Genomic DNA, 138,640 nt, shown 5'->3' on the forward strand with positions numbered 1-138,640 from the left:
GAAACAAAAATAAACGACGGAAGCATCGTCACAGCCTCTTCGTAATATCGCAAAACCCTAGACCCATACCCGGATTCGAAACCCGAACAGGATCTCAAGTAACCAGCAACATCTCTCTCTCTTTCTCTCTGCGTGTAAACACATACACACACACATTATTATTATTTTATTTGTTTTTATTTTCGAGTAAGGGCTGTTCGTTGCGGAACGGAAGAATCATCGGCGGGCGGAGAAGGGCAACCACCCTCGAAGAAATCCAGTCTCTCCGCCGCCTCATTCTTCGTTTCTGAGCTAAAATGGATCTGTGAAATTGGTGGAATTGTTCTCTGCTGTTTATATATGTGGTGTGAATTTCCGTATTTACCCTTGCTTAGGCTGAACAGTTCGCGGATGTTAATTGGGCTGGACTGGACTGGGCTGGGCTGAAGCAATAAATAAAGCCCAGATATATTGAATATTTAATTGCTACGTCTTCTAATTTTCTGAATATAACTAACTTGAAATAAATACTTTCATCACTATGATTTTTCACAAGAAGTGTGATAGCTAATGATTTTTCAGAAATGTAATTAGTGCATAGTTAAACCAATTGATTAAGACAGAAATAAATCTGTGATCACTCTCAAAATGGGTGTGATGTATATACATAAACATAAGCCTCCTGCAATGAATCAACAACCAAAACACCAAAAAACATTGAAACCCCAAATTCAATGAAAAAGAAATTTAGCTTATTAGAATAGCACTGTTAACTACCACTGTACCACACAAGATGATCAAAGACACAACAAGTAGACTTGGATAACAATTAACAACGAGTCAAAAGTATTGGGAAGATGCAACCCAGTATAAAATAATTTACTATAGAATAAAATATACTTATTAAATCTAGTACTCTAAAAATTAAATGCAACCGAGTATTCTTTACTGGCAAATTCGAAAGAAATTATTATCAAAGAAAGATGATTGTTTAGCATAAGTGTATCCGATTAAATTCTTTCTTGACCAATGTTAGATGTTTGACCACCTTCATATATTGATGTGTTCGATAGACCTATCAAGTAGGTGAGTTAATTAATCTATATTGAAAACTCAATTAGAGCATCTCCAAACCCATCAAATCAAGGAAAGAAAAAACCAAACCTTTTCAACAAGAAAATGCATTCTTTCACATTACACACAAAAGTGAAATAAGAAAGTGGCCAAATCTTGAAGTGGAAAACTACAAACAGCAATTCTTTACAACTAATGGAGTGAAAAATCAAATCTTGAAACAATAGAGGCATTTAATGAGAAACAATTAGAAGAACAAACCAATTACACAAATGCAATACAGACACAAATGCATATGGGATTTGAGAGTAGTCTTAAAATATACATCATGCAAAATTTGAACGGCCCAGATTGAAGCAAAATTTGATCAAGTCGAACGCACATGTAAAATTCAAGAGTTTCAGATCACAACTCCTAACGTTTCACACTCATGCAGGAGCAGCTTCGGAGAGAGAAATTTACCTTCCCTACAAATAACAAGAAGAGAAAAGGGAAAAGAAAAGATTCTGCATTTTCTTGAAAACCAAACACGCAGTGGTGTGTGTGTGTGTGTGTGTGTGAGAGAGAGAGAGAAAGAGAGGCTACATACGAAAGAGCAGAGGTTTGAAGAAGAAGAAGATGTTCGTTTTCCTGCCATATTATCGCCGTAGTGTTTTTTTATTAGGGCATGAGGAATCATAATCACTCCACCCACCAAAAATTAAGGTATGTAGCCGTATTAGAACTTTTATTTATAGTTTTCCTTATTTGAAAAATATGGATTCCATTAAAATATACTCCTACGCCTTCCCTCCACGATTTCAAGAAATATAGTGGAAAGTGAGTCATACTTTTATATACTGTATCAGTCCTAATAAATGTGAAATATTTAGTTTTCGACACATGATTTTATACAATGTTGTTTTGTGAATTAATGAAAATAGAGACAAAGTAGAGATGACGTTATTTCTATTTTAGAGAATGTTTCATTTTTATGGGACAATTCATAAAAGAAAACGTTTCATTTTTAATAAGACAAATGGAATATAAGTTTTAGAGCATCTCCAATAAGCACGGACGTCAAATAGCCTTCACACTGTCACATCATCAGCACTACAATTCTCCTGCCACATCAGCTTGCCACATCAACTGGACATCAAATAGCCATCAAATAGCCTTCACACTACCTATCCACATCACTAATAACAATTATATAATTTAATTTACACTTGTATCAACATACGGAATTTAATTTACGAGACAAATACGGAAAATTCGAATAATAATATTAAAATTTAAAAAGTACATTACTTTTAAAAAAAGTACAATAATATAAAAAAGTACAAAAATTAAAAAGTACATTAATTTAAAAAGTAAAACAAAATCACTCATCGCCGCCGTCCTCGTCTCCGTCGTCGCCCAGCGCTTCTTCACCGTCGTCGCCGCCGCCTCCGTCGCCACCCTCGTCTCCGTCGTCGCCCAGCGCTTTTTTTCGAAAAACAAAAAAAAAATTTTAATCCGACGCTGGTTTGGCGCCGATCCGGGACGCACAATGGCGCCCGTGAGGATCGGCGTCGGAACCGGCGTCAGCGCGGGAATCGGCATGGCGACGCCGATTTTGACGCCGATTTCGCCCACGCCGGTTCCAATGGTTCGGCGTCAAACCGGCGTGGGCGAAAAATCGGCTTCGCGGTGGAGACGCCGGTTATTGGAGATGCTCTTATCAATTATGATAATTAACGTAATTCATCCTATTGCCCTTGAATTGTTCACCCGTCTATTTTAATTATTATTTACTAAATTCATTACTACAATTTATAAAATACAAACTAATAAATATAAAATACAAACTAATACATTTTAGATTATTTTTATTCATAAAACTTCAAGATAAATCAGTTATCTATATTACAAAAACGGCCTTAAGTATCCACTTATGTTAGTTTATTCACATAAAAGTGAAAAACTTATAATGTCATTTATTAATAATATGGTCAATCCCAACTCGTTTACCAAGTGAGACTGAAATAGACATGGGTAGGTAATTATCTATGACTTGTTTGTAGTATTTCTTTTCTTGTTTAACCACCCTTTCCTTTTTATTATTAGTAGTTTTTGGTTATGTTTCTTTCGCATGTATTGATTATAGTATTTATGTACTTTTATATTAATCCACTACTATTTTCTTTTCATTAATTTTTTATTATGTTTGTTTCGCCTCTATCGATTATATTTCTTTCATTTTAAAATCATATTGCTTGGATTTAATATCTTTTCTTAATTATAAATACTCTTTGATTCTTGCATTCCGCCTCGTATTTGTGTTTGAACTTCTTGCATTGCATAGGTACGCATCATATTCGTATTGTGTTTGAAATTCTTGCATTGCATAGGTACGCATCATATTGTGTTTTCTTGAATATTGATTTCAGTGTGACTTTTTTATATCTTTGTTGCATTACATTACAATGTTTTTTTGGACAAAATTCGAATTTGGGGTGGAAAACCTTGTCTGCGTTTTACATGTATATATATATTCTTGTGCCAGTATATATTAGTTGAAACTCATAATTCAGTTGTTGGAATATAAGATATATGTTGAATGAGTAATTTAATTTGGAGGAAATATTTGAGATGTCAATGGAGGGAATAAATGGGAAATGGTTTAGGAGAGATGACATGGGAAACTAAGAAACTCTTTATTTCTCAAACCTAGTTTGTTACAAATGATACAACTCTCCTCTATTTATAGGCATCCCTTAGTAATTCTAGAATTCTCTACTCCACTCTTTAATATTCAATATCTAGATTTTTCTCTATAAAAATATAGATATTTACTAGATAATATCTACCTTCCAGGGAATTCGATAAGTAGATATTTCTAATAAAATATCTAGATACTACTACTTAATTATAGAGAATTGTATATAATATCTAGATATTTATCATATGTAGATAATTCTACTATAAAAATCAAGTTTAATTATTTTTTATTTTAACCTCAGTGTGATGAGGTCATTTATGTGCAAGGGTGACCTGAGTTTGATCTTAGCTTCATCAAGTTGTGTTTTTTATGTAAGGGTTTTTATAATATACTCTCTTCGTCCCGACCTAAGCGAGATGTTTTTATTTTGGCACAGGAATTTAGGTAGTGGTGTTTAGTAAATTAAATTATTAAGAGTAAAGTAAGAGAGAGCGAAAAGTAAGAAAGAGAAAAAAAGAAAAAAGTAAGACAGATGATAAAGTAAGAAAGAAAAAGAGAAAATAAAGTAGGAGAGAGAAAAAAGCAAGAAAGAGAAAGAGAGAATGAAGTAAGAGGTAGAAAAAAGTAAGAGAGAGAAGTGAGTTGATTGTTGCCAAAAAAGGAATCGTCTCACTTGGGTTGAGACGTACCAAAAAGGAAAACATCTCACTTAGGCTGAGACAGAGGAAGTAAAAAGTTAGTTTTATTGGTTCGAACCCAGTGCACTAGGTGCCACGAAATCTTTTCGCCAACTGACCTGCACTGACGATAGTTTTTATAGTAGCGCAAACATATACACAATAGAGTGATATTGTGTTTTTTTAAATATTGATTTCAAATGTGTTTTAATTCGAATGTAAATCTAGTAACTATTATGTTTAGCTAATTTATTTTATCTCATTGACCTTTTACCTGGGAAAGGAAAAATTGATTTTTTTTTGAAATATTGCAAAAAATATAATTTTGCTTTATTAAATAGAGTATATCATTCTTTGAAATTTTCCTTTTCTTCATTAAATGGAATATAATATCATTCTTTGCAATTTCGTCCGTTTTGTTGGTGAAAATTTTTCTAAATGGGTTTGCTGGTGAAATTTTTTCTAAATGACGCATAGTGTTGTAAACTTAATTTTATTGTATTTAAGGCAAAAAAAAATTATACACATTTCCTGGAAGAATATAATTAGTGATGAGTTAGCCCTCGTCTGTAAAGGATTCCGTGGTAACCGATCCAAAATTTTATAATTATGGCATTTGGCCCCATGTCTCTAAAGCTGTTGTTGCGAATGTTCATTCAAAGAAGACATATGAGAGACTTTTTCAGAGAAAGAACTCAGAAAAGTAACTATGTCATACAATAATATTAATTATTTTTTCTATAATTTTTTTTTCATAGATGTATAAAATTTACATGAATGTAATATTGGCGATGTGGCCTAATCTAAAAATACCAAATTGTGAGAAGCATCCCTCCAAAACTTGGAATATCAGTGGAGAAAACATGTTCTTCCATGGGGAATGGAGGCGCCTATAAACCTATATTATGGGAAAGACACTTTTCATGGTGTTTGTGAAGGTCCATGATATACACATCCATCAAAGATTAATTATCTAGAAACTTCCATCACTTGTCATCATCGAATTTCCTAGGAGTTGTTGTATGGAAAATACAGTTTCTAGGAAAAATGAATATGTTCGTTGATCGGATTAATATACATTTTTAAGATACAATTCATCTCAACCTCTTTAAAAATTTGAATCTTGACCCGTTGCTTTTAACTATAAGATATGACTTCACTCTAATTTTAGTGTTTTCCCTATAGTCTTCATGAAATATTATAGATAATGTGCTCCATTGATTTTCAGCATACAAGATTTACTACCAAAATCATCCTAATAAATGTAAATGTAGGTCTGATCAACTCATTAATTTGGATGAATAATCTCTTTCCCATAAATTTCTTTGATAATAAAAGAGAAAAAAAAGGAACAAATCTTGTGCCACAACCTAATAATTCAATTCACAGCCTATAACAAGAGAACTCATTCATAAAAAAAGTCTCTTGACTTTGAGGAATTTCATTAAGTAACAATACATAGTATATCACCTATAAATTAGATGAAATTACACTTCAAAATATTAGTACTACATATGTATGGACCCTTAACTCCCCCTTCTCTGTCACACAAGGGAGCTAAAAACAACCCATTTTTGGGTTCAATTTACTGAAAAATAACTAATCTTGCAACTCCTCATATCTTAGAATCAAACCAATGATCTCAATAGCTAGTCTTGAAAGGCTTATAAACTTTGAGATCAGAAACAACTCCAGCAACTGAGCCAGCAGCAGCAGCAATAGATATGATCAAACAAGTCCCACTCAACATCTGCAAACAGATCCATCTTGAGCTCCACTTAGGAATCTTGTGGCTACTGATATACATCTCGACCGGGAAGAAGACCGTGAGGGGCCAGAACCCCAACGCACCGATCAACCCCACAACATCATTGAAGAACGGCATGATCATGGAGATCACGGTCGTTGTCACCACGAACACGGTCCTCCACACGAGCCTGAACAGGTTGAGCTTGAAGGGGCTCTTTAGGCCCGGGACTGGGACCGGGATCTCCTTGTTTATAACGGAAAACGTGCTCTCTGGGAGGTGTTCTTGTGCGACTTTCTCAACAAAGGCGAATAAGGGCTGGCAGAAGACCTGGTAGGCGCCAACGAGGTGGATGATTATGGCTGCGTTGGCGATGTCCAGGAGCCAGTAGGGGTTGTAGAATCCGAAGCCGGTGAGGAGGTTGCCCGGGGACATGTCACCGAAGGCTGCGTAGCCGAAGCAGCCGCAGAGCATGTAGAAGATGGTGGTGACAGATACACTTATCATGGAGGCCTTCTTCATTGTCTTGTACTCAGATGGTGGGGATTTGATTGTGTCCTATCATGAATAAACAATGTTTTGTAAGATTATTACATCATAGTATGATTTAAGTAATACAAGAGGTTTCTTTTTCAAGAAATGCACCTGAATTTCAATGAGAATCATTGAGTAAGAATAGGCAAAAGCCATTGCTCCAAGTGCTTGGAAGCTTCTCCAAACCTTCTCCATTTCTGTGACTTCACCAATGCTTATTCCTGTGAGGCTTCCTCTGATTTGCCCGTTTTCTAGAAACACACACAACAAACACATACTGTCAAGAATCAAGAATCAAGAATTGGAGATGGAAATTAGTATACATACCAGCAACTTTGGAGATTCCAAGGCCTAAGCCAATGAGGGAGTAAGTGAAGGACATGACAGCAGCAACAATAGAGAGCCACCAAATCTCATCAAAATTGGGGATTTGTGAGAGAACCACTTGCAACACACCAAATGCAATCATGTAAGAATTGCTAGAGACTTTGCAAGGATCTTCATGCCCTTTTGTGTGGAAGCAATTTGACCTCTCAATAGCCCTATTCCACATTCCAAACATTTCAACAAACACATCCAAACACTAACATATCCAATAATCTCAAACACACACACAAATACACAAAACTCACATCATGCTTATGGAAGCAGCAATGGTGTAGCCAATAGCAGTCCCAAAGAGATTCAAGTACTGAACTGCCCCACATAGCTTAACATGCACCCCACCTGAAAATCCCACATAAAATTACTCCCAAACTCACATTTTTAGCCAAAATTACCACATTTCCACAAATTTTCCAAACATTTCAAGAACACAAACCTAGGTTGGACCTAACAGCATCCATGTAAGTATAGTTCCTCTTGCCGGTGTCGGGGTCGCCGGTGCGGTAGCACGAGGCGAGAAGGGTGGAAGCGTAGTACGTGACAAAGGAGAACATGAAGAGCATTGCGGGGCCCGCAATCCATCCCAATTGAGCAGTGGCCCAAGCCAGAGACAGAACTCCCGATCCGATCACGGCGGTTATGATGTGTGAAGTAGCCGTGAAAACGGTTCCTATACATATATATGTCAACAAAAGTTAGCCATCGAGGAAAAAACCGACAGAGACGGCATAAAATTGAATATTTTAGGAGGGAAGTGAGAAATGATATAAAAATTGAATCTTTTTATGAGGGAAGTGAGAAATGATATAAAAATTGAATCTTTTTAGGAGGCAAGTGAGAAATGATACAAAAATTGAATCTTTTTAAGGTGGGAGTGAGAAATGAGATGTCTTTGTTTGTGGGATTACCAGTTCGTTTGGGGCGGCCGTCGTCGTCGTAGAGCTTGGTGGCGCCGCCGTGGGGGACATCGATTGAGATGTCGAAGATTTGGTTGTTATGATGGTATGATTCCCCCATTTTCGTGTGGTTGGGAAACAGCACGAATGAGGAATGGGATTATGAAGAGAGTTTAGTGTGTGAAACGAGTGAAGACAATGTTTCGAGTTTTCCGAGGATTCTGTAAGAACAGAACTCAACTATCACAGTCTCTCTCTTTCTCAATGTAATTGAAATTGATGGTATTGATTGTTGATGAATCTGGCATTGTGTTGGTTGGTATTTATAGGATAAATTGTTGGTCGAAACGCGTGTGTGGCACATTCTTGAGAGAGAGAGAGAGATTGGGTGATGTGGCACAGTGGAGCACATTGGCTGAGGATTCATTGGAGTAATCAATTAAATTGGCACAAATGTTTATAAAGTTGGCATCTTAATTGCTATGTGAAAATTGAAATTAAATTTTGGGGAAAATTGAATTAAATTCTTAAATCGTCTCATTCAATACAACCAGAATCTTCATTTAATATGACCAAATTCATAACAGTACTAGTACAATATTTTAACTGAAGTTGTTGAATGTTTTAAATTGAGATCAAAAATATTTAAATACTATTTTTATAAAAAAAAATATAGAAATAAGACATCTTAGTTGGAGCAAATTTAAAATACTTGTTACTTGAATTTAGTGACTACTTAGTATAAATGGTGAATTTGCAGCTCGTCGCAAACATTACTGATTCTTAAAAATGGTGATCGTTGGAGCTCTCGTGGAAAATAATTTCTCAATTATACAATGCAAACTAAGTTTTAATTTAGGAGTAAAGCAAAAAAAAAAAAGTAAAAGTAATACTCCGTATATATCTAGTTAAAAGCAATTAGTAGATATACGTAGTTGGCAAAAGTTTTCGTATTAATTATATTCATTAAAGGCTCGTTTACTAATAACTATGAATGAAAAAGTTTGAAAAATACATAGTACTACTACACTTTTATATCCAAATAAGGCGTTTGCTAGGAAAAAAAAAACAAAGTTCGTTTATAAAATTGTAGATAAACGTAGTTGGTAAAAGCTCTTTTATTCCAATTCACAAAGTCTCTAAGCTTCAAATATCGGTACATTTTTTTTGCTAATATATTGTTTTCTAAATATTAAGCTCAATTCGTAGCAGGAAAGTGGATGAGCAATGTCTAAAACTGTACAAGCTTCAATTTAAGTGAAAAAAAAAATCACGCATACTTAGAAGCAAGAAGAAGTCAACCAACTACTTAAATAAAGATAAGAAAACCCAAATAACAAAAAAGATTATGTATTCATTAGTTGATAATGTAATTTTAGTTTGTTCTCAAACTTAAATTAATAGATGTTCCTCGAGCAACACATTTATAAGAGTTATATTTTAGATAAATGGAATTAATGAATTATAGAAGTGACATTGTGATTTCATTTGAATAAAGTAAGTCAACAATTTTATAGGAGTAGTAGTGAGTGGCATTGGCACTCGTATCACAAGTGGCACTAACTAATATGAAACACGTGTTTTATTCAAAGATGAAACGTGTGCCCTCTTTACCTGCAAAGAGTAGTTGAATCAGATATTTTTTGAGCTATAGTTAAATTAGATATTTTTGTTATAGTTAAATTAGATATTTTAGACATTCCTATTTGATAGTAGCCTGAATGAAGCATATTGAGCTTCCAAAAATGAGAAATGAGAGGTATCAAAATTGGGGTGAAAATATTAGGGGTAGTTTGGTCATTTTATAAATGTTGTAAGGGATATAATAAGAAAAAGAAGAGAAAAATGTATATAATCGAAAATTCCTTATTCTGAAAAAATCGTATACCACGATCTCATATTCCGAAAAATTGAAAAATTTAATCCCAAATTTGGAAAGATTAACGAATTTAATCCATTTTTTAATGAAATCTCTCATATTTTGTCACGACCTTCCTTAATCTAGTAAGTAGTAATGTGTGTTTGGTATATAGTTGTTCAAGCAAATAGGGAAATATAAAAGGAAAAAAAATTACTATAGTTTGTAATTATATAATGATTATGACTCTATGAATAATTTCGGTATGAATTCCAATTAATTGCCAATCGACAATTCATTTATTTATTCTAGGTTTAGAATATAATCCAAAATTGGTTGACATTAGCATATTCCATTTATTATAGCATAAATAAATAAATAAATAAATAAATAAATAAATAAATAAATACATTTGCCGTTATTGTATGGACATTTAACAAGTATCCTATTCTGTCATGTATGATTCCCTAACTATGAGAAAAGAAGGTTAGTAGTACATGCATAAAGACGATTACTCCTTTGTTGACAATATAATTATATATGCTTTTTAAAAATATATTTGCTATTTTCACTTTATATAAACCCTCTTATATCCTTGTATGTAGGCATTCAAGACAATTATGATATGATAAGTCATGCCAAAATTTTGCACTTTAGGTCAAACTAAGTTAGACATTAAGTTACGTCAACATTAAAATCTTAAATAATCACAAATTTCTAAAAAGTAAATACTTTAATAGTTTACAAACAAATTTTAAAACTAGTATGTCAACTAAAATTCGGCGAAAATTAAAAAATTTACAGACAAATACTCGTATATATACGTACACAGATATAGGTCAAATAAAAATATGTAATATTGCGTACTTTAATAATAAGAATATGTTAATCAACGAACAAATATAATACTCCCCCGTCCCTGAACATTTGTCACTTATTTCTTTTTTCGACCGTCCATAAAATTTTGTTACCTTTCACTTTCACTCTCCATTTTTAGTAGTGGACCTCACATTCCACTAACTCGTTCATACTCACATTTTATTATGAAACTAGTATATAAAAGTAAGACCCAAATGCCACTAACTTTTTCAACTCATTTTCTATTACTCTCTCCGTCCGCCATTAGGAGTCTCATTTATGAGCGGCACGAGTTTTAAGAAATGTTAAGAAAAGTAGGTGGAAAAAAATTAGTGGAATAGGGGTCTCACTTGTATATATTAGTTTCAAATGAAATGTGAGTGAAATGAGTTAGTGGAAGACTTGACCCTATTACCATTTATGGTAAAAGTGAATCGGGACTCCTATTCGCTGACGGACTAAAATGGAAAAACGGGACTCCTATTTGCGGACGGAGGAGGGAATACTACATTTCTTAAAACTCGTGCCGGGTTGAATGGTGCCAAATTATTACGGACGGAGGGAGTGTTTTATAGGATTCTTCAATAATAAGCAAAGATCGAAATTGATCTATTCGACTACTATAATATTTATTGATCGAAGATCGAAATTGATCTATTCGACTACTATAATATTGATTGATCGTTAAGGATATCATTATTCAATATTCTCGAAAAGTAGCCAAATTCAACTTCATCTTCGATTTTATGTTCCTTCTTTACTAGAAGTACTAGTATATATTTTTAACATTTAATTTATTTATTATTTTTCAATGGATTTTTTTTTTCATATCACGAACTTTTAACTTTATACCTATATTAGTCGGCTAATATGTTGCCAACTTTTCTTACTCGAAATGATTCATGGAATCTAACTCCTTGGTTGAAAGAAATTCTATCTTATAATGGTATTTTAGACCTTTCGAGATGCCAAAGCAAATAAATTAATGTTTATGATGCCTAAGTGGAAGAAGCATTCTTTCTAGTGTTAACCTATGAATTTGGAGATAGCATAACTTTTCCACTTAACTATTCTAAAGTAATATTATTTTTAGCAAAGGAATTATTAAAGATCACGAGAATATACCAACTTATTAAATGAATTAGGTAAAGTTATTGATTTTAAGATAAAAAAGCATTTTACCTAATCATGGTAGATTGAAAGATATTTCACTTTTTTTCCGATGGGTTGGTATTTTCTGTTACATATGTATTTTTATAATGAAATGTAGTTTAGTTATATGGGGTATGAATTTTTAATTAATCAGTTAAGCGGTTATACATATAGATGTATTTGGTCTCAAATTACATTGAAAATTATGTTTAGTACTTAGTTTCTAGAGAAAAATGGTTAAACCGGTGCGTCTAATTATATCCATGTAACCTTTTTTTTGGATAGTTTCCAATTTAATTATATGTATTTTTTGGATAGTTATTTGAATAGATTAATAATAATGGGATTAAACTATTTGAATTGTATGGACGTGATTAAATTATTGGAATTTTCAATAATAAAAATTCACACTTTTTTTGCAAGTTGCTACCTTAATAGTTTATCGCACCCATCTTAATTCTAAAATGTGTGGGTGTCATTGATCTCATATTATGATCCACAAACAATTTAACATGCGCGATGAATAATCAAACTAATACTATAATCCAATAACGAAAGAGATTAAATTATTGGAATTTTCAGTTAAAAAACTTCACACTTTTTTGCAAGTTGTAACCTTAATGCTTTGCAATTATCACTTGAGATTAGCATCTAAAAAGGTGATCACTGCGTGATTCTTTTTTATTAACTATTCTTGAACATATAAATAAATAGGCTATTTGGCACCTAAACATGTTTCTCATGTCTGTCGAAGTGGAGTACTAATTATTATATCACCACATGTTTCAAAATAAATTTAAGATAAATGATAGTGGGACTAAATTATTTGATTTTGTATGAATGTGATTAGCATATTACCTAAGAATTAAGATTCATATGTATCGTTAGATTTCCTAGATTTTGTCAGCTAGAGATTAATAATAAATTAATAACTCCAAGTAATGTGAAACACTTACTTACCCAGTTACCCACTTCCATCAGTTATAAAGAGAGATTATGATAGTTTATCCTCCCACGTTCTTCCCATCAATGGATTTTTCTTTGAAGATTTTGTTTACTATTATTGTTAGTGGTTAAATGGTAGCGTCAATTAGTCACAACTGTGCTGTTGGTCTAGGGTTGTTTTTTTCGTTTCTTGGTTGTTGGGTGTGTTTGTTGATGTGTTTTATTGGTGGTTTGTCGAGTAGCTCTTGAGCTGTCGTTTTGACGGTTTCTCTTGTTTGAGTTTTGGTCACTGTACATGTCTACTCGCGTTTTTCAGCTTGAGCCTTTTATATGTATAAAAAAAATCAATCAATCACAACTTTATTTCTTACCACAATCAATTAATCATACAAACAATTAAAACAAATGAATTCACTAATGAGTTGTTTGATGGTACTTGAATCTAGCACCCTAATTAGTTTTTTCACTTTATCAATTTATTTTGATTTTAATAATTTTTTTATTTAAAGTTATTAATTATATAAATTATACTCCATCCGTCCCACAAGAATATGCAATCTTTATTTTTTAGTCAGTCCCACAAGAATGTGCACTTTCTAATTTTGGGAACTTTTTTCTCCCTAATGAGGTGAGACTCATTCTCCCCTAACAATACTTTATTTACATTTTCTCTCTACCTCTCTATTACTTTACCAATTTTGCATTAAACCTGTGCCGAACCCAAAGTGCATATTCTTTGTAGACGGAGGGAGTATAAAAACTGAAGTTCGATTAATACATATTCAATAATTTGAAGTTATATAGAAAGCAATAAAATTAGAAAGAAATACACGAACACCGTTTTTGTTAAAGTGATGCTCCCTTTATCCCATGTTAACTACGATTTTCTTTTGGTCAAGACTAGAAAATTAAGAAAGTAATGATAGGAAGGAAAAAATAAATTAATTTTTTCCAAAAGGAAATGATATACTTTGGAATGTTATAGTTCAAAATACTCCCTCCATCCACTACACATTCACGATTTAAAATTAAATTTTTGACAAAAGAGAACCATATACTACTAATTTGGATTTACACTCACATTTAATTGTAATACTACTAATTTATTTATAAAAGTGAAATTTATCCTCTAAAATTTGCAACCAATTTTTTAAAATTTGGTATAAAGTTAAATAAGATTTTAAATGGTGGGTGAAAGTGAAGGAAGAATATATTTTTTCATAGCAAGACGAGGAATGAATAGAAAAAGGAAAAGGAGAGCAGTGATACAAAATTCTTGGAGCATTGGACGGTCAATACGTGTTGAAATTCTGGGCCCACAAAGTCAAATCTTATTTCTAGTGTAAAGTCCATGTCTATTTTGACCAAGTTGTACGGCCATTCGCTGCACGTGTTTTCAGTTGAGGAGCTTTGACTGCAGGTCAAATGTATATTGGTAACTGAATAGTCTCTATATTGGTAACTAAATTGGACAAATCACTTCTCGATCAAACATAATTCAATTTCTAAAACACGAGTGTTATCTTAAATACAATTTGAGTGATTAGAGAGTTTATCAAAATGTATATTGGTTCTCTATAACTAAATCAGATCAAATAATACATCAGTTCTCGATCAAACATAATTCCATTTTAAAAACATTGCGTGTTACTTCGAATGTGGTTTGAGTTATTAGAGCACTCATGATGGCGGCTAGCGCTTGCTGAGGAAAGCCGTGGAGGCATCGGGGCCCGCCATTGGGTCGAGTCAGGCTCACGACTCATTGGTCGTGCTTGCTGAAGAAAGCCGTGGAGGCATCTGGGCCGTTGGGTCGAGTCATGCTCACGACTCATGCAACGCCATTTTCCTTTCGTCACCCGGCCGGATTCAAAGTATGAGACCCATGTACAATATGTATAGCTATAAAAGAACAACAAAAATGTCAAGACCCATGAGAACTACTCCTTATAAAATTACCTATATCAGGCCATTATGAAATTAAGAAATATGGTGGGTCGTTACAAAAATGGGCATAAACTTAGATTGTATTATAAATAGCCCAATCAAATAAAATGGCCCAAACGAAAATAACAAAGAAAAGTTAAAACAAATGCAGATGTAATAAACCACTCTTTTCACCAGCTATTCCTCTTCATGTCCACACCGCCGCTTCGCCGCCGCTTCTCAACCCAATCCAGCCACCTAGCCGGCCAAGTGCTGGCGGCTATAATCCAAAACAAACCCTTCATCACTCCCCCTTCACCCCACCACCACAATTGGACTTCAGAAACAGTAATTCAAGTCCTAAGATCAATCCCATTATACCTCTTCCAATCCCCAAGATCAATCGGCCGCCAAAACACCTTCCGCCACCGATCCCCTCTCCGGCAAAGAAACCTCCGGCAAGAAACAATCAAATTCCAAAGAGGGGCTCTCGTTCTCGGCCCGGCAGCTCACAGGGACCCAAAAAGATTGAATCTTGGCCTCGAAAAAGCACTCGATTTCTACTATTGGGTGGAGACCTATTCTGGGTTTCAACACGATGAGCGAACTTGCAGGGAAATGGCTCTCGTTTTGGCGAAAGGTAATCGAATGAATTTACTTTGGGATTTCTTGAAAAACATGTCGGGAAGGTATAAAAGTTTCAATCTTGTTACCACTGTGACCATGACTTGCTTAATCAAGGCTTTGGGAGAGGAGGGTTTGGTGAATGAGGCAATGTCTGCGTTTTATCGAATGAAGCAGTTTCATTGCAAGCCTGATGTTTATGCTTACAACAATGCGATTTATGCACTTTGTAGAGTAGGGTTTTTCAAGAAAGCTAGATTCTTGTTCGGGCAAATGGAGCTCCCGGGGTTTAGATGCCCGCCCGATGTGTTTACTTACACGGTTTTGATTAGTTCGTATTGTAGGTATGCAATGGAGACGGGTTCTAGGAAGGCCATTAGGAGGCGGGTGTGGGAGGCGAATCACTTGTTTAGGTTGATGATCTTTAAGGGCTTTGTGCCGGATGTGGTGACGTATAACTGCTTGATTAATGGCTGCTGCAAGACGAATAGGATAGGGAGGGCGTTGGAGTTGTTCGAGGATATGGAGGGGAGGGGGTGTGTGCCTAATCGGATTACTTATAACTCGTTCATTAGGTACTATAGCGCCGTGAATGAGGTTAATAGGGGTATTGAGATGTTGAGGGGGATGCAGGGGAGGGGTCATGGTGGTCGAAGCTCGAGTTCTTATACGCCTATTATTCACACGCTTTGTGAGGTGGGGAGATTGGGGGAGGCAGTGGAGTTTCTGGTGGAGTTGGTAGAGGGGGGATCTGTTCCGAGGGAATATACTTATAGATTAGTTTGTGATGCGTTGGATTCAGCCGGGAAGATGAATTTGTTGGATGAGAAAGTGCGTAGGTGCATTGAGGGTGGGATTGGAAACCGGATTAGACAAGCAATGAAGGTGAAACCGAGTATGAGAGTAGACGAGAACTTGGGGACTAAGTCGACTTCCACGGAAGATGCTGAGGAGTGGAGTTAGTTAAGGGGAGATCAGTTCCGAGAGAGTTTACTTATCCGGGAAGATGGATTTGGTGCATTGAGAGTGGGATTGAGAGCCGGATTTGACAAGCAATGAAGGTGAAACTGAGTATGAGAGTAGACGAGAACTTGGGGACTAAGTCGACTTCCATCGAAGATGGTGAGGAGCGGAGATAGTGGCTATGCCGTTCGCGATTCACCCCACGGTACCTTCTTCACTGAAGGTGATAATTTGGTCTTGAGATTTTTTGCAATGGTTTGATGAATATTTGGATTAATTCAGAATGAGCTTTGGATATTTGTGCTAAATATCTTTATTTCTATTTCTCAAAGTGATGCTGAGTGATTCAACTGAGATACATCAGCTTTAAACATTTGCTGTGGTTTTTGCAGGTGAAAAGTGGAAAGAGTTGTCCAAGTCTAAGGGCATCCGCAACTAAGCACGGGGGGCGTGCTTAGGTGCTAAGCACGCGGCACCCACACACACATGCATGCTTGAGCGAGGATTTTACTAATTGAGGAATGGAGTACATTGTTTTTATTTCTGATTTTTTTAATAATGTATTTTAAAATTTTGAATTATGTATTTATTTTTAATATGTTATTTTTAGTTATTTCGTTCAATAAAAATAGTCTTTCCGAAAAATGGCTAAATACCTCCGTTTTAAAATTTTGAATTATGTATTTATTTTGTTAGTATTTATTCTACATAAAATTCAATAAATAAAAATTCATAGATTTCAATTATTACCGCTTTAATAAACCAAACTAAGTATATTGCTTCTTCAATTATGTTATGCACGTATTTTTAAAAATATTTGTGTTCATCTAACATCTAGTTAAAGTTATAAAATTAAATCTTTTAATATTATTATTTAAACTTCAGCATCGATTTTAATAATAGTGTTATTTTAATAAATTTTAAACTAGGGTATTCTATTTTAATTATAAAATGACCAATATTTTAAATTTTAGACATTACGTATAAATAAGTTTTTTATAAGATCGACCTAGCCTAGTAAAACACAAAAATAAAAATATTAAACCTACAGTATAATAGTATTTCCAAAATACCCCATTTTTAAGAAAAGAAAAGAAAAGTATTTATATTCCAAAAACCCTTTCTCCCTCTCCTCACCCTTTTCTTTCCGACGCCTCCAACTGTATATCACCGCCGCCCCCTGCCGTGAGATATTTACTAAAATTATCAGCCCAAAGCCCATTTGACACCTACAAATAAAAACCTAAAAAAAAGCTCTCTTCTTCATTCTTCTTCTTCGCGTAGCAAACAACATCTTCCTTCTCCATCAATCAGGTATATCTCATTCTCTATTCAACACTGCTACTCCATCTTTGGGGTAGCGCTGTTCGAAAACGCAAATAAAAGGACATTTTGGGATGGGTTTTGGTGTATGGTTGCAGGTGTTTTCAACTGCAAAATTGGGTTTTTGGGCACTTGGAGATGCCCTCAGGAAGTTTATGCTTTATGCTTATGTATGCTGTATTGTGGTTATTTTTGTGTGAATTCGTTATGTGATGTGCTCTTCTGCAGATATGGATGATGCTGTTGACACAAGTTACCGTCCAGGTCCAGATTTTGTGGACGATGACAGGGAACCTTTGATTAATCTCGACTCCTCGGACTCGACTGAGCTATGGCTCATTCAGTTGCCTCTTGATCAGGTATTGTTGTGCATTCTGTGTACCAATTGATGGAAAACTAAGATTTTTTATAGTAGGAGTAACATATTGTGTCAGCCACCTGAATTGTTGCTGACTTTGCAATTGTAATCTGGAATTGGCTCAACTAGTTGCGTGTTTTGGTGCTAGCTGCACTTCTGATCTCTCACTGTGCTTTGTTGCTATGGGCTTCTTGATATCAATCAATCCCCCCCTTTTTTTCCTGCAGAGTTTGCTATAGTTTGGGTCTTTGGTTTGTTAAGAGTTTTGTTCAAGCTAGAGTCTTTAATGGAGTCTTATAAATAGGGCTTTGTTCCGTACTTTGAATTGTCGAGAAATATTAGTCGAGTCCAGTGATTTGCTGTGAAGGATTATGTGGAGGTTGCTTTTAGTTTGTTATTTAATTTCGGTTCGGTTATATTATACTATCAATTTAGTTTTGATCATTATCTGTTCTAGGTTCATTTTCTTGCTGTTTTCTGTTCTTTGCTCCATTCGATTAAGTTTCCAGCAGTCTGCCGCATTGTTCTCTAACACAATCCAATCACCTCTGGCCCTCTAGACCTAGCTGCTACCAAAGCTCCAACTCATGCTAAAAACCTGTTTGAGTGTTGTAGAAGTTTTTGAAGATAAAATCATTAAATATAAGAATTAAGAAGAAAGGATTATTGCTCCTTCATTATCTTTTCAATTAGGAGTCCTTTCTATTTTTATAGTAGTACTGGAGTTATACAGTTTTTTTTAGATAAATGAAGAAGCTAAAAAGGAAACGACTGAATTTCCATCTTTTGTTTTACTATTTCTAAAATCAATTCAAAGAAGTGAGTTTATACTTACACCTGTTTGATTTATTTATTTTCATTTCAGAATCTGGAATTCGATGGGCAACAAGTGTCCCTTAAACTTCAGGGTGATGGAAGTATAGGCTCCTTCGAGAGTTCATCTGGTAATTTTTGAGATCTTGTTGTATCTTGCTGTATCGAGTCACTAGTAGTTTCTGTGTGTTTGCTATATTTCATATTGAAAATCTGTTGGCAGGAAAATCATATGAAATGTATAGCACGAAATCCCAAGGTCCAAAGGAAACAGTCTTTCTGTCTTCAGGATCAGAGGCGAAAATTGGTATATATTCTAAAAGCTCATGTTGGTAGAATTTGTAGCTATAGTATGCAGTGATTGGTTCATATCCTTGTATTTTGCATAACAACAGCTGGGAAGATCTCCAGGCACGTTTCACTGATTCACTACCCCGACCCTAGTGAAGTGCAAAAACGCAGTATGTTGAACATTAGTCTGTCTCAGCGGTCTTCCATGACTACCTCATCTTTGTCTGGTCGTCGTTTGGCCACTCCTAGTCGGAGTACGAAGACTAGAAACTCTCTAGGAATGAGCGGCTATTCAACTCCAAGTAGCAGAACCAAGAGTACAGTTACTGGATCAGGGGAGCCTCCAAAGTCTTCAAAGAGAAAACGTGTGGATTCAGCTCAAGATTCAGGAAAAAACAACAGCGCTGTTACCTCTATTGATTCTGTGCAGCACTCTCAGGAAACAAAGTCGAAAAAGAAAAGAAAAACTGAAAGGTGAACTGCAAGATACTGATCAGTGCATTTGATTCGAAATGAGAGCATTCTCGAATAAGGACTTTAGAGTGGCCAGATTTGTGTGGTTGTTCGAATTTAAATTCTGTATTCCTTTCATCAGTTGGTATTTGTATCCCCTTATGAACTTAATGAATTATGTAGAAAATTTGAGAGTTCAATTAGTATTACTGGATTCGTTTATTACTTAAGTTTAGTTTTATTTTATTTTCTGTTGCATAATTTTGTATTTTGTGCATTTATTATATCCATTGTAGTTATCTCCCAAGTTTTTTTTTCTGAAAAATGAGAATTATATACTGTTTTGCATTGATATGTTAACTGCTCCAATTTTTCAATAGTTGCACTTTAGCAAATACTATGTCAAACAATTATGAACCACCAAAGATAGTAAACTTATAAAAACTCAGATAATGAGGGATATAAAATTACAAAATTTAAAAATTAAAACCCATCAAATGCAATTTCATTGATTCATGGTATCCTGCAACATAATCTGTACAGCTGAATAGTACATTCCTAAAATCCCACTTTCTTTCCTCGTCTAATTAGTGATGGTCACAATCAAATTAGTTGAAATTTCAAGTCTTTTTTCATATCCAAGCAGTTGATCCATTCTCTGTAGAGGAAGTCAGGTGGTCTGCACATCCAAGCTGTATACAGGTTAGCCCCGCTCCATTCCGGGCATGCACGTCTAGATAAAATCAAATGTTCAAAGGAAACGTCGTTCTTTCTCCACTTTCAACTCTTTTGCAACAGTACACCTAAGCTCAAGATGACCCAACTCCAAGCACATATTTATATGTAGTAATCATGCTCCGGCTAACCTAAACCAGATTTAGTCCCGGATAGTGGTCTGAGCATAGGATGGCTGAGAGAAGGCTGAGAATTGGATGCTGGGTTGAACATGGCATTAGGGGCTGAAGAAGATGGATGTATAGCTGAAAGGGGCAGCCTGGGACCAAGGCCATACATTCCCTGTTGTTGATGCTGATGTTGCTGTTGCTGCATCAGGGGCATGTGGGGGTGGATGGGTTGGGTATTTCCGTATCCAGAAACGAAAGGTTGATGGGAGCCTTGAACGTGCTGCTGCCTACTATTTCCTGCAGAATTGTTCATAGCAGCATTACTGACACCCGGTAGTCCCATTGGCCGTTGCACCCCAGCAGAACCAAACTGTCCCGACATCATGAGGCCGCATTCAGCAGCAATCCTCTGCCTTGTCCTTTCCATCTGCTCACATTCTCTCATTAGCAAGGTTTCAATTTCTGCAAACTGCTTCAACTTTAGCTCCAATCTCTTCAACTGAAAGAACAATCAATGCAGTACCACATGTCAGCATAAATTGCATCATGAGACATCAATAGACTGAATCCGTGATAGAAGTGCAAATTTCAGATCCTATCACGGTCATAAATATGAAAGTAATGAAGAAGAAGGACTGGCCAGAATATAGAAAATATTGTGGCAGGAATAGAAGTTAATCAGAAGTAAGACGAAAGAAGCAGTTTCAAGTGAGAATCCACAACCTGATCTACTTGTGCTACTTTTAAAAGCAATGGAAGCAGGAAATTAGGGTGAAATTTGGGCAGGAATTACAATTAAGTTGAGCACATAGAGCAACTAAAGTCCTACCAAGCAAAACAATCCACATAAACATAACCAAAGCATTCAGAAAAACCAACCATAAGATTCTACATAATCATTACAGGGCCAGTACCTGATGGTTTATGATATTAGCAGATAGCCGCTGGATTTCACGCTCTTCATGATCAGCAAAAAGTTTTGATTTCATGGCTGCTGCATCAAGACCATCTTCGGCCGCAGAGATCACTTTTTCAGCAGATAGTGTAGCACCTTCAGCATCATGCTGGCTCAAAGGACCTTCACGGAATTAAATTCGGTAGAAATATTAATAGGAGAAATCAAAGGCCAACGAAAGATTAGCTACACCTTTTTTATTAGAATAATCATACCTCCAGCATGCCCTTCCTTGCCACTCTCCGTAGACAATGAACCCAAAGATGCATGGGCACAGGCTGCAGCCACTCTTGGCCCCAATGCAGAAGCAATAAACGCCACCTACAAAAAAAACATCAGATTGCTTACAAGGACATGCTTAAACAAGCCAGTATGCAGAAGAAATTCTGAGCATCTTATGACATACTTAGAACACATCTACATGAGCATAAGGATGAAAGGTGGAGCTTCAGACAGGACAGTGCATAGCTGTGATACTTCCGGAAACAAGTTTAGGTAGATTTTAGAAGTTTTCATTACCATCACATGAAAATCTCGACAAAATTTCAGTTCTTAATGCTTTCAGTTTTCATTAAGAGTTTCACTATTAGGTCCTTAAGAAATAAATGTAATTCCAACAATCAGGAACCTCCAAGATGTGCAAGGAAAAGATAACAAAATGACAATATTTTTTTAGAGAAACAAGAGAGATATGATAAAAAAAAATTCTGTCATTTAAATAAGCCCAAAATGGTTTTGGCAAATAGACACTAAAACGATTAGGAGAATATAAAAACCCACACATGCAGTAAAAAAGGCAGAGGTGATAAGGCAGGAACGGACACAATAACCATACCATAAAAGAAATATAAAAAACAAGTATAACTTTATGAGCAATACCAGAGACATGACCGGGTTCCCAGAGCTTGAGAAAGGAAATTTATTTTCAGTGTCCTCTCCTTCCAAGCAGGTACCTGTGCAAAAAGTTATTGCCCAACTTAATTCATAGAACTCCATCTTATATGTGCAGAAAACATAACTTAGACATTGATCCCAACCATTTGAATTTGGCTCTGATCTCCCATGACCATCATGATTGCTAAAACTCGATGAACCAGATGTGCTTGGAACATCAATATTGTCCAGTGGAGCACCATCCAGAGGAAGACGGACAAAATGGAGAATGCACTGTGCTTTTGACTTGGAGCCAACATGCTCGGCAATTTTATTCCAGTTTTCACTATAAAGCTGCATTCCCTCAAGCAGCAGCAATGTTTCCTGGTCAGACCAACTATCCCCATCCAGATCTCCATAATCTTTCGTGTAATTCTCTTTCATAAAATCAAGGCTAGAGTGACCAGCAACGAATCCACCCTCTTGATAGCAATCCAAACAGAGTCTCACATCAACCTGTCAAGATCAAGTGTCAGCAACACACAAGACTGATCACCTTCCTGCTGTCTAGAAACAATGAATCTTTTTGTTTCCATATTGTCAAGTACAGTTTCCCATAATTATATGTTAAGCTACAAACAATTACACAAATTATCCCTACTAGTAAAGTTTTAATGTGGTGGCATGAATTTTCTCACACAAAATCACGGTTACAGTACCATGGGCATAATGCTATATGGAATGGCAGGACACTGAAAATAAGGGAAAGAGCACAGCATTTAATATTTAAGCAATGTGTATGACATGCCAACAGCAAAAGATAACACATTTACCTCCTTCTGTGACTGGTAGTACACTGCAGAAATAGGTCGTGAGCAACAGTTGCATTGGTGCTCGGATAATTGCTCTCTTATAGCACTGTCAAAGTCGGATTCCTCTTCCTGCTGATGTGCAAGTTCTGGATAAACATCAGTTGCCTTCAGCCTACATTTTGGCTTATCAAACTTGATTAAGCTATCTATAGATTTCAAAGCAGCTAAAGGCACGCGAAGTTCATTATTTGAGTCCACAGACAAGTAAGCTCCCTCCTTTGGGGCCTCATGCTTAGGAGGAGTTGCACAATAGTTGATAATCCCCCAATGATCCAGGAACCTCACAATTCGAGTTAAGTCCTCATTATCAATACCAGCTACTAGGCCCTGGCAGTTAGCCACTGCTAGGTGCTTTTCAGGGTTTTCCATATACTTCGCAACAATGAAATTCCGACACTCCATGTACTTTTCAGGTGTATGTTCTGCGGATTTCCCAGAAAAGAAATGTGGAACCACTTGTCTTTCCAATCTATGCACTGAACTTGGTGAAAACCATTCTGTTTAAAATTAATGGCATTAAAACAAAGAATCAGAAATTAGATACAGTCCCTTATAAGAAAACATCGATTAATGCAGGATGAATAATGACTTATACACATACATAAGCTATTCCAGCAAAGCAGATTGAGAAAGCTTTCTATATGTAGAGTGACATATTGAAACTACACCATATGATTTTAAATGAACATAAAACTACTAACTAAGCTAATTAACTTCCATAAAAGCAGAATAGCCTAGTTACAATTAGTAACCAGAATGAACATATGAGAACAGTTTTCCCAAATCATGCTCGACAAAAGTGATTTTTTTTAAAAAGGCAAATTTTGGGGATTTATTTAAACAATTTGAATATTAAGCACCAGTACCATCATATCTGAAGATGTGCATGTCCCATATTGATTTAACCAAACTATCTTAAAGCATATAAACTAGAAGAGACGACCAACAAATTCTTGTTGAAACATGAAATTATGTTCGGTTCAGATAGCTGAGTACTTCACTTAAACCTTAAACCATAAACCATAAACCATAAACCCAACGAAACTGCTGAATACCTAAAGCAAACTTGAATGCTAAAATCTTTTTTGAACAAACTTCATTAATGTAAACAATCCAATTAATCAGTAAGAACTGGAACTCTTTCATAATGAATTAACTTGGGGATATTAATTGCAGGCATAATAATGGAATAAACTCAAGTTAATACAATGAATACACACACAACCAACCTGAATGTACTGGCACAACATGAACACGACCTGCACTCCCGAGCCTTTTAGTAACACCAGAGCCTGCAACTATCCTAGGTGGTGTGATCACATACGAACCACCCCCACTACCACTTGCAGTCTCCTCTGAGGGAACCCCTAAAAGAGCTGGATTGTCTCGAGGCACTGCAGAAAGTGCCTGCAGCTGCCCATAAGAAATATTCTCCAACACTGGCACTCCACTCTGCCCTTGGGCTCTGGTATCCCCAAATCTCGAAGCCCTCTCATATTCCAAAATTCGAAAGACAGATGAGTGGGGCCTATATATCTCCCTCTTGATCGCAACTGGAAACTCACATAACTTCAGTCCACCAGCAACCAACTTTTCATCCCCTTTCTCTCCTATTATCTGGGCTGTCCTATCAGAATTAGGAATTTGCGGATCGTCTTCACTTTCCAGATGGTTCTGCGGGGGATCCAGATCTGGGTCATCATCGTCATCATTATCGTCAAGTATGTCATCATCCTGCTCTTTCTGCTTGGACTTACGCGCCACTGAGTTATCCCTTTTCCGCTTCCTCCACCTTGCTCTTGCTTCTAAACAAGATGCAACCATAAAGGGAAAAAGAATAAGAAAATAGAATGGCACTCATTTTTACAGGATTCACAAGTATAGCAATGGCTAAAAATAAAACCTTTTCAAATCCTGACAATTTCATTTCATGATTAAATCCTGATCGTGAATGAAAATCTCAAATTTCACCTTCCTAACATAAATCCCGCACGAATTGTGGACATTTTCATGAGCAACGTTTATTTTTAGTAAATAAACAAAAGTAAAAAAACCTAATTTTGCTAGCAACACATAAAAAAGGGCAATTGCATTCCACAGACGCACATAACATCCTACAGCTTCACCAATAATTTCAAGTAGCTAAACTTCAATTTCACAAAAAGGTCACGGGCACAGAAAACGTGAACGGGGGTTTACAAAATTTCACAAACCCGCTAACCAATCGACGCTGAAAACTTAATAGACACATCAATCTGAAGTCCCCTGCAACAAATCGGCGCAAATTCAGGTAGAATTTTGGAGTTTATAAAGAGTTACCTGAGGAAGCTGGCATTGCTCAAGAGAAAAATTGGGGGAGAGATTTATGGGGGGGTTTGAGGTTTAAGGGAAGGGCAAGAGATTTGTGGGGTCTCTGTGATTGGTGAGGTGGAGAGCTGAGATTGTGGTGTGCGAGTGTGTGTTGGTGCGTGAGAGAGAAAGAGAGAGGGGGGAGAATGGTGAGGAAATTGTAGTGCTTTCTCTCTCTAAAAACTGTAGTATGCTTTGGGGGTGAAGCAGCTTCTATTTTGGGGGAAATGTTTTTGTTTTCATTTGGTATTTATTTTTATTTTATAATTACTGCAACAGCTGTGTTGCAATCTTTATTATAATTAACTAGAGGGGTCTGTAGTGTGGGGAATTTTCATTTTGGTCCCTGGATTTTTCTTTGTTTTCAACTAGATATCTCTATGCATGTAAAACCACTTTGGTCTACATTTTTAAATTTTGAATGATATATACAGTATACTATTATGATTTATGAAGTTATCAATCAATCTCATTTGATCAAATTTAGGGGAAAATTGAAGTTGAGGTGACATATGGAAAAGTCTACATAAAGCGTTGGTCAGACAACAACATGGAAGGACGAAATGTAGATCAGAGAGATAAGAGCATCCGCAGCGGTGGCGGTTGGCGCCACCGCCGTCCGTGCCAGCGGCAAGGCGAAGGACCGCCACCGCTGCAACCGCGCCGCTGGCACGGCGCTGCTCGATGTATCGAGCACGTCCGTGCCAGCGGACGCACACGTGGCGGTCTCCCATTCGCCAACGGCATAGCCGTTGGTTTCAAACATTTTTTTATTTTTTTTTAAAAAAAAATCGGATTTTTATTAAAAAAATCGATAAAAAATAAAAAAAAAAATTCACTTCCCCAAAAAATTATATCCGTTTATAACCGTTTTTCCCCACTTTTTAATTTTTTTTTTATTTTTTTACCCCAAAAATACACACTTTCATCTATAAATACCCTCAATTTCACTCCAAAAAATTCACACTTTCACTACACAATTCTCATCATCAATCTCTCATATCCATTTTCATCTTCCTCTCACACCCTACAACACCACTATGTCCGGTAACGACGACAACCCAAGCGGCTCTCCAAAAACAATTGGGGTTGGTGCCGCCGGATGCGTAGTCTTCCTCGGGTTATATTAGCCAATAATTATGTAATTTTTAATTTTTAGGAGTTTAATTATGTAATTTTTAATTTTTAGTATTTTAATTATGTAATTTTTAATTTTAGGATTTTAATTATGTCTTTTTATTTTATTTGTAATTTGTTATTTTTATTGTGGTTTTTTTAATGAATTTTAGTATTATGAAAATGTTTTTGTGTAATTGAATTTTATATTAATTGTGCTCGTCCTTGCGGAAGAGCACAGTTGTGGGTGTTGTGCTCTTGCCAGAGAGCAGACATGAATAGTACCGCCCGGGCCCACAACCGTGCCGCTGGCAAGAGCACGGTTGTGGATGCTCTAATTGAACGAGTGGAAACTGTGAAAAGAGGAATTCATGCTGGACTCTAAACAATGCTCAATATATAAAGTTTTTGGTTTTACTTCATGTTACATTCATAAATTATGTTGAAACCATTTTAAAAGTTATCATTATTTCAATAGTAATATATTAGTAAGGGGTTTATCTTGTGTTAGCATGATGGTATAAGTCATGATTGAAAACAATATTATAAATAACGACAAATAATTAATTTAACTTTATTTTGTTTGTTGATTTGTTGTTTGTAGTTAATTAATAAGCCTTTTCCCAGTTTATTGGCGTCAATTATGAATCCAAATTATCCAATTACATCTCTATTGATCGGTATATGAATAATAGTAATGATTATAAGATTCTATCACTTTGCATGTGTTAATATTTCAACCGAATTTAAGATTGGTGAATCGTAAAGGGACATTTGATATTAATTGGAACTTGTACGAGATAATCTCATCATAAGTGCTAATAAATAAGTAAACAAGGCGACAAATATGTTAATTTATTGTAAATTGTTGAATGATAATTTTTTATTAAATTGAAAGATTTTATACTTCATTCGTCCCATTAATAAAGTCTAAAAAAACTAGGTATAGAGATTATGAATGATTATTTAAACTATAAAACCATAATCGCGAACTTGTTTAAACTCAATTATGTAAAGAAAAAAAATGAAAAACGAAATTATATGTACGGGCGCAACACACAATGCGCCCCGGTTTTCATATGGACAGATACATTTGAAACGAGACGTCTAAAAAAATAATAAATTGAGCCATTATTAATGAGAGAAAAGAGCTAATAATTCTTTCCTTTAGACGTAGGCGTAGCTCAAAGGATTCAAAGGCCCGCCACACTAATGGGCTAGAAATCCATAAAAAGCCCATGTACACTATTGGGTACTAAAATTTAATTTGTAGCATTTGGCAATTTTCTATTTTACTTGTAATGAAGAAGAATTTTGTAAGAACTATACAAAATATGCAAATGCTGTGTCGAATATAGAAAAAAATATCCCATCAAGTAAAAATTTAATGGTATGGATATATTGTTTACATATTCCATCAAGTAAAAATTTAATGGTATGGATATATTGTTTACATAATACGTCTGCCAATCATAATTGCAGAAATATTCTCTATCTCAGGCCTTTTTTTTCTCTCTTTATGTAATTGTAATTGTAATTGTCTAGAGTCACTATATAGCAATGTGTCCAGATAACTAATTGTTTTACTTATTTTTGTGTCACGTTAATCAATTATGAGATAATTAAATTTATCATAAATCAATAAAATATTTGATACTTTGTATTACAGAATCAGAATAATGCAGTAGCCATTCATAGCCTGAGCTAAAAATGGAAGAATTTTACCAACAAGTAGATAATGATCGAATAATGTCAAGAAGATTGCCTTGTACAACCGCACGGAGAAAACGACGTTTTCCCGGAGTGTACGGTGGGTACCTTGCCGATATATCAAGGGCAAAGCCACGTTTTAGAAGAGCCTTTTTGTGGCTAAAAGCATCAAATGAGAACTTCCCATGATATGCTCCCATCCCACTCCCACCTACGCCTCCGAACGGTAGTCCCGCCTCAAAAAACTGCAATCGAATTGTAAAACCATGAAAATTTGATCAAACTCGAGTCTGTATTTACAACTTCAAAAATCACTCGGAAAAATTATGAATTTAAAATTTATTCGCAACGGTCCCATAACAAAAAAAATATAATTGTCGTTTCCTTTATGAATAGACCTTAAGTACTAAATATTTTTACCTTGATATAATCCTTATAGATGAACATTAGCAAATAGGCTCAATGGGAGCCCATACTATTATTTTTTTCTGCGTCGACCCGAGGAATAAATCACTTACGTGTAGAACGGTGTCATTGATGATCATAGCACCACTTGAAATGTTTCTAACAAACTTGTCCTCCAATTTCTTGTCATTTGTAAAGAGATATGCAGCAAGTGGCTTCTCTTTAGCATTGATCACACCAACACACTCCTCAATCTTATCAACCTTCATTATTCCAAGATATACAATATTCAATATCATGTGTTCTACTTTAATTAAGAGGGAATTGAATAAAATGGCATGTTTTACCGTAATTATGGGAAGTATAGGACCGAAAATTTCTTCATCCATGAGGAGAGAATCGGTCGAGACGCCCGATATAATCGTGGGAGCAATCTTGCTGAAAAATAAACAGCACATGCATGAGGGTTTTGATTGTGATACGAAGCGCACATCAGTTGGTAAGATTGAGTGCTCGGTTTTCGGGTCAATTTCAAAAACTTACAGACTGGATTGATCACGTTCACCTCCCCGAACGATCTTCCTTGAAACCTCGTCGTCATCTAGTAATTTTAACAAGCGGTTAAAATGGTGGATGTTGACGATACTTGACAATTCCTTTGACCGAAGAGGTTCTTTTCCAAAGAACTTATCCAATTGAGACGATAGAGCATTTACCTGAATATATCAATGACAGTGTGAGTTAATACTTTTTCCGTCCCCTAAAAGTAAAGAATTTGAGGATGACGAGTTTTAAAGCAAAATTGATAAATGAGAGTGAAAAAAAGAAAATGTAGTTGAAGTGAACTAGTTTTGGTGGACGAACCTGAATGACAAAAAAGGGAATTATTTTTAAAGGATCGAATATAGAAATTTTATGTATGAAATTAGGGTTTGATTAGATTGGTAATTACCAGTTGTGGGAGGAAGTCTTGTGTAGTGATTATGTAGTCTGGGGCAATGCAGGTTTGGCCACTGTTGGCGCACCATTTGCCTCCAATTATTCTTCTTGCAGCCACCTTTTCAACCAAAGTATAGAAATTTACATCATTATAAGAAATTATATTTATATTCTCTATGTAATCTTCATAAGTCTTGTCATTAAATATGCTAATATGTTTTATTTCACTTTTACTATTTTCTACTAATTATCTTTTCAATTTTTTAAAATTTATGTCAAATCAAAGTAGGACAATTAATTTCAGATAGGGGATTATTAATGTACCTTTAAGTTGACTGTGGAATCAACTACGACTGGACATTTCCCACCAAGCTCCAAAATCACTGGTGTAAGATGCTTCGCCGCAGCACTTAGCACGATTCGCCCCACCTTGCCACCTCCTGTAAATTTGTGTGATAAGTTTAAAATTAATAAATCATGAAATTTAGTCCGGCTTTAATTAGTCTCATTAGGTTTGAAATATAATACTCAAATTGTAAAGTTTATTTTCTTAATTATCAAATTCTGTGTATAAAACAATGTCTCTTGATGATGCTCAAACAACACCGTTTCTATAAGATACGTACATTTCCTTCTTCTTTTTCTTTCCTTTTTTTCTTATTTAATTAAACAACGACGTTTTGAATATCACCAAAAGGCATCGTTTTATATAGAAACAAGATAAATGAAAAAATGTGAAACTATATAGGAGATTTTAGCAAGCATTACCTGTGTACAATATCTTATCCCATTTTTGTTCTAGCAAAGCAGTGGTTTCGGCCACTGCCCCCTCCACCACTTTCACCGCTGATGCGTCCATGTATTTGCCCACGAGCTTCGCGAGCAGCGATGACGTGGCGGGGGAGCTCTCCGATGGCTTCAAGACGACAGCATTACCGGCAGCGATGGCTCCGACCACCGGATCAAGTGATAGCACTTAATTATCAAAGGAATGAAATGAGATTGGAATAAAATACGGACAATTAGTAATTAATTAAGTGTCGCGTCAAATAAAATAAAGAGTCTTGTGTGAGACCGTAAAGACCATTAGCTATAAGACGGGTCAAGATTCGGATTCGGATTCGGACTTACGAAATGGAAAGTTCCAAGCTGATATAACTAACACTACGCCGAAAGGTTCTGGGACGATTTTGGCTGATGAAGGGAAAGAAATTAACGATGTTTTCACCTGCAAAAATACAAATAATTCAAAGCAAGCCTGGTGAAAAAATAAAAATAAAGAAAATAGATGATTTATTGATTATTAAGTGTATTGAATGTTACTCTACCTTTTGTGGCTTCATCCATCGATGTAATTCCTTCAATGCCAATTTGCATGATGCTGACACTGCAGAAATCTACATCATAAATATAATTAAATTATTGATGCCACGAATATATTAAATTATTGATGCCACGAATACAGATATAATTCTTCCTTTTATTTTTGAACAAATTTAATCACAACAAAAATGATAATATCCGGAACTTGAGACCTATGTGCTAAGTTCTAATAATATATTACTATTATCGAGTTTACTAGGAGGATGTTTGGTTTGCAAGATTGTATCCGAGATTAAATTTATAGTGTGTTTGGTTCATGAGATTCAACCCGGCAACTCAATCCTAGATGAATAATCATGGGATAATTAGTCATAGCTAACCTCCTATGACTAAAATAATCTCACAACTTAATCCTAGATTGTAAGTATCTTGGTATTATTTTTCTTGGAAACCGAACACCGCTTAAGAATATAAAATTTTAAAATGATAAATTTACAAAAATAAAAATATAAAAAATCTTACTTTAAATGAGTCCGGTAGAGGAAATAACTAAAACATGAAATTTTGCATGGACTGCACATGCAAGTTCTTGTCATCATCATAAATCATCAATTTTAACACGGAATATTATTGAAATCTACAAGTAGATAACATGAATATCAATTTTATCATCTCGATATGTACGCAAACAGAAATTATTGAAAAGCATCATTGTATACCTAGTAACAATAAATATAGGTGGTTGTAATTCTAGAAAAAGTATACAGCTATAGGTGGTGATGGAGTATAAAAAATAGTAGTACTATTTGTGAAAGAAATGATACCACAAATACAATATATATACACATATCATGTGTGGCCATATCCATTTATACAGCAAAATTTTTAGAGAAAGAAATGATTCCACAGATAAAATATGGAGTATACACATATCATGTGTGGCCGTATCCATTTATACAACAAAACAATCTCAATCGTAATAATTAAAAGCCACATTATGTCATATGCATCTTGCTTAGCTTTTAAGTATCATTCTTTAGCAAATGGTAAGATTTTCCCAAAAACTAGGATGGTGGTGATGTAAATATTATTTTAATATTGTGAAGTGGTGTTTAATTAGGTTAGGTGATACCTAGAGAGAGTAAATATAGTACTTATCTCCTAATTATTTTTCAACTACGAACTTTTCTTCACTAATATCATCCCAAATCTTTTAAGTCCCATTAATTTTAAACCTCTATAGAAAAACATATAGTCATCTATAGGGTTAAACTATTGAAGTTTACAACCATTAAAATTGATAGAATTTTAAACTTAATTCAACCAAGATTAACAATATAAGAAGAAACACACATGATGAACATGAACATGAATATGAATCCTACCTCATGAATAACTGCTTCAAATTCCGGTTTTTGGAGATCGGATCGCAAAGCTTCGACTATTTCCTCGTTGTGAAGAGAGACAATCTTCTGTATAGCTTTCAGCTGCGAAAACCGCCACTCGAAACTCTTCGTCTTCCCGGTGGCGTAGGTGGCTCTCAGCTCCCTCACCGCCGCCTCCGCTCCCACAGCCATTCTCTCTCGGTCTCTCCAAAAGCAGAGGATATGTGTAAGTGAGATCGATGTTAATGCGATTTTGCCACAAGGTGGAGGAAGCAGAAGGGCATAGCTTTTCCATATGCTATCCTTTTATAGTAATTTATGTCGTCTTGTAATTTATTCCTCCACTTTTTATTTATTATACTTAGGTCTATGCATGTTCATTTATGTTAAGTGTGTGTAACATTTCACACGCTCGTGATTAGGGCTGGCAATTTTTGACACGACACGATAACACGACACGAACCGGCACGAAAATAATGGGTTTGGGTCAGAGCTTATTGGGTTCGTATCCTTATCGGGTCGACCCGTTAAGGACACGAAAATTTCGTGTCGTGTTCGTGTCGTGTTCGTGTCGGGTTCGTGTTATCCGTTAACAATACGTGTTCGTGTCGTGTTCGTGTCGTGTTCGTGTTATCCGTTAACAAATAATATTTTAATATTATTAATTCTTATTATTTTCATTTTTAATAGGTTTAACCGTTATCAGGTCGTGTTGTTATCGAGTCGTTATCGTGTCATCTCGTGTACGTGTTGTTATCGTGTCGTGTTGACCCGAATTGGTTCGTGTCGTTAATGGGTTCGTGTCGTGTTCGTGTCTGAGGGTTTCGTGTCGTGTTCGTGTTCGTGTTTGAGGTTTTCTTAACGGGTCGTGTTCGTGTTTGTTGTTATCGTGTTCGTGTCGTTATCGTGTCGACACGATAACGACCCGACACGCACGATTTGCCACCCCTACTCGTGATCTATCCTCTTTCCTAATTTCTTAATTTAATTTCTATAAGGGCAAATTGCTGAATAAATCATGACATTTGAATGAATTTTTGGTCTGTCTTTTAACTTTAAAAATTCAGCCGAAAAAATCATGGAGTTTGAAATTATGTCCGAGTGAAAATTATGGTGAAATTATATCTGATATGCCAGCCGAGGTATCATACCTAGACGTTATTCCTGCCACGTTAAATGTCTGTTTATAAAAAAAATAACGATGTTGTTTCGTTGAAAACATGAACAATGAAAAGAAAGCATGTGAAATTATAGAGGCCTATAGATATAGGGATAGGAATTTTCTAGTTCCTAAAATGGAAAATTGATTAATTTATAATTTGAATATCCATATATAGTATGGTAGTAATTGATCGCTGCAAAACAGTTGAAATCGACCAATATAAAATTTAATGCTACTAACAATTTGACAGGACCCAAATGTGGGGACCAAAGTCCCTTGTAGAAGCAATATTCATTTTGGATTTTGTTGTTTCATTGGTTTTCTATTGATGATAACAGTGTTCCATTAATTATGTTTCAATAACAATTGAACACATAAATTAAGAAACGGGCCACAACTTAATTATAATTATGTTTCAATAAAAATTGAACATGTATATTAAGAAACGGGTCACAAATTAATTAAGGTGATGTGATGATAATGAAGATTCTCATTTGAATCTCTCTATATATTTACTTTTTAATCACATTAATGAACTTTTAGAAATATTTGGACATTGAAATTAATTATAATTATATATACTTATAACTTAAACATCTCAATAAAGCATATTTTATCATATATTTATCAGTATCCATTTAAAAAAAATACTATTCTACCTTACAAGACATGATAAAACACAAAATAATAATAAAATGATTTCTTTTATTATTAGATTTAACTTAAGTACTATAAACACTACAAGATGATATGGTAAGACCAAGTGATAAGTGTTGGGTTGCTTTCAACCAAACATTGATATTTCCTTATAGCATGGGTAATTCATAATTGGGCTACAAGAATTTCAACAAACTCTTAATAAAACAAATTTTTAATTCGGCTTTAAGTTCCCATATTTATGTGTCACATGTTCTTGTCATGAGATATCACAATCACTCATCGGTAGTTGTTTGTTAATATAGTATGGATATAACAGGGGCCAACCCTTTTATAGCAAATTCATTTAAAATGATTTATTTTTTATTAGATCATATACAAAATTTTCATTTTAATAAATTATTATACATTTTATTTTTTATTTCGTATGATCTACATTAATATTCTTTGAAAAATCTTGGCAAATGGGTTGAGCTAATATCAACAATGGTCAAAGTGTTCGACAAAATGCTTAATAAAACTTCAACAAATATTTCTAGGATTCTAACTTTAATGTTTGTCATGATTCTCATGAACTGTAAACCATTAATTGTGTTAATATTTATATGAATTATGCACGGCATGAAATTTATTTGACACCATGTCGTCGGTGGTTATAAGAAAATTAATTATTGATACTCAATTATGTGTACTAAAATTTAATTGATATCACGTGTTGGCATATTTTATTTCGACCTAACTTTCACTATAGATTGAAATATGGGTTCCCGTAAATAATGATTTTAAATAGTGAGCCATTAATTGTTTGAGTGTTAACCATTACTCCATTAGTATAAACAGTACGAAGCTCACGTTGACATTGACAACACTTAATTAACACTAGATCGTCAAATGGTTGGAGATTAAATAAATCAATATTTCGTTCTCGGTTTCTAACTTTGTTTTGTCGTCTATCAAACTTATAGAGAAAGAGAACTCATCAGAAGGGAGACGTGCCCCAAGAAACATTGCCCAACCGAGAGAACAAAATTAAGTTTGGCTTATCTTTTATCAAGGAAGACTCAACACTATAGAGATAATTTAAGATTCGGAGTTCGGAGAACAAAATTATGTTCTCTCACATCTTTAGAGAGGGCAACCGACCAGCCGATTTTCTGGCAGGTAGGGGGGTCCAGACCCCTGCCATCACTTTCTTTGATGCGGATTCAGCGCCTCGGTATTTGAAGTCGCTCGTGAGGATGGATCAGTTGGGCTATCCGAACTTCAGATTCAGATATCGAGATGGATGACTACTACACTTGGCTCGTGGTTTTGATTTATGGTTTTTATTTTTTCCTTTGGAGATGGCCAACCCTTGGTCACCATCCTTGTATTTATTTTCTTGTTATGTTAGTTTTATCGTTTGTTAGATGGTTAGTACCCGGTCTGTGGGGATACCATTGTAGCTTTGTTAGCTCTTGTGATTTGTATCTCCTGTGCGGACCGAGTCACTTTTAGACTTGATTGATTTATGTTTCTTTCGTGATTTTTGATATTGACAGGTTGGGGGTCGGCCTTAACCCTCCACCGTGATGATGGTGTTTGAGGGAAAAAAAATTTAAGATTCGGAGTGACCGAAATAAGAGATGATTGATGTGCATTGTGCGTGTAAGAACTTAGACAATATCTAGCCGTCTTTGGTATTATTGTTGTGATCGTTGAAATATTTTCCTTTGCTTCCCCAAAAAACCAAAGGCGTGTCCACTTTTGCGACTCGATGGTCAGTCCGGACGATTTGACAACCGCAAATTTCCATGTGTTTGTCATTTCATTATCTATTTTGGACACATGAAATGTTTCTTTTGTAAAAAAGATGTTCCTTTTACCTTGCTGAATATTTGCTTTATTATATTAAAAGAAGGAAATTAAGTATCCTCTCCTTTTAGTACACTATAATATTAATTTGGATACACATGTATCACCAATCGAGTTATTGCATGCCTAATTTGAATGTTCATCCCCATTTCAGTTGCCAATCATTTTCGGAAAACGCCACTAATAAATTGTATTCGGCACGTAATTAAACTTTTGAAAAAATGAAATTAAATATACATGCATCTCAAAGCAAAATCATTTACAATCTATTAAGCGTGTGACAAATATTAGGAATGAAATAAATGATGATTCCTCCTTCCACTCCAAAATTTATCCATTTATTTCTCCCATTCCCGTGCACATGGACCATTCAAAAATATATTTTAGTTAAATAAAATAAATGTTATTCTTATATAGTTTTTTGGAAATAATAATACTAATAAACTACACTAATTTAAATAATAATGTGAAAAAATAAGAATACTAATATCTTAATTTATTATTATTAAAATAATTATTATTCCCCCGGTAAGGCCCAATCCTACATACTAAGCCCATTATGTAAGCCCAAGGCTTAACTCTTTTTCTCATCAAAACTCTGTCGTTTCGGTTTCTCTTCTCTACCGGCGATACATTCTTCCTTTCCCTTCGCCGTCTCCGGTAAGCTTCTCTCTCTCTGTCTCTTCCTGTTCAATAAACCAATATATTGAAAGATCGGACATGTGTTGGGGCTTAAATCGTAGCCAAATTGGTCCGGGTTCGGATCCAGGGTTTTGGTGTGATGTGGGTTTCGCGTTTACTTACTACTTCATTTCTGTTTGAATCTGTGATAGGGATGTGTGTATTTCGTTTCGACGTGTTTGAATCACATTTTTGTGTTGGATTCAATTTGATTTGGATTTTTGCACGACGGAATTCGGTTGTGCGTTTTTGAGATTGTTAATGTGACTAGGAATTAGGAGCCCAGTGCTTGAATTGTGCTGGCACTATTCGTTTTTCCCCATTGTAGTGGATCAAGCTAGTATTTTAGATAACTAAAATTTGCCGTGTTGATTGATTGAAGCAATCATGTTAAGATCTAACGTGCATTTTGTTCAAGCTGAAAAGCAAAGAAATTATGCCATTGGACGAAGTTATGGGGCTTTTACATTGAGTGAGGATAGATTAATAAAGCATGGTATAGAGTATTTGAAGGTTAAGATGGAAAAAACAAGTGCAGAATTAATCAATCCTTTAAAGTATATGGTGGTTAAGCCTGAATGATTTTATTTATCCTTCGTATTAGTAGATGCCCTCTTTAGTAAATTAAAATTATGCTAAGAGATGAAAACGGAGCTTGCTTTGCTCATTGATTCATTAAATTCTCATTGCTGTATTTATGCTTGATTTTGTTGTTCTTTTTAGTTTATGGATTTGCCTCTGAAAAGTATTGATAGGTGTTTATTTTTCTTGTAGATTTTGATTGATTTGAGAGAAGATGTATGATAATGTTGGACCACAGCCTGGTGTGCCTCGTCCACCGAATGCAGCAGCAGACCCTTTTGGGAATACGTTTTATGGGGCAAGTTCGGGATTCATTAGAGGTGGACTGGGTGCTTATGGAGAGAGGATTCTTGGATCGAGCTCTGAATATGTGCAAAGCAATGTGAGTAGTGATGGAGCATGAAGTCTTTTGTGGGCTTTAGATGAGTCTGTTGATGCCTTGAAGATGCATGCCGTTAATGCTTATAGTACTAAGACAACTCCATTCTAATAAGTTCTCATCTTATATTCTGATTGTTCTGAAACAGATTAGCAGGTACTTTTCTGACCCGCAATATTATTTTCAAGTCAATGATCAATATGTGAAGAACAAATTGAAGGTCGTTCTTTTCCCATTTCTACACCGGGTAACCATTTTGTTCTTCAACGATGTTTTTCTGTTCAATTGTCTGTAATTGTGAAATCCTTATGATGACGTCATTAGTTTAGTAGTAACTATTACCGCTTTAACTTATTTTCATCTCATTTAGGGCCATTGGACAAGAATCTCCGAGCCAGTTGGTGGCAGGCTCTCATACAAGCCCCCTATTTACGATATAAATGCTCCAGACTTGTACATTCCTTTCATGGCATTTGGTACCTATTTGGTTCTTGCTGGCCTATCATTAGGACTCCATGGAAAGTGAGTTTTTTCTGTATGCCTTGCATTCTGTTCTTGTTTCTGCCTACCCCGGAATAAGAATTGGCCTCATTAAGTGAGCTTCTTGTCTTTCAGTACTTCTTAGATGCTTTTTGAAATGATTTGATTTACTGGTACCTGAACATGTCACTCATTTAGTCGATAACATTTCTGTATTTTCGTGTGTTGTCCGGAAAGGTTTTTGGAGGCCTGCTTATTATTTGTTTGTGCATATTGGTATTTGTGGCAAAACAAAATCTTCATTCGCCTTCCTATTTATGGTGGAATCTAAAGCAGTATTTTCTTCGTTTCCAAAACTTTTACAAGAAGATGATCTTAGGTTTTAACTAATACCAAGACTGCTAAATGTTAAATGTCTATTGCTTAATTTCATAGCTACATAAAAATTTCTCTGTTTGAGCTTACACTGAGCATTGAGTTTTGCTATTCTGTCACTCACTGCACGTCTACAGTGAGATTATGCGGGGATAGTTTGTCTCATTCGGTGTAATATGCTTATGCTGCAGGTTTAGCCCCGAAGCTCTTAACTGGCTGTTTGCCAAGGGGGTGGTTGGTTGGTTTTTTCAATTCTGCCTGCTGAAATTGACGTTGTCCACCTTGGGTAGTGCGGAGGCACCTTTCCTCGACATGGTGGCGTATGCTGGATACACTTTCACAGGATTGTCCCTAGCTGTCTTTGGGAGAATCTTTTGGAGCTATGCATACTACTTTCTGCTACCATGGACATGTTTGGGCATGGGGATTTTCTTGGTGAAGACGTTGAAACGAGTCCTGTTTGCAGGTTATGATTCGACCAGGCATCATTATCTGCTGCTCTTCATCGCCTTGGCGCAATTCCCACTCCTCATTTGGCTGGGTAACATTAGTCTTAACTGGCTTTTTTAGACACCTATGACTCCAAATATTAGCAAAGAAACATGATTTCTGTTGAGTGTAACTGTATCTCCTTTTATATACCTGAATCTCTATGATGGTCTAAATGTTTTTAGCTTTGATCAGATAATTATTCGTTTATTGTTTTATTTCAAAGTAGCGAGTGCACAAGCTCGGCGACATCCAATAATTTCAAAGCCCCCACTTGGGTCACAGACTCACAAGCTAACGCTGCTAAGCTCGGAGACCTTACTTTGCATTTGATATATGGTTATATACAATGGTTAGCAATCATCTTATATCAATGTAGGATCATAGGTATCAAAGCAACAATAATTTTATTATTCATGTATTAAATGATACTCACAGTGACATAGGATTAAGCTCAATTACAAAGCATACATCAAAGAAGCAATTCTTTTCACCACTCAAAGAGATACTAATAATCACACCCAAAAACAAAAACAAATACTACATATGTATGAAATGTTGAGTTAACAAACTCAATTTTTTTCCAACTCTTTACCCCCACATTCTTCACACGCAACAAAGTAGCACGAAGCACATTCAAATCCGAGAAATGTAGACACATTCTTGTAGTGACAAAGATCGCATCGCCTCTTGAGAGTGATATAAGTGAAAGTGAGAGAGTGATTAGGGTGAATTCCATGCATCTCAAATCTCCCCCCTAGTTTCACATTTCTGTAGCAGCCAGATGCACTCTTCACACACTTAGGGTGGAAAGATACATCGCATTCGCGACAGTGATACATCAAATCCTTGGGATACATTTCCACTTCACAAAACTCGCAGTAGAAATCAGAGGGATGGTCTAGAGAGGCATTAGAGGTGAACAACAACGCGTGCTTATCCCACTCACGATCTGTTATACTCTTAGGCAGTAGAGCCTCGAAAGTAAATAATCTAAATCTACAGTCATCATAAATGCAATGATAATAATCCTCAATGAGTAGAGACTTGTGATAAGGGTGAAGTAGATGTGTAATACTTGTTGGTAAAGATGCACATTGGATATCTATCTTTGTCCCACATTCTTCACACTTATACCCTATCCCATTTGTGTAAACATTACACTGATCGCAAAGCCAATACGAGATAGCATCCCTAGACTTTGATTTAGGAAGTGCATAGAGTGTGTAGTTATGGCAGTGATCATAATATAGTTGGGAGTTTGGATGTAAAGCATTATTGTGGTACTTGCAGATTCTTCGTCCATATCAAATGCGTTGGATCCATGGTCAAACCACGTTATAACTCGTAAGATTTATACCTTTCCAGTTTTCTATATGGCTTCACTTGTTAAGAGATCTTAATTCTATTTCCAATTGTAGTTCATGTATGATGATTTTAGAATTACACAAAATACAATATCATTAGTTATTATACAATATCATTAGTAATGGGTCCATTTGACAAGTGTATTATCTTGGTTTTAGAATTGGTTCAGATGTGATTGAGTTTCCACTAGATGCAAATGAGGTATACAACAAGTTAATCACTCCTTTTGTGATGAGAGAAAAGGGTGTTAACAATATCCCAATCCCAAGTGATCATTCATTTATATTCAAATATCATGACCATCCTCTTAGTTTGGTTTTAAAAGATGATCAAACTGTAAGTGAAACCAAGATATGTGATGCATGTGTAACACCCATATCTTCCCCTCCATACTATCAATGCACTTATTATCCTTGCACATATTTCATCCACCCCATTTGATGCTTCTTACCCAATACTTTCCATCCCAACTCCCAACTACAAGGTGACTGCCCTAATAAAAGCCATAAATTCACACTCTATGCACTTCCTAAATCAAAGGCTCGGGATGCTCTCTCGTATTGGCTTTGCGATCAGTGCTATGCTTACACAAATGGGATGGGGTATAAGTGTGAAGAATGTGATGAGAAGATAGATATCAAGTGTGCATCTTTACCAACAAGTGTGAGACATGCATCTCACCCTCATCACAGCAAGCCTCTACTCCTCACTGGGAAATACTATCATTGTGATGATGGTGACTGTCAATATGGATTCTATAGTTACATGGCTCTACTGCCTAAGAGTATAACGGATCTCGAATGGGACAAGCACGCGTTGTTGCTCACCTCTGATGCCTCTCTAAACCATCCCTCCGATTTCTACTGTGAGTTTTGTGAAGTGGAAATGTATCCCAAGCAATGGATATATCACTGTCACGAATGCGATGTATCTTTCCACCCTGAGTGTTTGAAGAATGCATCTGGTTGCTACAGAAATGTGAAACTAGGAGGATATTTGAGATGCATGAAATTCACCCTAATCACTCTCTCACTTTCACTTATATCACTCTCAAGAGGCGATGCGATGTTTGTCGCCACAAAGATGTGTATACACTTCTTGGATTTGAATGTGCTTCGTGCTACTTTGTTGTGTGTGAAGAATGTGGGTGTAAAGAGTTGGGAAAATAATTGAGTTTGTTAACTCAACATTTCATACATATGGGGTAGTTGTTTTGTTTTTGGGTGTGATTAATTAGTAGTACCGTCTCTTTTAGTACTAGTGGTTAAAGGAATTGCTTCTTGATGTATGCTTGTCATTGAGCTTAACATGGAGTGCTATCCTATTTCAATGTGAGTTTCATGATTAATAGAATTATTGTTGCTTTCATACCTATGATCCCACATTGATATAAGATGATTAATAACCAATGAATATAAAAGTAAGGTCTCTAAGCCTAGCAACGTGAGCTTGTGATTCTGCTATTTCCACATTTCAACCTAATTTCAATTACTACTCTTCCGGTGTGGATATATATTATATACTATTATTTATTAGATTTTATGAAAAATTATTGCAGCTCATGTTTTGTTACGTATTCTAAAGAAAGTTGTGCTTTGGTCTAGGCCTAAAAATTATAATTGTAGCTTAAATTGTCATTGGAAAAAATCAATTTAATATGACTGCTTGTCCTCAAAAAAATAAATAAATAAAGTTTTAGATGCCCTTAATTTACCACGTCCATTAATCATGGGAAATTAACAACAACATCAAAGTTATGAATTTTTTGACTAAATGTTAAGTTTTTTTAAAAAAATCTGAAATTCGACCATAATTTGTGATATATTACCTATCAATTGCCCTTGATTAAATATGGAATGAAAGAGAATTTAGGAATGAAACACTTAAAACAATAATTAAAAACGTGTTAGATCAACCTTTCAACACTGGCGAGCCAAAGGCTTTATTCAACTACTTAATTATTAGTCGTTACACAACTTGCCAAAAAAGCTCGAGAAAACAAACACATTAATTTAATTAACGAAGCATCAAGGAAGAACCATCTCAATCAAATATATATAATCTTCAACAAAGCCAACTCATTCCATTCGTAACCTCCCACAAATTCTCAACCTAACAAACTCCAATTTTCAAAAATGGAACTAAGGCAAAGATCATCATCAATCCCCACATCCCCAAACGCCGAAAACGACGCCGTTTCACTCATACCGCCGAGCACCGTCCCGTCTCCCCAGACGGTGCTCACCCGGGCCCTCCAGAGCTCGGCGAACCTCGCCAACCTCCTCCCGACCGGCACCATCTTCGCCTTCCAGCTCCTCACGCCGCTCGCCACCAACGGCGGCGTATGCGACCAGCTGGCCACGAGGAGGCCAGCGGGCCTCCTCGTGGCCCTGGCCTTCTCCTGCTTCCTGGCCTCGTTCACGGACAGCCTAAAGTGCTCGAACGGAGACGTGCACTACGGCTTCGTGACGAGGAAGGGGCTGTGGCTGTTCGACAGCCCCGACGCCGCGACGCTGCCGGATTTGGGGAAGTTCCGGCTGAGGGGGATGGATTTGGTGCATGCCTTTTTGTCGCTGGTGGTGTTTGCGGCGGTGGCGCTGAGGGATAAGAATGTGGTGGGGTGCTTCTACCCGGCGCCGCGGAATGAGGTGCAGAAGTTTCTAGATGTTGCGCCGATGGCGGTTGGATTCGTATGTAGTTTGTTGTTTGTGATTTTTCCGACCAAGAGGCATGGGATTGGTTATCCTGTCACGAGGGATTAGTTCTTGAGATTTGTTTTATTTTTCAGCAAAAACTCTGGTCCGTGCATTCTCATTTCCCTTTACTTATTGGTTAGAGGGAAAAACGTCTTATCAACTGAAAGAGGGAAAAACGTCTTATCAACTGAAATACGCTTCATTGTTGGTTGTTTTAAATTTGTTGGTTTTCCATTATGTATTTTGATTATACATGTTGATTGTTTGTGTTGTTGCTGCAAAAAGAGGAAAGAAGAAATTTCTAAATGAATATGACATTTGTTTATTATGTTAACGCCAGCTAACTTAATTTGACTAGTATATATACATGGATTCTCTATCTATATTTTTGTATGAGTATTTATCCACTATTATTGCACAATAATATCTACCAACCAAGTAGGTACTATTTCAATATTGTCCTTGCTTTGAACATTTTCACAATAGTCATAGCACGTCATTTCTTGCATTCTCACTTATGAATGAAGTATTTTCATGCTAGTTATATCTTGCTTGGATTTATTGTTTTTGGCCTCTGTTTTGTTTACGTTGTCACTAAACTAATGGTGCTCACTGTGCAAGTGATTTGAGCCCTTTTGATTTTATTGAAAACACCATTTTAACCTATTATTTGTCAATGATAAGACATTTTCTCTCCTAACCAAATATATACAAGACAACATTACTTTTCTTGTAGATGGAGAAATTATCAAGCTTTCATTTGGGGCAAAGGATTTGAATTTTTATGCCCAACCATTGAAGCATATACTTAGATGGAGAAATTGTCAAACTTACCATTATTCTTTTTATCCAACTAGAGTTAATATTATAAGAACATGAAATAAAAGTTATGTGTATAAAAAGTTTTAGATTTGAAATAAAGAGAAGTATACTGCTTGAATAGCAACGAACACACGTATTTTTTAGTAAAAGGCGAAAGAATAGTTCGCTATGTGCTCAACGCACAGCTACGTGGTTTATCATGGTACAAATTTTCGTATTTATTAAGGATGCCTTAGAGTTGTTTTGTGGTTGTACGATGTGGGATTCCACAAATAAAGGGGATAATGTGTTTACTTGCAGCCTTTGCGCCTCAACATGAATTGAACTAGCTGGGCCGGTTTTGCCCTCAAATTGAACTTTTCGGCCCAAACAATTGGACTTCACTAAATTCCATCATACCCCTCACAAAAAACCACAAGCCCAATATGGCCTCTTATTAACATAAAAGAAGAACAAATAAAATTCGAATTATAATTAAATATGATCTAATGCTAACAAATTGTATAAATTCCGTTTATAAACAGTGTTAATGGCACATTATCTATCAAAACGTGGCCGTCTTAAAATCCTAAACTGAGACCTGTGTCGATAAAAGGCAATGAGGACATCGGATCTCAAAAATTACCAACAGAAAAAAATTGACCTGATATTATCGAAAATTTTCATTATAGTTAAATTGAATTTTCGCTGCGTTTATATTATGAGACGATGACATGAAGCTTCTAACAAGGTCGGGTCATGTCACCGCACCCCGACGGCCCGACCCAAAACTAGCCCACTCACCCATCGGACATTAATGTTTGTTTTATTGCAAACATGAATCAAAGTTTCAGTCTCTTATTTTTAACAGACTAATATATAGTCATACAAAATTATAGAAACTTAGTCAAATTTTGGTTAAACTATATTTGTTGTACATGTTGGACAATATCGGCCCAATAGCCGGATAAATTACCAAAACCGTAGTGATCCATATATTCATGTGACCAATTTGAAAGAAAAAAATATTAAAATATAGAAAGAGGCTGGATAAGAATGAAATTGCTGTATGAAAATGAGATTAATATGAAGAATTTTTTGAACTTAGATAATATTTTTTTTAAAGAGATACCGATATTAAAAATCACAAACTATGAAAGTGATCTTAAAAATCGCAAATTAATTTTAAGACCGGCAGATTTACCAGATATATTTTATCCAATTAAGCACATATTATTATTCAACGTTGAATTCAAGAATTAGGACTTCAAAATTCTATTAAGGTCGGTTGAAAAGATTGCATACTTTAAAAAATTTTATAATTTTAAAAACCATTTTTAATTAAAGTTTGTGAAAAATAACCTAACTTATCAAAATTTATGGTTTTTAAGACCAATATTCGAAGTTTTTAAAAAAGGGCCGCACTCGTCTAGGGACGACTATGGTCCGGGTCCCTCTCACAAGGTTCACCATAGTCGACATACACACCCCCTACCCCTCAAAGACACATATACATGTACAACATTTATCTATCTTCCCATTTCAATTTATCTCCCTCTCTATATATATATACATCCTAAATAATTTATTCTGAAAAGAAGCCAACATGAACCAGTGGCGATCCGATGAGAGAAAATGGTGCTTTTTCCATCCCACGGAATTGGTGGTAGGGATTTGTGCTGTCTGTTTGAAAGACAAGCTCTTGGCTTTAGCTTCAGCTTCAGCTTCAGCCAAGAAAAACTCTCTTCATAAAACTCTCGGTTTAGGTTTAACCACAAAGAAATCGCCCTCTTCTTCTTCTTCTTCTTCTCTCAACAAGATCTTTGCTCTCACGGCTATGCTCAATCGTCTCGACATTAAAGATCAAAAATCTTCCGTTGATGATCACTTCTGCCGCAGCTCAACATCCACTCAAGATGGTAAGCTTCAATTTTCTTTTCTATTTTCCTTTGAAGATTATATCAATCAAGCCTTTTGTTTGTTTTTGAATCATGTTGGATCTATTATATACTATCATCTTGTATCGTATGCGTGTTTTATTTCATCACTACATGCGAGGCACGGCACAAACAAGTAGTCGAAAGCATGAAATTGAATTTCATTCATATGAAGTGTAACATTGAGTTTATTACTCACAATTTATGAGACAATCTTTGCCAAAGCTAATTTGATTCACATAAAGTTTCACAATGTATATGAATATCATTTTGCACTGAATTAATTAAAATATTTTATGTATATATTTATGATATCGGTTAATAAAATAGCCTACCAATTTATTTATTTATTTTAAATTTGTGGGAATTATCAAGAATTGTCTTTGATCCTTATCAAATTGATAGTGGAGCTTCTACCAATATATTTTTTTCTGCGTCTGCTACTAACGTCGGTAATGGTAAATGGCACAACTAGTATGAGGATAGGGACCCTTTGGGGTTCACAAGATTAGTACGATGATGATTTAAAAGGGACCCTATGGCCCATACTTAGTATCCACAACTTTATTTCAAAAACAAATTATGACATAATCTATATCATCTTTTTGTCTAATCATTACATAACTATTATGCATAAAATTCATTATAGGTTTTGATTTTTTTTATGAGATAGTAAAATGTATGGTGATTGCAGACTCTTTTATATCGATCAAGTTTGAAGATAATGGCATTGCCTCATGGGAAAAGGGAAAATGTGCTGCAACAGAGGATAAGAAGATCAAGTGCTTGGTGGAGCACTCGAAGCCACGAGGGGTGCTTTGGTGGCGAAGGCGGATTGGCCACATATTCAAGCTCATCCGATTGAAGAAGTCCAACAAAGGCATTATTTGCCATGTGGGAGCAAAGCAAAGGAAGAGTATAAGTCTAAATACTATTGACAAAATGTAGATAAACATCCATGTCATTGAGGTCATTTACATGTGTTATCATTTTGTGTACACAACCTTTATAATTTGCCAATCACCCAACTTTGGAAGAGGTTTCAAGTTACACCCCATATTTGGCATGCTTTATAAAAGTGCAATGAACTTTGTGACACTAACTTTATATGCTCAATTCGTCTCTTACAAGTTGTCACACTTAAAAACTGACACAAGATTTTACGAAATATGGTTTTATGTGTTAAGTAGAGACATTGAAGACAAAAAAGATAATTGAAGTATTAATAAAGAGAGAGAAAAAATAATTGAGTGTATTAATGATGATTTAATATTTTTTAGAAACAGAACTTTTTTTTTTGAAAAAACTAATAAGAAAAGTCTAACATCTTTCCAGTAATGGAAGGAAGGAGTACCAGATAAGTGTTTGAATTTTGGCCATCTACTAAAAGAAACATAAGAAGGGATAAGGGACCAGGCTTATCCTTTGATACTAGTTGTCCTCTTGTTGTCTTATGGGGAAAAAATAGTTTCTCTTAGTAAAACAATTCTTGCTCCTTAATTTCTTTGTTATTCACTAAAAGAAGGGTATATTAGTGTAAAATAAGAAAATATGGTCAAATTCTATTTTGTTCCACAACTTTAAAACTTAATTTAAAAAATTATATGATGTTTGAATTTGTTAATAGTTATCTCATGACAAATTAAAGTTGGTGAAATTGTATGAGATAAGTATGTCGTCAATTTATAGACAAAAACAATGTTTTCTGGTTGAAAAACATCAACAATATATTATACCTAGGTGACTGAATTTTTTTGATGTGGAACAATTGCAAATAAATTAAAACTTCATAGTTTTTTTGACTGATCTTTAAAATTATAAGACATATCTGAATTTGAGAAAACTTCGTGATTTTTGTAGACGATTTACCATTAAAGAAATACCTCATTCGTCCACCAATACAAGGGCATATCTGACCGGACACAGGTTTTAAGAAATGTAGTAGAAAGTGAGTTGAAAATATTAGTTTTATAATAAAATGTGAGTGAGATAAAGTTAGTGGAATGTGTGGTCCATTATAAAAATGGTAAAAAGTAAATGAGACTTTAATTGATGGATCGTGGACAGATAAAAATGGTAAAATGAGACGTTTATTGGTGAACAGAGAGAGTAAGCAGTGGGACTAGTATATTCTTGATCATAAAATTTGCCTTTTTATCTCATAAGTGAAAAATGGGAAGCATGTGCAAAAGTACTAGTATAGTTGTCTTTGTTTAGTTAAATCATTGAATAGTGAGGAGGTTGTTTTGTAGGGCACTATGTTCCCTTTGTTGCCTCTAGCTAGGTATGGGTGTTATGAAAAGGCTCTTTATATTGAAATAGTTGTAATGTCAATTTTTCTTCTGAGGTTTATGGTTGTTTCCAATATCAATTTTGGTCGACCGACCACTTTATTGAAATAATTATTCGCATGCTTAGGTGTAAAATAAGGTGTTGCTTTGAGTTTTACAATCTTTTATGTTGCAGATTGAATTTCCAATCTAGACATTCATCCTACATGCTTATTGATTCTAAGAAGATCATAAAGCAAAAGTTAACATGCATTCCATTTAGGTACAAAGCTCCCAAACATGAAAAAGACAGTCATAATGAAATTTGAGAATAATACTAATAATTAGTGAAATGGGACCCCTTAATTTTAAAGTCAGGTACCTAAGAATTACACACTTTAGTTTTCTTTTAGTTCCTTAAAGATAAAAGAGAGACTTTCTTAAAGCTCAAGTCAACATACACTTTTCCAAAGGCACATTGTTTTGTCATCTAAATTAAATTAAAGTTTAAGATTAGAAAAGGGGAGAATTTAATATATGTGTAACCATGCAGAATTTAGACATAACATGGTGGCCTCCCATAATTAATTAGATGCTAAGATTTAAGGTTTTAGGATTGTGATAGGAAATGTTTGGTTGATATATACATGCACACCAAATTACCGCGTAAGAAGTAGAAAAGTAAATTGACGAAATATTGAGATGCTTTTGTCTTAGTTCATTCAAATTGCCGTGATTAGATTATGAAATTAGGGTTTTGTTAGCTCAATAAATGTTTTCGAATTTGGGAAATAGAAGAGTAAATTGACAAAATATTAACTTGTTTTTGTTCTTTCCTGGTTGAAATGTGCATTAGAGTCATTCATATTGCCTTGATTAGATCAAATTGAATCTCATCTGAGCAATTCCAACATTTCAAATTACAACTTTAGAGAAGAATCATGATATGATACATTTCCATTGTTACAGCCATAAAAATGATATCTTTGTTGCTTGCTTTTGAGGGCTTGATGTACAGGATAGGAGTGTAGAGCTGTACAATGGTATGAGCTGAGACTATTTTGGCTGTTAATTGTTTTGAACTACTCCAACTGGCAAAATTTCTTGGATAATCAAAATCAAATAATGCATGTAGCTAAGATTTGATAGCTTCATTTACTAGAGCAGCAAGGAATTGTATCAAAACGGTGGTCAATGTTTTGTGTTTTTATTTGCTGAAGGGTTCTTGCTCACAACCTTCCTCAACTGAGTTTCTCCATATCCTGTATCTTACTCCGAGTTTATCATATGAAACTGGTAGATTCCATATGTTTGCTCCTTTAAGCATCCGTTCTTGTTGGCCGAGTACAAGCCGTAGATCCTCATTTAAGACCTGTTTACATAAGATGAGATCAAGACGACCAGTTAAGCCAGATGCCCATAGTGTTTGGTTCAAGATTGTTGATTGCAGCTGATAAAGGAACATACCTGTTCAGCAAAATATCTCCACACGTATTGCATAAAGGGAACATACTTCAATATTGGAGCAAAGTCAAGTGACATTCTGTATAGTAGTCTGGTTTTATTTCTTGACGAAGGTAAGCAGACATGAAGTTGATGTAAATGTGTAGAGCATTCTCTCGTACTCTGCCCTTCTAGTTTACCGGGCTTTGAAATCCCAATGGTGGAGAGTACCATACAAGGTGGCCGGAATTCCATATCTATTGGGTAAGGATCCCAGTAGCCTTGCAGGCCATTTGCAGGTGTCAAGAACTTCACCATGCTGTTATTGGCAGTAAAAGATCAAGAAATCTGTAAGTGCCTTTTCATAATCAGTTGGCATAACTGTGTAAGCAAATTGTTGTCATCATTGCTATTATTTGATGAGTAACGGTGTATTCTTTTATGTTGCGTTTGGTCAAGATATTCAAGAAAATCAGATGAAGACGGTGATGAAACGAACCTTGGGACGCTCCAACCCTTTGCAAAGGTGGACGTGTGTGTGAAAGGAGCATGTGCAAGGTCCAAGAGGTTGTCCAACAAGAGGCCATGTTCAACTGGAAGTTCCATCACAATCTGCCGTTATCAGGGATATCAGGACAAAGATCTCGAGCAATATTACACGCATCATTTGACTAAAATTTCCAAAATGCAGGTAGGAAGTACCTCAGCATGAATTTGAAATCCTGATGGTGGTAGCAGAGACGGAAGACTTGCAGTTGGAGGATCATCTCCTGGCCAAATCCATATCATCCCTTCTTGCTCAAAGCATGGCAATGCCTTGATTCTCACATTGAGCAATTTAGTAGATGGCATTTTCTCACATTTCCCATCAGTTGAGTATTCCCATCCTGCAGCATTTTGCGATATAACTCAATTCTTCGTAACATTTCAGAACCAAATATGATGATATAAAATTCCTGATCAATCTCACCATGATAAGGACACTGGATACGACCCTCGTGAACCGAGCCAAGGTCGAGCGGGCACGCGCGGTGGGCACAAGTATTCCGCACACAGCCAGGTTTGCCATCTTTCCCTCGAAATAGAACCCAAGATTCCTCAAAGCAATCCAGTGGGACCTGCAAGAAGAAACCATGCTTTAACTTTATGCATCAATCCACATGATATGCAGACGGCAAAGGGACTTACCATAGTGTCATCCTTCAAGTCCGCAGAGAAGGCAATGGGGTACCAGAAATTCTTCAAACGGGGACTGTATGGCTGGACCGGGCCAGAAACATTGAGGCTTCTTCGAGCCTGTCTGTTCTTCGTGCTCTCTGCAGATCCGGTCGAAGTACTTGGAGGCGAAACATCATCTTCAGGTACGGTTCTTTCTTGCATTATCTTATCATTAACCAGTGTTTCCATGTAAGCTAGCTTGTCCACAGCTCTGGACACTCTTGCTTCTGATATATGTACCTTTATATATGTATACATTCAAATTTTAGAACTTTTCCTAAATCAGTAAATCTTCAACTTACTAAACACCACTTTTCTTAATTTTTAAGTCAATACAAATAAAATGCATCACTTAAGTTACATATATGATACCTGATTGTGAGCTTGAGCTAGTCCCTCCTGCAACTCTGCAAGTTCCTTTTTTAGCGTCCCTATCGATTTGAACTCACGAGCAAGAGGATTTAACACCTCCACAACCTACAGATTACTACCAAAGTTAAACAGCATCCAAAGACAAAGACACATAGGAAAACAAGATCTTGTAAATGTGTTATCTCAACATTGTATCTGAAATTGATTATGAACAATGGACCTTTTCATGTAGGAGCATGATTGCGAGGACATCTTGCCGTGCCTTCCAATCGCAGAATTGTATATCGAATCGAGCCACCTCTAGCGCCTGGTATGCGTCCAAGAACTTGCCATCGGATCTTTGAAGTTTAGACCTCGGATCCTCTACTTCAAACAAGGTATTCCAAGGCTTCTTTCTCTCTATCGACCCACCTTCTTCCCCAATTATAGCAAATACCCTGAATCCACCACTGATGCCCTGACCAGACAAATCCAACACTTGTTAAAAAGAAAGAATTTTGCTTGCAAGAAAGTGAATAACTAACTTAACTAACTGTACCCTTTTGCTGCTAATCTTAGAAGAGCGAGAAAAGGAGATTGGAAGAGCGAGAGCAGCAACGGTGGCAATGGCGGCGGACATCTCAACTGAATTCGGATCCGGGTCGGGTCTGAATTTGGAAAATAGTTGCCACCGGATCAAGAAGAAGAAGAATGAGGTATGAGTATTAATTTGGTAGTTATTTTACTCACAGAGAGAAAGAGAGAGATTGTTGGAGATTTTAGTGATAAGAAGTTGGCTGGAGAGCGATCTCAACTGGCCTTCCATGGCCAGCCACGTGTGAAAATGTGGGCTCCTTCAGTTGCACACGTGGCGCCTTCATTCTCCACATGATTATTCTCAAACTTAGGTCTTTGCACTATATTTTGGAGTATCTAAATTCAATTTTGTGAGTACTTGATATTTTGTTTGTGGACATCTTGGATGATGACTAGATTTTTTTTTTCATAGTGCTTTATTTGGTTTCTTCTCTCTCCTCTTTATTGGTTGCTCATATTCTCTTGTGAACTAAGGTGCATTCCTTGATGATTTTTTGGATAAATAAATAGTGCTTTCGCTATTGATGATATTTGAGGATAATTAAGTAGTACTTTCGCTCTAATTGATAAGTTTAGTGCTACTAATGGAGATAAGCACTCGATTGCGTGCTTTTCTCGCCGTTACCCTAAAAATAAGTGCAATTTGAAGGTGTGCTTATGAGTACATTTATTTTAATGTAATAATAATGGATAAATAAACCTCTAACATTTTTATTATCTTTCTTCATTTTTAGTTGGCTTTTTTTGGTACTCCTATTAATTTGTCTTTCAACTTTGATATGTGGTAGACTCGAAAATATGACATCAAACTTAATTGACCTGTGGAGGAGTTTGAACCACGTAAAAGAAAAAAACAAAAACAGTGAACTTGACATATGACGTATAAAATGTAAATTTTATAGTACATAATACTACGCCACTGACATATTAATTTAAGGAATAATTAATCTCACACCATCCACGTATTAATCCAAAGCACACTCGTGAATAATTTTGTTGAATTTTCCCACAACATAAAAGGATCTAATTAAGTTCTCCTTTTGTTTTGTTTGAATTAGTTAATAATTGTATTAATTGATTTGTGCCTCTACTTTTATTTTGTTTTAGAGGAAGCCCAAGCAATTATTCCTAATTTTCTATCAGGCCCAAAACTTTATTTGGCCCGCCCCAATAGTATGTGCAATTTTTAAAAATTAGCCCCATAAGTTTCTAATGTTACGATTTTGATCATTACACAATTGGGTGAGCATGTTTCGGAAGCAAAAATCTTTATGTGGTCTTAATATTTGACATTCTTCAAGCCAACATATATGTATACGATATATTTTATCCTATTAGATACTACTAATTATCCAATGTGGTGTGTTAGGTGGATAAATAACCCAAAAAATAAGAATTTAAAACAAAACAATTGTATAGTAAATCAAAAGGCATGCTACATATCTTATGTAAGTACCACTCTCGTTTGACGCACATTTAGCGTTGTTCATTTCGATTTATATATTTAGTTTGATTCTAATACATTAATAAATGTTATTAAAATTTCTAATTTCACAAAATTCTTAAAAAATGTTATTGAAATTTCTAATTTCTAATTTTTAACAAACAATTTCAATCTTGTTCTATAGTGAATGTTGACAAGTAGTTAAATTATTTAGTTGTTTGTTAGTTAGTTTGTGGTTTGCAAATTAATTTGTGGAAAGGTTACTGATTAGTTAGTTAGTTTGTGGTTTGCAAGAATTATAGAGTGTAATACATGATGGTCTAATAGAGTGTAAGAATACATCGGGTAAATATTTTTTAACTTTACCCCAAAAGGGAAATATTCAATCTAATTGCATTCAATGAAGATTATTTGCATGTGATATGTTGCAGTCATCTTTTGTCTTTGCTATATTGCTTTTTTATGACAATTGGTACCCAACAACTTAAAATGGTGAAAGCTAATTTATTGATTCAATTATTTCAAGAATATCACATCTATAGCTACATTGATATTGGAGAGTGTGTGGACTCACTACTAGAAAATTGGCTTGTAATGGCACTTAAAATTGTCACTAGAAAATTACTGTGCTGACACTTCATCTATAATGGCATTTGATGAAGTGCAGCACCGGGTACCTGTAGTAAGAGGTAGTGTGTAGATAGTACATCTATGATGGCACGTTTTATGTTGAAGTGCAGTAACAATATATTATAAAGTGCAGTGAAAAGCTAGTGTGTAGATAGTACATCTATGCTGGCACTTTTTATAAAGTGTGATAAAAAAAGTGTAGTGAGAAGCAATTTTTCTAGTAGTGACTATTCTTGAAGGATTTTGCACTTGAAGAAATGAATAATAGTTTGTAATGTTGCATATATATATTTACATAAATCTATTGAACCACAAAATAATTAATAACTTCATTTTTTAAGATTAGTGGATTTATCATTTTACTTTTTTTCTGACCATCTTTCTACAAACACATCTGCAAATAGCCAAACCTCCACACTGTCTTTCAAAAAAACAATCCATCAATACTCATCAATTAAAATTGTAGATACATTTTTTTTCTATCAACCTCTGACCTAGTACCTCATTTCGTGTAGTTCCTCTTTTTGGTGGTCTATTTTCTCTCTTTTTTTAAGGATGACCAATCTTTATGAAATTTTGGATTTATTATTACATTGAAATAACAAATAATTATAATGTGGCATTATCTATAGATAAAATAATATAATATTGTACTAAGTAATTTATGCCTCAATATTGCTATAATATCCTCTCATTGCCTCCTATATTATGCTCAAATAGCTTTACTATGCGTCTTGAAATTATCTTTGTTACGGTCAAATAATACTATGTACAAACAATCTTTGTGCCTTGAAATTTACATTTTAGTACATTCAATTTTAGCACTCCATATAAACCAATAAAACAAGATGTCAAGAAATGTTCAAACTGCAAAAATCTAATCATAGAGGAATGTCAAAATCGGGAAGATATAAAAAGTTTGTCCAAAAGGGAGAGACGTTTCTAATCCCCCTTCGACCATGAAGTGTCCTACTAATGTTAGTCTGAAAATATTAGATGCATCACAAAAAAACGCCGGCTACCATATCTTATAATTACAATTTAACCCGAAAAGTGAAATGCATAGCAAGCAAGTTAGAATCATGCAAAAATTAGACTTGATAACACCCGATAAGATTAGGAGACTAGATAGTGAATGACAAGTGCTATTTTGACAAGGATGGTACGCCTAAATTCAATTAACAGGTTATAAAAGTTTCCCAGGTCTTTACATTCAAGTTGCAACTATTAACTATCCTTTTAAGATAATTGAACCCCATTGTAAGGACTAAGGCGCTTGCTATATTCCTTAGGCTGCAATAGGAAGAAAAAGTGGACATATATGAAAACAGTAAACATATAGATAGTAAATCGCATTTTGGTTGTTTATTAAAGGGACATTTAAAAAATTATCGACCAAATATACTCGTCTTGTTAGTTAGATATGCGAAGCAAGCTTAACATTGGATGAGCAAATTGCCAGCTTCAGATAAAAGAATCTAAAAGAGAGTTTTCAATATCTTGGAAAATATAGCATGTTCTATTCATAAACAACAAATTGTTGAGGATCTTATGATTGGTTATGATATTAATTTTTGAACATGTTTTGCTAAATTTTTCCAATTATTGAAAACTGTATTTGAGATTCTCTTATTTGAAGCTAGTGGCTACGCCGATGAAATCGCCTCGGAGACACGCCGATGTGCTTCAATTAATATCATCGCCTAAGAATGAAGGAAGACATGCCTGTGTATAGATTAGGTTTTCTCTATATATAAATTTTTAGTACTCCATTAAAGAACAAGATTTTGGGGTATGTTTCTAGGATTGTGACTATCATATTTACTTAGTCAATTTAATTAACTTTGATAAGTCAATCAAAATTATTTCCAATATTACAAATTTATAACTACCATATTAATACAAATCCAGAAATGCTTATGAGGAAAACTTCCACATCACGTTGTTTAATTTCAATTTGTTTTAAAATTAAATACTATTATGTACTCTCTCCGTCTCATAAAAATATGGGCAATGAGTTTGGCACGAAAATTAAGACAAAATTGGTAAAATAAGAAAGATGATGAGAATGGTAGTTAAAATAGTATTAGTGGATAGTGAGACCTACATTATTAAATTGATATAATTTTCCAAAAATGTAATGCACATATTTTTGTGGGACGAACAAAAATGGAAAATGTACATATTTTTATGGGATGGAGGGAGTATATAATTTGTAACAGTAAAACAGTTCGACCAGTGATTCACCCGGTCTAATTGAACCATGAACTAGTAGTTTGGCCGGTTCACTTATTAGTCAGGTCTTTATAACATTGCGGTTTATTATAAAACTTATAATAAATACATAGGACTTACAAAACTTGTGCTACCCACTTTTCTTCATCACAGTTAAGTATAAGACATTTTATCATGGACTAAGGGAGTAATTGTTATATGAAATCATCACCAAGTATGACTTAAAGAGTAAGAGGATAAAAGACACAGATGTTTTGTCCTAAGCTTCCACTCCTCCTGACGGCTCCGGATATTTGATGTGTAATTTTCGAGTTATTACAAATGGATAATATAGCACTCAAATTCAATTATTTAAACCAAATATTACCCCTTCGCTGCAAGATTACAGCTTCGTGTGTAGTAATTTAACGTGTCGACCCACAGGGAAGGAAAGATTAATTAACTCTAGAAACTTAAAAAGATGTAACATAAAGGTTTGATTTTTGAGTTTGAAAGTTGTTGACAAACTAACTAAACGATTAACTATTGATGGATTTCTCAAATGGAAAGACACGTCACTCCAAGTTCCTCAATAGACTTGAATCATTCTACTTACATCAAAAACACATATTTTGGGATTAATTAATCAACCTAATCGCTTGCACTGAACATGTTTGTGACGTATAGTTCACAGTCAGCTGAACACTTGTTCCATGAACTAACTTTCGAAGAAATTAAATTCCTGCGGAAGCGCGGGAATAAAAGATCATCTAATATATAAATTTACCTAATCCGTTGTCAAATTATCCTCTAAACAAATCAAATTCAACAACACATCAATTGATTAGTCCATCCAAGTCTATGTTAAAGAGACGATAAACAAGGATTAAATATCTATAACTATAGAGGCCTCTAAAGTGATAGAAACTAACATTAAACTAATCAACGAAGTCAAAACATGAATTCAAAGGTGTAGATAGATTCGAACAAGTCTAAATCACAACTTGGAGCAACATTGAGAGTTTAGCCTAAAACACATGGTAAATATCACAATAAAAACCATAGGAAGCTTGCTCTCGTTGAGTGGAATTGAAATTTGGAGACGGATAGTCGGAGTGTTGGCCGGAATTTCTTCTTTCTCTTCTTCCTCCTCTCCTTCTTTCTTTTCCTTTCTCTGTCTTTTTTTCTCTGTGTCATTTTGTCCCCTCCTTCTTTCTCTCTTTTTAATTCATTAAACTGCCACTTGCAGTTGGAGGACCAAACGCCCGACCGGGCGAAAGGCTACTGGAGGTATCGTGGAAAACGCCCGACCGGGCGTTTTTGTGATGTCAGAACGTCCGACCGGGCGAATTCTCTGGACTCCAAATGCCTTCCGCCATTGACCCGGCCGGGTGTTTTGAGTCTGGAAATTCACCCGGCCGGGTGTTTCTTCTGCCTTCTCAGCTGTGCATTTCCGACGAACTTCCAGCTTCTAACACCCAAAACTATACTCAAAGCACGACTTGATGAGTTACAATTAACATACAAATGTTTAGTCTACGGGGGGAAAGCATAGAACATATGCTTCGCATCAATATTCAGCTAGCATCGTCACAAATTTTGTCCAAGAGGAAGATCGCCTATTATAACTATCAAAATTGTAGTAATTCATTAGTAATTGCTTCCAACTACAAATAATAATTTACTAGTACTATATATTACCACATGTCAAAATATGTGGGATCTGTGTTTATTATGTAAATCAAATTTAATTATGTAATATCATATTTTTCGAGTAAGATTAGATTTTTATCATAATATCGTGTGCAGATGGTGTCATAATATTATTTTTTAAAGTAGAAAATTTCTATTTTTAAGAAATAAATAAGACTAAGAAAGAACTTCTAATTTTTTTAAGAAGTTTTTAATTCATATTTTTTTAAAAAGGAAAGAAATATATGGTTTGTAGTCCAAAAGAGTGTATTTGTAGTCCAAAAGAGGTCCAACACACACAGACGAAATTGGGCCATCAATAATGTAGAGCCCAATTGTAATTAATCATGTAGTGTAATATATACTGTATTATAGAGAGAGGCGCGCACCTCATCCTTCCTTGTTAGGGCATCTCCGAAGAGATAAATGGAAAGGTAAACTAATATAATTACCATATTTACCTTTTTTCATGAAAAATCATTCTTCAAAGAAAAATATATTTGAGAAGGTATCACACATTTTCCTATTTTGAAAAGTTATTTTTACCTCTTACCCTCTCCATCAAATTGATGAGGTAAAATCTTATAACTATCATATTTACCTTCTTTTCATGAAAAATCATTCTCTCATATTTGAGAATGTATTACACTTTATTTTTTTAATATATTTTGTATAATTATTTTATTTAAAAGAATTAATTTACCATTCTATATACTTTTCTTTTAGAATATTTTACTACTATTTAGAATGATATGTTTCACTTTTACAAAAAAAAAAGTAAATATACGATATATATTTTCTATATACCTTCCCTCGAAATGCTCTTAGAGCATCCGTAATGGCGGACTTCCGCGCGAAATTCCCACGGACGTCCCGGAATTCCATCGCGGACGTCCGCCATTAGGCGTGCCCGCCACGGATACGGAATTGCGCTGAGGACGTCGCAGGTCCGCGGCGTTAAGCGGAATTCCGCGGGACGTCCGCCATTGCGTCGACTCCCGCGGAATTCCACTTTATTTCGTTTTTTTGTAATGTCTATATATACGATATTATTGAAGAAGTGTGGCAGCGTAGGGGTCGTCGTTGATGTATTTTTTAATTATTGAAATGTATTTTTTTTATTTGGTGAAATGCACTTTTCTTATTTTAATGGAATTTTTTCCTTATTTTCGTCGAATTTTTAATTACGTAAATTGTTTACTTCCGGAAATTGTTTAATTTGTGAATTTGTGATTTTTTTAATGTGAGAATCCCGTCGGGAATTCCGCAGAGAAATTTCGGAATAAGGGATTAATTTCGCTGACCTTTCGAAATTTATGATTCAATTCGCGGACCTTTCGTAATATAGGATCGAGGCATGCGAATTTTTCAGAATGAGGGTTTTTTCTTTTTTCTCTTCTTTTTTTTTATTAAATCCTTCACAAAATATATGAATTGACCATAATATCCCACGTAAGATTTCTTTTTGTAATCAGTTTTTCCATCTTCCCTACGCTAATCGTTAATCTTGATAATGAATCCCCAATTTTGAACCTCAAGTTCGCCCATAACATCCTCTCCTTCGCCTTCTCTCTCCCCTTCATTCCCCACCCTCATCTTGTTATTGTACACTATGTATTTGTTTGTGCTTTAAACTATATATTGTTGTTATTTATCTGTATATACATATATTATTGTTTTTTTTCTTAAGCAGTAGAAAGAAACTGAGCAACAACACAATATCCTTACATATCAGTAGGGTTAGTTTTCAAATTAGAAATCTGCTTAATATCTAATTGTTAACATTACTTGATGTTGTAGAAAGTAGAAATACTCCATTTGATTCTTGGCTTCTGGAAAGGCAAATGTGAGTTTGAGGAAAATGGAGTGATATGCTAAATTTAATAAATGGATAGTTTGGTCAATATATATATTTTGTAAGGAAAATAATAAAAAAAGAAGATAAAATCACAAAAATCTCTCATTCTGAAAATTTGGTATGCCTCTCCTTTCTCCCTCTCAATTTAGGTTTTTTTTTCCCAATTCCTTGATTATGATACATGCTGATTTAATCTCGTCTTTGATTTAGGGTTTCTTTCCCCAATACAATGATTCTGTATAGTGCGAATTTAATCTCTTCAGAATTTAGGTTTCTTTGTCCCCAATTCGATGATTATAATACATGCTCATTTAATTTCCTCTTAGATTTAGGGTTTCTTTCCTCAATATGATGATTCTGTATAGTGCAAATTTAATCTCCTCTTTCTCCCTCTGAATTTCGGTTTTTCCCCCAAATTCGATGATTGTAACACTACAAGCTAATATAATCTCTGAATTTAGGCTTTCTTTCCCTGATGATTATGCTTAATGCTAATTTAATGCTGATGATTATGAATATATGTTTAATTGTTTTGCTTCCATTTTAGAGAGTACTACTAGATTCCAGTGGTCACGTTTGATTATGATTTGAAAAATTATTTAGTATATATATTTATTGATATTTAATTATGATATGTTTGTTTTAGGGGTATGATATTCAATCCTTCCTTCTTGCATAGAGGACTAGGTTTGCTATGCATTGGCACTCTTGTTCGTGGATCTTGCCGAGACCGCTTTCATGACGAGAAGTACAATCATAGCTTCTTAAATACAGTAATAATCTAAGAGCGAAACAACCAACTGTGGAGTATGATATGATTTGAATGACGAGAAACATATAATTAGCATAAAAAAGAATGCAAAGTTATACAGTTTCTACTTACTATCTGTAAAAACACACTACTCTTGACCATTATAATGATCTGCCACGCTCTTACTTCGGACGAAAAATTTCCCTAAACTGTTCCAGTTCTTGGTCGATGACGAGGATCGCATTGAATCCTTGTTCCCGTTCGCATCACCATTCGAAGGTAACCTCCAAAGCTCTCCTATGTCTGAACTTGATGCATCTCCCGGTATGCTTGAAGTGTCGATAAAGAAATCTTCTAACGTCGCTAGAGACTGAAGCTGCCTCCCGAGCGATGCAATCGTTTTCTGGCACTCAGCAAGTTTATCCGCAGCGACAGCCAGATCCTCCTGCGATCAGAAAAAGTGTTACAATTCGATACTGCTAACAATTCCATACGCGTAACAGTAACTACCTGCTTGACTTTTGGTTCGCTGTTTGTGTGCGTACTTTGCTGGAACTCGAATTCCCGGATAATTCTGGTTAGTTCGTGCTCCAGTTCTTGGCATTTCGTTGTTAGTTCTGCTGATAGCTTTCGTTCTTCTTCTATTTCCGCTTTTAGTGAATTGACACTTGAAGTCATAGTGTTGAGCTGTGATTCAAGCGACTCTTTTGTCTCGTAGGCTGCAGTTAGTTCGTTTTTTAGCTCGATCTGCTGAAGCTCGGATTCCTGGATCATTCTGGCTAGTTCGCTCTCCAGTTCCCGACACTTGGTCTTGATTTCAGCTGATATATTTCTATCATCTTCTAATTCTGCCTTTAAGGAATCAATGCTGGAAGACATGGTTCTTGATTCTTCTTCCATGGTGCTGAGCTGATACTCAAGTGACTCGTTCGTCTCGTACACTGCAGCAAGCTCGTTCTGCAGCTCGTTGCACCTAATTTCAGCTTCTACAATCCTGCTCTCAGCTGCCTTGAGGGCGTCTACCGTTTCGTCTAAAGCAATCTGAAGTCCTGATCGTTCTGCTTTCGACTTTTCCAACGTGTTTTCCAAGTCAGCTACTCTCCGAGTCATGGAGTCGAGCTCGGGTATCACTGGCTCGTCCGAAGAAGTTTGTTCAGAAGCCGATTCACGCGCTGCAAGGCGTTCCATCTCGAGAAAATCATCCATCATATCAATCTCAAGAGAGCAGGCAGCAATGCTCTTCTTGGTTGATGATGGCTTTTCATCCTTGAATTGAATAGGCGATGATTTCCGCGCCACAGATTGGAGCCTACGACACTCGACCTCAAGCTTAGCGACCTTTTTGATGCTCTCGAGATGCACCTTGCTAGCAGTCTCCGCAGTCCGGGCGTTCAAGTCCCTCTCAATCGCCACAACTTCCAACTCTCCGCGACAGGAAACGAGCTCGTGCTTCAAGGATGAATTCTCCTTCTCCAGATCAAGTATCCGCTTCTCGAAATCAGCCTTCTTCGCCTCCCAGTCTCTGCTCGTCTCTGCCAAAGCATCCGCGATTCGTTTCTCCTGCTCGTCCCGTGCTTGCCTCAGCTGCCGCACACACTCCTTCAGGGCGCCATCAAGATGACTGTTCTTCACATCCAAGCTCAGATTCTGCTGCACCGCAGCGTCGAGCTGCTGCTTCACCGCTGCCACTTCATTTTCTGCCTTTTCCCAGCCTTATATGTAAACAAAGTTAAAACAACATTGCAAATATATCAAAACATCAAAATTTTGTTTCTCTTCATACCCTATCTTAAGACATTAGTTGGGCTCGTTCAGTTTGGAAGATTATATCTATTTCATGTCGGTTCATGAGATTGAAACCAACAACATAACAACAAAATTAATCTTACAACAAAACAATTTCTTCTTGCCGCGATTCAATCTTAACGTATCTCATAGTATATCTCGCTATAATATTGTCAAAGCAATCGAACGAGACCTTATTCAACAAACTAGTGATAGAATGATTACCAGCAACAGCTTCTTCAGCAACTTTGGAATGTTGTTTAACCAACTCTTCCTTTGCACCAACATTCACAAGAGCAGCTGATAGCTTTTCGGTTAGTATCTTCACACTTTCATTCACTTCATCATCCTCATCAATATCCATCTTCTTCGCTTCGGATGTCACCTCAGGCGACTGCATATCTTCGTTTGCTGATGCTCGTATTGCCTCCTGCTGCAACGAAACACGGATTATCCATTTTGTTAGTAACAACAGAGTCCTCTATTCCTTCACATGATTGCAATGTGCCAAGCATCTTCAACACTAGCCACTAAACACTAAAAAAAACAATCTTCAACATAAACTACACAAGTTTTCAAGAACTCAAACAATAGAAACTACCTGATCTTCTGAGAATCTCTCAGAATGTGAAGAGATGGATTCTGAGCTCTCACTTTCACCACCACTCTTCTCAGAAGATTTCTTCTTCCATGGCCATTTCCTTCTCTCCATCTTCTTATAATCTGCAGATTTAGCTAACTCAGAAAATCAAAATTTCCAGAAACAAATAAATTCACACCATAAATACTCAGACCAACACTACCACAAAATCTTGGATAATCTAACTCATTAAATCATCCCTGAAGACAGAGAGCCACAAAATACAACATCTTACAGCTGGTTCAAAATCAAGTTTCCCAACCCAACACTAACATTTCAATCAAAGGATTCTATGTCTCATCACAAGAATAGATATGCCATAAAAATTCAATCTTTTCAATCCCCAGCATTCAAACTGTTCGAGAATTCAAACTAAAATTACTAAAATGTTCAAGAAAGGTAATATAATCGTAATTAGCAACAGAAATCTTACATTGGATGAGTAATCAAGGAAACCCCAGTTCCAAAGATCCAATCTTGGAATAAATTTCCACACAAAAACGAATAAATTTTACTTTCTCAAGAACTCAGAGGCTGTTCAAGTTGTGTTCTGGTAATGATATGAGGAGCATCTTGTTAAAATAAAAGAATAATAATTTTCATTTATTATAAGGTTTTGGTATTTAAATGATCGAGGAGCAGAGCATGTGATGGTGACGGGATACATGTTTTCAAAGCGAAGAACGAGACCACTTTTGCAGCTTTTCCTATGAGTGTAGTAAATTAAATAGTGATTGTGTTTTTTAATATGTTGAAATTCATTTATTTGGAATTTAAGGATGAGTTATTCCCGCCCAATAAGGTGTTTTCGTATGCAAATCGCGTTCTCATTGGTTGTGTGTTTGCTTCTACTTTAGACTTTGGTTGGTTGGTTGGTTTAGTTGGATGGATTTATGATGCAAGAATCGAGATAATATTAATTGTTCGAGTATAGTATAAAACCTACTCTTTCTCTCTATCCCGAGATAATATTTTATTTCAAAGTTAATTGCTAGTATTATAAAGTCATAAAATTTTAATAAACTCTAGTATTTTGTATTGCCATTTTCAAATTTGAACAAGAAATCACAAAATTTAAAAGAAAAAAAAATCTATTGTACCACATTGTCGTTTTTTCAGATAAGTTCGATGCTAAATTGGTACACACATGTAAAATTTTGGGGACACTGATAAACAACGACATAAATGTGATTGACCTAAAACTGATTAATAATGACCTTCCGTATTTTTTGTTAATTATTGACCATTGGATCACCTAATCTTAGAATTAAGATTGGGGCTACATTTCTGGATTTAGATACATTCTTTTTTGGATAATCTCTCTTGGTACACATGTAAAATTTGTTTCAAAGCCATTGTTTAGATCATAAAAATATTTCAATTTGAAATTGAATTCGAATTGGGTAGTACTATTATTTTCATTTCATCATTTGAACAGTTGAACTAGAGAATATATACTTGATGTTAATGAAGGTCTCGTGGATACCTTCACCACCATCACTCTTCCTCATACCCTATCCACATCACTCTCAATTTGTGTGACTCACAAACCCTCAATAGATTTTGTGCAATAAATAAAGCAAACAAACCTTAACCATTCACACACACACACACATTACTAGTAATACTACTACCATGGCTCAAACAATGCTGCTCACTGCAAACCCTTTGTTGAAAGGTGATCAGCCATCGCTCATACAAAGGCTTAAACCTCAATCCTTCTCTAAGCTTTTGCTCTCTCCGAGAATTGCTAATTCACCTCTTTCTTCACCTTCTACAACTGTTGCTATCTTCAAATCCAAAGCCAAAGCCCCTCCTCCTGCTAAAAAGGTTTAATTAAATGTCTCCCCTTTTTTTTATTTTTTGGTTGAATATAACTTCAATCTCAAAGGGTTTTTTTTAAATGGTTTTTGAAGGTAGTGGTGAAGCCGAGGACTGAAGATGGGATATTTGGAACATCAGGTGGAATTGGTTTCACTAAGCAAAATGAGCTTTTCGTTGGCCGTGTTGCTATGATCGGATTCGCAGTAAGTTAATCGAGCCGTTCCTTTTCGGTATGAGATTTAAGGAATTAGTGTTTAGTTAGTTGAGTATAGAAATAATAGAGTAGGTTGGTTTTTGTGAAAAAATTATTTTATTTACTTGGGAAAGGTTTAAAAAATGCGAATTGATTAACTTGGAAATGATTTGGTTTTAATTTGTTTGTGTTATGATAATTACTATGACTTCAATTTAAGTATCTAAACTTTTGGAACGACACGATTTTTAATATAAAATTAGTAAAGTAAAAAAAGGGTAAAAAGAAAAAGTGTTAATGGAAAATGAGTCATATCTAGAGCGAATTTTTATTTTTAGAAAATGGCCCAAAAAGCCTATAGGCTACGTATTATATACTACTTGGGTTGATCATTTTTCTAACTTATAATAATAATAGTATTACCCATGAATCCATTTATTTCACTTGGCTGTCCAATTTTTCATTGTCTAATTTATATGATTGCAGGCTTCCCTATTGGGTGAGGCAATAACTGGGAAAGGAATCCTTCAACAACTAAACTTGGAAACTGGGATTCCAATCTATGAGGCAGAGCCTCTTCTTCTTTTCTTCATCCTTTTCACCCTTCTGGGAGCCATCGGTGCCTTGGGAGACCGTGGCCGGTTTGTCGACGATGCTCCAGCCTCCGGTCTCGACAAGGCAGTTATAGCTCCCGGAAAGGGCTTCAGGGCCGCTCTTGGCCTCGGAGACGGTAATCTACCAACTTTCCCCCCATTTTCTTAATTCCCAACACCAGTAAAAATTCGATATATTCAATTTTTTTAATATGTGAACAGGTCCTTTATTTGGATTCACAAAGGCAAATGAATTGTTTGTTGGAAGATTGGCTCAACTTGGAATTGCTTTCTCTTTAATTGGAGAAATTATAACCGGAAAGGGAGCACTTGCCCAGTTGAACATTGAGACCGGGGTCCCGATTGGTGAACTCGAACCACTTTTGTTGTTCAACATCGTCTTCTTCTTCGTTGCTGCAATTAACCCGGGGACGGGAAAATTCGTTACCGACGAAGAAGATTAAATATATCTCTACATATTTTTAAGTTTGTGTGTAACGTTTTGTTAGTGAGTAGTAGAACACATTTTAATCGGTCATTTTCATGTTATATATTCGTCGACTTAAAAGTAACTTTATCGACACCGACACATGCCTTGCTTATTTGGTAATCTGTTTCATCTCCAACCAATGGATCAAGGGTTCGAGTCGTTATAACAAATGTGAGTTATCAGTAGTTGCTATTGATTTTCTTTACTTAAAAATGAAAATATTTTGTAAAGTTTATAGCTAGACCACTAATTAATTAAATCTAGGGTTCCATTCCTGTATTTCTTCTGTTACTCTAATGCAGACGAAGAGTATATACAGGCTATGCATAACACAACAAAACAATTCCCCATATTTCTACATATAAAATAAATTATAGTAACTATTTTTATTACTATATTTTTAAATAGGGAATTATAGTTACAAAATCGAAGCTTGGGCTAAAATTATCCTAGAAATATTTCGCTAAAAATTCTATTTGGGCCAATACATAACGCCATCAAATCATTTAGGCCCAATATACGTGAGTTTTGCCCCTACACAAAATGGATGGGATAATTCAATGATAATTGATTTCCGAGAATTGTAAAAGTAAAACGATAAAGATTCTTGATTTTAAAATTTAACTTCACAATTTAAATATTTAACATTTTCTTGATTATTAATATATAAAATGAGAAATCGAACCATACACACAGAGACGGAGCTAGTAAGGAAGGGCACATGGGCCGGCCATTAACTTTTTGTTTTTTTAAAAAAAAACGGTAATTTGGTAACTTCATTATTTTTTAATAAATTTAATATTTTTTGGTATTCATCCCAATTTTTCCTTGATTGAGTCGTGTTTTTCCCTCTTTGCCAACTATGGTTAGAATCTCTGAGTTTCTACTTCCTTCTTTGTCTGACAATAACATTAGCGCCTACGTGACTTTATGTTACTATATTTTCCTGTCTCTCTCTCATCACTTTTATCCCCTACCGCAAATACTGGACCTGCTTCGGGTGATACCCTGCGATTTTTATTAGCGGTGAAGCCAAATTTTTCTTCCCAGGCAAAATCATCCCCTCATCGGCAAAATCATGGCTTCGTCACTACCTACACCCATATGACTACATCTACAAGAAAATTAAGAATTGTTAAAGAACAAAGAAAAAGCAACACATGAGAAAGGACTAAGCAATAGCATTGTGCATAAAAAGATTTACAAATATTGGTGTTTAATTCTCCAAATCTTAAAATAAAAGTCATTCGTGGAAATGGAGCCCACAAAAATTTGGGACAATTTTGATCTTTTTAATTTGATAGATTATGTTTTGATCTTGTCTAGGTATACTTTCACAAAATATAACTGCAGCAAAAATGACTAATAACCACACAATTTTAGTGACACCATGGAAAAGTCCCAAAATTTAATCTTTATCCCGAAAAATTTAACTACCAACACATGTGCCTATTATTGTTTTTTTAGTGACTCAATTTTTGTAAAACCAACACATTTATCTATAAATTTTTGAGACACACAAAACTACTGATTTTATTTTATTTTTTACATTTTGAGGCGTTTTTAGTGACTCAAGATTTATATTTCCAAACAAGGGGAAAATTTTGAAGCCACAAATTTATGTGTCATTCTCAAGTAAAAGGGAAGTGGGCTCAATCGAAGAATTTGCCCACCAAGATATAAAGAGCAAATTGATATATGAGACGAAAACTTTGGGCATGCTACAAATATAGACATGATTGGAACCACTAGAGAATAATTTTTCTTGGAATATCACATGTGATTCTTTTGAGGTTTTATTTTTTCCCCAACTTGATCACATGTGAAAGCTTTGTAGCATAATAAAATTCTAAAGAGAAAAGGGAAAGATCAAAGATTGGTTATTAAGTCAATAAGAAGATACTCTCATATTTTGGTGATATCATCTCGTAACAATTGGTTGATAACTTGATATTATATGGGCGAACGCCAAATATTTGTTTTTTGTAGGGCAATATATATATTCTGAAATTTGAGTTATGAATTTTGTGAAAATAATTATAACATGTTTTCTAGTGATGATATTGGCTTTTATTACACAACCGATTACACAAAAACACTGAAGGGATAGCTTTAGCACCATTCGCGCTAAAATTAATATTTCTCTCTAAATTATTTTTTTGTGTCTGTCCCTGTATATGTGGCTATCATCTTAATAGTATATTACCATATAAAGATGAAACACCACATTAGTATAGAGATCCTATCATCCATATTTGAGTCAAGATTTTGACTAAAAATCCATATAAAAAGTGCATCATAGTCAATATTCCAAGATTAATTATGGGAGCAAAGGACATGCTTCACTTTAGTTTGAAGATCACACAAAAGATTTGCTGAGATAAACAAATTATATCTTCCCCGATTGCATGCATTGATTTTATTGGCTATGCTAAATGTTGAGTCAATTGCTTTTTAAAAGAAAATATTATCCGTGACATTTCGAGTAACAAAAAGATCTTTGTGGTTGAAAATGATGAATTTAAGATACATTTAATTTCTTGCATGTTTTGTCTATAAATAGTGTTGCTAAGATATGTTTCTTGCATGTTTTGCAATAAATAGTAGCTTCTCCAACATATTACTCCATTTTTAGGAGATTTTACCCAAAGATTCACGCAAAATATTGAGAATTTGATGATGTTATATGAATAAGAAAAGAAATTTTTTTATGCGGTAACTAGTAAGGGCTTAATCCCCTTGTTAAGACTTAAGACCATATGTGTCCCCATGTTCATTTGTTTGTTTTTTTATGTCTTGTTTTGTTATTTTTGAATGTTCATCATTACATGTCTAAATTCAAGTTTATAACATTTGGTTAGTATATATAATTATTAAGTATAATATTTAAATGGAACTTGTATTAAGTATAATATTTAAATAGAACTTGCATTAACCGCACTAACGTTTCCATCTGCATTCTTGCCCATTTCTTAAAACTCATGCCGTCAAAACATAAGACTGTGTATTGGCAGAAGGATAGAGTAACATCATGGATTCATGATCAATGTAGGTAGCTTGTTTGCAACTTCACTCTATTAACATAAATTCTTGAGTCTTTTTTTTAAAAAATATAGCATGTGAAATATTTCTTCCCAAGATCTTAATCTAAAAAATATGTGTATATGGTCAAACAATGTCTCATGACAATTATTCATTCAAACAATGATACTATTGAACAATAGGATAAATGTAATACACTATTTAGAAATAGGATAGGTGTAAGCGTTCATAGTTTAAGCATAATGAACACGCTACATTTATAGGCGTGCAACGATGAAATGAAAGATAAATGATGGAGTACGTACTAAACAAGCCCAACAGCAGTAAAGCCCAAGAAAGAGTATCAGTTCGGCATGACTAAAGAGTTCAGTTCGGCACAACCAAAGAGTTCGGCCCCAGCCTACAGCTCGGTAAAAGCCAACCAATCAAACTCTGCTCTCAGGTCGGCATCAAGCTCTACTCTCAGATCGGCAAAAGCTGCTCGGCAATAATTCAGCAGTTCGGTCTCAGTATTCGACCGAACTGGGAGATAGTGGACTCATGCAGAACCTCCACGACCTCCACTACACCCACGATCTATTTAGTGGTGTCAAGCAGTCATTAACTCATGCAGGATAGTGGACCCATGCAAGATCGCCACGATCTCCACGACATCCACTACCTAGTAAATAGCTGCATGCCACGATCTTGGTCCTTTGTATAAATAGAACCTAGATCAGATAGATAGGGTTACATTCTCTCGATCCCTAGAGATAAAATACAAAATAGCAAGTCTGTATTGTAAGCTGTAAGAAAACAGATCAAGCAATACAACTCTGCCCTCATTTCTTCCCGTGGACGTAGATTTACCTCAGTAAATCGAACCACGTAAAAATCTCTGTGTCGTGATCTGCATCTTCCTGCATTCACTAACATCAGAAATTCGCCGATTCATCACTGGCGCCGTCTGTGGAAAACAGAGAACCAAATTTGTGATAAAAGCGAATTTTTGACCCTTTTTCCACCCCAAAAAAAAAAAAATGCATACCAGATCACACACTACCCGTAATACCGTTCGTGATAACCGTGAGGAAGCTAGTCCAGCTCGCAGGTCTGAAAAACGGCCTCGGGAGACATCTACCTCCGGTTCTCACGAAGAAGGAACAAGCCACTCCAGGAGTCATCTCACCGAGTCTTCCCAGCAGCCCGATTTAAATGAAGCTGTCAAGCTGTTCTTGGCCGAGAAGCAGGAGGAGTTCTTAACCTTCCTGCAGAAGAGCCAACAGCCGGAGAAGACAACGACGGATTCTCCCTCCTCATCTAGGCATGAAAGTCACTACCGCAGTAGTGACGTGTCTTCCAGGAGAAAGAATCCTCAACCCCGACATGTTCCTGTTCCTCCTCGGTACCGGAACCACAGGAGAACTCCATCTCCTCCGTACCGAAGAGATGTCGGGTTCGCCATGTATGGAGCATTAAAGACTCCGTTCTCGGACGATATCACCCGAACTCCTTTGCCGCGGAACTACCGAACTCCGTCGATAACCTATGACGGACTCGTGGATCCTCATGATTTCTTGGGACGCTATCAATATAACATGGCGAACCAGGGTCTCAACGAGGTCCACATGTGCAAGCTGTTCCCCGAGCTGCTCATCGGGAACGCCAGAAGGTGGTTCGACAGCCTTCCTCAAGGCAGCATTAGATCCTACCGAGATCTAATGGATGCTTTCCACAGGAGGTTCTTTCAGAAAGCGGAAGCCCGGATCACTTCGGCTCAGCTGCTTTCTATTCGTCAAGGTCGCGACGAAAAAATCAGCGACTTTATGACAAGATTCCACAAGGAATGCCTGCAAGTAGACGATCTCAACGATCTGCTTGTCATCTCGGCATTCCAAAATGGAATCCAGCCCGGAGCTCTCTACAGAAAGCTCGTGGAATGCAGTCCGCAAACAGCTCAAGAGATGTGGGACATTGCGGACCAGTACTCCCGGGCCGATGAGGCAGACCGTCGCAAACGGTCGTTAGACAGCTCATCGTCCCGAGGAGACAGAAGGAAGCCCGATCATAGCGATCAGGGGCATCCTCGCCGGACTCCATTTGAAAGAATTCAAAGGGCTCCGGTGCAAGACAGATTGGGACCCCGTCTCAATCCCGAGAAGCCGCCCGCTCAGTTCGTACCGCTGAACAAGTCAAGAGCGGAAATTTTCGAACTACATTCCGATATGTTCGAAAGACCAAAGCGGATGACGAAATCAGCCGCGCGGCGACCTCAGGATCAATATTGCTCCTTCCATCAAACCCACGGTCACGATACCGAGGAGTGCCGAGATTTGGCTGCAGGTATTGATGTTCTTGTGAAAACAGGAACGTTAAAAAAATACCAAAGCAAGCAGCCGAAAAAGAACAAAAGGCAGAGAGGTGCGAACTGCAATCCTCAGGATCCGAAAAGGCATGAGGATCCCGAAGACGACGACGAGCCGCAATATGATGGAGTAATCCTGACTATTGATGCTCTCCCTGCCGGGAAGACTAAGTCGTCCCTAAAAGCAGAACGCAGAGGTTCCAATCAAGAGGAGCCAACACATAAAAGGCTGAAGAAAGACGAAGTGATTACATTTTCAGACGCCGATCCCGTCCCAGCCATCTCTCCTCACCAAGACGCTATTGTCATTCAAGCCGGAGTGGCAAACAAACTGATCCACAGAGTATTGGTGGATACAGGAGCGTCAGTCAGCATTCTTTTTAAAGAATGTTTCGATAAAATGGAAGTGGATCCAGCTCGGCTCAGTCCGGCTCCACTTCCTCTGAAAAGTTTCGCCCAGGAGGACACCCGCCCTGAAGGTATTATCAGCCTTCTGATCACGGTGGGAAAAGCACCTACAAGCTCCAATACGATGATCGAGTTCTTTGTGGTGAAAGCTCGGTCCCCGTACAACATCATCCTGGGGAGAGACTGGCTCAACACAGTTCGGGCCGTTTGCTCTACTTATCACCTCACCATCAAGATCCCCACTAAAAGTGGGATAGCGGTCATCCGAGGTGATCAAAAGAGGGCAAAAGAATGTCTGCAGATTGCGCTTAAAAGTGCCGAGCAATCAGTTCGGCACCATCAAGCATAGCAATCACAGCAACCGGAGTCAAAGGCAAGCGAGATGACCGAAGTCACTTCAGAGCCGAACTCAATGACCGTTCAGTTATACGAAGATGATCCATCCAGAACGGTCAAGATCGGCTTCGCAGGAACGCCTCTACTCCGGGAAAAGACCATTCAGCTCCTCAAGGAGTACAAAGATGTCTTTGCATGGTCTCCGTTGGACATGACCGGAGTGCCCCCCGAGGTAATCACTCATCGGTTAAATATTGATCCTTCAATCCGGCCAGTAAAACAGAAGCAAAGACTCTTTGCGGCAGAAAGAAGCCAAGTCATCCATGACGAAGTCCGCCAATTACTAAAAGCGGATGTACTATTCGAGGTGAAATATCCTTCCTGGGTGGCCAATCCTGTGATGATCAAGAAAAAAGAAGGAGGATGGCGGATGTGCATAGATTTTACCGATCTAAACAAGCACTGTCCTAAAGATTGCTATCCCCTTCCGAATATAGATAAAAAAGTAGAAGCTTTGATCGGCTTCGAAATTTTCTGTTTTCTTGATTTATACAAAGGATATCACCAAGTATTGATGGATGAGAGTGACGCTCCGAAAACAGCTTTCATTACCGATTTCGGCATTTTCGCTTATAAAAAGATGCCATTCGGTTTAAAGAATGCCGGAGCCACTTATCAAAGGGTGGTAGACAAGCTTTTTCGGCACCTGATCGGAAAGGAGGTCGAAGTGTATGTTGACGATATCGTCGTCAAAAGCAAAAGCACTTCGGAGTACGAGCACAACCTCAAGTCCACTCTCAACGTGCTCAAGAAAGCCAACCTCAAACTTAATCCCCAAAAGTGTACCTTTTTGGTAGATTCGGGAAAGTTTCTGGGTTGTTGGGTTTCAAAGGACGGACTCAAGGCAAACCCCTCAAAAGTTCAAGTCGTTCAGAACATGGCAATGCCGAAGTCCATACATGACGTGCAAAGGCTAACCGGATGTCTAGCCGCACTGAATCGATTCCTTTCCCAAGCAGCCGAAAAGCAACTGCCGTTCTTCAAGGTGTTGAAAAAGGCACCAAAGTTCGAGTGGGGAGCCGAGCAGAAAAAGGCCTTTGACGAGCTCAAAAGTTATCTAGCCGAGCTTCCTATTCTATCTGCTCCAACCGAAGCCGAAGTAATATTCTTATACTTAGCGGTTTCAGATCAAACCATCAGCGCGGTGCTTGTACGAGAAGAAGGCCTAAAGCAGTTTCCCATCTACTTTACAAGCCGAGCATTAAGAGGTCCAGAAACAAGGTATCAACCTCTGGAAAAAATTGCTCTGGCGCTAGTAAATGCAGCAAGGAGACTGCGGCCATACTTCTATGCTCACAAGGTATGCGTCTTAACCGATCTGCCTCTTCGGCAAGTTTTGACTAGGGCTGGCAATTTTTGACACGACACGATAATCCGACACGAATCCGCACGAAATTATTGGGTTGGGGTCAAGTCTTATTGGATCCGTGTCCTTATCGGGTTGACCCATTAAGAACCCGATAATTTCGGGTTGGGTTCGGGTCGGATGCGGGTCGGATACGGGTAACCCATTAAGAAATAATATTATTATTTTTATTATTATTTAAAAATATATATATTACTTTAATTTTTTAATTTCTTATAAATTAGGTTTAAATAGTATAAAATGAATTTTAATTGTGTAAATTAGGTTAAAAATTAAGGTTTAATCGTGTAATATCAGGTTCGGGTTGTTATCGTGTCGTGTCAACCCATATTATATCGTGTCGATAACGGGTTCGTGTCGGGTGCGGGTCGTGTTCGGATTTGAAGGTAGCAGGTCGGGTTCGTGTTCGGATTTACAGTTTCCTTAACAGGTCGGGTTCAGGTTAGACCTTATTGGGTTGGGTCATTATCAGGTTGACCCGATAACGACCCAATCCGCACGATTTGCCAGCCCTAGTTTTGACCAAGCCAGAAGCATCAGGCAGAATCGCCAAATGGGCCATAGAGCTGGGAGAACACTCAATCGAGTACCTACCTCGGAAAGCCATCAAGGGACAAGCCTTGGCAGATTTTCTTGCAGAGGCCAAGTTCGATCAAGCAATCCCTGTCATTGCCGAACAGAAAAATTCTACCAATGCCGAACTAGCACAGCCCTTGGAATCCGAAGTAGAGCCGCCGGACTGCTGGAGCGGATTCGTAGATGGAGCTTCAAACAAGATGGGAAGTGGAGCTGGTATTTTACTTGTCGCTCCCGACGGACACGAGGTAACCTACTCACTTCGGTTCCTATTCCCCACTACTAATAATGAAGCCGAGTACGAAGCCCTCCTGGCCGGACTCCAGTTAGCGCAAAGTCTGCTCGTCAAATCTCTCAAAGTCCATTGTGATTCACAAGTCATAGTAAATCACATGTTGGGTACAAGTGAAGCCCGTGACGAGAGAATGAAGAAGTATTTGGACAAAGCGCAAAACCTCAGCCGAAGTTTCTCCTATTTTCGGATAATCCGCGTTCCCAGAGCGGAAAATAGCCGAGCAGATACCTTAAGTAAGTTGGCCTCAGATCCGAGCTCAAAGGCGGAAGAATTAATGCATCGAAGCATTGATGAAGCCGAGGTACATTCAGTATCCAGCTCGCCGAACTGGATGACGCCGATCTTGCAGTATCTGGATCAAGGACAATTGCCCGAGGATAAGAGAGAAGCTCGGAAGATCACATGCCGAGCACTTCGGTACGAACTTCATGAAGGAGTCCTCTTTAGAAAGTCTTACCTCCAGCCGTTATTGCGGTGCGTAGGACCAGAAGAGACGGACTACATCCTCAGAGAAGTTCATGAAGGATCGTGCGGCAGCCACATCGGAGCTAGAGCTTTAGCTAAAAAAGTTCTAAGGTGGGGATATTATTGGCCAACCTTGGTACAAGAAGCAGTACAGCTCGTCAAGACATGCCCAAAGTGCCAAATCCATGCAAATATCCCAAGGATGCCGCAGACCGATCTATTCACTATGCAAAGCCCTTGGCCTTTCATGCAATGGGGCATAGACATAGTGGGACCACTTCCTCAAGCTCCTCGGCAAATGAAATTCCTAATCGTTGCCGTGGACTACTTTACGAAGTGGGTGGAAGCTGAACCATTAGCTACGATAACGAGCTCGAAGGCATTGGATTTCGTCTGGAAGAACATAGTGTGCCGATTTGGCATACCCCACATCCTCATCTCGGATAACGGGACTCAGTTCACCGACAAGACGTTCAAGAATTGGTGCCAAGAGCTGAATATTCAACAGCGGTTCACTTCGGTCTCTCATCCACAAGCAAACGGACAAACGGAGGTAACAAATCGTATCCTGGTGAAAGGGTTAAAAGCTCGGTTAGAACAAGCCAAAGGACAATGGGTAGAAAATCTCCCTCAAGTCCTATGGTCCTACCGAACTACACCCACAACCTCCAACGGTGAAACTCCGTACAGTCTTGTGTACGGCACTGAAGCCGTGATTCCGGTGGAGATCGGCGTACCCAGTCCCCGAACTCTAAATTTCTCCTCAGAAATGAATGACGACGGACTGAGAGCCGAGCTAGATCTTGCCGAAGAAAGAAGAGAATTGGCATGCATAAAAGCAGCCAAGTACAAGGAGCAAGTAGCCCGGTATTACAACCAAAGGGTGAAGAAGCTACAATTTCAAGTGGGAGATCTCGTCTTGAGAAACAACGAAGTAAGCCGAGCAGAAAAGCTGGGCAAGCTCGAACCCACATGGGAAGGTCCGTATCGGGTGTCAGAAGTCCTCGGCAAAGGGTCTTACAAATTGGCTCACATGTCAGGAGAACAGGTACCCCGAACATGGCACATTTCCAACCTCAAAAAGTTCCATTTGTAAGAGACAGTCCGGTCAGTCAGTCTTGAGTCTTGTTCAGTCAATGTGCTTTATTTGGTTTACTTGGTCTTTATTTGTCTCTGTGCGTTTTGTCTACATGCGTTTTGTCTGTCTCTGTGCGTGTCGTCTCTTACAAATGTTACTGGGGTATCTTGTTCTTCGAAGGCTGATCCCCTTCTTAGAACATATACAAGCTAAACAATTGTGAGTCAAAGCTTCTACAGAAGATACAAGACCACAATTCAGCTTAAACAAGCAGTTCGTCTGAAACGAGCTGCAACAAGCCAACGATTGTGAGTCAAAGCTTCTACAGAAGATACAAGACCACAATTCAGCTTAAACAAGCAGTTCGTCTGAAACGAGCTGCAATAAGCCAACGATTGTGAGTCAAAGCTTCTACAGAAGATACAAGACCACAATTCAGCTTAAACAAGCAGTTCGTCTGAAACGAGCTGCAATAAGCCAACGATTGTGAAGTCCAAGCTTCTAAAGAGGATACAAGACCACAATTCAGCTTAAACAAGCACTTTGTCTGAAACGAACTGCAATAAGCCAACGATTGTGAAGTCAAAGCTTCTAAAGAGGATACAAGACCACAATTCGGCTTAAAAATCAAGCACTTCGTCTGAAACGAACTGCAACGAAAGTCCGATTCTCGCGATAAAACTTGCCTGAATTAGGACAAGGGAAAGTCCGATCCACGCGATAAAACTCGCCGAATTAGGACAAGGGAAAGTCCGATCCCCAAATTAGGACAACGGAAAGTCCGATCCGAGCGATAAAACTCGCCAAATTAGGACACAAGCTTAGTCCGGTCAAAGATGTTTATTTCATCAGACCAAAGACGAGTCCAGTCAAAGATGTTTATTTCATCAGACCAAAGACGAGTCCGGTCAAAGAAGAGTTCACTTCATAAGACCGAGGACAAACATCAACTTACCCCGTACCTTTATTCAGAATGCCGAACTAATTCACTTCGCTTTCCGGGGGGGTAGTGATGGAGTACGTACTAAACAAGCCCAACAGCAGTAAAGCCCAAGAAAGAGTATCAGTTCGGCATGACTAAAGAGTTCAGTTCGGCACAACCAAAGAGTTCGGCCCCAGCCTACAGCTCGGTAAAAGCCAACCAATCAAACTCTGCTCTCAGGTCGGCATCAAGCTCTACTCTCAGATCGGCAAAAGCTGCTCGGCAATAATTCAGCAGTTCGGTCTCAGTATTCGACCGAACTGGGAGATAGTGGACTCATGCAGAACCTCCACGACCTCCACTACACCCACGATCTATTTAGTGGTGTCAAGCAGTCATTAACTCATGCAGGATAGTGGACCCATGCAAGATCGCCACGATCTCCACGACATCCACTACCTAGTAAATAGCTGCATGCCACGATCTTGGTCCTTTGTATAAATAGAACCTAGATCAGATAGATAGGGTTACATTCTCTCGATCCCTAGAGATAAAATACAAAATAGCAAGTCTGTATTGTAAGCTGTAAGAAAACAGATCAAGCAATACAACTCTGCCCTCATTTCTTCCCGTGGACGTAGATTTACCTCAGTAAATCGAACCACGTAAAAATCTCTGTGTCGTGATCTGCATCTTCCTGCATTCACTAACATCAGAAATTCGCCGATTCATCAATAAATAATTTTAGTTTAATTCAAATTCTTTTTAGAATATTAGTTAATTGATTTCTACTTGGAATGTTGTACGAACAAATACTATTAATCTATTATGCATCAAGATTTCACAAAGAAAGAAGAAAAAACTGTTCACCGTTCAAGATTCTATGCTAATGGAAATTATATATATGTACTCCAAACAATGAAATGTTGATCGAGTAAAAAGTTCGAATTCATACAAATTAGGCAAAAATACTAAAAAATGATAGCTAAAATAAATGTAAATTTACATCTAGATATTAAATATTGATATGGCTTTCAACTTTTTTATATGTAAAATTATCTTGAGAAAATTTGTCACTTTTATCATAACTTTTGGATTAACCTATTATGATCAATTCATAATTTTTAAATCCTACGAATTAAATCATAATTTTATTATAATCTATGATTGTTTTACGAGACTAATTTTTGGTAAAACAAGCGCTTCATAATCGCCCATAAATTAGCCTCATAGATTGAAAAGTTATGATCACTAAAAAAACTTTAATGTATGTTTTAAGGACAGAAAAATGAAGACGCAATTACTTCTATTGGAAAATTTTAGAAAACAACAACAATTTAGGATGCAAAAGAAACTGTTATAAATTAATGATAAATAAACTTCATCTTTTGCTTTTTTTAGGACACTTCCATTTGTATTCTCTAACTTTAGTTAGAAACAATAAGGACGTCTTTTTGAAACGTTAATGCTATATTTAGAAATACGAATTACCATCCTTAATTGCATTAAAAAATATCATTAACGGTTTTTTTTTTCTATTGGAGTGGATTTTAATTTACAGAGTTTAAAATGTTTGGGATTAACCTACAATGAACTAAAAATATTTTAAATCACAATTTTCCAATTATCTCACACATGATTTTGTTATAATTTGATAAATTCATATATTTAAGAGCTTTGAATATGGTTGGTTGGCTGTCCTCACTATTCTCTCTATACGTCTAGCTATATATCGAAGTAGTAACTTAGTTTTCGCGAATGAATGAATCATACATATACCACTTAAATTTTCTCATCCGTTTATGTCGACGGTAAAAATTACAATAAGCATCATTCATGGCAAATAATGAAACAATTATTTTTTAAAATTGATTTAATACTGAATATAGAAAATGTAATTGAATATATTGATAATAGTATTTTTTTAAAAATCAAAATCAACATAAAAAAATGTAACATCTTCGTTTTGGAAAAAATAATAAGGAAAATGGATGAAATTGTAATTTCAACAAGTGTCGGAGAGATGTGAAAATAGCAGCAGGCCATGTGTCGGCTTCGTGATGGTAACACGTGACAGAGAGCAAAAGTAGGGGTCCCAAATTGTAATTTTCCTAAAGTCTGAATGGTGGAAACTTTGCGCAGTCCTCTTTATTGCAGGAGAAGGAATTAAACTTTAGATAATTGCAACCCCAGCCCTCTACCCTCCTGGGCCCCACCGCAGATTCCACTAATTCCAGATTTCACTTCAAAAAGCCGGGGACCGCTAAAGATTTGTTTATTTTCAATTTGGCCCCACAGAGATTTACAAAATATTTGCTGGTGGGTCCCTGCACATGTACCTTTTCTCTATTTCTTGTCGCCGTCACTATAATTGCATAAGATTTTGATGCTCAACTCAACCCCCATATCCACGCTCTGTCTCACTATTTCTATATAGTCTAATAATTATTTTTTTTGTTTTAACTTATAGGACTATAATAAACTCGGATTTTAATTTACATGTCAAACTTTAATATCTTATTATATGTGGATTATTGAATTAGTGATTTATTCTTATTTTGCACCAATTGAGATTTTGACATTTACATAGATAATTTAATTACATGACATTATTAGATGTCAATCGAAACTACGTAAAATACATTTTCAAAGGTGCTCTCATTTTTAGAGTCTCATACAAAATTAAGAAAAACATATAGAAGCGTCTCTAAGTGAAAAATTTAAGTTGACAAATTTTTGTCCTCATGTAAAGGTTTTTTTTTTTTTTGCATTCTAAATTTGGTAGTTTTTAAAAATTTTCTTAATGAAATCAATTGTATCTTCAATTTTGTGTCCCTAAGATGAGTTTGTTGTAGTGATCGTATTATAATGTCATTTATTGAGTTAGGATTTATATTTAAAAAAATGAAATGAGATTAAAGAAATGAGAAATTAGATGGAAGTGATCAGTATAATAAATGAAACTATTTAATTAGTTTAATATGTTGTCAGTTACATTGTATACTATACAATGTAATGTTGTTTTGATTTGAAAAATGATAACAATGTCAACATTAAAATTTTTATTGATTACATGAAAAAAAAAACTATAGTTGTTAATTTAGAGGTAGCAATTTAATATGCAAATAACCCTTTTAAATACTCGAGAATTTTGTTCGGATAACTTTTCCGGATGCTTGGTTTTGAATAGCTCGATGAAACTTTATTAAGTTGAAATAGTATAAGATTGGTTGATGGATAAATTTATATTTCATTTAATAAACTTAAATATTCATGGAACCATTGATTGGACATGGGATCCGCCGCTATCAATGTTATGTTTATCTAGTTATATATTCATAATTTTGTGAGAAATTAATTATGTGAAAAGACTGGTTAAATATTTTAAATGATTGTGATCTAAAACCCAAACAAAAAAGTTTGCAATTTTTCATTTTTAAAAAATGCCTCATTAATGAGATTAGGAGAATATTAGTGTACACTCATTAATGCTCCCAAGATTGCCCATAAAATGGTTGAGTTTTATTTATTCATATGTTGTGAAATAATTACCCATGTTCTCCTAATTAATTCTCACCCTAGAGCTATAATTTGCCCCACTCTCCATCTATTTCGTGGGAAATATTCATTTCATGGTCCCTCATCTAATTACTCTTTTATTACAATTTTATAAATATGGGTAAACACACATCATTTATGCATATATAACTTTTTGTAGAGGATGCCGGTTAGTTTTTCAATTCCCTTTGGATATGATCATCAAATAGGTAGCATGTGTACTAAAATATTACTAGGATATTGTATTATTGTTATTTATAATGAACAATATGACAATGAAAGTTGATTAGAAGGCCACGATAAATGGAAGTAAGTGTTCTATATAGATATAAATGTGATAAGTGTTCACTAATAGAATTCCATAGTTAAATGATGCCAACTTTTTTTTATGGTTAAATAACTTTTAAATTTAAAGGTACACCATGAAGGATTCAAACTTGAGACTTTTGATCTTAGACATTAACCTCTCTACCGCTTGACCAACTCACACACGTTATGCCAATCTTCTTCTTATTTAGTGTATGCGTCGCTCAATTCCCATAGTCTCGACGCCGCCCAATTTAGGATTTTGATTTATTTTTGGTTTTCAGTTGTGATTCTATTTTTTCTTGCAATTTGTGTTTTACATTTTTCTACTAGAAGAGTTTATTGTTGTATTGTTTGTTATGCGAGTGTCACTTGCATTTGTTGTCTGGTCCTTACTTTGCTTTGATGTTGTTGTTTGTTAGTTGGTTTGTGTCAATGGTTAGTTTTTTCTATCATTCATTTAATGTTTTTTGTTGTATTAATTTTATTATTATTTATATTGTCATCATAATTTAAGTGTATTTTATATTGTAGTGAGTAATTATAAAATGTATACTATACTATTTATCTTTAAGATCAAATCGATAAGGTAGATAATTCATCGTTAGAGTTACATGACTATTGCATATCAAAATAGTCGTAACATATATTTTCATAAAAAAAGTTCTACGGAGTACTACTTCATAATAATTGGGTAAAGACTTATAAATACAAGAGTGTAGCCCACAAGTGGTTCAACCCATGAGCTTAAACAGTCAAAAAAGTTTCAATTTTTCTACTTTTGGTGGTCCAATATAAATAATATTCCCACGAGAAATTGACACCAAGCTGATTTTTTTAAAGAGTGACATGAATTATTACTTTTTCCATTTAATTTATTAGGTGACAAAATCGTGGTAGAGTAATGTGGAGCTATAATTGGTTGTTGGCAAAATCTACTCATTATTGGTGCAATTAGATAATTAATTGATTGAATAATTAATTAATTAAAAATAAGAAAAGTGTGAAAAAAGGTCAAGAGGTGTACATTGTTTTTTTGGAGAGATATATGTAGTGTAACGTCCAAGCAATTAACTTAATTAGGTAGCCAATCACTTTAAAAAGGTCATGGGATTGGGATCTCACCCAAATCAAATCTTGATTCTATTTTTAAGACAAAATGAGCACACAACATCTCTCTTGATTTTTTTAAGAATCAGTCCTAAGATCTTTTTAAGGCTTTGCAATTTGTCTCATTTCCTTTTGTCACACTTTTATACCAAGTCGTGTGTGTGTAAATATTCAATGATGTCGTGTCATCTGCGTGATGAGTTTCTAGTATTTCAAATTCTTTTGAAAACTAAAATTCAGTCTAATTTAAATCAGGATTTATATATATACATAGTATTATATTCGTGCCATATAAGATGTCACACTTATTCAATGATACAAGATTTTAGAACGATTTTAGATATTTGTTATTGTGTATTAGTGTATGTAAATCAAAGCTTGATGATCTTTTGTATATTAAATTTTAATGCTTTGATTTTTATGCAATTTGTAAATTTGAGTTATTTTGGTAAAAAAAAGTTATTGTCAAATTTAGAAGAATATTACAACGTTCTAATGAAAGCTCAAATGCAAATAACAAACTTAAAAGATAAACTACACAAGGATTGGAATTAAATAAATGCATCAACAAGAAAAAGGAAATAAATATGGACACTATCAGAATCACGAAATTTCGCCTTGTCAACTTCAAATTCTAAAAATTCTAATTGGATTGTACTACACGTCTCAATTCAAATCGTTGAAATAACAATTATCAATCTTGATGACAAATTTGAAATTTGCTCAATTCAAATTGATATTTATCTATATAACTCAAAAAAGTCGAGTGTTTTAGCAAATTAATAAATAACTATAGTAAATATTTGAATGTGTCACTAATTGTGAATTGAAATTTTAACTGATCCAATAATAAAATTGGGCCAAAATAGAATACTCGGACATGTGCAAGTGTTGGAGTCTCATCAACATCAAAGCCTGAAATAAAGGTCGAGATAGAGTCGAGTGGTGATTGAAGAAAACTCTTAAATACTGATCAATCTAAATGTTTGATACTCCCACAAGAGCTAGACTTTGAGAAGTAAATATATCAAAGCAAGGCTCTTTGGTAATGCTCTCAATCAATAGAGATAATACAAATTCAAATTCATACATAGAAAAAAAAACATAAAACGGAAGGAAAAATTTAGATAAAAATCACATGAGCATTAAGTAGCATTGATATACAACATATATAGATACACTCACACACGTATTTATCAATGGACGTATATACTTCTATGTGAGTAAACAATCATCAACACAACAAAAAAAAGGCAATTGAGCCCATCACAAAAAAAATAAAGAAAACTTCTAGTATACTAGGAAATTCATCAAATGAACATGAGTTAATAAAACGTGGAATCTAATCGCCGACGGATTAAAATGGCATATCGGAACTCTCATCGCGGACGTAAGGAATTAATACTAATTAAAATTTTTTTTTCTAGAAAAAGAGAGAAAATAGGGGTGGAGATGGGCCCCAGAAGCGGATAGATAGCAGCATGAGTAGTTGTACCAATAAGAGTGTCCAAAAAAAGAGAATCTAGTGAGAAAGATCACTCACACACACACACACACTGCGTGTCTTGTTTGTGTGTCGTTGTAGTAAATCACTATCCTCTTACCATAACCATAACCATAACCATAACCATAACCCAACATTTCTCTGCACACACAGTTTTTGCTTCTCAACTACTCAATAAAACCCACACCTCTCTCTTTCTCTTGCACCATCCACACACACACACACACATACTAGATCATAATAAACAAATTACCAATTCACCAACAACAAATTCAAAACACACACACACAATTCTTGAAATTGACTATGGTTTCTGAAAGAGGTGAAGAAGAGAAACACCCCTTCCATGTATTGGCTGTGGATGATAGTAATATCGATAGAATGCTCTTGGAGAGGCTCCTCACTTTCTCTTCATACCAAGGTTCGATTCTCTCTCTCTCTCTCTCTCTATTTCTCTCTCCCTCTCTCATACTAAAAGTGATGAATTTGTGATGCAGTTACTTGCGTGGAATCGGGGGATAAGGCACTCGAATATTTGGGATTGGTGGATATTCATCAACAAAATGAATGTGAAAGATCATCGCCATTATCTTCTCCATCTTCCACACAACTTTCTTGTGAATCTTTATCGTCAAAATCAGAGGTAAATACAATTAATTAAGCCTTTTTTGTTATGTTTTTTCACAAACTCAATTTTTTTCTAAATGGACTATCTTATTTGTGAAAATTCACAAATTCATAATATTAAGGTCAAAGTGTCCGAAAAATTATGAATTTTGGCTGGTCCTGCAACTTTGAAAACCAGCCAGTAAAACCATAATTTGGTCAATTTTCTCATCACGAAATATTTTGATTTCCTATTTGACGTATGTTGTTAATTTGGTACACAAGTGTTTTAAATTGATGACATGATTGCGTTATTTGTGAAGTGTGCCGAGAAAAATGATAAAATTCGCAGATAGTCTTGACCTCGTAGAGTTTTCCGATGTCGCACCCTAATTAGACTTGTGGGAAAATTGAGAAAAACTTAATTCTACAATCAACTTTTAAAGTTAAACCTGAATTTGTCCAAAATTCATAATTTTAGTGACAATTTGTACTAATATTAATACTCCACATGTTTTATAGTACCTTCCAATAGTCAACCGATAAACCAAAGGAGCCCTTAATGTTTTTTTATCACTGAACCCTCCATATTGTTCATATATCGTATGGTTTCATCACACTTGGGGGATATCATATGGTACGAAGGTTTAATTTTGCAAGAATAATAAAAGTGATAATTAAAAAACATTTTAATTTTACCATGGTACTATTGAAATAATGTGCAGTGGAGCAGAGGTAACTTTTTTTTCTAGGTTTTTCGAGTACTTCTCCTAAAAGAGGCTACAGTTCCATGATTGAAGGATGAAAATTTTGACAAAGTTAACATGCCAAAATTAGTAAAAGAAAGTTAAAGTTGGTAAAAACTTTGTGCTTTTAAAACCTAAAGCTGCCCCATTTTCCTTCTTTTTCAAATTATTACTGTAGTAATATTCTCTCTCTGACATATGTTAGTCAGATCAAATCAGTAACAATATTGAACTTTTAGAAAATATTCAAATTATTATTATTATTATTATTATTAATATACCATGCGTTTGTATTGATTTTTTTCATTTTACATAAGCAATTTAATTATGTAAAATTGTGATCAAATTTCAGGTATCAAAAGTTAACCTGATCATGACAGATTACAGCATGCCTGGAATCAGTGGCTATGATTTACTAAAAAGAATTAAGGTTGGTTACTCTACAAAACATCATAATAAAGAGTTTTTTTTTGCTCTTACCAAAAGGGAGTATAATTTATTTGTAATTCATTTTTTATAGGATTCTTCTTGGAAAGATGTTCCAGTTGTGGTTATGTCATCTGAGAATGTACCTTCAAGAATCAATATGTAAGCAAAATCACAACTCACTCCCTTTTAGTTATCATTTCAAAATTAATTTTCACCCCTTTGTTTGCAAAAATCATACGGTGGATGTGTCTCCTTTGTTGTATTTGTTGCAACACAGATTCGAAATCCACGAAGGACGAATTTTTTCGTGTGCAATAATTTTATACTTTCTCTATTCACGAAAAATCGTCACATTTTTTCATTTTGATTGATCCATCAAAATTAGTTTCATTTCTAATTATGAAAATTTTCTCACCACTTTTTCTCTCTCTCTATCCCACTTTGCCTAGTTTTTCTCTTTATATGTGTTACTTTTAACATGTACGTATTAAAATTTATATCATCCATAAATTAGACTATTTTTTCACATATTAATACCATGTTCTCATGAAAAAGAGAATATAGCATTCATGATAACCAGTCTCTCTCTATATTACTTCTTCTGTCATATATTAATCGATTTGTATTTCTTTTTGAGACATCTGAAGTTAAACGAATAACTGTCTATTTTGGTAAAAACCAACCAGTTTAATCTATTTTCTATTTATTTATTTATTTTAATTTCTCAACCTAACTTAATAAATACCATTTTCTTAAATCTCACGGTATAAAAATATGTTCCAATTAACTTGAGATGGATGGAGTATATTTTTGATACATGTGACCTTTTTAATCTACAATATTTTAAAATTCTATAAGAAAAATACTCTTTTACAACTAATTTCGATTTTTCTATAATTAATAATCTATTGATTTTGATTGTTAAACAGGTGTTTGGAAGGAGGAGCAGAAGAGTTCTTATTGAAACCTGTGAAATTATCAGATGTGGAAAAAATCCATTCTAATCTTATTAGTTCAACTAATTATAGTCCCTGCGAAGAAAACGCTATTGCCGAAATTGAAAAATCTAACAACGCTAAGAGAGAAGGCAGTGAAATTGATAAGAACTGCAGCAATGGTAACAAGAGAAAAGCAACCGTGGGGACATCACTGGATCTCTCCGACAGAAGGCCACGTGTCCAAGAACTGCCGGTTTCGTAGAGTTCTACACGCACTAATGCGGATATACGTTTGTTAGTGTATTTGGATACAACATACGATGGCATTGTATGGTTTTCATTTTGGCAAGATGAAATGAATGACTAATTGGTACTTATTTATGAATCATCTATATAAATATCTATATACTATAGTACTATAAAACATTTATGCCTCATAAAATATTAAGTAGAAAATTACTATAGAAATTCAGATCTTATGGGATTTGACTTTTTTGATAGAGAAAATGCTACTATAAGGGGTTTATATTACATTGATACAAACCGTCGAGCACATTATAGTGTGAGGAGGATTAAGCCTCGACAAAGAAAAATTTTGTTGTTTTAACTCATACAATATTGTCTAATTTTTGATATTTTGTGTGAATATTATACAAAACTCCAATCATAGCAAAAAAAATATAATTATGTAACATAGTCGCATTTTCAGTATTTTATGTTAATTGTTTAGGGTTTAGATAATTTAATGTATATTCTTACTCAAAATTTAAAATACATAGCTTATGCTAAAACAAACTGCATCCGCATTTGTTGGTGTTTGTTGGGCTCGACTTCTTCAATTGTAGGCTTTTTAATTGGGTGATCAAATGCTGAATGTGGGCTTAGAGTCTGTGATGGTTGCGCTGGGCTTTGTATGGGCCAAGGCCCCAATCAAATGGATATAACTTAAGCAATCTAATGTGCTTTGTTAATAAAATGGTTATTTTACTTTTACAAGACATGTTAAAAACAAAATATGACTACTTTGTTTTTTAAAATAAAAGGATTAAAAAAAATGGATACAGAATGTGTGGTTGGTAATATTTAAAGTTTTTGACCAACGAAGGCCATACGACAATTAGAAATTGAAAGAGATGGTTTTTGCTATATATATATTTGTAATTTTTTTAGTTTGAACTCAAAAATATCTCTTTAGTTTGAAATTGGAGATTTGGTTAATTTATTTATGATAGGACACTAAACTCGACGCATTAAATTAAAATGCAATTTAAACCAATCATGCATAAGAATTGGTATAATAATTTTTATGAGTACTCCATTTTAGACAAAAAAAAGGTCTATTTTATCACATTTTATTGTGAGAGATTCGATTTCTCGTCAATAATTGGTGCACAAATTCCTCGTAAATGATTCTATCCCACACATTGAAACTACAAATCTAACTCTACCTTCATCGATGGTTGCATCTTTATTACGTGTTCGATCATAGTCCCCTCCATTTTATCTCCAAATATAAATCTGTTAGGCCATCCACAATAGGAATAGCCCAGCAATAGCTCAGCCATAGCCTAGCCACTGCCAGCAGCACTAAAAATCCTCCTGCCACATCATCAAAACAAGCAAATAGCCCAGCAATAGCCCAGTCATAGCCTAGCCACATAATATCCACATCACTATTAACAAATATATACAAAATGAAATAATTAACAATCACACAATATGCGAAATTTAATTTACGAGACATATACGGGAAAAGTTTAATAATACTATTAAAATTTAAAAAAGTACAATAATTTAAAAAAAGTACATTAATTTTTTAAAAAATACATTAATAAAAAAGAGTGACAATTCACTCCTCGTCTCCGTATATATAGTGTTTCGGAAAACAAGTAGTGCGAATGAAAATGACGAGCAAAGCGCGTATATATAGTGTTTCGGAAAAAAAAATTAATTTTCGCGCTAGGCCGTGCGCTGGGCGATCCGGGCGCTGCAATAGCGCCGAACGGACCGCCCAACCGACCGCCCAGCGCCACATAACCGCCCAGCGCTGCGCGGTTTCTCTCTCCACTCAGCCGCTGGGCAGCTGCAATAGACCGCCCAGCGAACCGCCCAGCCCCGGCGCTCGGCTGGGCGGTCGCTGGGCGCCTATTGTGGATGGTCTTATAAATTTTTATATTTGTCTAAAAATAGAAATTTCTATTTCCCTTCTCTGACACTTAATTTAAATATTTTCATAAACTTTTTGTCGTTTTCCTTCTCTTTTTGCTTACTTATCTAGCAAAAAAATACACTGGTTTAAATACTCACAACAAGGTGAAATAGATAATTTTTTTAATTGTGGTATTTACGTGAAGTCCGTGGGTGGCATGTGCTACTTCACATGCATACAAATAAAATACAACGGGTGGCATGTGCTACTTCACTTGCATACAAACAAAATACAATGGTTTTGTTAAGCCACCCTCATATAGGGTATATATGAATATTAGTAGTGATAAAATTTTGTGCAATTACGTAAATTGAGGAGTTTGGTAGCATTGCATAAGTGCATCCCTATCCGTACTCTTACCAACGAGTATGGATGTAGGCCCGGACCCACCATTCTATTATTCAATTTAAATAAAACATTTCCACAATATTAAAATGCATTAAAATTACCCGAAATACTATTACAAATTATAAAATAAAATAAAATTACATAATTAAAATTCTAAAAATTAAAAGTTACATAATTAAAATCCTAAAAATTAAAAATTGCATAATTAAACTTCTAAAAAATAAAAATTACATAATTAAACTCCTAAAAAATAAAAATTAGTACATAATTAAAGGCTAAAAATACCCCCGTGGAAGACTATTAATCCTGCTCTACCCCCAATGTTCTTTGGAGACCCCGTATCATTGCCACACGCGATCGAAGTTGCTCGGGGGTCATAGTTGACATATCGGCCAAAACCCCCCACAACGAGTTGGTGGGGGGTTGAGGTGGCACAAAGGGAGCGGGATCGGGGGCGGATGGAGTCGTGGTTCCAACCGGGGGTGATCGCCGGAGTCGGATATTTTTTTTATTGTAAGAGTGAAAGAAAGATTGAGAATTGTAAGAATGAAAATGAGAGAATTTAGATGAGAATTGTGTAGGGTGTGAAATTTTTTGTGTGGAAGTGGATGTATTTATAGATGAAAATGTGTATTTTTGGAGAAAAAAATTGAAAAATAAATTAAAAGTGGGGAGAAAACGGATATAATTTTCGGGAAGTGGGAAAATATTTTTTTTTTATTTTTAATCGAATTTTTTATTTAAAATCCGATTTTTCAAAAAAAATTGAATTTGCCAACGGCATTGTCGTTGGCCAATTAGGAGCCGCCAGGTCAACTGCTCGCTGACACGGACATGCTCTTACAAGAGCGCAGCGGCGAGCAGCATTCCGCCGCGCCGCTGGCACGGACGGACTCCGGGTCCGACCACCGCGGATGCTCTAAAATAAGACTCCATCCGTCAGTATATACTGTTCCACTTATCTGACACAAATATTATTGTTAGTGGTCATGGATCTCATTTAACGGAGAGAGAAATTTGTAAAAAAACAGAAGATGATTAATTTGTATCTTAGGCCTTAAATGTAAAATTATGATTATTAGATCTATCGGTAGTGATCAATCACTAACTCAACATTTAATTGCTAACTACAACTAATTTAAGACCATATGATTTTACAAAATTTGTGGTCTATAATTTGTCAGGTGTAATTTTCGTTTTTATTAATTAAATCGAAAAAGATAAAAAAATTACCAAATTAGGGTTTTGGATGAAAATGTCAATATAGTGTTTTGAAAATATCAACACAATGCTTTAAGAATGTTAACACATTGTTTATATTGATATTCTACGTGTATTATATTGACATATTTTATATATTATTTTGACATTTGTTGCTGTACGAAAAAATTTAAAATTTTTGAAAAAAATTTAAAATTTGACATCGGAACATATGCAAGTGAAATCTCGTTAGAATCCTTATGAAATTATCTTTAATTTGATATATGTTGTGCGAAAAAATAATTTAAATCGGGAAAGTTATATGCGTTTTTAAATTATGAGATGTTTTTCATAAGTTAGTTACAACTAATTTGTGTAAATTGAACTTAATACTCTTATTGACTTTTTTTTATCTTATTGACATTTCGAGGCTAATAATTTAGGCCCTTAATTTGAATATCTAATACTCCCTCTGTCCCGTATTAGGAGTCCTGGTTGAGTCGGACACATGTTTTAATAAAGTGTTTTAGTGTGTAATAAGTAAATGTTGTAGTGGATATTGAGACCAACTTTTTATTGAGTGTGTAATAAATAAATATTAGTTTATCACAACCGAGACTCCTAAAGCGAGACGCCCGAAATTGATCAACATGACTCCTAAAGCGAGACGGATGGAGTAGCTATTATTTAATTATAGTTAGCAATTAAGTATTGAATTAGCATAACACTCCCTCCCTTAGATCTACCGATTTAGTTTTTTGTTTCAATGTTTTGAATTGTAAATCAACGATCGATTACTAGCTTTGGACCAAAATTGGCTAAATTTCATAAAGACGTGGAAATTGGGAGAAATCATTGAAAACCATCGATATTGAACTGAAACCGCAAATTTAATGCCTTATAATCAAAACTAGCAATTTCTGAACATTGATTACAAATTATGAACCACAATGGTCTTATCGGATATTCTGGTCAGATTCTGATTCCACTATTTTCGAACATGAAACCACCGGCCAATCGATAATTTCTACCCAAAACTAGCAAAAAACGAGAAAACCAAACCACTAGTTATCATTTTAAAACAGTTATGGTTTTCAAACCCATTGGATCTAACCGGTTCAGTTTTGATTCTAATATTTTTTGAACTGTAAATCAGAGGTCAACCGCTAATTTTTGTCTAAAATAACAATACTCATGAAAAACAGGAAATTTTGAACCGAAATCCTCGATTACTTCCCCCGTCCGTAAAATGTTATTCAGTTTTGTCATTTTGGTTCGTCCGTGAAAAGTTGTTCACTTTATTTCTTTTCCCTACTTTTGATAAATGAGCTCAATTTTCCACTGACTTTTTACACTCACATTCTATTATAAAACTATAGTATGTAAACGTGAATCACTTATTCCACTCAATTTTTCAAATCACTTTTTTTCCCATTTTTCAAAACTCACGCTAAATCAAATTTGGATAATATTTCATTGACAGAGGGAGTATCATTTTATCGGGGAACTGTAAAACAAACTGTTAAGGTTCCACCTATAAATGCGTCCATGTCCCCCGCAATCGAACCGTGCAACCAAAGATGGGAGAAGAAAACTTCCAAGAATTCTACACAAAGTGGATCGGCGAGCAGCGCCAGCAAATCGGCATCCTCCTCCTCGCCTCCAAATCTCCCCAAATCGCCACCTCTTCTCCGCCTCTCTCCGTCTTAGTCACTCGCACCCTCGCCCACTACGAGGAATACTACGCCACAAAATCCAAATGCGCCAAAACCGACGTCTTCCTCCTCCTCTCCCCGCCGTGGACCAGCCGCCTCGAGCACGCCTTCATCTGGATCGGCGGCTGGCGCCCCTCCGCCGCCTTCCACCTCCTCTACTCCAAGTCTGGCCTCCACCTCGAGGCCAGACTCTCTGGAGCTGGAGCTGCTGCTGAGGCAGAGGCTGATGATGACAGCCTCTGCCTCAGCGACCTCTCTGCGCACCAGCTGGGGCTCATTGACGAGCTGCAGCGGAGCACGGTGAGGGAGGAGAGGAGGATCACGGAGAAGGAGGCGAAGCAGCAGGAGACGGTGGCGGATGAGGAGATGGTGGAGCTGAGCGGTGCTCATGTTGTGGAGGAGGAGGAGGAGAGGGTGGGGTTGGCTTTGAAGGGGAAGGAGGAGGGCTTCGATAAGGTTCTGAGGAGCGCGGATAGGTTGAGGTTGGAGACGTTGAAGGGGGTGGTGGGGATCTTGTCGCCGATGCAGGCGGTGCATTTCTTGATTGCGGCGGCGGAGCTGCATCTCAGCCTGCATGAGTGGGGGATGGAGAAGGATGAGAGAGATGGTGTGCAATGCAATGCCTAGGTTTTGGTTTTCTTGTGTTGAGATGGTTTGTGTGGGTTAGCTTTTGAATGTGAAATTCAAGAAATGAATAAAAGAGTTTCTTATTTCCTCATTGTTTTGAGTAATTTGAGGGTGATTTCTCTATGGCGTGACGACTATGATCTTCTGGATCGTCGTCGTCATGTGTTGACGAATCCAGTATAACAAATGTGACTTTGTCTTTGTCTTGCTCATCTTTATTGTCATGCAAATGCAGTCATTTTCAACCATGAATCTCACTATTTGAGCATTGAATTAGAATGAAGTGAATTAGGTTGTGAAGTGATGTGAAATTGGGAACCAAGCACCATATGATACGAACTAAAAAGGATATGTCAAGCTCTGATGCCAAATGATATGATTCGAATCATTCGATGGTGGTGACAGAAAGTCGTCGTGGAACATAATGTAACTGATATGGTGGAAACGAACCCTCACAAACAGAACTCATGGATATGTAGGCAAGAATGTTGGTTGAGATACTAGATCCAACGATCAACTCTAATTTCAACATAAAAGAAACGACAAACAAGATAGGAATATGTTTGATAAGTTGGATCAAACATTCTAGAAGACGTAGAGTGAGTGAGATTTTAGAAAAAAAGTTAAATTTCACAAATTATATACTTGCATTTGGTTAATAATGATAAAAGTAGTTTGAAAATTGAGGGAACATCATTTTTGGTCCACGAACTTTGCCAAAGTATCATTATAGGTCCGTGAACTTTGAAAATATCATTTTAATTCCGTGAACTTTGAGTTAGTATCATTTGAATTTTGAGGTACTTTTTACTATTTCCAAGTTTTTTTGGACGAAAATACCCTCAATACCTTAAAGTGTATATATTTTTAATAAATTTATCATATACTCATAATTTTTTATAAATATCTTTACAATATATTTTTGACAAATTTTCTAAATATAATTTGACCTTAAATATTATCACTTAATTTTGTGACATGCAAGTAAAATTGCTTCTTCAATTTTTTATATTAATTTTTTTAAAAATTGAATAAAGAATTTTTCTTTAATAATAAAAAATATAATAAAGATCGTTTCTTGCATGTCACAAAATTAAATGATAATATTGAAGGTCAAATTATATTTTAAAAATTTGTCAAAAATATATTGTAAAGATATTTATAAAAAGATCTTTATTCAATTTTTTATTATTAAAGAAAGTTCTTTATTCAATTTTTAAAAAAAATTAATATAAAAAATTGAAGAAGCAATTTTACTTGCATGTCACAAAATTAAGTGATAATATTTAAGGTCAAATTATATTTAGAAAATTTGTTTAAAATATATTGTAAAGATATTTATAAAAAGATCTTTATTCAATTTTTTATTATTAAAGAAAAGTTCTTTATTCAATTTTTAAAAAAATTAATATAAAAAATTGAAGAAGCAATTTTACTTGCATGTCACAAAATTAAGTGATAATATTTAAGGTTAAATTATATTTAGAAAATTTGTCAAAAATATATTGTAAAGATATTTATAAAAAATTATGAGTATATGATAAATTTATTAAAAATATATACACTTTAAGGTATTGAGGGTATTTTCGTCTAAAAAAATTTGGAAATAGTAAAAAGTAACTCAAATGATATTAATTCAAAGTTCACGGACCTAAAATGATATTTTCAAAGTTCACGGACCTAAAATGATATTTTGGCAAAGTTCGTGGATAAAAAATGAGATTCCCTCTTGAAAATTATATGGTGAAGAACCCTTTGTCTAGGAAAAAAAAATTCCTAAAACTAAAGAAAATTAAATGCATAAAAGCTAAAAGAATTTTTTCAACTAAGGCCAACAAATCTAGTTCCCGATGAGCATTATTTGGGGATGGGGGCTATTTGATCTAAGAATTTGTTTTTGGATTAGAAATTTTTAATCCCATCCTTTTTAATTTATCGAACTATTCGTATTCACCATAAGTTTCGGTTTGCATTGATGACAATATATTAGTTACGCCTTAGAATAGAATTTATTAAAGTGGCATCAACTAAACATCAAATATTCACAATTAGTGAATGAGATACTATATCCTACTATCCTAGATGAAAATATTTTTCGTTAAAAGTGGCCAAAATATAAATTTCACATCTCCAATTTTCACACAATTTGCGTGTAATGTGGGTGTAACATTATGCAATAAAGACGTGATTAAGTTAGTGAAGAAATGAGAATCCCATTTTCCTCACACTTTTTGCATTCCACCAATTTTAAAACGCAGTAACAATAATTAACAACACAATTACACTCAAAATAAAAGAGTTACACACAAAATTACATTTAATTTTCTTGAAATTAAAACACTTCAGTTCTTCATGCCATCAGTCGGGCAGGCTACCCCCAGCCTTTCCCGTCGCCAAATTGTGAAAATTCATCTGGGTTTTTCTCTTGGGCCCGTTTGATCTGAATTTTCCATCTCATTTTCTGAAAAAGTTTGGATTTTTATTCGGAATTTTTTATCTGGGTGGTTTGTAAAAAAGTTATGGAGGAGGGTAGGTTTTGTCAGTGGAGTGTAATCCGATCGGTGTTGGCTATTCTTCAATGGTGGGGTTTCAATGTCACTGTTATCATCATCAATAAATGGATCTTTCAGGTTTGATTCTTGATGCTTTGTTAGAGAAATTGAAGGGAATTTGTTCTTGAAATTTTGAGTTTTGGTTTGTAATGTGGAGTGGGTTTCTGGATTTGCTTCTTTATTTGGTTTTTTGCTGAATTTTAATCGGTGGGTTTTTGCTGTTTCTTTAAATTTTGTTGATTCTCAGCTGGAATTATGGTTTCTTGCCATTCTGTTATGCTTTATAAATTGAGGAATGGAGTAATTTATAATCTTGTAAGTAGTAATAGTTGGAATCATTTTAGTACTGTTCTCAATTTATTGAATATCCTCGAGAACATTGTGATTCTGTACTTATTCTGAGTATTGTAGAGCTCTGTTATCAGTTGATATTATCATTGAAGCAATTCTTGATACTATTTGTGTGCGTCTTATTAATTCACAGTAATGATGAAGCTTCTTCCAATTGTGTGTGTGTGTGTTTTCTTGAGATCATTTTTTAGTATTTTAGTGCTTTTGGGATGTGATCTAGTTGAGCCATTACCTAATTCAAATTGAAGAAGTTGTTTCCTCTTAATTTCAGTCCTAGTGTATATTACTTCTACTGTTAGATTGTATTAGGTCAATATCTTTCAAGTCCCCGAGCAATTAAGATGGCGAGGGAAACATTGAGCCATTAGATTCGTTTAGTCCTCATTCAAATTGAAGAACTTGTTTCCTCTTTATATCAGTCCTAATGTAAATTACTGCAAGTGTTTCATAAGTATTAGATTGATATCTTTCATGTCCCCGATTAGGAGGGTGAGGGGACATTTTGGGTTACCTGTGTCAAACGAATCTTGGTTAGATTGATTGTTTGTCATCTCATTGTGTTTGTTAATGAATTTACCTCACATTGCTATGTGGAAATATCGATGATGAATGTCTTTGATTGCAGTCGTCTTTCCTTGTCGTTTATCATAACCATTCCTTTTTGTTGTTATACTTGGCAGAAACTGGACTTTAAGTTTCCATTGACAGTGTCGTGTGTTCACTTTATATCCTCGGCCATTGGTGCGTACGTGATAATTAAAGTGCTAAAACTTAAGCCACTCATTTCAGTGGATCCTGAAGATCGATGGAGGCGGATATTTCCTATGTCGTTTATATTTTGTATCAACATAGTGTTGGGAAATGTTAGCCTGAGATATATACCTGTTTCCTTCATGCAAACCATCAAATCTTTCACCCCCGCAACCACAGGTGAGTAGGAGTGTTGTCATTGGCTTTGATGAGTAAATTATTCTTGCGTTTTTGTGTTGACGACACAGTGGTAAAATGCTTTCTGTTTTCTTGTGCTGTTGGAACAGTGTTATTGCAGTGGCTTATCTGGAAGAAGTACTTCGACTGGAAGATTTGGGCCTCGTTGATTCCCATTGTTGGAGGGATTCTTCTCACATCCATCACGGAGCTCAGTTTCAACATGTTCGGGTTTTGTGCTGCTTTGTTTGGCTGTCTTGCTACTTCCACAAAAACCATTCTTGCAGAGTCTCTGTTACATGGCTACAAATTTGATAGGTAATATATGTCGTTCCTTCGTTCTTCCCATCCCATCACAGTCGTTTTTCGTTCTCAATTATATATGATCAAATTGCACAATTAATTGGGTCAAATTGAGCTAAGTGTTTGTGCTTAATTTGGCCAAATGATGCCGTATTACTTGTATTGATTGTTCGTTATCAAAGTCTTTCGTTTTTTCCTATGTTCGACTTTCAAGTTAATCTGTTCTTTTTTGTTCCGATTGCAGTATAAACACAGTGTATTATATGGCACCATTTGCAACGATGATATTGGCCGTGCCCGCCTTGTTGCTCGAAGGTTCAGGCGTCGTGGCATGGCTCTATACATGCCCTTCTCTTTCCTCGTCTCTCGTCATCATATTTGGGTCCGGAGTGTTGGCCTTTTGCCTCAACTTCTCCATCTTCTACGTCATTCACTCCACCACTGCTGTGACCTTCAATGTTGCCGGAAACCTCAAGGTGAGGGTTTCGTGTCTCCTCTCGCCACATTTATCGTACATATTATCGAGTAGTGGACAAATCCGGTTTCTCTCTTTCGTATGTAGGTTGCTGTTGCAGTGACATGTTCGTGGCTGATCTTCCGCAACCCGATCTCTATGATGAACGCGGTCGGATGCTCCATAACCCTCGTCGGATGCACGTTCTACGGGTACGTGAGGCACATGCTCTCGTCCCAATCGCCCGGAACCCCCCGTACGCCTCGGACGCCCCGGACCCCACGAAGCAAGATGGAGCTGCTCCCATTAGTAAGTGACAAATTAGATGACAAAGTTTGAACCTTGTTTGTAGCAGAAAACACTATTAGATGTTTACTTGTTGAAAATGGAAGATTTCTTCTTCTTTTGGTATTGGATAGACTATAATCAGATTGAGAATGGAGTAAGATTATCACATAATCTTGTGCAAGAAAATCCTACATGCCTTCAACTCCCTTCTCCCAAATTTAAATGTGTCAAATTTTTTTTGTAAAAATCTATCAATTTATTTCCTTACTTTATTATTTCTTCTATTTTATTTTTTCATTTAATTATCAAGTGATCTAGTGCAAGAAATTTCAAAATGCTTTATACTCCCTACATCCCAGTTAATATTTTATTCTGCAAAAAATCAATTATTTTAACCTTTCTTATTATATTCCCTCTTTTTATGCTCCTATATAATATTTTTTTACTTGACTCTCTATTATCCAATTCAATGGAATAATTTGAAAACTAAGCAAAATGATAAACAAACATAGGGCATCAGCTGTCAGTTAAAATTACAGAGTGGTGTTAAAGGAAGAGAGAAGAGATCCTAAGCTAAAAGCCAGAAATTTTTGTGCCATCTTGTGCTGATGAGGTATCCACCAACTGTTTTGCTCTGCTTTCTTACACCTATTGCCAAACACTCCAAATTATTGATGCATTCATCCACAAACACCTCTGAGCTGCTCTTCAAACACAAGCTGCCAATTTTGAATAATTTAAAAATTAAAAACATAATCTTTAATCTTAATTTATTCAGTCAGTATTAATCTCACCAGTTGAGGAATGGAGATGGCTGCTTCTTCTGGCCTAGGACTAGAACAGAAACCTCAAGCTTCTTAACTTGGTTTATTACAGTATCCATTTTTGGTCCTTGAATTACTAATGCTTCCACTTCAACCTATGTTTTTCAGACAACAAACAGTCAAATTCCCACCCAAACACATTAAGCAATTTTACAATTCCAATAAAAATAGGATTAAAAAAATCCAATCATACGCAAAGCAAAGATCTAATTTGAAAGCAATTAATAAGCAAGGTAAGAAAACTGCATAATTGAGTCAAGAATCATCAAGCATTTTCACATGTCCAAGAAAAAACTTAGGACAAATTGTTTAAAAAATAAATTTTATTCAATTTCTGAGTCAAACCAATCATAAAATTCATAATTTTCTCATTTCTAAAAAAAAGTTGTAGTTTCCAATCAAATGATACTGCTACTAGTTTCCTTAATAGACTACCTCAATTAACTTTTACTTACTACAACATATACACTTTTAAATTTAAATGATAACAATAAATTCAAACACAATAGTTTTCACTACTTAGTTTTAAATTCACTAACCAACCATAATTCAATCAAAATTTAACTTTTCCGACAATTTAGGAAAAAACAATAAAAAAAATCCAAGTTTTCAAAGCTAAGAAGACCCTGTTTGGAAGAAAAGGCGATAAAAGCGGAAATTACGGCATGAAAACTGACCTCGGGCTTACACGCCTTACAGAGAGAGCCGAGTGACGTGGCGAGGTAGTGAGACGAAGAAGACGAGTAGGCGTCGGAAACGACGTGGAGAAGAGTGAAGATGTCGCCCTTGTCGGCGACGTGGTTGAGCGCCCACATCATTGCGTGTTTCGTGTGCGAGGACTGATCCACCACCACCATCACCCTCTTCTTCATCGCAAACATCCCATTCTCTCCACCGCCCCACCGATTCGAGGCTGACTCCCAGATTTGGTAGCCGCTGCCTAGCTGCCGCAGAAATGAATCGGAACTCGACATTTTTTTATTTGTTGGTTTTTCTCACTGTCTGAAAATTTTGGTTGTTGCAGTGCATGTATTTCATTACATATAGGGGCTTCCTTGTCTGTGGGGCCCGCTTCTGGATATCAAATAATGTTATTTTAACTATAATTTCATTTTTGGTTAGAATAAAGTTTCACGTGTGTTGTCTTCTATGCCCATTTCGTTGGTGTTTTTTGTGTTTATTTTTCTCCGGATAACTAGATCGGCTGGGCTATTGCTAAGTTATTACTTCACTAGGGCATTGGCTAGACAGTTGTGAAACTGTAATAATGTATTAGGAGGAGTTTTAGGCTGAACTATTGCTAGTCCACACCGCTATGGGTGCTCTAAATTCTGATTCATTCATAATTGTGATATTATCTCAAGTCCATAAAACAGAATTCGTTTATGATCTATCATAATTGTGATATTATCTCAGTCCATAAAACAAAATTCGTTTTAATTTAAATAATTTTGCGTCCGATAATTCTGAGATTAATTTTAAATTTATTGGAGAGTCACGGGAATCACTGCAATGAAAATGGTAAGCAAATAAATGATGGATAGTCAGCTTTGCTGCTGAAATTTGAGCATCTTTTTTTCTGCCCATCAATCACTATCACAAATCTTTTCACAATTTCTTTTCCTTCTTTCATCAATACAACCTACCAAAACTATTCACTGTGCTCACGAGCTTCTTCGTTTTCTAATTAAATTATGAAACTTTTTTCTTTATTGCCAAATCAATATTGGATAAAGAAACATTTATATGGAGATTTGTATGTTTGGAATTCCACGGCCATCCATGCTGGCAGACTTAAATTCAATTCCAAATCAGTTAAAATTTCATTTATCAGATATCACATCATCTAATGATTTTAAGGTCATTTGCATCCCAATCTAAATACTCCATCCGTCCCGAGCTACTCGCTCATTTCCTTTTCGGCTCGAAGATTAAGGAATGAGCGTATAGGAAAGTCAAAAATGACGGCTCTAGGTGAAATTTTTTACTAAAAATGAAAAGAGTGCAAGTAACTTGAGACGTCCAAAAAGGAAATAAGTGCGAGTAGTGCGGGACGGAAGGAGTACGTCTCTTAACTATATCATTCATTCATTATTTATAGGTCCCACTGCACTTTTTACCCCATCTCTTAACTAAAATACCGCATTTGCATCCCTCCATCTCTTAACCATCTCATCCCTTAACTATTCATTCAATTTCATTTTTTATTTTTATTTCCAACAAATTCAATTAATATTTCATTGAAATATTAAATTAATACTAATAATTCATAAAATCATTAAAAATCACGAAAATTACAACATCCGAAAATACAAAAAATACATAATTGAAATCCTAATATTACAATTTATTGAAATCCGCATAATTATGGAAAGTGATGCGTTGATCGTATAACAGTTGCCAAATTTTGCCCAAATGTGCTCCATTAGATCCTACTGGAGTTGGGCGTGGGCGATAGAATCACGTGTCCTTGCCCGAACACACAGCCGCTCTTGCAAAGACGGATGCACTCCACTGCGAGGCGGACTACTTGCGGTAGAGCTTCCCGGGGTTTCAGGGTCGAACCAATTTCCCGTCTCAGGTCCTTCGTCGGCGACAATCATGTTGTGCAAGATTATGCACGTATACATGATGTCGACCATATTCTGCATAAACCACGTACGAGCCGGGGATTTGATAATGTTGAATCGAGCATGTAGAACACACCCCGAACGCTCTCTCCACATCCTTGCGAGCAGGCTCTTGCTTCTGCGCAAAAAGAGTCTGTTTTTTTGTTTATCGGCCTGTTGAACGTCTTCACGAAAGTTGGCCACTTCGATAGATGTCGTCGGCAAGATAGTACCCTATTTTATACTGGCGGTTGTTAACGGTGAAGTTGATGGCCGACGCTTTACCATTCAAAACTTCGCTGAAGAGGTCGGATTGGTTGAGTACGTTGACGTCGTTGTTCAATCCGAGGACCCCGAAAAACGCATGCCAAATTCATAGCCGCTAGTCAGCAACGACCTCGAGTATAACGGTGGGGTGGGTGCCTTTGTGGCCGCTCGTGTATGATCCCCTCCACGCCACAGGGCAATTCTTCCATTGTCAATGCATGCAATCGACGCTGCCGAGCATCCCGGGGAATTCGTGCATTATTTCGTGAAGTCGGAGTAGAAACTGACAATCTGCGGTGCTTGGCTTCTTGATAAATTCGTCGGTGAAGGCTGTCCGGACGCCTTTGTAGAAGTTCATCAAACACAGTCTCGCAGTGCTTTCCCCAATGTGCAGGTACTCATCGAACAAATCTGTCGTTTGTCCAATAGCAAGCTGACGGATTGCTGCAGCACATTTCTGGAGCGTCGTGAGACTGGGACGGCCAGTAGTGTCGAACCCTTCTTGGAAGTACTCTTCCCGGGCCGTCAATGTATTTGCGATATGCATAAATAGCTACCGCCGCATGCGGAAACGGCGACGGAAGTAGGTATCTACCCATACCGGGTTCTCACAAAAGTAATCTCATACCAACCTTGCGACGACTTCCTCCCGGTCACGATGGATGTATTTCCGGGTTCGCTTTTGATACGCCGCGACTTCTTCCTCCTCCCTACGTCGATCTGCTTCTAGCGATTCTTCCATCATTCGACGCATTTGCTCAAATGGATCTATGAATGGATTAAATTTGTGAGAAGAATTGGACAGGAAAGAGAGTTGATATGATAGTGATAAGAAGAAAAAAGATGAGAGATAGTGTGTTTGTGGGTAGAATGAAAGAGATAGAAGTATTTATAGAATAAAAAAATAAATAAAATTACTGTTTCAAACGGTAATATTACCGTTAAATTTTTAAAATTTTTAAAATTATTTGGCGCTGGCGCGTGGCGAGACAGCCTCGATGCGGTCTCGATGAGACGGAGACGGGTTATGCGACGAGACGGAGCATCCGCATCGGCATCTCGATGCGGTCTCGTCTCGCCGGGACGAGACCGAGCCCGCATCGAGACGCCGATGCGGATGCTCTAATCCCAATTCATTCACAGATTATGAGGTATAAGCAACCTCATTTTAGTCCCAATAACCACCATTTTAGCTCGACGTTATATAATATCATCGCCATTAAAAAAATAGACTAGTTTAATCATTTTAGAATATATTTTAAAAATTAAACTAAATCTAATTTAGAAAGTTTTTAATACTTCTTCTGTCCGCGAATAGGAGTCTCATTTTGCTATTTTAGTCCGTCCGCGAATAGGAGTCCTAGTTCATTATTACTATAAATGGTAAGAGGCCCCCACGTTCTACTAACTCAATCCACTCACATGTCTTTTAAAACCAATATATACAAGTCGAACTCATATTCCACTAACTTTATTCCAATCAATTTTCTTAACATTTCTTAAAATCCAGTCGGATAGAAATGAGACTCCTATTCACGGACGGAGGGAGTAAATAATAATTCTATACATCATTTATAAGATGGATTCCACAATTAACTAATACTTCTTCTATTATTCGTTAATTTCCTTCTCTTTTGTTTTTTTTTCATTTCTATTTTATTTTATTAATTACATATTAAAATTTATATAATGTATAAGGTTTTTTAGGACGGGGGAGTTCTACGTAATTTAATTAATTCAAGTCAATAGCATTAGTATTATTTATTAAATATATGTAGTATGAGTCGATTGTTTTTTGAATCATGTGAAGTGTCCTGTTTTTCAGGTGTTTTTAATGATTTTGTTTTCTTAGGCTGCCATGAATCTATACTCTATGACCTATCCTACACCTGCAAAATTAATATTTAATGTCTTTTTATGCCTATGCACGGCTTAAATAACAATTCTCAAACAAAACCCATCAATTGGATTTTGTAGCTTTATAACGTACTCCATTTTCAACTCAAATACCCGTTTTCCTTTCATAGTTTTTTTCATCTAAGATATTAATTATTATAAATAAAAATTTATTTATCTCTACTTTATTTCTTCTTTCTTATTTTATTTTCTCTATTTAATATATAAAATAAAACTGCATAAAATTTCATGTCGCCCAAGAAAGAAATCATCTTCCTTAGGACGTAGAAAGTATATATATAAACTGTCAGAACAAAATTTAATAGAGAGAATTAGAGTGATTTATTTTTATTTTATATCATTGTCCATAAATATTATTGGCAGGATATTTCAAAATAAACTTCACGTGATATGGGAAGATAGTAAATAAGTTTGTTCGTCTAAAATAAAATTAACATGCTAGTACTATAAAGTGAGTTTCTGATTTATTCATGACTAATCAACTTGGATTAAATTAAGCTAAATTAATTAATCAGTAACTATATAATTTCTCTTTTTATTTATTAGTTAACTTAGATAAATTATATTAATGAATTAGTTAGTGCCTAGTTGGGGTTTTCACGATAAAATAATTGAAAATACATTTTAAATTGCATAATTTAACACATGGGACTATGAAAATATGAATAGGGCCCAACCGCAGAGCTATGGCCCAACATGTGCCAGTGATGAATAATTCATTGTGGTAACGTTACACTATCTAATCATATCTCTATGAATAATTCGTATAAACTTTCTTGTCTAAGTTCACTAAATATCCAATTTTATTTGTTACACTAAATATTTTATCCTAGATTATAAACCTTAATAGTATTTTTCAATGTTGCATTCAATCAAACATAGAAGAATATTTTCCAATGAACATCACTTAGGCATTAAATATGGGCCTTTGACAGCCCATATCTGTTACAAGCATTTCTGAACCCATTAAATATCACAAAGAGATATGCAAATCTACGTAGGCCCAACATATAATCATAGGAGTTATTCATTTTTTTAATTTCTCAAAGATGCCTTTGATATTATGTACACGTATTTTGAATTTTGTAGGCACAACATTTATAGTCATATTGAATAATATCACGAGTAGTCATGACTTGGAGTATTAAAATGGACTTAACTAAAAATATTGGAATTAGTCATGACTTGGAGTGTAAATAGAAAATAAAGGAAATGTAAGACAAAATATACAACATTAAAAACTTATATGATTAAAATCACACACCGTACTATTCAAACTTAGAAATTTGTATTTAAAATTTTCGGTAAATTAAAATATAAAATCATGAAAATTGTACATAAAAATGTGGTGCGATACACCTCATATCTTAGTCTTTTACCTACTGTCCAAAGAAATATATTCCCTACAATTATTACTCTTTTTTACTACTCCATGGAAAAAATGGAAATTCGTACTTATGTAATCAAAAGTATATGATGTGAGCATCTTATTTTCACTTTCACATTAGATCATGCCCACCGCGGCTCGTGATGCGATCCTCCTAATTGCCGAAGGAAGCCCGCCATTGTACACATCTCAAAATGCCCCATGGCACGAGGTCATTTTTGGATTTTCTATCCAAGTATTAAATAAGATATTCTCCTGGATTTTTCACTCAAGTATGAAATATGATATTTTCCTCATGTTTGGATACTTTTATATTCATCGTATAAGTGCAATATACACGTTACAAATGTGACCGTGCAAACTCGAGGAAGTTTTAAATTTGTATCCTTGCTTGACCTGACCCGAGCCATTATAGTTTTTAAAAAATTTTAATTTCTAAATCCTAATCTACTAAACACAGATTTGCAGCAGCCTCCAATGTGTTCGGCAACGATGGAATGAAGGATACAACAGAGGCGATGGAGTGGGGGAAGGCGACGACACAACGGTGGAGGAGGCAACATGGAAGGGAGAAGGGGAATATAGAAGGAGGTGTGCTCACCATAAGACCTTGTAAGAGCATCCACAATAAAAATAGCTCAGCCATAGCCTAGCCACAAACTCCTCATTCCACATTATTAGCACTAAAAATCCTCCTGCCACATCATCAAACCAAGCAAATAGCCCAGCAATAGCCTAGCCACATCACTCAAAATTATATAAAACAAATAATTAACAATCACACAAAATACGAAATTAAATTTACGACACAGATACGGGAAAATTCAATTATATTATTAAAATTAAAAGTACATTAATTAAAAAAAATTACATTAATTTTAAAAAAATAAGGTACATTAAAAAAATTACAAAAAAGAAGGTACAGTAAAAAAAATTACATAATTAAAAAAAACTAACGTCGTGCAGTCCTCCGGGCCCACAACTCTTCAATTAAATCCTTTTGTAGTCGAATATGGGCATTCACTTGGCGCTGGTCGGCATGTGCTTGGAGGCGGCCGACTTCATCGTGAGGTACCCCGCTTCGTACGTTGGGGGCGGCCACGCCGTGGCTTGGACCTGCTTCATTATCGTCGTTCGCCCAACTAGTCAGTTGCACACCTTCATCTTCGACAATCATGTTGTGCATGATAATACAGTCGTGCATTACATCGGCAATGCAGTCGATATGCCACAAGCGCGTTGGACTCCTAATTGCCGCCCATCGAGACTGGAGCACACCAAATGCGCGCTCCACGTCTTTACGCGCCGACTCCTGTCGTTTCTCGCAAAGTAGGCCTTCCTCTCATCGGATGCACATCTGATCGTCTTCACAAAGACGGGCCACCTAGGGTATATCCCATCCGCCAAGTAGTAGCTCATATCATGCCGGTTGCCGTTGGCGACAAAACTGATGGCCGGATCGACGCCCTGGCACTGCTCGTTGAAAAGGGGCGACGAGTTGAGGACGTTGAGGTCGTTGTTCGACCCAGCTACCCCAAAATACGCATGCCAAATCCACAACCGATAATCAGCTACGACCTCGAGGATCATCGTGGGATTATTTCCCTTGTAGCCGGTCGTGTAGAACCCCTTCCAGGCAGCAGGACAGTTCTTCCACTCCCAATGCATACAATCTATGCTGCCTAACATACCTAGGAACCCATGCTTCTCCCCGTGCATCTGCATCAACTCATGACAGTCTTCGGGGTACTGATCACGAAATATTTCAATCACGCCATGACAGAAATACTTCATACATTCAAGGGCAACCGTCTCACCGATGTGGAGATACTCTTCCTTAATTTCCATATTAGGTCACAACTCCTACAAATTTATAACCCATACCTCTCCTCATATTTTTCTCCTTAATTTTAACTTATTATTTTATTACCAATTAAGTTATAAAATCTACTAACATTATAAATAACACAATTACTCAATTAAAAATCATAAAAAGAAATGAATTTGTATTTACAGAATTTGAAAATTACAAATAACAAAAAAATATATACCTAAAATTTTAAAAATTACAATAACTAATTCCGGAGCCCTCCCCACAGTCACCGATTTGTCTAAAAAACGTCACTTGTTAAATTACAATTAAAAACGTCAAAAAATCAAAAACCACTTTTCCCCACCGGAGAAACAGAGGGCAAAATTGTAAAAATCGCCAGGATCTTCACTTTTGTACACGATGATCGAGAAGCTGACCACTGTCTGAATTCCCACTCTCTCTCCCACACCGTTTCAAAATTTCACCTTTCTCCCCTCCATTTCCCTCTTTTGATCCCCAATTTCCGCCCTCTCCACCAAAATGCAGCTCGCCGCCGCCGCCCTCCTCGTCCTCGTCCTCACCTCAATCACATCCGCCGCCGCCAAATCTACCATTGAGCCCTGCTCCAACTCCGCCTCCTGCCCCGCCCTCGTCGGCTACACCCTCTACACCGACCTCAAAGTCTCCGAGCTCGCCTCCCTCTTCTCCACCGACCCCATCTCCCTCCTCCTCGCCAACTCCATCGACATCTCCCTCCCCGACGTCGAGAACCACATCCTCCCCTCCCAGCTCTTCCTCAAAATCCCTGTCTCCTGCGCCTGCGTCGACGGCATCCGCAAGTCCGCCGCCGTCACCTACAAGACCCGCCCCGCCGACACCCTCGCCTCCATCTCCACCGCCGTCTACGCCGGCATCGTCTCCCCCGACCAGATTCGCGACGCCAACCCCAACGCCGACCTCTCCGACCCCTCCGTCATCGCCGTCGGCACCCCCCTCGCCGTCCCCCTCCCCTGCACCTGCTTCAACAACTCCGACAACAATCTCCCCGCCGTCTACATGTCCTATGTCGTCAAAGACGTCGACACGCTCTCAGGCATCGCCGCCAGATACGTCACCACCGTTAGTGACTTGATGAATGTCAATGCGCTCTCCTCCGCCGAGATTAAGGACGGCGACATTCTCGCCATTCCGCTCTCTGGTTAGTTAATTTGGTCAAATTGTGGTCTTTTCGCCCAAAAGATTCGATCTTTATGGTTTTTTCGAGCTCATTTTTGAATTTGACGAAAATGGGTGTTTTACAGCAATTTTGCTCTTACTGAAATGGGGTTAAAGTTGTGAAATTTCTTTAGCAGATAACCCTGATTGGTAATGTTGTGTTGATGGCCATCTATGGAGTTTGATTAAGCTAATTGATGCTTATTTGAATGCGTAAATTGTGTTGATGCGCATTGTTTAGTTCTCGGTTCACGGCTGTCACATCGGATACGATTTGGCCCAAAAGATTCGATCTTTATGGTTTTTTCGAGCTCATTTTTGAATTTGCGGGGCAGACCTGAATTTGACGACCAGGATGCGTGTTTTCTAGCAATTTGCTCTTACTAAAATGGGTGAAAGTTGTGAAATTTCTTCAGTAGTGAACCCTGATTGCTAATGATGTGTTGAGGACCATCTATGGGGTTTGAATGCCTAGATTAGTGATTTGTGGGAGAGGAAAGACTTAATGAGGTAATAAATGATGGAGGATCTTGGTTGGAGGCTTTGTTTTGAAAGAATGTAACATTCATTGACTTTTCTAGACAGTCTTCTTTGCTATGTTATGTTGGTTGTTCTCTGTCTATGGATACTTGACTTGGGATCAACTTATTCCATTTATGGTTTAGTTGCTTGTCTTTGTAGTTTTTGTGTGTTTGTTACGAACCTTAGTACTGTGTCGAAGAATAGCTTTCGTGTACTTAATTGGTGATATTATGCAACTTCTGTTTTACATTGGATCTAAATGAGTACTCTCTCGTTTATTGTGTTCCTCTCGTGTGATCTAAGATGATCGACGGTAGTAACAAAAGTAATCACTTAAGGAGGTTTTTGTGTTGTTTTTGTTACTTGTTGTGCTTGCTCCGCTACTCCTTGTGCAGCTGATATACTCTGTCTATCTCGTTTGGTTTCTACATCTCCTACTCTTACTGTCGTTATGCGCGTTTTTTATAGCTTGTGCTTCGAACTTCCCAAAATACTCCTCCGACTATGGCTTGGTTGTGCCAAACGGGAGTTATGCTATAACCGCGGGCCACTGTGTGCTGTGCAGCTGTGGACCAGGCAGTCGCAAGTGAGTGAGATTTTCTAGCACTAAGAATCGGAGCGATGTAAATCTAATTTCTAACGACTGATTTCTGCAGCTTATACTGCCAACCGGCTCCGTTGGCAGTGTCTTGTTCGAGCATGCAGTGTAGGTTCAGCAATCTGATGATCGGAAACATTACCGCACAGCCATCAAGTGGCGGATGCAATCTCACTTCTTGCAGCTACAATGGTTTCGTCAACGGAACCATTGGTTCAACGTATGTTTTTCTGCACTTGATTGTTCCTAGTAACGTGACGACTCTGAATCATCTTATTCTTTTTTATGTGCAGACTGTCGACGTATCTCCAACCTCGATGCCCAGGTACCGTCGTTGATCCTAATCCACTTATAGGTTCATCTAAATTTTGGTCTTTCACGCAACTTTAACTTTAAAATATTAATCGGGAAAATCACGAGATTTGAATTTGTTCACAATTATCCCAGACGGAAAAATTCTGGTTGCCTATGTGCAATATATTGTTGATGTTATTCAATCAAGCAACGTGGTTTCTACTTGAATAGACGACATCGTTTTCGCGGTGACGTCCCGATTAATTTCTTGTTCAATTGCTTGTTGCTTCTTTGCTTAGGGCCTCAACAATTTCCGACACTCATCGCTCCACCAACATCGCTCCCGGATTCGTACTTTGCACCAGCACCATCACCATCCGAAGCCGGTGGCATTCCATCAACGAACCCCAGGTCCGTAGTACCCTCGACTGGCGTAGCTTTTGGACTCCCGCCAGCAGGTGGACCGGCCGGAAGTGCCTCTGGGGCCTCGAACGCTCACTCATTGATGGATCGAGTAACGGCCTTTCCTGTTGCCCTCGTGCTATGTCTCGTTGTCAAGTTCGTACTCTCGACGCCCTTATAAACTCGATCTCCTCATTCAACTCTTGGGATGGGACCTTATTTTTGGTTGGTTTAGGTCTCATGGAATTCAGACAATTGTTGTTGAGAAAATCAGCTTTGGCTGTGCCATTCCTTATTTTCTTTAAATTTCTGCTGTTGACACTATGTAGAATAATTGATGTGTAGCTATTGTCCTATTTTCATTTTTTGTATCATCTTTCATTTAATCCAACAACATAATTTTTGTGGATCGACTTCCTAATTGATAATGTTTATTTGAGTAGATTCCTAATTAATGAAGTTAGGACTTCTAATTTGTCCTATATATAAAGTTAATTGTCTAACAATGCAGTAGCTATAGAAAACTGAAGAAATTAGATTGTTCTATTAAATTTTTGTATAGAATAGAGGATGTAAAAATATAGAAGAAATTTGGATTATTATATTAAAGTTTTCTACAGGGGATGTAAAAATATAGGAGTCTCTCTGTAAAAAATATAGGACTCCCTCTCTCAAATTTGACTAATTTCTCGTTAAAATTTATGTCGTCTACAAATGAAATTATTTTTTTTAGAATGAGGAAGTATTCGTTATTTCAAGTTATGAATCAAATAAATTACTACTCCTTTTTTCCATTTATAATTATTTTTGGATGGAGCAATGGTAAGTAAAATTATTACAATGGCTCTATCCATCATTAAAGAACTAATTTGTCATTTTAGGTATTTCACCATTTTAAGAAAGAGAAATTATTTATACAGACTCCATATTCAACTAACATTTTTACATAAGAATCCATTATAAAACTAATACGAAGTATAAAAAATGGTCACATTTCACTTTTTTTTTTCTCAATAAAATCAAATAAATTTTTAAACTTGCACCTAATCAAAATGATTCTTTAAATAGTAAATGAAGAGAGTACTATTATTTATTCATAAAGAAACGATATAGTTTATGTGAAAAATATATACTCCTACTATTTAGACAATCAAATATGTTAGATGTGAGATATTTATAAACAAATTCAAATATAATAGTCTCAACAAACGAAAAATTAACCGAACTGCGCGACTTTATCAATTGTCAATCACTTGTTAATTATGGGAGGGGGTATTACGGGATTACCCCATAGTATCAGTACTTAATTGCAATATCCAAATCTAAAGCAACCATAAAAAATTTATCATCATCATCATCATTTTGATTTTTGCATAGCCAAATTATACGAATTCCGTAACGCAATCTCCTTCAAATTTGGGAAAATTTCTATCCTCAGAAACCCTAATTTAGAAAATCAGGAGATAGAAGACATGGTTGGCCACGTTTCAATGGAAATGGCGAAGACGGTGATTGAGGTAGCTGACGTGGCGTGGACCGCCGTCGAGAGCTGCCACCACCACCGCCACCACGACGCTCCGAAGCAATCGCCGCCAGAATCCAAAGAAGGAGCTGATTTGGATATCGAATGCACACGAGCGGAAAACGAACGCCTTCGTCTATTGCTCGAGAAAAATCTCAATCTTCTACAGGAGATATCGAGTTCACCTACTTTGATGCATAATTGCCCGTCCGATGTATGTAATCTATATTCCTTCATTTACATAATTTGAATTGGGGGAAATCAGTGATGAGTTTGTGAGAAAAATTTTAATGAATTGCAGCTCAATGATCGGATTTTGGGTGCTGTTAAGTCAGAGAGCTTCTTAAATGAGCTTGATTTCCTCCGTCAAAACTCAACTTGCACATTTCCTTTCGATGAGCCATCAGGTTTTGCCTATTTTCTTTGTAAATTAGGGACTTATGTTTAATTTTTGGTGCTCGTGTAACTAATGTATATCTATTCCAAGTTTTATAGAATGTATGCTGAATAGTTCTCCTAGTGTTTCTGGTTCAACATGATAGTATGTTTCTTGATTCTCTCTCTGCAACTGTTGAAAATTTGCGATTCGTTTAGATATCAGTGGCATGTAGGAGTATGATATATCTGCGCAAAATCTGTAGTGATATGGAGTGGAGATGCTAGTCTTGCTCTGGAAGAGTATACGTATTTAAATTGATGCGTCTTCTTTCCCTTTTCGAAATGTAATCAGGCGCGGATTTGGAGAAAGCTGAGGTATTGATAAAAATGGATCACGATGAACCAAGCTGGTGGGTGTGGGTCTCCGATGATATGGTCCATAAAAACACTGAAGAGAAGAGTGGAATCGACAATGAAAATTATGTAATTGTAACTGAGGAGCATGTGGTGGATGGAATCGCTACCTTTTTGGCTAGATGCATATTGGCGAATCCAAAATCTGTGGTTTGTTAACCCAACGTTGTTCCACTTTTCCTTTTATGACTCTGCATATTGATTAGCCTCACAATTAATGCTCTTGTTTCTGGCAATGCAGAATTTGACTCCTTCAGAGCTACAGAAAGGTAGGATCATTTTCCCGATTCTGATAGCAATTTGATGCAATTATACGCACAATCACACATACACAATAGTATTATGTATTTTATATCTTGCAGCCATGATGAAAGCGCTGAAAGGCATGAATAAATTTGAGAAAATGCTAGACATTTGGCACGCGGGGATGTTATTTTACACCCTAGCCATGTGGGGTGTTACACTAGCGAGGTAAGCTCCGTACTTCAAAGACCAGTTTTGCTGTCAATTAAATTCATTGTGTGTATCAACCTTGTGAAACTTATGAGATTCTGGAACATCCGAATTAGTAACTTGCACTAATGTCTAGCTCAGAGTTTGATCCTTTGAGCAGTCCAGGCTTTTCTAACTCCCACACAGCTTTGATTTGGCTAGTCTCGTTTTACATGAATGCTAACATACCAAAGCATGTGATTTTAATTGATGAGGATAGTATTTCATCGTGATAATTTTCGATAATGATTCTCCATTAGGTTAGCAAACAACAGTTTAGATGTTTTTGTTCATTCATTTTATGATCGTTTCCCACATTTCATTTGATTAATTGAAAGAGATTCTTATTTTTAGATGCAAGTTATCACTGCAAATTTACATTGAAGAAGTATTAATATCGATCTTCTTTCATAGCAACCTCCATGGTTTTCATTCTATCGTACTTAGAAGGAACCAAACTGACCGCTTAAGTAATTTGAAGCGTAAAAATGTGTTTTCTTTCTCTCCTGGCTCATGATCTTATTCACCTTTTCTTGAGTTGTACAGAGAGTAAGTCGATCTTATCAATTGCAATTTCATTGTGCAGTTTATACCAAGGTCGTGCTATTCTGAGACTCGCTGCACTTGGGGTTCACCACTCGAGCAAAGCAGCTCTGAAGATCCTGTAAGAATTGGACATATGCCGATTGTAATGATTTTACTTTCTTCAAATGTACATGTGTAAAAAATGGTTGCAAGAATTGGATTGCTCTTGTAGTCTTGTGTATGTTCCTATTATTTGTTCTCTTCATGTTTAACTTCTGTAAATATCTACTTGCTGTTGTTCATACCATCAAATGTACATAAAGTGTGCACAAATTGATGAAATTTTAGACTCCATCTCCATGATTATGCTGTCTGAAAATACGAGTTTTTTTTCCCATTAACAATATAATTACTATAATTGTTATGAGAGATTAATTGCTGTAAGAAAATGACAAAATAGGAAAACATAGATTAAGGACAAAACTTGGTTTGTTGACACAAAATCAAATTACATAGCAAAAGCAGCATGAAAAACACCATACTGAACAATTGAAATCAAGTCAACCACATCTTCCACACGAGTGATTGAACATCAATTGAACACAAGTTCACTCTTCAAGGCTCTTCATGATGGGAATTAATCTTCGTTTTGAGAGTAGTTCCATTGATGTTATTGTCTGAAGCACTCATGTCTATGACCACCGGTAATTGTTGCGATTTAATGTCCTTCGCAGCAGAGTCCTCCTTCGTTTTGCCCCACACCACGCAGTACAGCCCACTCACTATGATCACTGCTCCGATCACACTGTCGATATTCAAAGTCGATATTAGTGTTGGACATGCGATAACTGTTCAACATAGATAGACAGACAGATAGATAGATACCTTCCGAGATGGAGCGTCTCGGCGAGAATGATGGCTGACAAGACAGCAGTGATGATCATGCTGAGGGGGCTAAATGATGTCACAAACACTGGACCTTTTGCCTTATTCACCACACTTTGCAAGTAATATGCTATTCCTGAGCATACAAGTCCCTGCAAATTCAATCATACACATTAATTAGCAAAAGCCTCATTTTTCAAGCCCAATTATCTTTATATCTATTCTTTGTCATTTGTTGTTAAAATTGTCAAACTTTCAAATTATGCTAGAATTTGCTCAAATTTTATCATACTCGAAATTATGGCTAACCTATGTATTGGACATATAACGTGCGCTGATGAAATAACATATAATTAAATTAATAAATAAAATGTTCACTATCCATTATCTTCATAGCAAAAATCACATATTTTAAGGTAAAATGTAAAATACGATAAAAATGATTGAAATATTGTTCGTTAAATTGAAAAAATAGGTGAAAAAATAAAGAAAATGAAAAACATGATTATTGATCGTGGATGAATGTATTACTATAAAATAAAGATGAACTGACCGAATATGTAGCAGCGAGCAGCCGAGCGTCAAAACCAATAGCCCAGGCGCTCGGCCTCCGCTCCATTATCGCTGCCACGATGCCACCTTCCACCGTCCCCATCAGACAAATCAACGTCGTCAACGACAGCTCGGCCGGGTACTCCTTCAACGTATTATTCTGTCCAAATATACCAAAATTTTATGAAATCAAATTATATATTTAAAACTATTTTTTTTTAAATATAATAAAAATCAAGCATATATATATTACTTGCAAGATGAAGAAGGCGGCCCAGCCGACGATGCAGCCGAGCAGCATGATTGTGCCGGTGACCCAGTGCTGATCGGCGGCCGTGCTGGCGGCCTCGTGGTGGCCGCCGTGAGAGAAGAACAAGATGTTGATGGCGGGGCCTTTGTATAGTGTCATCAGCATTGCTCCGATCACCGTCACCGTAGTTCCGATCACTTTTGCCAAGCTGTGGACTTTTTTCAGATTCACCTTTTCCAACCTGTGACATTTTTTTATTTTATATTAATTCATTTTTAAATTATTGTTTTCTGAAAAAATGGCTAAAACTTAATTTATAGACTAATTTTTGTGAACGGATATTATGAAAATGTTACCATATCGCAACATGTATATATGAGATGGTTCATTTCAGAACTTTTCTTAAAAGCAGAACACATAACCACAAAATATATCAGTTCTTGACTTTATATTTGTTCGTGGATTTATGAATATCATTCAATATTAAGAGAATTGATATTATTTTCAACTTTTAAACTTTTCATTTTAAAAAATTTAATCATTTATTGTAAAATGTCAAATCTTGCCTAACTTCTTTAAAAAATACACCACGAGGATAATTAAGAGTTCTATCATATAAAGAGTTTTAAAGAGATGATGATTTATTTAGATTGCATTATTTATGTCGCACTGATTTAATTTTGGAGAGAGAGAGACGACACTTGAGCCATAACTTTTTTTCTAGTTGCTTATTCTACATGGAATAAAATAAAAAAATAAAGGCGAATATATATTAAATTGAATATACCTGAAAACAACAGCCATAATGAAGGTGACGGCGGGGAGAATATTGACGGTCGCCGCCGCAAACGTCGCCGACGTGTACTGGATTCCGACGCCGTACAAGTTTTGGTCCAAAACTGGCCTATATTTATTTTTTAATTGTCAGAAATTAATCCAAATGTCATATATATGTATCCATTAGTCCTATATATAAATGCAACATTAACACGAGCAATTTCATAGATTGCATTTCTACACATTTAAGAAAAAAGAAAATAATCCCATTTTAGGTAGCATGCAGTGATGATATTATAAGAAGGAAATAAGAAATTAAAAATTAATTATGTAATAATAAGAAATTTGATGTTAATCCTAAAACACAATATAAATAGATAAATCAATTGACATATGCACACAATTTGTAGCTAAATAATTTAATTTTAATATGTACTAATAAAATATGGATATTTGAAGGGAAATTGATATTATTTCGAAGTTATGAAAGATGATATATAGGGTGTTGGAAATATTCTTATTTATGCACTTACTTATATATTATATCAAATACTAGAGTTATAGTAATTAAATATATTTTCAATTCTTTTTATTTCATGTATGATATCACGTGCGATAAATAACATATTTACCGATTTTTAGTAGAAATTGAGAAAAAAGTGTGGAGAGACAAAGAGAGAAAGCTTAATGTAACAATTAACTTAAAAAGAAAACAATAAGTGAAATGATTTATTAGCATGTTTAAGGGCATTACTCCAAGAAACCAAGCAGCATTATCTTGAAGAATATTGATTTCGTCATCTTGGGCCTTATCTTCCTGCACATAAATAATATAATTAAACACCAAATTGATATATACGTCCAAATAAATAATTAATTCAAACATAAACCGAAATCTTACTTCTCAAAATAGTATGCAAAAGGAGCAAAAAACACGGTTGCAACTGCGTGACGATAAACAACGAAAACCCAATGACTAAAACCTCTCTTGAAAGAGAGCAAGAGAACAATATGCATTCCTGCATACCCAAATTGAAGTGAAATCATAGCCAAATATGGCTTCATTTTGTTGAAAGTTTCACCAAGAACACACCCCATTTTTTGCTCAGCCATTTAATTAACTCTTTAGACTTTGTTCTCACTCTAGAAAGAACTCATGCATTGATGAACAAAAATGGGAGACTCCCTTTTTATACACACAAAAATATAGGATAAAAGGGAGGAAGCTTTGCATTATTTGAATATGTGTACACCACCTTTGCATGGTGGCACTCACTTTCCTTTTCTTTCTTTTTTAAATTATTATTCACCTTTTAGATTCTTATCACGTATTGAGTAGAAGTACATTTAAGCCCGTTACGGTACAATACCCTGTCATCAGTGACAGATACAAGAAACGAAACTCGTGGGTTGTAAAACGAAATCATACACCAGAAAGAGAAGGGTTGAGATGAAGGCGTAAATGACATTTGGTCAGTGATACTAAGTACTCCCCCCGTCCCTGAAAATTTGTCACCTATTTCCTTTTTCGTCCGTCCCTAAAAATTTGTCACCTTTCACTTTTACCATTTTTGGTAGTGGACCTTACATTCCACTAACTTATTCACACTCACATTTTATTATAAAACTAATATATAAAAATAGGACTCACATGCCCCAACTTTTTCAACCCACTTTCTATTACATTTATTAAAACCCGTGCCGGGTCAAATGGTGACGAATTTTGGGGGACGGAGGGAGTAATAAAGATTCCAAGAAACCCTAGGTTCTTAAGAACAAAATTTATTATCAAAATCATAAATTGGCTTCGAAACAGTTTTTCTAATTATTTACATGAGGTACAAAACCCTAACAAGTAAAGCGAATTACGAAAATTAAATTAAAATAAAATCAGAAAAATGGTAAAATAACGTTTTCGCCTCCCAAATGATATCCGATTGCCAAAAATGGGGTGTCAAATTTAATTCATCAGCCCGTTTCACAAGTCTCGAGTGATTTCAAGTCATTCCGAGACTATGACTTTTCCAGTCTCGAGCGAATTTCAAGTCATCTACAATCTTTCCTATATATAACTATTTCATTAGGTTACTATCGACATCTATAATATTTTATTATAGACGTATCAATTTTATAACAGAAATAACTCTGACGCTCAAGTCAGCACAATTACAACCAAGAAGGCCTAATTAGGTGCTCTATTAATGATGAAAAATTGACCAACACCCATACAACCTGCAACTACTAGAAATGAATTAACATTTGAAAGTGATTATGAAGAAATAATATCTTGATGGAAATGTTTTACTAGTTCTATTTGAAATTGATAAATACCAACAAGTTACCAACTGTTATACTAGTTCTATTTGTTAGACAGATTCTTATATAAGTTTCACTTCTAGAATATCTTTTAACTTGAGTGCAATATTTGATAAATGAAAGTCATTGATAATCAATAATAATAAATCTTGTAAGAAATTTTTGGACCATAAAATGTTGTTAGGGTTTGGGTAGTGGATGGAAATGTGTAACTGATGATATGGTTTCCTTTTGTGGATGACGAGTGGACACTTTTTCTTGAAAATGGCTTATTAAATTATTACTTATCTTTTTCGAATTTTTCCATCACAATTCTTTCTTAATTATACATGATCAGTGGACTCTAGTATCGTCAATTTTTTAAACTTCTAACAAAAATTACGTTGATAAATTTTTTAATATCATAGTTGTGTAAATACTAGTACAATATATATGTGTGTGAAATTTTATATATGTATAGAAACTAATAAATTTCTAGTACTACTAATTAGTGAATTAAGATTAATATATAGCTCGTTTATGTAGAAAGAGAGAGTAATGGATATACTATCATAGTTTCTATCACATCTTTTAGATGTATTTGGATAAGTGTGTCAATGGTACACCCAATAAAGCAACAACCAATTTCAATATATATTACTCCATATGGATGGTGATGATATAAATGTCCCATACATATATTTTCGATAATTTCTGATTTTTCCTATAATTATTTTACTATCTGAATATATTCATTTTAGTTTCGTCTGACCACAACTAATACATGTCATGTCACATTTTTTTCATAAATATTTTAATTATTTTCCCCCTCTTGTATTCTACCAAATTTGCATTAGTACCATCATAGTGGAAGGAAGGGTATATACTATAGTAGTACTATTAGATATCGTTTTCTTCAAAAAAATTGTGAAGAAGTACGTGGTCGATACATTTCAATAATTGATAATAAAAACGATGCGAAATAAATATTAATAAATGTGTGAACAAAGTTGCAGGATAGGGAATGGAAAATAAAAATAAAAAAATTATGTCAATTTTCTTGAGATGGAATACATGTTGAGTTTTACAATGAATCGATGGATAGGGAATTATCCACTTTAAGCCTTACGTTGCGTGAGGAAACCTACTTGAATTATTTGGGAATACTTTTTATAATATAGAATATATACAAATATACACAAACATAAATATTACGGTTCACTGAAATACCACTATTAATCACAATTAGATACTTAGATATTTTTTCTTTCGTCACAAATAAATAGTTCGTGTTGGAAAGAATTGAAAGATACCAATGAGATATATAGCAGGTCATTTTGTGAAAAATGTTAAAAGTTGAAGACATTTGGTAGAAAACGAAAAGTGAGGATAATTTTTAAATCTGCTGAAGCATTCAAATCTTTCGCAAACTATTCAAAAAATCTTATTATATGTATTAAGCGAATTTATATTATCTTTTTTATATATCGATATTCTTGATAATTAATTGCTGAGAATAAATAAAATGCATTTTCTTTTGCACTTACGTGTACGTACTCTAATTAAAGATTCTTTAATACATAATGTGGAAAAGAATATACATGGGACCAATGAAAGCTAGCCTGATTAATTAGCTACAAATAGTTAGCACATTTAAATATTAATGATAAAACTTTAATTGGAGTTCATGTAGTAGTAATAAATAAACTATCAGTAGCTCTTTATTTTACCTTTATTTGATGTTCCATTTACACGTAATATTCAGAAAAAAAATGTGGCAGAATAAGAGAAAAAAGGGGAAAGTTCTTTTTATAAGAATGAAATAAAATTGGAAATAGTAGGCTACAAAAGTTGGGAGACAAAGGCAAATGAAAGAAAACTTTGGTGCTTTCTTGGTAAGATTCCAATATTGTTGAATTGTGTGGAAAGCACAAATTGAAAGCCTTTGATATCGGCACTGATCATATCCGTAGCTATTATTGATATAATCATATAATTAAAGATATTAGATAGAATATTCAATATATTTGATTATAGTTTGTTGTTTAGTCATTTTGTCTTTGGATCTTGCTTGTTCTGTGAATTTGCTATGTGATTTTTGTGATTCGCTTGAATGAGTGTGTATTCTCATTTCATTATATTGACAAAAATATACTCCTTTTGCCCCATTTTACTTGAGTCACTTTATTTTTACATTCATTTAAAAAAAATAATACTAATAAATAGTTAGTGGAGAAAGAGAGAGTAAAGGAAGAGAGAGAATACGAACGAGAAGACTCTTTTATACATTATTCTGTCTCTTATTTACACTATCTCCATTGTAATTATTTATTATCATTTTCTCAAAACGAGTTTGGAAAATAATTAATTCAAGTAACGTGAGACGTATGGAGTATTTATATATAATGAAAGATACTTTTGTTTGACTTATATTTGAAATTTTAGAAAACTATAGTAACCTAACATACATTTTGAATAAGTTTAGACTATTCACATGCAATAATTGACAAATCGTATATAAGTGCGATAAAGTAGAGTACAACAAAATCGTTTCAAAAGTCTCTTTAGAGAGAGTTTTGGTTAGTTAGGGTATTAACCTCTTTTAATTTGTTTCACATATTGTGATATACTGATATTTTCTATAAAGAGACGTAGGTCAAAAAAATTCATCAGATTAGCAAATACTTTTAATGTGATTAAAACCTAGGTCAAGCAGGTAGAGAAATATACAAATTTAACAAAAGTTTTTACCATCTTAGATATAATACTATATTTAAATCAAAAGCTCTTTTATTTTTGGGTAGACTATGCTCAGTATTTATGTAGTTCGCATTTTAGGTTGTTCAATATCTATATATTCCACATTTTATTTTCTAGGTAGATGGAACCTTGTAATTGTGTCGATTGACCTTATTAGTATTTGATCTTAATGTTGTGATGAATTCACTACTCTCTCTTTGATGCACTAGGCTTGATGGCAGATAATGCAACGCTGCTCGTTAGTTTTTATTTTATAGTTCCGTACGAGTTTTAAATAGAACACTTGTTTCTTTAGGTTTTTTGTTGTTGTTTATGCTCTAATATGCTTCATCACTGCTAGCTGGTCATTCTTTTAGCTTGGACATTTTGTATTATATCGAAATAAATGAAGTTGTATTGCGTGAATTAGTTAGCTGGAGAGAATAAAATAGAAGAAAAAATAAAATAGACAAATAAAAAGATAGTATTATTAAGGTTAATATTTGTCAATGAGAAAAAAGTATACTCATTTACACTGAGACATTCGAAAAACAATACATCTATTTTGTCGTGGGATAGTTGGAGTATCATATATCGACAAACATATTGTGCTGACAATGCCACTGATTTTTGTCTCAATTATAGACACTACTGGAAATTTCCTTTAGCATTTCGAGATCAAAAAGTCTCTAGATTTAATTGATTAAAATTCAACGATTCATCTATTTTTGTCGTCAAAATTTACACAATTTTATGTCTTATGTCTCACATTTTTTCAATAGTATCCACTGTTCTATTGCAATTCTGTATTACATATATTGCACACAATTCATTTTAAGTGTATAAATTTCAGATTCAATATAATGTTCATAAAGAACAACATCAAATGTGACATGTATAATAAATTTCACCAACAAAACACAATCTCAAAGATAAAATTATAGTAGTATATATTTTAAGTTTGAGTGTATAATAAATGAGTGAAGTTAATCAAGAAGCCCATGATTAAATTGATGAGGCGAATCGTTAGTGTATAATTTATAAAGATGGTATTAATTATTACAATATAACTTGAAAAGCATTTGGTCAAACCATTATCACAACAAGATAAGATCACCAACCCTACTTGTTTAGTGGTTTACAATTGACCTACATGTTTGTTCTATGTGTAAAACACTAATAAGCCATTCATATAATTTAATGCTTCAACAAAATAATATCTCAAAAGTATGCTTTTTTTTTAATCAAGATTCATTATTTTAATTAGTAGTAGTACTATTTTTAAAATTATATGTCCTTGTTGTATAGTGATTCTTAAGAGATAAGTTAAATGTAGGCCAATTAGGCGAGAAACTGGAGTATTTTTTAATTTTTCTTATACATTAGAAATTATTATCATGATCTAAAATTAGAAAAACAATAGAGATATTTGAAGAGATATAATGATCAAATAAAAAAAAGACATTATAAAATACAAGCCATATATTTTTGTAACATTATATGACGATAAATCTATAATTTTACAAATAATTTTAATATTAAATAATAAACAATAGTTTTTATCTAAATATCTTAACATAGCAACAAACTAATATACATATATAAACTGATCATATATTCGATAATTATCTCTTTTACTTTCATTTCCAACATGTAGATTAATGCAATTCAAGACATCAAAGTTATCAGTAAGATTTCTAGATGCATTAGAAAATTTATTCGAGAAAATAAATAAATCAAAAATCCGATTCAACCGTCATCGACCAATTATTAGAAATTTAAAATAAAAAATACCACAAAAAAGGAACCACGACTTCTAAAGCTAAAAGCGCATTTACTCTAGTTTTCAATTTTTCGTCTCACGAGAAATAAAAGGAGACTAAAATCTTTTCGAGCGAGAAAGAGATATTGAAACAACAATGGCGGTCAGGATAGCAATCGGAACAGCCACAAAACCTCAACTCATTCATCATTTCCGATCATCCATCAACTCCACCGCCGGAAATTATAGATTGGCGGTGTTCAAAGCGTCAGCTTCCTTTTCATCTTCGCCGGCACCGAGAAAACTGATACTTTACTCAAAGCCCGGATGCTGCGATGGCCTCAAAGAAAAACTCGATGCCGCATTCTCTCTCTCCAGCCCCAATTCAATCGGAGACATCGATTTGCAGGTCTCAATTTGAATTTCCACGTTTTTTATCTGTAAATTCACTTCTTGATTGATTCCAAGTGAGGTTCAAAATGCGGATTTTGTGTGTGTGTTGGCTTTGTCTTGTTTGGAAGAAACAGAAAATGGTGGATTATTCTAAAAGTGATGAGATTTGTAACTGATAGCTTGAGTTTTGATGATTAGAAAACTTGATTTTGGAGCTCAAATCCTTCATGAAGTATGAATCTTGTGAGAGTAATGTGACTTGAGCTTTTGCAGGTGAGGGATATTACGACTAATCCGGATTGGGAGAGGCTTTACCAATACGAGATACCGGTGTTGGCTAGAGTCCGGGAAGATGGCGTGGAGGTTATTTTTTCTTATTGCTTGCATTGATATTGAATCTTGTTTGAATTTGTTGTATTCAAATGGCTGTTAAGCAATCGATTGTTATTTGTTTAGTAGCTTAGTTCGCCAAATTGAGTTGTTAAATCCTTGGATATATCAATATGCTAGAGTAGATTAAAATGGAATGTAGGTGAAGTGAAACAGGGGATTGGAGATAAGATATGTGTCTATTCTGGTACTGGCTTTGGCCTTTGCAGATGGAACGAAACAGCAGTCAAGTAATGCTGCCGCGTTATTGTTTCTTACCTTGGTTTGCTTGTTTGTTTGCTTGAGCTGAATATTGTGGTAATTACTGGACCTATGGTAGATGGAGAAGAAATATAACTTTAGGAATATACGAAGCTTAGAATCTCTGGCGACTCTATAGATGTGGTTGTCCTTTGCGTAGAATATTCTCACAGAGAGAGGGGAGTGCCTTAGTTTATTATTTTGATGAAGTAACTTCAGAGAGAGAGATGCGATACGCACCTCCTTCTACTAGCTAAAGTGTTAGTACATCTGTTTGGTGGAGATCATATTCACTATGGTACCGTTGTAGCCTAGTAGGTAAAGTTGAAGGATAGAGAGACATTACTTTAGACTTTGTTGGAACAAAAAAATGCCTTATTCTCTTATTTTCTTGAAGTACTTTTATTGTAGCTAGAGAGAGAGAGACGTGGTAAGCACTTCCTTGTACTAGCTAAAGTATTGCGTCTGTCCCGTGGAGATCATATTCACTCTAGCAAGGTAGTAGGCGACATTATTAATTTAGGCTTTGTTGAAATAAAAAAATTCCTTAGTTTCTTCTTATCTTGACGTAATTCAGTGTAGCTAGAGAGACATGGACTTCCTTGTACTAGCTAAAGCGTTATGTCTGTCCGGTGGAGATCATATTCACTCTGGTTCCGTGGTAGGTAAACTTGAAGGAGCGAGAGACATTACTTTAGGCTTTGTTGAAACAAATTTTTTTTGCCAAAGTTTTCTCGAAGTAACTCTTCATATGGATGCTGTTAAAATAGCTAATTTCTGTCTAGTTCTTGGATGCTGACTTCATACATTTGATGCATCTGTCTTACTTCAGTAACATGTTTCATGCTCTCAATTCACCTCTGCGTTTCTTGATCAATTCCCGGTGACCATGCTATCTGTTACAGGAGACACTCCCAAGATTATCTCCCCGTCTTGGAGTTGAGCTTGTTCAGAAGAAGATAGCAGCCGCATTTGATCAATGAACGGCATACCCTACTGTGATTTGGTCTCTCAAATGATGTAAGAGCTACAAATGTGTAACCTTCATACTTTTACTATGCTTAAGATGATTTGGTGTTTTTTTCAGTTAAAAGCAGATTAATTGATTCTGAATTTCATAGAATGAAATTTCTGAAATAATTGAAACAAATGTATCAAATGTCACATAAAACTCTTGCCCTTTTCTGCACTAAACTCTCTCCTAAATCTTTGGATGTTTGAGTATTGTGTTTGTCTAAATGAGTTTTTTCTTGCGGAAGTATCGCCTCAAATACCACAACTGGAGAGCTGAAACAACGATGCAGAGACCGAGAGACGCCTGGCTGTACTTCGCCACACGAGCGTTTGTTTGAACACTCGCATACCTAATCCCCAAATCCCTGCATGAACACGAACATCAAAATCTAGGCATTCCATTCCGTCCCTTCTCTAACGAAGAAAACGAAGAGCATATGCGATGGATGAATCATCTTACTTGCTCATCAAACGATTCATGTTGTCTTTGATGGCCTGCACATAATCCTGAAGCTTTTTCATCTCAAGATCCAAACCCTACACGAACACGATCATAGTTAGTTTCATTAAATAATCCTCTCACCATTCATAAGTAATGAGTTATGTACCTCAATTTTTTCCTTCTTTGCAACAGAGTCCCAATCCTTAGTAGCAACCCCAGTTTTCCAGTCTAAGCCGACCGTGACTGTGTTACCATTGTGATCGTCATTGTCGACTGTGAGGCATGCTGCGTAGGTCCCTGGCTCGCTGGCCGTGAAGGCGAATCGGCCGTACCCCGACTTCTCTTTCTTATACAGGTTAGATCCGTGTGGGGATGACACCTAACCATGAACACCAACTCTTCATCATACAAACTAGTAGTATTTGATGAAGATCACAAGGTCTTTTCTCCAACTTTCTCTAACTAATATTCTACCAAATTCTCTTTTATTAAGTCAAGATTCATCAGTAACATGACTATATTTGAAAGTTCAATCCAAATTACTGAACCTATAACTATGATCATATCCCAAACGTCCATTAAATAAGTGAATCAGATGCTCCTTCCGCAACAAATAGTATGAGACATAAATTTCAAGTAAAATAATTGGTAGATTTTGGTGGATATATTTTAAAGGGATAAAAAGAATAACTATGGGTCAAAACATGAAATGATACAAATAGTTTCATTAGCGTTTCTTTGTACATTTTGTCATGTGTTTAAATGTCGTCAACTCAAAAAAATTTCATCATTGTATATCATGTTGTGTACCCTATGTAGAAAAAGAATTGACAACATCCAAACATGAAGGGCGGAATGTAATACAATGAAGCTCAAATAAACTAGTGGTATCATTTATATAAACTTCAAACTTTTTATACCAAAATAAAACAATATTGAAACATTTTTTATGAAAAATACAATAACCCCAAATAGTGAGCGTGTTCGTACAAAAAGATCCATTAAGGAAAAGTTTTATTCATTGTTCAAATTTTATATGCTAATGATTCAAGAACGTATCCTAATTCTCATAAAATCTAACAAAAAAGTCATAAATTTAATTAGAAATTGAAAGAAAGAGAGACCTTAATGGTGAGGGTTGGATGTATAGTGTAATTATGATCGCCGTCACCGTAGAATGAATGGTAATCGCCCAAAACGACGACGTTAGTCTGCAATTCCTCGTAAACGCACTTCCACCCCGAACTCGGCATGTTCAGCCAAAGGGGAGAAGAGGACGAGCGAGAGAGAGGGAGGGAGAGAGAGAGAGAGAGAGAGAGAGAGAGAGAGAGAGAGAGAGAGAGAGAGAGAGAGAGAGAGAGAGAGAGAGAGAGAGAGAGAGAGAGAGAGAGAGAGAGAGAGAGAGAGGCTTTTTCTTGGTAATTTCTTGGCGACATGTTGCCTCTTGAGAGTCTAACAGACATCAAGATTCAATGCTTCTTTACTGCACTTTGCCCCATCCTTTTTTTTCTCTTTTAAAATAACCCTTTTACGGAAAAAAAATGATCTTATTCGTGAGAGATACGTGCACAATAAGTAAAGTAGTAGAAAGAAAGTTAAAAATTTTCATAAATTGAAATGAGATTTATTTATATGTACAGACTAAAAAAATATAAGACGATTTTTCATAGACGAAAGAATACGATTAATTTTATTTCTACAATAAAATATGGAGATCAATGGTTTGAAACACAAACATTTAATAGCCAACAACACCAATATCTGTAAGTTGAGTTCATTTGACCTTTAACAAAACTCAGTCTAAAGGTTAGCTGGCTTGCATTATTAAATATATTTTTCTGAAAAAGAATAAAGTATTGTGATTACTATTTACTACAGTACTATATATATTAGAATTAATATTACTGCCTCGTTTCAATTAAAAATATACATGTACTGGATCAAGTACGGAGGGCAACAACTTCCCACACTTCCATACATATTATTTAAATATTTGCTAGATCGGTTGTCAAGAAACTTAGGTAATTTGCACTTTTAATGATGCTCATTTCATCACATTCGAGATGTCTACTGGTATAAGATTTTAGGAGGAGTTGTTAAATGAATTAAGTATAGAGAAAAAGGTAGTTGAATATTTTAAATGAGGAGAGAGGAAGAGAGAGTGATTTATTTACAAATATAGAAGTGGACATTTTAAATGAGACAAACTTAAAAAGAAAGGTGGACATCTTAAGTGATTAAAAAAAAAAGGTGGACATCTTAAGTGAGACGGAATGACTACTTCTTAATTCCTATAACGTCTCTGTGCATCAAGACGATGAATTATAGCTCAATTGGTATGATGTTTTCTCTCTAACCAATATATCGAAAGTTTGAATTACAATGCAGATAGAACCCATATTGATTATTTCTAAAAGAATCCCAAATATAATTAAAAGATACTACTCTTCTTTTGATAATAGGCCATTTTTATTAGTTCATCCGTAAAAATTTCATTTTACTTTTACTATAATATATAAATGATAAGTAGACTCGTTATGGTGCCTGCTAACTTATAACTTGTAACAATTTATTTGCCACATCATTTTATACTATTTTTTTATTTATTATAAATTATAAATAGACTCGTTATACTATTTGCCACGTCATTTTATACTATTTTTTTTAACCTTTAAACTTAAAAAACAAAAAAGTGAGCTCCTTATTCTACACATAAAACATCCAAAAAATTAAATTAATCAAATAATTATAACTCGTGTGAGTCGACATATAATAAGAAAATTGTGGAGGGAGAGAGAGTATATATACAATAATTACAATAAAATTTAAATCTATCAAGTGAAATTCCTAGTAGTTTCCAAGAAGCTAGCCCTTTAGCATGTGAGTGGGCTTTATACAAAATAATGCTGTCAGCCACCTGAAAACATACCAAACAGCAACTCAAAATAAATTAAAATTTAATTAACGTGACTAGTTGGGGTTTTAGTTGATTTAGTGAAGATTATTGAATGATTCCCTCACTTAATAATAGCTTGTGTTCCCATTTGTGTTTACTAGGAAGCAAAGGTGTACGGATCGCCCGACACTTTCCTCCTTAAACATGTTCTTAACTTGACAATTATGATCATCAAATTCATTTAAATACTAAGTATATAGTAGTATAATAAATTAAGTACATATCTTTGTTGGTTGAGAAACAAATCAAATTATTAGCATATGCATTGAGCTTTAGAGTGATCTCATTTTTAAAGTAGTTAATGTTTACATTTCAATATTTAAGTCTTGTTTTAAATAAGATTCAACTAGAGATTTTTAACCAAATGAATAATACTATCCGTCCCAGAGTAATTGTAACATTTTGGAGATGACACGTCGTTAAGCGTGTTAAATATAGAGAGAAAACGGTAACTAACAATGAAGAGACATAAAAAGTTGAATGTGTTTATAATAGTTTATTTTTTAATAAAGAGGAATGTGCTTTTTTTTTTTAGAGAAAAGGAAAGTGTCACATTTACTAGAAGAATGAATTATATATGAAATATAATGATATAACAAAATTTAAAGAAAAAATTTAAATCATGTTATAAAGCTAGGATTGACGAATTTACTATGAATAAAAAATGTTTTGCCCTTGGTAAAGTGTTTTAATTACAAGTAGGATCTTATTTGCAACAAAGTTCATATATCGAAATTTAAATAGTAGATGTATTTATTTTCTTTTATACAAAAACGTAAAATCACTCGATGATCTCCATTAAATTTCATTTAATTTTATTATTAGTTTAGAATTTAGAATTGTTGACTGAAATAGTTATGGCAACTTGTTTGAAAGAAAATCACGTAACGCGTCATTTGTAAAACCAATCCTATTTATAGGGCACTAAGTTGTCCTTACATTGATAATATAAATATTTATAGTTGAGGTTGTTTAAGGATGTCTTTTTACTTCAATTTTTGTGTTTCGTTTACAGTTTTTCTTCAATTACTGATTTGGAATAGCGCGTTTGTTTTCATATATACGCTGACTTCGTTGTTTTATATACTGTTTTTATTTTGAATTGGTTCTATATCATACTACGATGTTTGTCATTTCATGTCTCGAGCATTTGTATGGCATCCCAAAAAATTAGTCTTTTGGATTTATGTTTTGGGTATTTGGCCCTGTATTTCTACTCACAATAAATGTCACCAACTTAATTTGTTTATCATTACTATCCCAATGACACCATTTATGTCCCTGACGTATGCAGTATGCTAAATGAATTTTGCTAGGTATTTTCACAATTCATAATTTATAAGTAGATATTAAAATATTCATGTACATTGCACCTGCACATTGTGCATAATAGTTTGGATAAAATTTTATAAAATATTGCATCCCTAATAATGTTAAATTTTCAGAAATGTACATGCATTTATACAGTCATATATAAAAAAATATCTATATACATACCATCAAACTTTCTATGAAATTTTTTATGCCGCCAATAAATTTTCTATGTACATAGTACTAGTATTTATTTTGTTTTTCTTTTCATTTTGATATTAATTATACTTTAATCTCATAAATTAATGTGACACCAATTTTAAATTACATAAAAAAGTTCAATTTATATTTAAGTTCAAATTGATGAATAAAGAGCGGTTTATTTTATGTAAATTGTAAGTTTTAGTATCCTTATAACAATTTATGAGTATTAAAATAATAAATAACATTGTAAAAAATGGCAATGTAAACTAAATGAATATGTGTTACATAAATATTAAATATACCAAGAGACATTAGATCAAACAAAAACTAATTTCAGATATATCAGTTATTCACCATCAATAGTCTTGGGGTAGTACGAGTTTTATTGATAAATCATAAATTATATAGAGAGTAAAAATGGTTAAATATTACAAGTTGAAATGAATGAATATAAAATAGAGGGGAAAAAGTAGAAAATGGAGAGAAAAAGTGCAGGACAATGTTTCCAAAAATAGAATGATACTTTATTTTAGACGGAGTAAACTAAAAAATGAACAGAAAAAATATAAATACAAATATTTTCAATCATAAATTCATTACTTTGATGAATAGAATAAATTCGTACTTATGAATTCAAATCTCATAGACAATGAAATATCAATTTTTTAAATTCTTCATTTCCACTATAAATTCACTATGCTCTCACAATAACAAACCATAATATTTGATATATTCCATTCGTTTCAAAAAAAATTACACTATTTACTTTTATTATTTTGATCTGTATATGTAGGCATGCACAAACCGACCCGGCCCGGCGGTTAACCGCCGATTCGGGCCTGCCGGTTCATGAACCGGAACCGGGCCCGGAACCGCCGGGTTGAACCGGCAGAAGGGTTGAAGGGTCGGAAGGGCCGGTTCAGGTTCGGCAATATATTGAACCTGAACCGGCGGTTCAAAACCGGCGGTTCGGCGGTTCGAACCGCCGGTTCAAAGGGTTAAACAGTGTGTCGTAGGTTAGGGGTTCGTAGGGTTCGCGTAGGGGTTTAGGATAGCCGTTGGAACCGGCGGTTTGCGGGGTAAACCGCCGGTTTGAGGGGTAAACCGTCGGTTTGTCGGGGTAAACCGCCGGTTCGGGAGCCCAAGTCCTTTTTCTTTTATTTCTTTTTTTTCCCATTAATTCCTACTTTAAAAATATGCAAATACAATTACATAATTGTATTTGTATATACTCTAGTCGATGAATTATATATACGGCTAAATGAGGGAAACTTTTGACAATTCTACTATAATTGTTGATTATTAGACGAAACTCAACATTTAAAGTTGAATTGCTAAAGGTGTCCTTAATTTAGTTATGTAGAAAGATCTTCTTCGCCGGTTAAGAGTATATATATAATACACTTATACGTTTAAGAACTTCAACGTCGTTCTTGTCATTTGTAATTAGTTCTTCACTAGTACTCTCATTTGTATTTAAATTTTGTTTAAGACTTCAAGACCGCCATATGTTTTCAATTTGTAATTGTTGTAACTTTTAACTTGTAATTTGTAAACATGCAATTTCAATAAAATTGCAACTTTAGCCGTATTTTTTTCAATTTTATTTACTCACATTTCATACATAAACAAACTTGAAAAGTGTAATGTAATTTGATTAAAAAACGAAAAGTTGAAAATTGCAAAAAAAAAAAAAAAATCGTCGAACCGTCGAACCGGCCCGGAACCACCGGTTCAAGCCGAAAACCGGCGATTTTGAACCGCCACATAAACCGCCGGTTTTTTGAACCGGAACCGGAACCGCCGGGAGCCAGGCGGGCCGGTTCAGGTTCAAGGAATTTTCGACCCTGAACCGCCGGTTCATGACCCTGAACCGGCGGTTTCCGACCCTTGTGCACACCTATGTATATGGATCTTATCACTCATTTATAATATCATTTTAATTATATTTTCCTCTTTCTTTATAATTTTTCTATGCTAATTTGTCAATAAAATTTATACGGTTCTTAAAATATTTATTTCTATTGAGAGAGTATTAATATCATTTCATAATAATAAGACGTACATAGTTTTTACTGTGAAAATCTGTTGAATAACAGTCTGTGGGTAGCAGTGTGTGTATGTCATAATATTGCATGGGCCCACATGAAGAATAGTGTGTATACTTTTTTAATAAAAAAATATATCCACTTAAATAGTACTCAGTCCCGTCATTAAGGGTCTCGTTAACTTTCCTGCACTTTTTTTTCTTTAACTATTTATTATTATTTTTATAAAATGAGTGTAGAAAAATAAACGAGACTCCTAATGACGGAAAGAGAAAGTCGTAAAATCATACATATACTACCAGTATAAATGAACTTTGATGAGTCCGCGAATTTCTGATGGTGATGAATGCTGGTAGAGAATACAGATCACGACACAGAGATTTACGTGGTTCGATTTACTGAAGTAAATCTACGTCCACGGGAAGAAGGGAGGGCAAGATTGTATTGCTTGATCTGGGATTACAGCTTACAACACAGACTTGCTATATGATATTTTATCTCTAGAGAGCTTAACCTTTTTCTATCTGATCTAAGTTCTATTTATACATTGAACTAAGATCGTGGCTTGCATCACCACTAATGATGGTTGTGGATGTCGTGGAGGTCATGGAGGTCCTGCATGTAGCGTAGGTCATGGCCTACGATCGTGGCCTGAGTTGACACCACGTGGTAGTGGGTGTGTTGGAAGTTGTGGAAATCCTGTATGGGTCCACTAACTCCTTGTTCGGTCGAATACTGAGACCGAACTGCTTTGGTTGCCGATCTGAGAGTAGAGCTTGATGCCGACCTGAGAGCAGAGCTTGATTGGTTGGCTTTTACCGAGCTGTAGGCTGAGGCCGAACTCTTACTGAGACCGAACTGCTTTGGTTGCCGATCTGAGAGTAGAGCTTGATGCCGACCTGAGAGCAGAGTTTGATTGGTTGGCTTTTACCGAGCTGTAGGCTGGGGCCGAACTCTTTGGTTGTGCCGAACTGAACTCTTTAGTCATGCCGGACTGATACTCTTTAGTCATGCCGAACTGATACTCTTTCTTGGGCTTTAGGCTGATGGGCCGTCATTGCTGTTGGGCTTGTTTAGTACGCACCCCATCACTACCCCCCCCGAAGGGCGAAGTGAATCACTTCGGCGAAGTGAGTCACTTCGGCATTCTGGATAAAGGCAAGGGGGAGGCTGATGTCAGGGGACGTGCCTTGCATTAAATGCGACAGTAAAATCCGGCCGTTGAATCCTGAAAAGGTGGGATTCGAAACGGTGCGACGATTTTGAAATCTTCGCCGAATCTGATAAATACCTCCTTTCTTCATCATTGAAGCACTTTTGCGACTGCTTCTTCTGCACTCTTTTTTGCGAAAATTCTCTCTCCTCTTTCAAGAATTTCTTCAGACTTTCTTCACCTTCAAAAAGTAAGAAAAATGTCTTCTTCTTCTTCGGAGTCGGGTAGCGGTAGGAGAGGCGGTAAGGGGTCTTCTGGCCGGAAAGAGTCCGGGGAGAAGACCGTAGAGTATTTCCATAGTATTTTGAGTAAGGATACTGTGATATCCCTACCCGAAAAATACTTTTTTCCTGGGGGGAAGGCGGTGGTACCTGACGGTGATCATAGGGCTGACTCCCCGCCGGAGGGTTACGCCACCGTGTACGAGGCCTGCTTAGAATGCGGGCTTCGTTTCCCCCTCCCTTCTGCCTTTATAGATTTACTAGATTTTTTTCAGCTTCCTTTAGGCCAGGTGACTCCGAACTCTTGGAGGCACTTGTCGGCCTTCGCTGCCGAACTCCGTAATTTAGGAAGGGATTTGTCTTTGAAGGCGATCCTTAAATTCTTTCAATTTAAGAGGAAGGGGTCTTGGTTTTACTTGATCCCTGTACAGCCCTTTAGGGCCTTTTGTAAAACGAAGTGGCCGAAGTGGCAAAACCGCTTCTTCTACTATGATAGGACCGCGGCTCCTAGTTTTCCCTGGAGAGGGCCGAAGTCCGTTATCCGTCATCCTCGGCCTGAACCGTTGGACGAGCTCGATGGCGAGCTCAACAAGATTCCCATAGTTAGGAAACAATACACGGAGTCTGAGCTCGTCAAGGGCGACGTCGTGTTCGACATCTCGTCTTCGGACGAAGAGGCCGAGGGTGAGGATTTCTCTTTATCTTTATGCTCTACTGCTTTAACGAAGAAAATCTGACTTTGCTTTCTTGCTTTTTGGCAGTGTACATGCTGAATAAGGCTATCCGAAAGTCCTCCGAGCTTGTGGAGCCGGAGAGGCAGAGAGCCCCTCGCTCGGCGTCTGAAGCCGAGAAGAGTCCGAAGAGGCAAAAAACCTCTTCTTCGGATCCGAAAGAGCCGGAGCCGTGTTCGGCTAAAGGGAAGGGGAAATTTCATGAGTCCCCAAGAGTGCCGGGGAAAGACCTGGTCATCTCCGAGGTGGTTGCAGACATCCCGGAACACGTCCCTGAGCCTTTTCAATGGCCGACGAATTTTGTGGAGGTAAGCTTTCTGACTTGGCTTCTTTTCCACATTTTTTGATGGCCATTCTGTTGAGTTTTTTCCTTGTTCATCTTCAGAGAGCCAAGCTCGTCTCCGTGGAGCTCTCCAAAGCATCCCACGACTACGAGGAGATGCAGAAGAAGTTGCATCTTGCTCGTAGTCTGGCCGAACAGGCTGAGGCCAAATTTGAGAGGGCCCGAGCTGCTAGGATCTCGGCTCAGGATGAAGCCCGGTCAGCCAAAAACCAGCTCATCATCCTGCAAGAGCAGACGAAGCACCGGGAGGCTCAGAAGGAGGCTGCCGCCGTGGCTGCCCAGGGGGAGGCTCTCCGTGTTTACACGGAGAAACTCTTTTTGAGCAGCCAGTTCTCGGCCTTTGTCGGTAGTCTGGTAAGGCTAATTACCGATAAGGGCGAGCAGGGGGCCGACGTCGTGCTGCCTCTGTACAGCCGAGAGATAGCAGCTCGGCTTCAGAATCTGCCGCTCCTTGAGGAGCTCGCTTCCTCCTCGGTCCTGCTTTCTGCAGACCGAGTCCGGAGTTGTCGAGCTGATCGGGACGAGAACCTGGAGGCTATCTTTGCCTCCGTGGGACCCGTTTCACCCGCTTCGACTTACAACGGAGAGGGTGAGGCCGAGCCGCTGGAGCTGGAGGCCGAAGTCGAGCGGGCCGGGTATCCGGAGAAGGAAGCCGATCAGGAGGCGGAGGCGAGGCCGGCAGGATGCGAGGCCGAGGCTGAGGTAGCTCAGGAGAAAGAAGCTGAACCAGACCGAGGATCCGGAGACGAAGCTGGCGGAGTATGATTTCGTCTCCCTTCTCTTAGTCTAGTTTCTTCCTTGTAAAATGGCCTTGAAGCCCTCCTAGTGTAAAAAATTTTCCTTGTGAATGAAAAATTCTCTACACTTGTCTTCGTATAGCTTTTCGTACTCGCCTTTATTCCTGTTGTATTTTACTATCTGCTCGGTACAGCTGCCGAACTAATATAGCTGCTTTGTACTCAAGGAGATGGAGATACTTCACTGGAAACGGCTGTACTCTTCGGCTTTAGACGAAGCTGAGAAAAGAGCTATAGCCGATCAGACGAAGAATGACGAGCTTCTGGCTCGTTTAGTGAAGCTGGAGGCCGATAATAAGGACTTAGAGTCCGATAAGAAGGATCTGGAGGCCGAGCTGAATACGACCATTGCTGAGAGGACTGCGTACGAGGATTACATCCGTGTGCGCGGGGGAGTGACCATATCAGATGTTCAGAGTCGAGTTGACGAACTGTGGGAGGAATATCATGTACTCCGGAGGAACAATGCGCTGGAGAGCTCGGCTTGCCAACAAGTTGTGAAATCATTACGGCGCTGGGCTTCTCGGTACGACATCATTCTTTCCCGGCGTCCCGCAATCGAGAGATTCCTTAGGCATTTCCCGCCAACAGATGCTCGCACTCCAGATCAAGCCTCTGGTTCCCTTGTTCAAAATCCTACTCCAAGTCAACAACGAACTCCGGAACAGCCGGAAACGTCAAGACGAGAACGGGCTCAGGAGCAACCGGAATCGTCAAGACAGGGACGGACTGAAATTCGCCGAGGAGTTGTGACTATGAGCGAGCAAGATCAGCAGATGCTTATTGCAGAGACTCTTCATCGCCGAGGGGTTAGAGCTTCTGGGGCTCGCGGAAGAGGTGTTGGGTCGAGGATAGCATCTCGTCGACCTGCTTATTCTTCATCTGCTCGGAACAACCGAACTCGGCTTCCAGAGGATTTTGCAGATAGGTGGCTTAACTTCAGCAACCCTGGACAGTAGAATAGTCCTTTGTAATAGCGTAACGCCATTTTGTAGGGTAGCTGAGTTGTATGCCGAACAAGATTTGAAAAATGAAATTTTGTTTTCGCTTCTAACACTGTATTTACAGCTTAGCGAAAAAATTTCATCGTACTCGTCCTCGGTCTTATGAAGTAAACTTCTTTGACCGGACTTGGTCCTTGGTCTTATGAAGTAAACTTCTTTGACCGGACTTGGTCCTTGGTCTGATGAAATAAACATCTTTGACCGGACTCGTCTTTGGTCTGATGAAATAAACATCTTTGACCGGACTCGTCTTTGGTCTGATGAAATAAACATCTTTGACCGGACTCGTCTTTGGTCTGATGAAATAAACATCTTTGACCGGACTCGTCTTTGGTCTGATGAAATAAACATCTTTGACCGGACTCGTCTTTGGTCTGATGAAATAAACATCTTTGACCGGACTCGTCTTTGGTCTGATGAAATAAACATCTTTGACCGGACTTGGTTTGTGTTCTAATTTGGCGATTTTTGTCGCCGGGATCGAACTTTCCCTTGTCCTAATTCGGCGAGTTTTATCGCGTGGATCGGACTTTCCCAGTTAACCGAAGTGGTCTTATGCAGTAAACCTCTTTGACTAGACATGGTCGTCCTCGGTCTTATGAGGTAAACTTCTTTGACCGAACTTGGTCGTCCTAATTCGGCGAGGTTTATCGCGTGGATCGGACTTTCCCTTATTGCAGTTCGTTTCAGACGAAGTGCTTATTTCTTAAGCCGAATTGTGGTCTTGTATCTTCCTGAGAAGCTTGGACTCACAATCGTTGGCTTATTGCAGTTCGTTTCAGACGAAGTGCTTGTTAAGCTGAATTGTGGTCTTGTATCCTCCTTGGAAGCTTGGACTTCACAATCGTTGGCTTATTGCAGTTCGTTTCAGACGAAGTGCTTGTTAAGCTGAATTGTGGTCTTGTATCCTCCTTGGAAGCTTGGACTTCACAATCGTTGGCTTGTATATGTTCTAAGAAGGGGATCAGCCTTCGAAGAACAAGATACCTCAGTAACATTTGTAAGAGACGACACGCACAGAGACAGACAAAACACACAGACAAAACGCACAGAGACAAACAAAGACCAAGCAAACCAAAGAAAGCACATTGACCGAACAGGACTCAAGACTGACTGACCGGACTGTCTCTTACAAATGGAACTTTTTGAGGTTGGAAACGTACCATGTTCGGGGTACTTGTGCTCCTGACACGTGAGTCAATTTGTAAGACCCTTTGCCGAGGACTTCTGACACCCGATATGGACCTTCCCATGTGGGTTCGAGTTCGCCCAGCTTTTCTGCTCGGCTTACTTCGTTGTTTCTCAAGACGAGATCTCCCACTTGAAATTGCAGCTTCTTCACCCTTTGGTTGTAATACCGGGCTACTTGCTCCTTGTACTTGGCTGCTTTTATGCAGGCCAATTCTCTTCTTTCTTCGGCAAGATCTAGTTCGGCTCTCAGTCCGTCACCATTCATTTCTGAGGAGAAATTGAGTTCGGGGACTGGGTATGCCGATCTCAATCGGAATCACGGCTTCAGTGCCGTACACCATCGAGTTCGGCTCCGGTGTGACTTCGGTCATTTCGCCTGCCTCTGACTCCGGCTGCTGTGATTGCTATGCTTGATGGTGCCGAACTGATTGCTCGGCACTTTTAAGCGCAATCTGCGAACACACTTGCTCTTTTTCGATCACCTCGGATGACCGCTATCCCTCTTTTGGTGGGGAAGGTGTTCGGCGAGGAAGCCTCTGATCGCTATGATCGGGCTTCTTTTTGTCTTCTCTAGATGAGCTGTCTAAAGACCGTTTTCGACGGTCTGCCTCATCGGCACGAGAAAACTTGTCCGCAATGTCCCACATCTCTTGAGCTGTTTGCGGACTGCATTCCACGAGCTTTCTGTAGAGAGCTCCGGGCAGGATTCCATTTTGGAATGCCGAAATGACAAGTAGATCATTGAGATAATCTACTTGTAGGCCTTCCTTGTGGAACCTCGTCATGAAGTCGCTGATCTTTTCGTCACGACCTTGACGTATAGAAAGCAGCTGAGCCGAAGTGCTTCGGGCTTCCGCTTTCTGAAAGAACCTCCTGTGGAAAGCATCCATTAGATCTCGGTAGGATCTAATGCTGCCTTGAGGAAGGCTGTCGAACCACCTTCTGGCGTTCCCGATGAGCAGCTCGGGGAACAGCTTGCACATATGGACCTCATTGAGACCCTGGTTCGCCATATTATATTGATAGCGTCCCAGGAAGTCATGAGGATCCACCAACCCGTCATAAGTCATTGACGGTGTCCGGTAGTTCCGCGGCAAAGGAGTTCGGGTGATATCGTCCGAGAACGGAGTCTTTAATGCTCCGTACATGGCGAACCCGACATCTCTTCGGTACGGAGGAGATGGAGTTCTCCTGTGGTTCCGGTACCGAGGAGGAACAGGAACATGTCGGGGTTGAGGATTCTTTCTCCTGAAAGACACGTCACTACTGCGGTAGTGACTTTCATGTCTGGATGAGGAGGGAGAATCCGCCGTTGTCTTCTCCGGCTGTTGGCTCTTCTGCAGGAAGGTTAAGAACTCCTCCTGCTTCTCGGCCAAGAACAGCTTGACAGCTTCATTTAAATCGGGCTGCTGGGAAGACTCGGTGCGATCTCTCCTGGAGTGGCTTGTTCCTTCTTCGTGAGAACCGGAGGTAGATGTCTCCCGAGGCCGTTTTTCAGACCTGCGAGCTGGACTAGCTTCCTCACGGTTATCACGAACGGTATTATGGGTAGAGTGTGATCTGGTATGCATTTTTTTGGGGTGGAAAAAGGGTCAAAAATTCGCTTTATCACAAATTTGGTTCTCTGTTTCCCACAGACGGCGCCAGTGATGAGTCCGCGAATTTCTGATGGTGATGAATGCTGGTAGAGAATACAGATCACGACACAGAGATTTACGTGGTTCGATTTACTGAAGTAAATCTACGTCCACGGGAAGAAGGGAGGGCAAGATTGTATTGCTTGATCTGGGATTACAGCTTACAACACAGACTTGCTATATGATATTTTATCTCTAGAGAGCTTAACCTTTTTCTATCTGATCTAAGTTCTATTTATACATTGAACTAAGATCGTGGCTTGCATCACCACTAATGATGGTTGTGGATGTCGTGGAGGTCATGGAGGTCCTGCATGTAGCGTAGGTCATGGCCTACGATCGTGGCCTGAGTTGACACCACGTGGTAGTGGGTGTGTTGGAAGTTGTGGAAATCCTGTATGGGTCCACTAACTCCTTGTTCGGTCGAATACTGAGACCGAACTGCTTTGGTTGCCGATCTGAGAGTAGAGCTTGATGCCGACCTGAGAGCAGAGCTTGATTGGTTGGCTTTTACCGAGCTGTAGGCTGAGGCCGAACTCTTACTGAGACCGAACTGCTTTGGTTGCCGATCTGAGAGTAGAGCTTGATGCCGACCTGAGAGCAGAGTTTGATTGGTTGGCTTTTACCGAGCTGTAGGCTGGGGCCGAACTCTTTGGTTGTGCCGAACTGAACTCTTTAGTCATGCCGGACTGATACTCTTTAGTCATGCCGAACTGATACTCTTTCTTGGGCTTTAGGCTGATGGGCCGTCATTGCTGTTGGGCTTGTTTAGTACGCACCCCATCAAACTTCAAATTTGCTTTAGAAAAATCTTATCAACTGAACTGTATTTTTTTCTGGTGAATATATTTTTCAAAAATATAATTAACGCTATAAATGCTATTTGTATCAATGTTATTGAGTGAGATGCTGTGAAAACGCGTTATAGAGTGAGATGCATGACAGAAAAGCACCAGCTGTTTTAATTTAAAATTTTTTTATGTTTATTTCTATGGATTTTATGCTGACATGCACACTCTCTTCAGTAACCATCCTCGAACCTTCTTCATTTACAAATTATTGTTTTTTTATTCTTTTTTCTAGCTACATACTACTTACTATATATAAACACTCTCACGCGGACATATATATTTATTTATTTATCTATAATTTGTGTGTCATTTTATTAGAAACATTCATATGTATAATTTTATAAATGATATCATGTCAAAGATATGTTTGTTCAGTTCTTTGTTCTGTAGT

General features: G+C 36.2%; 20 protein-coding genes and 1 non-coding gene across 25 annotated transcripts; 12 read left to right on the plus strand and 9 right to left on the minus strand.

Moving 5' to 3' along the window:
* Nucleotides 1-5,821: 5,821 nt before the first annotated feature.
* Nucleotides 5,822-8,276, minus strand: LOC121804919 (amino acid permease 3-like). The gene is made up of 6 exons (XM_042204628.1): nucleotides 7,987-8,276; nucleotides 7,515-7,748; nucleotides 7,327-7,420; nucleotides 7,022-7,236; nucleotides 6,806-6,945; nucleotides 5,822-6,718 (listed from the first exon to the last, which is right to left on the minus strand). The coding sequence occupies exons 1-6, from the start codon at nucleotides 8,093-8,095 to the stop codon at nucleotides 6,056-6,058; spliced, it is 1,455 nt and encodes a 484-aa protein (XP_042060562.1). The 5' UTR covers nucleotides 8,096-8,276; the 3' UTR covers nucleotides 5,822-6,055.
* A 6,576-nt stretch (nucleotides 8,277-14,852) lies between these two features.
* Nucleotides 14,853-16,942, plus strand: LOC121804920 (pentatricopeptide repeat-containing protein At1g77405-like). Of its 2 annotated transcripts, none has more exons than XM_042204629.1 (2): nucleotides 14,853-16,520; nucleotides 16,690-16,942. In XM_042204629.1, the coding sequence occupies exon 1, from the start codon at nucleotides 14,921-14,923 to the stop codon at nucleotides 16,295-16,297; it is 1,377 nt and encodes a 458-aa protein (XP_042060563.1). In that variant the 5' UTR covers nucleotides 14,853-14,920; the 3' UTR covers nucleotides 16,298-16,520; nucleotides 16,690-16,942. The 2 variants fall into 2 exon arrangements, with proteins under 2 accessions (XP_042060563.1, XP_042060564.1); XM_042204630.1 differs by having other exon boundaries at nucleotides 14,853-16,502.
* A 456-nt stretch (nucleotides 16,943-17,398) lies between these two features.
* On the plus strand, nucleotides 17,399-19,765 carry LOC121802205. Of its 2 annotated transcripts, XM_042201804.1 has the most exons (6): nucleotides 17,399-17,611; nucleotides 17,719-17,790; nucleotides 17,849-17,979; nucleotides 18,844-18,922; nucleotides 19,015-19,098; nucleotides 19,187-19,765. In XM_042201804.1, the coding sequence occupies exons 3-6, from the start codon at nucleotides 17,851-17,853 to the stop codon at nucleotides 19,558-19,560; spliced, it is 666 nt and encodes a 221-aa protein (XP_042057738.1). In that variant the 5' UTR covers nucleotides 17,399-17,611; nucleotides 17,719-17,790; nucleotides 17,849-17,850; the 3' UTR covers nucleotides 19,561-19,765. The 2 variants fall into 2 exon arrangements, with proteins under 2 accessions (XP_042057738.1, XP_042057737.1); XM_042201803.1 differs by lacking the exon at nucleotides 17,719-17,790 and having other exon boundaries at nucleotides 17,401-17,611.
* Nucleotides 19,766-20,010: 245 nt separating this feature from the next.
* Nucleotides 20,011-25,645, minus strand: LOC121805319 (SWI/SNF complex subunit SWI3C-like). Of its 2 annotated transcripts, XM_042205127.1 has the most exons (8): nucleotides 25,400-25,645; nucleotides 24,310-24,885; nucleotides 23,042-23,577; nucleotides 22,373-22,724; nucleotides 22,215-22,288; nucleotides 21,551-21,656; nucleotides 21,295-21,458; nucleotides 20,011-20,879 (listed from the first exon to the last, which is right to left on the minus strand). In XM_042205127.1, exons 1-8 carry the CDS (start codon nucleotides 25,413-25,415, stop codon nucleotides 20,397-20,399), a joined length of 2,307 nt encoding a protein of 768 aa, XP_042061061.1. In that variant the 5' UTR covers nucleotides 25,416-25,645; the 3' UTR covers nucleotides 20,011-20,396. The 2 variants fall into 2 exon arrangements, with proteins under 2 accessions (XP_042061061.1, XP_042061060.1); XM_042205126.1 differs by lacking the exon at nucleotides 25,400-25,645 and having other exon boundaries at nucleotides 24,310-24,904.
* Nucleotides 25,646-28,156: 2,511 nt separating this feature from the next.
* On the minus strand, nucleotides 28,157-32,589 carry LOC121801869 (aldehyde dehydrogenase-like). Its single transcript, XM_042201313.1, has 10 exons — nucleotides 32,308-32,589; nucleotides 30,928-30,996; nucleotides 30,731-30,827; nucleotides 30,368-30,574; nucleotides 29,924-30,039; nucleotides 29,613-29,717; nucleotides 29,204-29,376; nucleotides 29,008-29,098; nucleotides 28,774-28,923; nucleotides 28,157-28,500 (listed from the first exon to the last, which is right to left on the minus strand). Exons 1-10 carry the CDS (start codon nucleotides 32,497-32,499, stop codon nucleotides 28,267-28,269), a joined length of 1,434 nt encoding a protein of 477 aa, XP_042057247.1. The 5' UTR covers nucleotides 32,500-32,589; the 3' UTR covers nucleotides 28,157-28,266.
* A 3,934-nt stretch (nucleotides 32,590-36,523) lies between these two features.
* Nucleotides 36,524-39,165, plus strand: LOC121801796 (protein YIF1B-A-like). The gene is made up of 5 exons (XM_042201207.1): nucleotides 36,524-36,640; nucleotides 37,436-37,625; nucleotides 37,771-37,869; nucleotides 37,993-38,144; nucleotides 38,669-39,165. The coding sequence occupies exons 2-5, from the start codon at nucleotides 37,458-37,460 to the stop codon at nucleotides 39,045-39,047; spliced, it is 798 nt and encodes a 265-aa protein (XP_042057141.1). The 5' UTR covers nucleotides 36,524-36,640; nucleotides 37,436-37,457; the 3' UTR covers nucleotides 39,048-39,165.
* Nucleotides 39,166-42,398: 3,233 nt separating this feature from the next.
* On the plus strand, nucleotides 42,399-43,364 carry LOC121802891 (protein DMP3-like). The gene has a single exon (XM_042202578.1). The coding sequence runs from the start codon at nucleotides 42,470-42,472 to the stop codon at nucleotides 43,094-43,096; it is 627 nt and encodes a 208-aa protein (XP_042058512.1). The 5' UTR covers nucleotides 42,399-42,469; the 3' UTR covers nucleotides 43,097-43,364.
* A 559-nt stretch (nucleotides 43,365-43,923) lies between these two features.
* Nucleotides 43,924-44,040, minus strand: LOC121806084. Its single transcript, XR_006051619.1, has one exon. It is a non-coding gene; the product is annotated as a U5 spliceosomal RNA (small nuclear RNA).
* Nucleotides 44,041-45,354: 1,314 nt separating this feature from the next.
* LOC121803079 lies at nucleotides 45,355-46,818 on the plus strand. The gene is made up of 2 exons (XM_042202787.1): nucleotides 45,355-45,750; nucleotides 46,463-46,818. Exons 1-2 carry the CDS (start codon nucleotides 45,438-45,440, stop codon nucleotides 46,714-46,716), a joined length of 567 nt encoding a protein of 188 aa, XP_042058721.1. The 5' UTR covers nucleotides 45,355-45,437; the 3' UTR covers nucleotides 46,717-46,818.
* A 2,118-nt stretch (nucleotides 46,819-48,936) lies between these two features.
* LOC121805276 (chlorophyllide a oxygenase, chloroplastic-like) lies at nucleotides 48,937-51,911 on the minus strand. The gene is made up of 9 exons (XM_042205077.1): nucleotides 51,610-51,911; nucleotides 51,292-51,528; nucleotides 51,072-51,176; nucleotides 50,670-50,939; nucleotides 50,452-50,599; nucleotides 50,184-50,368; nucleotides 49,981-50,093; nucleotides 49,506-49,800; nucleotides 48,937-49,410 (listed from the first exon to the last, which is right to left on the minus strand). The coding sequence occupies exons 1-9, from the start codon at nucleotides 51,688-51,690 to the stop codon at nucleotides 49,246-49,248; spliced, it is 1,599 nt and encodes a 532-aa protein (XP_042061011.1). The 5' UTR covers nucleotides 51,691-51,911; the 3' UTR covers nucleotides 48,937-49,245.
* An 8,389-nt stretch (nucleotides 51,912-60,300) lies between these two features.
* On the minus strand, nucleotides 60,301-63,428 carry LOC121803262 (filament-like plant protein 3). Of its 2 annotated transcripts, none has more exons than XM_042202947.1 (5): nucleotides 63,095-63,428; nucleotides 62,623-62,744; nucleotides 62,247-62,451; nucleotides 60,747-61,948; nucleotides 60,301-60,681 (listed from the first exon to the last, which is right to left on the minus strand). In XM_042202947.1, the coding sequence occupies exons 2-5, from the start codon at nucleotides 62,731-62,733 to the stop codon at nucleotides 60,385-60,387; spliced, it is 1,815 nt and encodes a 604-aa protein (XP_042058881.1). In that variant the 5' UTR covers nucleotides 62,734-62,744; nucleotides 63,095-63,428; the 3' UTR covers nucleotides 60,301-60,384. The 2 variants fall into 2 exon arrangements, with proteins under 2 accessions (XP_042058881.1, XP_042058880.1); XM_042202946.1 differs by having other exon boundaries at nucleotides 62,247-62,454.
* An 816-nt stretch (nucleotides 63,429-64,244) lies between these two features.
* Nucleotides 64,245-65,860, plus strand: LOC121805870 (photosystem II 22 kDa protein, chloroplastic-like). The gene is made up of 4 exons (XM_042205895.1): nucleotides 64,245-64,491; nucleotides 64,578-64,688; nucleotides 65,165-65,408; nucleotides 65,494-65,860. The coding sequence occupies exons 1-4, from the start codon at nucleotides 64,297-64,299 to the stop codon at nucleotides 65,733-65,735; spliced, it is 792 nt and encodes a 263-aa protein (XP_042061829.1). The 5' UTR covers nucleotides 64,245-64,296; the 3' UTR covers nucleotides 65,736-65,860.
* Nucleotides 65,861-83,178: 17,318 nt separating this feature from the next.
* On the plus strand, nucleotides 83,179-86,227 carry LOC121805330 (two-component response regulator ARR17-like). Its single transcript, XM_042205136.1, has 5 exons — nucleotides 83,179-83,552; nucleotides 83,629-83,774; nucleotides 84,836-84,913; nucleotides 85,004-85,071; nucleotides 85,842-86,227. Exons 1-5 carry the CDS (start codon nucleotides 83,438-83,440, stop codon nucleotides 86,110-86,112), a joined length of 678 nt encoding a protein of 225 aa, XP_042061070.1. The 5' UTR covers nucleotides 83,179-83,437; the 3' UTR covers nucleotides 86,113-86,227.
* Nucleotides 86,228-91,187: 4,960 nt separating this feature from the next.
* On the plus strand, nucleotides 91,188-91,949 carry LOC121802583 (protein DELAY OF GERMINATION 1-like). The gene has a single exon (XM_042202267.1). The coding sequence runs from the start codon at nucleotides 91,188-91,190 to the stop codon at nucleotides 91,947-91,949; it is 762 nt and encodes a 253-aa protein (XP_042058201.1).
* Nucleotides 91,950-94,257: 2,308 nt separating this feature from the next.
* Nucleotides 94,258-96,992, plus strand: LOC121803054 (UDP-galactose transporter 1-like). The gene is made up of 5 exons (XM_042202768.1): nucleotides 94,258-94,579; nucleotides 95,533-95,782; nucleotides 95,890-96,097; nucleotides 96,327-96,558; nucleotides 96,645-96,992. The coding sequence occupies exons 1-5, from the start codon at nucleotides 94,469-94,471 to the stop codon at nucleotides 96,873-96,875; spliced, it is 1,032 nt and encodes a 343-aa protein (XP_042058702.1). The 5' UTR covers nucleotides 94,258-94,468; the 3' UTR covers nucleotides 96,876-96,992.
* A 328-nt stretch (nucleotides 96,993-97,320) lies between these two features.
* Nucleotides 97,321-98,666, minus strand: LOC121803056. The gene is made up of 3 exons (XM_042202769.1): nucleotides 98,326-98,666; nucleotides 97,619-97,743; nucleotides 97,321-97,543 (listed from the first exon to the last, which is right to left on the minus strand). Exons 1-3 carry the CDS (start codon nucleotides 98,620-98,622, stop codon nucleotides 97,393-97,395), a joined length of 573 nt encoding a protein of 190 aa, XP_042058703.1. The 5' UTR covers nucleotides 98,623-98,666; the 3' UTR covers nucleotides 97,321-97,392.
* A 7,401-nt stretch (nucleotides 98,667-106,067) lies between these two features.
* Nucleotides 106,068-109,085, plus strand: LOC121805705 (lysM domain-containing GPI-anchored protein 1-like). Its single transcript, XM_042205660.1, has 5 exons — nucleotides 106,068-106,839; nucleotides 107,847-107,964; nucleotides 108,035-108,196; nucleotides 108,270-108,301; nucleotides 108,570-109,085. Exons 1-5 carry the CDS (start codon nucleotides 106,182-106,184, stop codon nucleotides 108,851-108,853), a joined length of 1,254 nt encoding a protein of 417 aa, XP_042061594.1. The 5' UTR covers nucleotides 106,068-106,181; the 3' UTR covers nucleotides 108,854-109,085.
* Nucleotides 109,086-110,025: 940 nt separating this feature from the next.
* Nucleotides 110,026-112,255, plus strand: LOC121805002. Its single transcript, XM_042204747.1, has 6 exons — nucleotides 110,026-110,408; nucleotides 110,496-110,601; nucleotides 110,925-111,136; nucleotides 111,228-111,255; nucleotides 111,349-111,457; nucleotides 112,065-112,255. Exons 1-6 carry the CDS (start codon nucleotides 110,145-110,147, stop codon nucleotides 112,144-112,146), a joined length of 801 nt encoding a protein of 266 aa, XP_042060681.1. The 5' UTR covers nucleotides 110,026-110,144; the 3' UTR covers nucleotides 112,147-112,255.
* A 197-nt stretch (nucleotides 112,256-112,452) lies between these two features.
* LOC121805001 (WAT1-related protein At1g44800-like) lies at nucleotides 112,453-115,636 on the minus strand. Its single transcript, XM_042204746.1, has 7 exons — nucleotides 115,369-115,636; nucleotides 115,222-115,284; nucleotides 114,478-114,594; nucleotides 113,694-113,931; nucleotides 113,442-113,600; nucleotides 112,889-113,040; nucleotides 112,453-112,808 (listed from the first exon to the last, which is right to left on the minus strand). Exons 1-7 carry the CDS (start codon nucleotides 115,578-115,580, stop codon nucleotides 112,619-112,621), a joined length of 1,131 nt encoding a protein of 376 aa, XP_042060680.1. The 5' UTR covers nucleotides 115,581-115,636; the 3' UTR covers nucleotides 112,453-112,618.
* A 5,740-nt stretch (nucleotides 115,637-121,376) lies between these two features.
* On the plus strand, nucleotides 121,377-123,379 carry LOC121802207. The gene is made up of 3 exons (XM_042201807.1): nucleotides 121,377-121,672; nucleotides 121,930-122,019; nucleotides 123,192-123,379. The coding sequence occupies exons 1-3, from the start codon at nucleotides 121,421-121,423 to the stop codon at nucleotides 123,267-123,269; spliced, it is 420 nt and encodes a 139-aa protein (XP_042057741.1). The 5' UTR covers nucleotides 121,377-121,420; the 3' UTR covers nucleotides 123,270-123,379.
* Nucleotides 123,380-123,491: 112 nt separating this feature from the next.
* Nucleotides 123,492-125,004, minus strand: LOC121802588 (transmembrane emp24 domain-containing protein p24delta4-like; the record flags this gene model as incomplete). The annotated part of the gene is made up of 4 exons (XM_042202275.1): nucleotides 123,492-123,665; nucleotides 123,761-123,837; nucleotides 123,909-124,121; nucleotides 124,867-125,004. Coding segments are annotated over 4 exons (573 nt in total), but the record flags the coding sequence as incomplete, so codon positions are not given.
* Between the last annotated feature and the right edge of the window lie 13,636 nt (nucleotides 125,005-138,640).

The sequence above is a fragment of the Salvia splendens genome, chromosome 5 (genome assembly GCF_004379255.2).
Source record: "Salvia splendens isolate huo1 chromosome 5, SspV2, whole genome shotgun sequence".
NCBI classification, from domain to species: domain Eukaryota; kingdom Viridiplantae; phylum Streptophyta; class Magnoliopsida; order Lamiales; family Lamiaceae; genus Salvia; species Salvia splendens.

Coding starts and splice junctions, on each gene's coding strand:
- LOC121804919 (XM_042204628.1), bottom strand. CDS start 8,095: ATGGGGGAATCATACCATCATAACAACCAAATCTTCGACATCTCAATC. Junction 7,749..7,986: donor CGGCCGCCCCAAACGAACTG/GTAATCCCACAA, acceptor ATATATGTATAG/GAACCGTTTTCACGGCTACT. Junction 6,719..6,805: donor TGATTCTCATTGAAATTCAG/GTGCATTTCTTG, acceptor TATTCATGATAG/GACACAATCAAATCCCCACC.
- LOC121804920 (XM_042204629.1), top strand. CDS start 14,921: ATGTCCACACCGCCGCTTCGCCGCCGCTTCTCAACCCAATCCAGCCAC.
- LOC121802205 (XM_042201804.1), top strand. CDS start 17,851: ATGGATGATGCTGTTGACACAAGTTACCGTCCAGGTCCAGATTTTGTG. Junction 17,980..18,843: donor TTCAGTTGCCTCTTGATCAG/GTATTGTTGTGC, acceptor TTTTCATTTCAG/AATCTGGAATTCGATGGGCA. Junction 19,099..19,186: donor AGGATCAGAGGCGAAAATTG/GTATATATTCTA, acceptor GCATAACAACAG/CTGGGAAGATCTCCAGGCAC.
- LOC121805319 (XM_042205126.1), bottom strand. CDS start 24,904: ATGGTTGCATCTTGTTTAGAAGCAAGAGCAAGGTGGAGGAAGCGGAAA. Junction 23,578..24,309: donor TGTTGTGCCAGTACATTCAG/GTTGGTTGTGTG, acceptor AATTTTAAACAG/AATGGTTTTCACCAAGTTCA. Junction 22,289..22,372: donor ATCAGAGCCAAATTCAAATG/GTTGGGATCAAT, acceptor CTTTTTGCACAG/GTACCTGCTTGGAAGGAGAG.
- LOC121801869 (XM_042201313.1), bottom strand. CDS start 32,499: ATGGCTGTGGGAGCGGAGGCGGCGGTGAGGGAGCTGAGAGCCACCTAC. Junction 30,828..30,927: donor GATGGATGAAGCCACAAAAG/GTAGAGTAACAT, acceptor GTATTTTTGCAG/GTGAAAACATCGTTAATTTC. Junction 28,924..29,007: donor CTATACTTCCCATAATTACG/GTAAAACATGCC, acceptor GGAATAATGAAG/GTTGATAAGATTGAGGAGTG.
- LOC121801796 (XM_042201207.1), top strand. CDS start 37,458: ATGTATGATAATGTTGGACCACAGCCTGGTGTGCCTCGTCCACCGAAT. Junction 37,626..37,770: donor CTGAATATGTGCAAAGCAAT/GTGAGTAGTGAT, acceptor GTTCTGAAACAG/ATTAGCAGGTACTTTTCTGA. Junction 37,870..37,992: donor TTTTCCCATTTCTACACCGG/GTAACCATTTTG, acceptor CATCTCATTTAG/GGCCATTGGACAAGAATCTC.
- LOC121802891 (XM_042202578.1), top strand. CDS start 42,470: ATGGAACTAAGGCAAAGATCATCATCAATCCCCACATCCCCAAACGCC.
- LOC121803079 (XM_042202787.1), top strand. CDS start 45,438: ATGAACCAGTGGCGATCCGATGAGAGAAAATGGTGCTTTTTCCATCCC. Junction 45,751..46,462: donor CTCAACATCCACTCAAGATG/GTAAGCTTCAAT, acceptor TGGTGATTGCAG/ACTCTTTTATATCGATCAAG.
- LOC121805276 (XM_042205077.1), bottom strand. CDS start 51,690: ATGTCCGCCGCCATTGCCACCGTTGCTGCTCTCGCTCTTCCAATCTCC. Junction 51,529..51,609: donor CTAAGATTAGCAGCAAAAGG/GTACAGTTAGTT, acceptor TTGTCTGGTCAG/GGCATCAGTGGTGGATTCAG. Junction 50,369..50,451: donor TATCCAGTGTCCTTATCATG/GTGAGATTGATC, acceptor AAAATGCTGCAG/GATGGGAATACTCAACTGAT.
- LOC121803262 (XM_042202946.1), bottom strand. CDS start 62,733: ATGGAGAGAAGGAAATGGCCATGGAAGAAGAAATCTTCTGAGAAGAGT. Junction 62,455..62,622: donor AGAGATTCTCAGAAGATCAG/GTAGTTTCTATT, acceptor GTTTCGTTGCAG/CAGGAGGCAATACGAGCATC. Junction 60,682..60,746: donor GCGAACCAAAAGTCAAGCAG/GTAGTTACTGTT, acceptor TTCTGATCGCAG/GAGGATCTGGCTGTCGCTGC.
- LOC121805870 (XM_042205895.1), top strand. CDS start 64,297: ATGGCTCAAACAATGCTGCTCACTGCAAACCCTTTGTTGAAAGGTGAT. Junction 64,492..64,577: donor CCCCTCCTCCTGCTAAAAAG/GTTTAATTAAAT, acceptor TGGTTTTTGAAG/GTAGTGGTGAAGCCGAGGAC. Junction 65,409..65,493: donor CGCTCTTGGCCTCGGAGACG/GTAATCTACCAA, acceptor ATATGTGAACAG/GTCCTTTATTTGGATTCACA.
- LOC121805330 (XM_042205136.1), top strand. CDS start 83,438: ATGGTTTCTGAAAGAGGTGAAGAAGAGAAACACCCCTTCCATGTATTG. Junction 83,553..83,628: donor CACTTTCTCTTCATACCAAG/GTTCGATTCTCT, acceptor TTTGTGATGCAG/TTACTTGCGTGGAATCGGGG. Junction 85,072..85,841: donor GTACCTTCAAGAATCAATAT/GTAAGCAAAATC, acceptor ATTGTTAAACAG/GTGTTTGGAAGGAGGAGCAG.
- LOC121802583 (XM_042202267.1), top strand. CDS start 91,188: ATGGGAGAAGAAAACTTCCAAGAATTCTACACAAAGTGGATCGGCGAG.
- LOC121803054 (XM_042202768.1), top strand. CDS start 94,469: ATGGAGGAGGGTAGGTTTTGTCAGTGGAGTGTAATCCGATCGGTGTTG. Junction 94,580..95,532: donor TCAATAAATGGATCTTTCAG/GTTTGATTCTTG, acceptor TATACTTGGCAG/AAACTGGACTTTAAGTTTCC. Junction 96,559..96,644: donor ATGTTGCCGGAAACCTCAAG/GTGAGGGTTTCG, acceptor TTTCGTATGTAG/GTTGCTGTTGCAGTGACATG.
- LOC121803056 (XM_042202769.1), bottom strand. CDS start 98,622: ATGTCGAGTTCCGATTCATTTCTGCGGCAGCTAGGCAGCGGCTACCAA. Junction 97,744..98,325: donor GTAAGGCGTGTAAGCCCGAG/GTCAGTTTTCAT, acceptor TGAAAAACATAG/GTTGAAGTGGAAGCATTAGT. Junction 97,544..97,618: donor CCATCTCCATTCCTCAACTG/GTGAGATTAATA, acceptor CAAAATTGGCAG/CTTGTGTTTGAAGAGCAGCT.
- LOC121805705 (XM_042205660.1), top strand. CDS start 106,182: ATGCAGCTCGCCGCCGCCGCCCTCCTCGTCCTCGTCCTCACCTCAATC. Junction 107,965..108,034: donor TGTGGACCAGGCAGTCGCAA/GTGAGTGAGATT, acceptor TGATTTCTGCAG/CTTATACTGCCAACCGGCTC. Junction 108,197..108,269: donor AACGGAACCATTGGTTCAAC/GTATGTTTTTCT, acceptor TTTTATGTGCAG/ACTGTCGACGTATCTCCAAC.
- LOC121805002 (XM_042204747.1), top strand. CDS start 110,145: ATGGTTGGCCACGTTTCAATGGAAATGGCGAAGACGGTGATTGAGGTA. Junction 111,256..111,348: donor TCCTTCAGAGCTACAGAAAG/GTAGGATCATTT, acceptor TATATCTTGCAG/CCATGATGAAAGCGCTGAAA. Junction 111,458..112,064: donor TGGGGTGTTACACTAGCGAG/GTAAGCTCCGTA, acceptor TTCATTGTGCAG/TTTATACCAAGGTCGTGCTA.
- LOC121805001 (XM_042204746.1), bottom strand. CDS start 115,580: ATGGCTGAGCAAAAAATGGGGTGTGTTCTTGGTGAAACTTTCAACAAA. Junction 114,595..115,221: donor ATGCTGCTTGGTTTCTTGGA/GTAATGCCCTTA, acceptor AAATAAATATAG/GCCAGTTTTGGACCAAAACT. Junction 113,601..113,693: donor CCGCCTTCTTCATCTTGCAA/GTAATATATATA, acceptor ATATTTGGACAG/AATAATACGTTGAAGGAGTA.
- LOC121802207 (XM_042201807.1), top strand. CDS start 121,421: ATGGCGGTCAGGATAGCAATCGGAACAGCCACAAAACCTCAACTCATT. Junction 121,673..121,929: donor TCGGAGACATCGATTTGCAG/GTCTCAATTTGA, acceptor GAGCTTTTGCAG/GTGAGGGATATTACGACTAA. Junction 122,020..123,191: donor TCCGGGAAGATGGCGTGGAG/GTTATTTTTTCT, acceptor TATCTGTTACAG/GAGACACTCCCAAGATTATC.